The following is a 121924-nucleotide window of genomic DNA, read 5'->3' on the forward strand; positions in this document are numbered from 1 at the left end:
TTTCGCCCAATCTTCTATGAATTTTTCATAATTCAGCTAATTCAGTCCAGCGGTTAGATAGAGTATTTATTAGAGACGCCCAGAGAACCAAAATTTGGGACGTGAATCGCTCCGGCGACGAAAAATCTGCGAAAATAGCCAAGGGGGTGAGGGACTGCATTTCAAAAACATATTTTATATATTACTGCGCCCTTGTTGTCGAGCCTTGAACAACCTTTCTGGCCTTTCACCTAATATGAAATATATTGTTGTTGTTTTTTAAAAAGTGTGTGAATAATGCAATAATTGACATTGTGGAATAATTACCATATGAATCCATGTTAAAAAATACATAGAATTCATCAGAATCTCATAACGAAAACTACCAATACATATCTTGTAACTATATATCATTTTTTCATCGTACCAAATTAAATTTTGAGATATGATAAACTTGTTACCATAGAAACCAATAATAAATGGCTCAAAGATCACCATTTGTTGTCAATGTTTGACCTGTGTTTTGTGGGAAAAAAGTGTGGGTGAAGATATATAATTACCTGGCTTCAAGCCAAGAAAATCTCAGCTGTTTTGTAGCAATCAGCTGTTTCGTAGAAACTACCTCAATACGTGGGAATTTCACGAGTGTGAAGACCACAGTCAAGCTCACACCGGAAGTCACGTGAGTCCAAACAATTATAAAACAGCTATATAAACACGCGAGAAACGCATAAATATGTTTAAAGGGACATGTAAAATACAAAATTCCGAAGAAAGAAAAATTTCAATACAGAAAATAAGTGAAAAAATCCAAATTCTGACCATTTTACATTCAAACTCTAGTTTCTTGAAAAATTGTCCGGTGAGCTATTTTTGTTTCCTTTTCTGTATCCTCGTGACATGCAATGAACACACCGTAAACGCCAACAAACAGACCATTCAAGTTGTATTTTTAGAAAAGCACTGCAATCACGAAGCAAAGCTCGAGGCTAATTGAGTCGTGACAACGCTCTGATTCGTAACCCGTTCCGTGATTGGTACATGACAAATTCTAAATAGGCCCTACACAAGGCTCGAGTCAATCTGTTTACTTTCCAGACTTTTCTTGATCTAGTAAAGTGAAGGCCAGGCGTTAACGAAAACGGTAACTAACTATTCTCAAAACTGGCACGACCCCCCTCCCCACACAGTTTATTATAGTTCCTGGGCTCCCTCTTGATAAACTAATGAGTTTTAAAGATATTAGGCGCAAGTCAGTTATTCACTCAGTTTCAATACAGTTTGCTAAGGAGGTAATCTTAAATTTGTTTTCGGGTCCAACAATTTAAGTGTACTATTTGTTCCATTCACGATTTAACCGTTGAAGCACATGGATCGAATTTGAATACGAATTAGTTCAGATTAGATGTGACCAACATTTTTAGGAATACCTGAGTATAAATTAATTGATCTTCAGTGAAAAAAATTGTGTTTGGGGCCTCCAACGAATGTAAAAAACAATTCGAAGTGACCATGACTGTCAGTGAGTACGTGGTGGCGCTCTTCAACAAACTCGCAACCTGAATATTTAAAAAATAACACCAAATATCAAAATCAACTATACGCAATTGTAAAATATTTAAACAATCGATTGGTCGTCATTGGTAGTTAAACGGAGTGTACACTAATGGTAAAAACTACGAAAACAGTTAAACATAGTTAAATCACAAACAACTGGTACACTCTATCTAGAATACTCATGACCAGTTATCATACTGGAGTAGAAAATAATTACAAATACTAAATGAAAACAAATATTTGTCATTTAATATTCGGAAATATATCAAAATCGCATATCGATAACATTGAGTTGTAAGAAAACAACATCTGAAATGTTTTGTCCTTCATTTATCTTGGAACTGAACAAGATAATTTAGACCTTCCAAAATACGTCTTTGATTTTGAAAAACGGATATTTGCACACTGATACATTTTCTGTGATTGCTTTTTGAAATATGGATTCACAAATTAAGGGACAGACCACTGGAAACTGTGCAAAATATTTTTTCTCCTTCACCCAGTTTTGTGTTGATATTTTGTTGAATAGTTTTTTTTCTTTAAGATTTGGACGTGTCTATTCATTGTCTACTGATCCATGCAGGATTTATCCTAGCAAATTATTTTTCCAACTCTACCATCGCCCTCGGAGTTTCTATTTCTATTGGTCAACCCTCTAAAAGAGGACATAATGAAATTAATGTGATACCTATGTGGTTGGCAATAACGAAAAACCTATTATGCAAGTCGATTATTGTATAAATATTACAATTAATATTAGAAATATGACAATACGATGACGTCATGCATATTGTAACATGCTATGCTGACTCTCGTAGTATGACGTCGTCATGACGTCATAATACGAAGCAAATACGTCTGAAAATTGCTATTTTAAACATTATTGAATATTCCATATGCAAAAGGTGTAATTCATTCATTTTGTATTCTGTTTAATACCTTATTTTTATATTTGATAACTGTCAATCATTTGACTTTAAACAAATTTAAAAGTAATGTAATGAGTTATATCAATTATACCAATATAGGTAGTTAATGTGATTGTTTTATAATATATTACGAGGTTGTTTATAGATTTCCATATGTCATTTTACTATGTGGAAATACCATGCCTGATACACACCAAGAAACATAAACAAATTCTTAGTAATAAAATTCTATATTCTTATGTAAATTCTGCGTTAGGGAAGAAAATGAAACATCCCACCTTATCTTTAAAGGGTTCAAATCCTTGGTGCATTATTTGTAAAATATGATACAGCATTCAGGGAATACAGATTCAATCTAATATAAACGATTAAGTTAGTATGTCTTTGCAAGATATCGATGTTCTATCTTTCCTGACACTATACCATGGGGTCTAAAAGACTTATTGATGTGCTGCACAAATTTACTATGAACGGGATTGTAGTTAGTCCTAAAATTGCCACGACCTTCCCCTTTCCCTGTTGCCTCTTGACAGGAAAGAATCAGAACCAAATATATTACTGTGGGTGGTGCTGATGGAATGTATTTCACAGCCCTATTCTTCGCGGTTACTGGGTGTAATTTCCTCTTTGCGGATTAGATAGTTACACTACCAACTCAGATGTTCGAAAACTACTCAAAAGTAGCAGATTAATGATGATTGATCCAGGTTGAATACTGATGATTGACACAGGTCGTGTCCTGATGACTGAATCAGGTGGAGTACTGATGATTGACTCAGGTTGAGTACTGATGATTGAATCAGGTTGAGTGATGATGATTGAATCAGGTTGAGTACTGATGATTGAATCAGGTTGAGTACTGATGATTGACTCAGGTTGAATACTGATGATTGAATCAGGTTGAGTACTGATGATTGACTCAGGTTGAGTACTGATGATTGAATCAGGTTGAGTACTGATGATTGAATCAGGTGGATTACTGAAGATTGAATCAGGTTGAGTACTGATGATTGAATCAGGTTGAGTATTGATGATTGACTCAGGTTGAATACTGATGATTGACTCAGGTTGAGTACTGATGATTGAATCAGGTTGAGTATTGATGATTGACTCAGGTTGAATACTGATGATTGACTCAGGTTGAGTACTGATGATTGAATCAGGTTGAGTACTGATGATTGACTCAGGTTGAATACTGATGATTGACTCAGGTTGAGTACTGATGATTGACTCAGGTTGAGTACTGATGATTGAATCAGGTTGACTACTGATGATTGACTCAGGTTGAGTACTGATGATTGACTCAGGTGGAGTACTGATGATTGAATCAGGTTGACTACTGATGATTGACTCAGGTGGAGTACTGATGATTGAATCAGGTTGAGTACTGGTGATTGACTCAGGTGGAGTACTGATGATTGAATCAGGTTGACTACTGATGATTGACTCAAGTTGAGTACTGATGATTGACTCAGGTTGAGTACTGATGATTGAATCAGGTTGAGTACTGATGATTGACTCAGGTGGAGTACTGATGATTGAATCAGGTTGACTACTGATGATTGACTCAGGTTGAGTACTGATGATTGACTCAGGTTGAGTACTGATGATTGACTCAGGTTGAATACTGATGATTGACTCAGGTTGAGTACTGATGATTGACTCAGGTTGAGTACTGATGATTGAATCAGGTTGACTACTGATGATTGACTCAAGTTGAGTACTGATGATTGATTCAGGTGGAGTACTGATGATTGAATCAGGTTGACTACTGATGATTGACTCAGGTTGAGTACTGATGATTGACTCAAGTTGAGTACTGATGATTGAATCAGGTTGAGTACTGGTGATTGAATCAGGTTGACTACTGATGATTGACTCAGGTTGAGTACTGATGATTGACTCAAGTTGAGTACTGATGATTAACTCAGATTGAGTACTGATGATTGAATCAGGTTGAGTACTGATGATTGACTCAGGTTGAGTACTGATGATTGAATCAGGTTGACTACTGATGATTGACTCAGGTTGAGTACTGATGATTGACTCAGGTTGAGTACTGATGATTGACTCAGGTTGAATACTGATGATTGACTCAGGTTGAGTACTGATGATTGACTCAGGTTGAGTACTGATGATTGAATCAGGTTGAGTACTGATGATTTACTCAGGTTGAGTACTGATGATTGAATCAGGTGGAGTACTGATGATTGACTCAGGTTGAGTACTGATGATTGAATCAGGTGGAGTACTGATGATTGACTCAGGTTGAGTACTGATGATTGACTCAGGTTGAGTACTGGTGATTGAATCAGGTGGAGTACTGATGATTGACTCAGGTTGAGTACTGATGATTGAATCAGATTGAGTACTGATGATTGACTCAGGTTGAGTACTGATGATTGAATCAGGTTGAGTACCGATAATTGACTCAGGTTGAGTACTGAAGATTGACTCAAGTTGAGTACTGATGATTGAATCAGGTTGAATACTGATGATTGACTCAGGTTGAGTACTGATGATTGACTCAGGTTGAGTACTAATGATTGAATCAGGTTGACTACTGATGATTGACTCAGGTTGAGTACTGATGATTGACTCAGGTTGAGTACTGATGATTGAATCAGGTTGAATACTGATGATTGACTCAGGTTGAATACTGATGATTGACTCAGGTTGAGTACTGATGATTGACTCAGGTTGAGTACTGATGATTGAATCAGGTTGAATACTGATGATTGACTCAGGTTGAGTACTGATGATTGAATCAGGTGGAGTACTGATGATTGACTCAGGTTGAGTACTGATGATTGAATCAGGTTGAATACTGATGATTGACTCAGGTTGAGTACTGATGATTGAATCAGGTGGATTACTGATGATTGACTCAGGTTGAGTACTGATGATTGACTCAGGTTGAGTACTGATGATTGACTCAGGTTGAGTACTGATGATTGAATCAGGTGGATTACTGATTACTTGTAAACAAATTTTGGCACTGATTATATAATTATGAGTGTTTCCTATTACGTTAGTATAAGTGGCCTTGATCATTAAAATGGCTTATAGCAGTCAAGGTTGTGCTAGTTTTCCATAGCTTTACATGCAATATCAAAACAGAAACACATTGAACTAACACTAAAATAATGTGTATATATGCTGAAAGAATACGAGTAAATACGAATCAATAACTGTGACTAAATGTTCCCGAAGTATTGATGATTGGCACAGGTTGAATACTGATGACTGGTCTACATAGGACTATACCAGGGCTTCCTAGTGTGTGTTGTGTATACATTTAAGACAATATGCAAAGATGTAAATTATAAAAATGTTAAATGTCAAAAAAAAGAATTTTCCCATTTTAAATCGTATCATATGACACTTTCTTTTTAAAATAATTGTAACCGATTGCTCTTTATTACCCAGTTAAATATCTCAGCAGGAATGGACCATAACAGCTACGTTTATAGGGAATTGAGAAAGAATGGGAAACAGGGTATCTGTTTTTAAGTACTCTTTGTGTCTGATTTGGAACTGATACATTTGTGCCATAATAGGAGATTGTTCGAGTCGGCACAATCCAAGATAACGGGATTTGCTCATGGTTTGCAACCCACTTGTTCACTGAAATTTTTAAATCAATATCATTCCTTTTAATTATTTTGCATGTATTTCCATTGTCGCATGGGCCATCCACAACGATCCAATTGAACAGGTCAACAGTCCGGTTTTTATAGTGAGCTTTACTCAAACATGGATAGTCCACACAATAATCTGGTCCGAGTGTTATTCCAAATGAACGTAAACGTTTCCGTAGTTTGTCTGTATATGGCTTTCCATTAGATAATGTCGATATATCGCCATCATAGTCGTGCCTGGAAAAGACAGTCATATAAGTAAGTGAAGGATAAGTATCTCTCAGTGATTACAAGTATATACAGTGTATGCTTGCAATTCGTGAAGAATCTGATATACATGTTAGACATGTCTTTTTTGGCGAATAATTTACCATGGCAACAACATATTCGATAACAACAAGTCAAATCACACCACACATTCCTATGTATTCTGTAATGCTGAGTCTCAATGCAGAATATAATTTGCACATCATATTTGATTACCAAGCATCAACTGAGAACTGAGGGTATGATTAAGGTGAGTTGGTAGCCTGAATCAACGAACACTTTCAACTACTCCGATCTGACTTGAAATTAACATGCACCAAAAACATGTTATAGATTGTAGGATTTGTTTATAACAATTTTTTTTAACAAGCGCACTATATTATTACCATGGACTACCTCATGCTGTAGCCACCTTTTATGGGGTGAGAATACCGCCAAAATTAGCTTGGTGTCATTATTTGAACATTGTTTAGTTGTTTGGTCTTTATTTGGAAACTTGTTTGATTATTAATTAGTCATTATTCGGTTATTTGGTCTTTATTTAAACATTAATTTGCGCTTATTCCATTATTGTGTTATTACTGCAGCATCGTATTGCTATTGTTTCATTATTTCAACTTTATTTCTTAATTATTTCATTATTGTGTAATTGTTACAATATTATTTTGTCATTGTTTTATTATGTTACAATTGTGTCGTTATTTAGACATTATCTTGACATTCAATTGTCATAAGATTCGGTTATTTTCACGTCCAAATGTCTTGACATTCGGTTCGCTTGACTTGCGATTACCTCAACATTCGATTACCTGACCAACCTCATTGACGGTGCTGAACTCGATTCAGTGAAACGCTCTAGTGAAAAAATGGCGACTAACACAATCCTCATACAGAGCACACACAACACCAAAAAACTGCCATGAGATAAATAAACGAGTGGAAGTACTGAAAAAGTCGGGAACAAGTCTATTTACTTATTTGTATGACCTGTAGAATACTTTGCAATTAGATGTATTTTATTGTGTGCATAGCAGATTCGACAAATCAAGGAACCCAGCAACGATTAGGTTGCTAGGACAACGGCAGCCACACTTCATGCCGAGTGAATTGTGATTCTACGAGGCATCAGACGGAATGCGAAACCATGGATAATCCCGGGTTTCTATGCATTTGAACAAGTAATAAAGGATACGTCAATTTAACGGGAGTATTTGTTAAATCACCTACAATATTTTTTTCTAGTGACGGATTAGTTCTGCACGAATAGTATCATGATAAATGAATCAACGTACACTCCCCCCCCCCACTCAGGATCCATAGGGGGCCGCATGCGCGTTCCCATTTTCTCGGGAAAGGGGGTACTTTTGACGATCTGTCTCGGGAACATTTTCCCGAGAAAATCGTAGAAAAGGGGGTATTTTTTGCTTGTTTTCCCGAGATTCTCAAAATAGGAGGTGTATTGCAAAACACTTCCCGAGATATACAAAAAAGGGGGGTTTATTCCCAAAGCTCTTGAATCTGGTTCGGGGCAGGGTCGGGGTCAAGATTCTTAAAAGTCGCGGACAGCCCGAACTCCTTGTTAAACGTGCAGGACACCCCGATTCGCATCTGAGCATGATGGGAGTTGATCGTGATCCCGGACATATTGAAAGGCACGTCGGCTACCCGTGTCCCTGACGCTTCCCCAGACGAGTCTCATCCAGCAGAAGCAGAATCATGGCTCCCGATATTCGTGGAATCGATCGAGGCGCTTGCCGAAACTGTGGATATGGGTTCTTTGTGAATGTTAACCCTGGATTTTGATCTGTGTGTGGATTGATGTCAAGTACTTACCTGTATATCCAGGTTTAGAAATCAGAATTTCAAATTCATATTGCAATATAAATTTATACTCGGTATATTACTCATACATGTTTTGTAGCTGTCAACTGGGGTTACTTGGGACAGCGGGGTAACTTGGGACAAGTCCTCAGATAATGTTGAGATTTTGGGAGAGCATCCGATTGATGGTCCCCATCATTTGTCCCAAGTTACCCTGCTGTCCCAAGTAACCCCAGTTGACGGGGGTATTTAGAGTGAGGCAATATTTAAAGTTATGTCATACATGCATTGTTGATGTTGGTAATGGAACAGAGTGCTCATCAGAATGCATTCCCGAAATGTATCACATCTGGTTGTACTCTAAAATTTAAGACATCAGTCCAGTCATTCAACCCACTAAATGAATATGACCACCTTAAGTGGACTGTGACTAAGCCCTACCCAATGTTAGATTGTCTCTCGATTGGCTGAGGAAGTTGGAGTGGACTTGTATCTTGTGGTGCCATTTATTCAAATGAACTTTTTGTAGACCAGACATTAGGATTCCTGCACTGATGTCTTAAATCCAACATTTTTGGTAGAAGTGGGATGGAAGTTCAACTGCTTCAAGGAAAACATCTGCATGGAATTACAAGGTATACACAGGGCTTGAAAATAAGAATTTTTAACTTTGAGCAGAAAACAGCTTCCAGGCTTGGAATTTGTTACATTGGGGAAGCTGCCTCAATTTTGGCTGGAGCTGTTCAATGGAAGTAAGTGACAGGTTCTCAAGTCTACTCTTACTGGCTCCAAAAACAGCTTCAAGAATCCAGGCTCTAGGGAAGCAACTACTGAATTGAGGGGAGTTTTTCTCCAAGGTGCCAAGTTATTGTCAAGCCCTGTATACAATGTAAACCCAAGGTTGAGAATTACTTTTTTTGGGCTGTCTGACAAGTTATTGTCAAGCCCTGTATACAATGTAAACCCAAGGTTGAGAATTACTTTTTTGGGCTGCCTGACAAATTGTCAATGTCAGGCTGAAATTATTTATGTGACTGACACTGAGAGTTTTGAATCTGACAAGTGATCAGCCCTGGGAAATCAGTTTAGTTTTCTTGTGCCTGATCAAGTGCCTGGATGGTGCCTAACAAAGGCACTTTGTGGGCGTTTACCCAGTACATGTCCTTGTACTCTGAACTCCGGGGCTGAAATGTTATATTCAGGCTTATAAACCTGCTTATAAACCTTCTTAATGGAATGGTGAATTGACTCTCAAGGTGTATTTTGTGGTAATTAAATGTGCAATGAGCTTTATTTACAAATAGGTTGTTTGATTACATACTTCATTGCACTGCAAGTGCACAAAAACACACTTCCCTAAAAGGGGGTCTATGCTGAAATGTTCCCTATATAGGGGTGGTCTAGAATGAAAAGTTCCCTAGAAAGGAGTTCTAGACTGAAAAGTTCCCTAGATAGGGGGTGAAATTCATCGGAAAAGCCCGTGAAAGGGGGAGTTAAATTTTCTTCTTTTCCCTAGATAGGGGGGGTCAAAAAAAATGAGGGAACAAGCATAGGCCCCCCTAAATATAGGGAGTGGGGGGCCGGGCGTACACCAGAGTCTACATGATGTTCTTTATCGACTTGTATTTCAAACTTGCTTCCAATGAATGCTAGATTTAGCAGGTGGAAATGTACATTAGGAGTTGAAATAACTTAAGTTGAATTTAAATTTAACCTTTTCACCACCAGACTTTCTCTTTCTGTCCCAATCTTCTGAAGTAAAGTGCAGACTACAAACTGGACTATTAATTTAGTACTCTGGTCAATGGAAGCCACTCAAGCCCACAGCTAACTTACAAGCAACACTACAAACCATACGTTATATCACATACTAAAAGTAGATAAAATGGCCATATATGTATAGGGTGATTTATTGTACAGACATGTTACCTGATAATTCCACCGTCCCGAATTGCACCAAGGAGAGTTCCATAATCCAACCAATACGTTACACCCAATTCTTCCAATGATTTGCTCACATGGAGTAACATAAAACGTAGGTCGTCTAGCTGTATGTCAGTTAAAAAACATTCCCCCGCTTTAGAAGGTAAATACCTAGTGAGTTTAAATGTATAATTTGCCACTTCCAGCAACGATATCATCACCACTGCTACCAACAGACGAACCAAAACCTTTTTTCTCATGGATAATGTCATTCTAGCTTTAAAGGTTTTAAAATAAACACAATCGGCGTTTCGCACTTCCAGACGCTTTCCTAATACAGACAGCCGATTAAAATGGCAAAAGCTTGTTTAAAGTTTGGCCAGTTCGGGGGTTATACTCCAAGAAAGTGATTGGTGTGATCAGGAAGTCTGAGAGGGTGTCATGTTCGGTAGACTAGAATTCTATCAGCTTTTTGGTCGAAAAGCGAATGAAAGGAAAGGCTATAATTCGTTGTTTTCTTCTTGCTTTTGAAATCAATCGAGTTTTTTTCCAAAATGAATTACATTATGAACCCCCCTGGACAGAAAATGACGTCAAATGACGTCAGTAAAGTGAAGTGTAAAGAAAAAGTTGATAATTAACAGTTGTTCTTTTGTTTGGGTAGGAAAAGTTAAAAGGCATATACCAGCCAAAATGTTGTTGATTTACTGGTCATAAAGCAAATTTCAAATGTTCAAAACTTAGTCATACTAAGAAATGTGATATCTCAAGAGCCACTTATTCAGATTTTAATAAAACTATGTACAAAGATGCTCTGGAATAATGCTCAGACCTGATTAGTTTTTGGTTGAACTATTACTTAATTTGCATTTAAGTATGAAAGTATGTCACCAGAACTGAGGCAGTGCAGTGAAAAAAATATACCGGTAACGAATACAATAAATCAAAACAACACAATATATAAGGTTTCTTTCACTTTAATAAATAAATAGTACGGGGCGCTGGTCGATGGAACAGCAAGGAATGGAGATATACAGTAACAACTTGGGACTTGATAGATGGTTATCTCAAAATAGCGGAGAAATCAGTGCATAGAGGATGCTAATTTTGGTAGTGGAATTTCGTGTAGCGTCTGTATGTCATGGCGGTCAAGATATATGCAAGTAGAAAAAATTATGTAATATATGAGAAGTAAGTACAAAAGTACACTATGTTTATGGCGTCATAAACTCAGTTTGTTTGAACGGCTCGGATATAAATTAAACCATTATAGTTGTAAATAACCGGCATTTACACATGACATAACTATTTACATTTATGTTGTACTGTGAGTTTGCTCGTAATATATCACTTTACTGCGGTACGAGGCAGGTTGTTAATATAGACATTTAAAGGCAATGTCCAGCATTATAACACCATGAACTAAAAAACAGGGCATTCACTACTGAAACATTGGGTGAGTGCACAACTACCCAATATGCTCATCGACTGACTTTCCACCAAACAACACACATTTTATACACGCACGGGCACTGTGATATATACCGTAACAGGCGTAAGAATCACATAAAACGGCGAGTTTCTCCCAAAACAGAGCAAAATGTGAAATTCACTGTCTCTTCGTGTCTTCGGGTAATGCGTTAAGCTCAAAAATAAACAAAGTTTCCATTTTAATAGTGACAGAAAACTTTAATTCAGTCTTCAAATACATCAAAACTATAACATTTTGCGTTGAAATACTTAATCAGAATTGCCAATGAATATATGTACTTTAAATTATGTTATGTTATAAATTATGAAAGCTTATGCTGAATGGTTGATTGAAAGCGATTTTAAAATGGCTTAGCCTCTCTTTCTTTCAGAGTTTGTGCACAGTTAACTAGAAAATACCCAAGATGCTCTGTTTCATTTTATGTTTTGCTGTTTTTGTATTATGAATGCTATAATGCGAATATTGTTAATGTAGATATATGTGAATATAGAGCAGTGTTGGTTGGTTCATTAAGTTATTTTGGGGGATTTATTGTGTGCAGCATGGAGCTCTATAGCTGACTTGCCAGTGAAAATGACTAGTTTGCGTGTTCATGATATTATAATGCTGGATATTGTCTTGTGATGTCATCATTTGAAGCTTGACAGCAGGCAGAGCACTTACTGTTGTCCAGTGACCTTTATATATCCCTTATAACAACTTACCCTTTGAACCAACACAGAATATAGCATATCTATAAGCAAAGAGATATATTAATATCCACTTTAAAGAGGAAAATGTGGGTAAATTTGATTATCTACCCTGGAATAAAAGAAAAAATAAAATTTTGCAAAACTTGGATAAAACCCAGGCTAGACTAAGCCCTGGGGTGTTTGATTACATTAAGTAACTGCAACATTAAGTCCTTATAGAATACGGCTTACAACAGAATGTGAACGTAGAAAAGCTGGTAAATCGTCTACTTCGATAAAATTCTATATTAATTTCAAAACTTATGTATTCATTTGTATTGTAATAAGTACTAGAAGCCCCCCGATGAAAAGCAAACGCGTTGAGTGGCTTTCGTGGTGAGTAACTTTTGAAGTGAGTAAGTGGAAATCGAGAATCGCAATGGCATGCTGAAAATGAACACTAAATACAGCTATTCCAGCCAACGATCGAATAATCTATCTTCATGAGTAATATAACTGAGTGTGCAAATATTGTCAAATTTGAGAGTGTGTCTTTACATATGTATGACGATGTGAACATTATTGATGCAACCAAAAGTCCATTTTGGGCTAGTGCCATGGCCAAAATTTGGATAATAGCTATGTTGTTATGTTGTAGGTATACAACGAATTCGAAACTAAAGGACGGTAACGCTGAAATATTCAAGAACCAACATATACCAAAACTCCCAAAAGTAAATATTCGTGGTATATTTTAAGTCTAATCGAACCGGAAATGAAAATTTGTTACTACTCTAAATATCCAAACATATTATAGTATCAGGTAATAACTACTGCTTTAATATGTAAAATAGGATATGCAATTATATTTCAGTGTAGTGCGCCACCCAGAGTTATGGGGGTCCAGAATTGTATTAAATTGCATTGTATTGTATTGTATGACATGGTGGAAGTGTGTACAACTCTTTTGCAATCTGAGCCGTCACTGAGTAGCGTCGCTTATGTGTGGGCTTTGAATACGAACACAACGTTGAGCAACATCAAATGAATGAGGTTTGATTGGCAAACCTCATTGATGCTGTTGAACGTCATTTGTATAAAACGTAAATTGCAATTGGCCTCACTATGATGACGCATTCGCTGTGGAATGCTGAAAAAGAGCCTGCGTGAACAATATGCTAATAACCGAGGCCATGACGTAGACATATCTCATGGATATTATTTTAAAGAGAAATTATTAACAGGAAGTATTTCTATGTTATGAAACGCCTGAATCACGTATATTCGGTCTTGACCCTCACTCTGTCTATTGTGGTTATTTTATGACTGTACACGCTTCCTGGAATGCAAAACTGGTCACCAAATTTAAAAAGTGTCTCCGCTTTTTATACTGTAGGATTGCGTGAGCGTTGGCAAACCTAAATAGGTTTCGATTTTATACAGCGCCATCAGTGGCTGTTCCCGGCTCCATGCGTCTAGTGGTTGGACAACATGGGTATCTACAGTACGTGAACCCACAAAAGTAGGTAAAATTGTATGTGAATCTAGACTCATTTCAATAGATTACACCCTGCAAATGAAATGTGACGACGGATAGTCATATGGAACAAAAATAAAGAATTTCAATGAGCGTCAACTCAACTGCATGACTGGCAACAACTCGGCATGTAAACTACATCAATGATTACTACATTATACTAAAATGTTTGGATATTTAGAGTACTAACAAATTTCCACTTATGGTCCGGTTAGACTTAAAATACACCACGAATATTCACTTTTGAGATATAATTTTTGGTATGTGTTTATTCTTGATTATTTTATCTTCATCGTCCTGTACTTCGTTTAGTAATTCGAACTTCCAAGTTTGCGTAAAAAGGGTGAGTTTCGCGATTTCGACATCAAACATGCCTTTGCTTCATTATTTGCTGAGGGACGGCCGCTTAGGTGGTATGTGCTCTGTAACTTGCATCAAATGAACCTAAAAACGTTAGGTAATCAAACAAAAATGACGTTGTCCAAAAAGTAAGTTCAAGGTCTGCATTTTTCGTAGCATAAAATCGATTTACTCTCTTGCTTATTGTGACAACATCAAATCAACTGATTTCCATTCCATTAAGAGTCACAATGGTATGTATTTCCATTTTATGTCAGGACTCGAAAAAATCTTTTTTGCTTGACGTGTACATTTGCCCTCAATCGCGTTTCAGTGGCTGTCACAGTCGTATTCTGAGTCTTGTCGATAACATTTTGGTTCAAATTCACGTAGATATCGCCGAGAAAACTCAAATTTTCAACTAAAGCTAATTTGCATAACAATGTTTTTGGCCTTGGTCGCCATATTGGACACCGTATACAACTAGGGAAATTCACTCGCATTAAATTGCGTTCATCGCGATAGGCAAAAATGTATTTTCACTAAAGTACGTTCAAGATCTCATAGCATAAAAACAGTTTTTACCCTCGATTACTAAAATCAAAATATAATTGAGGTATCTATCGCCGCGGTAAGTAGTTTCGACCTTTTTCGCTCAAAAGGCAAAAACGATACGACTAGATTCTCAAAAATACAGGTCATTTGGATCGGACGATTTCTTTTGTTTCCAATTCGTTGTAGGCCTAGAAACATGGCAACGTTGTTTTTGGTGAATATATAACATGTTCTCTTCCAATAAAGGATCTTGATATGCATAACAATTCCTTACTGAACGTAAAAACACACTCTCGAATTTTAAAGTTCAGACCATTAAAAAAATAGATGGAAATACCAGTTCATGAAGATTGATGATCCATTGCTGACCGCGATAGCTGCATTTAGTGTTCTTTTCTATGCAATATAAAATCATATAGATGCTGGGTGCAACATGTTTTTGGCTGTTTCCATGGTGTCACATAAACGTGAAGCTAACGTCGGTTTATAACTAAATGGGCCATATACGAAGTTCGCAAAAACCATTCAGTCTTTAGAAGTCACTTTGTTTATTACTAGGACGTATTCTGCTGTTACATTTATTATTTCCAACCGTTTTGCGATAGTATTTTCTAGAATGAAGGCAGCCTTTACAGTTCATTCAAAGTTCAAAGTTGCGTTGGGATTACGTTGATACAATGTAACAACGTCGGCGTCGGTGATCTCTTACCAGTGGGCAACGTAGCCAAAATAAAAAGCATGATCATCTGAACACTGCTATTACAAAACTGGTAGGAGGTGTAAATACATTTGGGGCGAAAGTATTCAAAAATTAGTTTTTGGCTGTTGCTATGGCAGTGGTGGGCCCGGATTTTTTTCTCATTAGTGATGGCACGACCTACCTGTGAAGTGTCATGAATTTGTTTTCGCGTATCTGTTAACCGACTTAATTAGTTGATTATTAGCTGAATTGCTGTGTTATGTCTGTCATCGTTTAGGCCTATTTGAAGTTTTGGACGGAACTTGGCTCAGTGATTTGGAACTAATTACGAGATATCCGTCGCGATTCTGACAGTTGGTATTCATAGTTATTAATGTAGTGAACGATTAATCAAAAGATATGACGTATTCAGTACTTTCATGTGATTGGTTGTTTGTTTGAAGGCAAGGCCTTGGAGTCTCTTATACAGATTGTAATTGGTTAAGGGGTGACAAGAAATAAAGAGTGATTTAATGCTGTCTCGGGTGAAAACCAGGGACTTGGCAGAGAATCGTTTGGGAACATGAATGAAGCTTGTGTGTGTTTTTTGTCAGCCTAGCGTGGAAACGACCGAATCCCGGTTACCTAAGTGAAAGGTTTTTAACTATCAAACATACCTATCACACGTGAGTGGAGATCCCGGGCAGGTGTTTAACACACATTGACATCTTGTGAAGAAAAGTGAAATGGCGAAGGTGTGTCTTTCTTGTGAATCGAACTAACTGGCTCGATGGCAGAGACGAAACCGCGCTCGACGACGAACACCGCTACCAGTATGGCACCGATGTACAACGCTGAAGAGATGAAGACTTCTGAACCCCTTATGAAGGACGAGTATCGTATAGGACTGAATAATTAAGAATTGAGCGACATTAAAGACAAGAAGATGAAGAAAAAAAACGACCCGGACTAACGCGACGACAAGAGGAGACGCTTATAGACTTTGATTAGAACTTTAGCTATCTGTGTATTGCTTAGAGAATCGCTCGCTGGACACTGTAACGGGCACTGTAACTCAAGGACGTTGAACTCTTTTCCACAACCCTAACCCTATTGCTCAGTAATGTAATGTATTGCTGCTTTTTCTATCTTTTTTCTTACCGTTTTTTTGTGATGTTGAATTGTATGTGTGTAGGCGCCCAGATTTTTGTTTTGAAATGATATTTAGTGACGTGCGAGGTCCTTTATAACGATTTAAGCGCGCCTCAGTGGACAAGTATTTGCAACATAGTGTTTTGAGTTTTGTGATGTTTTATGGAGTTTTAATGAGTTTATGAGTACGGAATATGATGGGGAGAGTGATGCCCCCACAAGTTTTTCAGAGTTTTGAGATTTGTCGATGTACAGAGATATCAACGTTTTAAGAGTTGTTTTTGTTTATGTGTTGTTTCCGGAATACTTCTGATGCTTTTTGAGTTGATAGCACCTTTGTAACGTTTTTTAATGTCTTTTTGAGGTGAGAGTTTGGTGCGCTTATATACGTGTTGTTTGATATCGCAAGCTTTTTTTCATGATTGACAGGATTATATGTAACTCAGTAGTTTCTATCGTTTTGCCTTTTTCCCCGTCTTTTTGCCAGAGGAGTTATGTGTTATGAAAGCGAATTTGTCTTTGCATTCTGTTTCCACGCCGTATGACTTTTGTTTAGATTAACGACTTTTGAGTTCAGTTGAAGTTTATAAGCGTAGATGACAGGAGTTTGATTAATAGTTTGTTTATTCATTGTTTATTAGTTACCGCTTTGCAATGCTTTAACCGAGAGACGCATCCCTGGTAATCATTGATCATGCTGTCAACTGCAGCGATTGGCTGATCGCTTGGTTACACCGCCACGCCTTAGTTTTTTTACCTTTTGATATAGAGGTTGTAACCTTAGTAACGGAGACAGTGCAGCGAAGGGTTACCTCAGCGAACTGTTTGAGAAAAGTGAGTCGTTTGGTAGCCTTTCCCTTGTTTTTGATTTATAACCGTTGATATTTGAGACTTTATAACCATTGTATTGAGACTTTATAATCATTGTACTTAATTAGTGTGTTTTACTCTTTTTGATTTATACCTTTTATTAGTATTGTATTTAACCTGTATGACGATGAGTAGAGGACGGTATCTTTGATTTATGAACGTGTTATGCCGGGAGGCACAATCTCAGTTTGGGTGAAGGGATGTGTCATGAATTTGTTTTCGCGTATCTGTTAACCGACTTAATTAGTTGATTATTAGCTGAATTGCTGTGTTATGTCTGTCATCGTTTAGGCCTATTTGAAGTTTTGGACGGAACTTGGCTCAGTGATTTGGAACTAATTACGTGATATCCGTCGCGATTCTGACAGTTGGTATTCATAGTTATTAATGTAGTGAACGATTAATCAAAAGATATGACGTATTCAGTACTTAGTGTGATTGGCTTTATGATTGAAGGTTACGCCCTAGAGTCTTTTTACTGCTTTGTAATTGGTTAGAGTTGTGAAAATGAATAAAGAGAGTTTGAGTTGGTCTTGGCGAATACTCCACGACAGACGCAGTCGAGAGTCCAGTCCAGGGGCGAGCCTTGAGGCAGTCCAGTCTTGGGCGAGTCTTGGTTCAGCCTTGTGAGAGTCTTGGGGACTTTTTCCCCAGGGCGCTGTGTCTTATAGAGTGCTCCAAAAGATCGACTAAGACGAGAGTTGAAACGTATTTCATTGTGTGTGCCTTATTTGACTGTAAAGTTAAAGTGACTTTCCCGATCCCGTACCTCAAGGGGACAGGATAGAGAGACGAGACGAGTTCCCCCCTGACACGTGTGGAGAACCCCGAGAGAAGAGATTTTTCCCCTGATAGAAGTATGAACAAAATCAGCCGAGCCAAAAAATCACAGAGGAGTTAAAAGCTGTTGCTGGTGAAAAGTTACCCCAACTTTGGGGTCAAATTTCTCAGTAATGAAAAAAGATATCGAAAATTCAAATAGTAACTTTATGCCCACACTCAAGCTGAGTAGAATGAGCTATGTCTGAGGTGTTTTATCCCAAATTTTAGGAGGAGATACATTTTGCGCGAAGCTATCCAAAAACAGTTTTTTGGCTGTTGCTATGGCAACGGTGGGCCAGACACTCAAAACGACAAAAGTGATTATAAGCGCTCCTAGCGGAGCGGATCGCAAATAATTAACATTTTATTTTTGTTAGTGTATCTTTAATTTTATATATTAAAATATGTACACATTATATCTAATTGGGATGGGAATTGCCAAGCCAATTTATAAAATTATAAACAAATATTTTCGTAAATAACACTGACCGTGAAATACGCCCTTGAGAAGTGTTACTGACGGAATTCTTTATTTTGCAATTTCTTTCAATTTAATTAGTTTCAATTTAATATATATATATACATTTCTTTCTTTCATTGTTGAGACTGAGTTATATATTTGTTACGTACTATAATTTATCTATATTGAAAACGGTTATGGGGATTATTAATTTTATGGGCATTATCAGAGCATGGGTCTTATTTTGGAACTCCTACCAGAGCAACTGCACAAATCATAAGGGCATATTAATAGCTTCTTAAGGATGGTATTCCCAGAATAGCGCAAGTTGTTAAAGAAACATAAAACTTTAATTCTCAACAACGATGAAAAGACCAGTTACTGCGACAAAGCCCTACCCCCAGCGAGACCCGCCCGATACGAAACCCACTTACCGCGAAAGCCACTTACCATGAAGCTACTAGTAAATTAACTAAAATAATATGGCTTCCGAAATAAGTCTAAACAAAACAAAAGTATGTTCAAAAAGTTCACTAATAACTTCTCAAACATTATCTATCTTGTTGGCAGTGTAAACGATATTTCGGCACCAAAATAGATACAAAACTCGATGCAGAGAAACGCTCGTCTACCTTCTAGTGAAAAAGAAAAATTGTGACTAACACGATCCTCGTACAGAGCAGAGGCGGCGGCACGAAATGTTGCATGAGGGGCGAGATCTGAAATCTAGACCCTCTGAAACACTATTTCACTACATGACGGTCGTGTTTTTTGCAAGTTCCAGTGTTCGTTTCTAATAATCTGACGTAGAAGCTATTCTTTTATAATTATCACTTCAAGTTGAAATGTATCAACTGTGGAATATCAAGCGGAGTAAAATTGGGTGTGGATGACCTCGAGCTTTGTAAAAAATGTGAAATGAAGCGACTGAAAGATACTTCACGTTCATAACCTCCCTAGAATACATTAGTAAATTCTTTGATGATTATCGACAACGTATGGCGGAACTTGAAAGTGAAAACAAAACTCCACGCTACTCAGACCACACTCACTAACACCGAGAAAGATTTACGTGAATTACAGCAGTATACATGACGAAATAATCTAGAAATTCACGGTATACCCGACCAGCAGAATGAAGATACAAACAAATTAGTCATGAAAATATCTGAGGCTGTCCGTGTGAAAATATCACCAACTGATATTGACATTAGCCACCGAATACCATCCAGAGCAAGTCCGTCACCAATAATAGGGAAATTCGTTAGAAGATCAGTACGAAATAAAATCTTCAACTCAAGGAAACATATTAGGAATAAATCTACGAAAGACGTCAACATTGATGCAATGGCAAGCAGTAGAATTTACATAAATGAAAATTTGAGTCCCAATAACAAACTACTATTCAACAAAGCCAATACACAGAGAAAAGAGTGTAAATGGAAATTTATTTGGACCAACAACGGGAATATATTTGTCAGGAAAGCAGAGGGAGAACGAAGCATCAAGATAACATCGCTCGATGATATGTTTTGACATTAACATTATAAGGAGTCACTCTATTCCGTGTGTCATCCAACAAAATATAACTGCAAAGCATACTCTAGCCATTGATCAGTTTAACGGAAGTATACATTTCAATAATAATTTAAAACACCATTTTTCAACCCTTCACTTAAATATAAGATCATTGGGAAACATTTTGACGGACTTGTCACTTCTATTAACGCTTTAAAACAGAAATTCTCTGCCATTGTTTTAACTGAGACCTGGTTACGTAACGGTGATAATTATCTCCTTTATAACATTCCATCGTACCAGTTTATCACCTCCAACCGGTCACATTCTAAACGGCGGCGGTGTTGCTATGTATCTGCAAAGCTCATTATCATTTTCACACCTTAATGACGTCCAAATTACACACTGTGAATCAATCTTTGGAGAAGTGATCATTGAGAAAAGCAAATTAGTCCTTGGCGTAATTTACAGGCAACCTGACACCCCCATTCAAGAATTTTTTGACAGCCTTGAGAATTGTCTTGATACTGTTTCAGCTAGAAATGAAAAAAATGCGTTTTGCTAGGTAATCTTAACATTGATGTGAATGTGGACAATAACTATACCCATAGGTACAATGCTATCCTAAATAGCTGCATTTTTCAACAAATTATTGATACCCCGACGCGAACCACATCTCTTACAAGTACAAATATAGATCACGTGATCACACATTTAACAGATCAATATATAGAGAGCGGTACTATCTTGGCTGATATCAGTGATCATTTTCCGACCTTTTCTGGTCTGAAGAGCCTTACACATAACATTAAAACGAAGACAACGTTTCATACGTGCAATTTTTCCAAGTATGTACGTGAAACTTTCATCGCAGACATGAGTACCACGTAAACTGGTTTTGATAATTCGAACCCCGACACCGCTTTCAAGGCATTCTGTAATATCTTTACCGACGTCACCTCAAGGCATGCCCCAATTAAAACTTACAAAAGCACAGACCCCTTAATTCGCAAGCCATGGTTATCAAAAGGTATTTTAATTTCTGCCCAAAACAAAAAATAAATTATTAATTAGTATGAAAAAAATCCCAATAATGTAGAAATAAGAAATAAGTACAATAATATCTCCTGACGAGTCTTCTTAAAAAGCAAAAAAAGGATATTATAAAAGACAATTCTTGTTGGCTGGGGGAAATTCTAATAAAATTTGGAAAACTATCAATGAGATTCCAAGCAAAAATGCAAATGTGACACCCCCTCAAACAATGAATGCTGATGAATGCAGACAAACAGTTGTCATTTAACGATTTCTTTACCAACATTGGGCCTAATCTTGCTGCAAAAATGTCCCCATCAAATCATTTTAATTAGTATCTTAATGAAGATTATCCATCTTTTTTCTTAAACCCAATTAATGAAAATGACGTCATTAATGAAATTCTTCGCTTGGACCCCCGGAAAGCTATGGGACATGATTGTACGCACCATAGACTAATTGTGGACGTTGTTCACCATATAGCCGCCCCCTTAGCACATGTTATAAACGGGTCTTTCACAACAGGTAAATTCCCAGATGCACTCAAAGTTATAAACGATATATCTATCCTACCCGTTATTAGCAAAATATTTGAGTCCTTGGTAAAAAAAAACAGCTTTACAAATTTCTTGAACATTTAATATTTTATTACCATCACAGTATGGTTTTCGAAAAGGTTACAGTACGAAACTTGCCCTTGCAGATTTAGTATCAGATTTTACAGACAATATGGACAGAGGCCTTGTTACATTTGGCATTTTTATTGACTTAAAAAAGGCCTTCGACACTATAGACCATCACATTTTACTTCACAAAATGGAACACTATGGGATTAGGGATCTTCCACTGCTTTGGTTCCAGAATTACCTAAGCATTAGGTAACAAACTGTTAATATCAATGGGACTTTGTCATTACTAAAGCGGATCGGTTGTGAATTCCCCAGGGGTCAATTTTAGGTCCTCTTTTTCTTCTCTACATTAACGAAATTAACCATGCATCTAACCGTTTTGATTTCCGTCTATTTGCTGATGACACAAACTTATTTAAATTCTTGAACACTAATAAAATAAACCTTACTGATATTAATAAAGATTTCAGTGATGTCGTTAAATGCTGTCAAGCCAACAAACTTACAATAAGTGTGGAAAAAACTAAGTAACTCCACAAAACACCTACCCAGTTGGAAGGTTGTCTAGGCGTTGCCGGTTCGCCTGTAGATGGCGTACCTTCTGCCATCTACTTAGGGGTAAGCATTGATCCATCAATGACATGAAAAAGTTAAGAAAATTATCAGCCCCAAAGTAGGCATAATTTCTCGCATACACCACTTATTTTTATGTCCCTAAATCAATACTAATCCTTCTATATAACACACTAATTCTGCCACATTTAACCTACTGAAACTTTGTAGTAGCTAGACTAGTCACAAACTTGTTTGCACCTTCTGTACATATCTGTCATCATTTCGGCTTACTAGATATTTATAAACTTTGCAAACTTCACACTTCTCTATTTATATTTGACCTTAAACATAAACGCTTTCCCAATAATCTGAGTCACTACTTTGATGATCTGTCCCATAGCTATCCGACGAAGTCAATATTCCAAAGCAATCTTTCAATTCCAAAAGTTAACCTGACCATTTCTCAGCATAATCTAAAATTTGCATCTGTTAAACATTGGAACCCACTCCCAGCCTTCCTTAAAATATCCCATAATAGAACACACTTCAAAAACACATTAAAGCATTACCTACTACAGAATTAAACATTTTACCTTATCAATATGTTTTTTACACATCAGATTTGTTATTTTCTTTTATTTCCTCCTTCTATAAGTTGAATATTACTATTCTTCGATGTCCTACCTACCTAACTCCATTCTAATTGAATCATTATAATCATTATTTAATCATTTAACCAGTTTTATTACCATAATATCATACAATAAGTTGGTTCTTGGACTAGATTAGTTCAGACGAATTATTTTTCTGGAACCAAACCATAACATTTTAAACATCATTTTTTCTTCATTCTCACATTGGTTTTTTTCTGTTGTTGTATATTTTCTGGTGAAAAAAATCAAACCAAATCAAATCAAAAATCAAATCAATTATTACAGATAGTTATGGTTTGCATTTATTTTCATACTCGAATATTTTCCTTTACTTTAAATTATACCTGTATAATATACCTGTTATCTGTTTGTGTGTAAAATAAATAAACTATGACATATTTTCAGTCACGGGATGGAGGTCTTTCATGTTCATTACTGTAACTGAATGACATGTCCATGTCGTTTTAAACAAATGACGCAATAACTGGACAATTTTTCCTATTCATTTTTAATCAGTCGTTGTATTTAAAGATATACTGTTGACACAATTCAGTTTGAAGCCTTTGACATGTTAAGCAGTATGGGTACTGTAATAAATACAACAGCTACAACATTCTCAATATATCCGATTTACCAATTACTGAACATCAATGAGAAGTTCCGTAGCTGTTATTGATTTTTTAGCATTTTAGGGTGTCCTCTGAATATTACGAACTGACTCGAACACAAAGTTTCTGTTCGACGACAATCCTGGATTACTAGTAGTTTTTCTTAGCGTGCACCCGAAGTAGAAACAGCTTTAAATAGGCATGTTTGTGATCATATCATTTATGTATCATTTCAAGTATATTGACATTATTTGTTTTGGAAGCTCAATGAGACAGGGGTAAGCTTTGGGTTACATAAATTGTGAACAATTTGAGTTCTGCAGTTGAAATTAAAGGGCATATACCAGCCAGAATTCCACCATGGATATGTGGATTTGCTGGTCATTATGCAAATTCTGAGTGTTCAAACTTAGTAATTTCACTGATACCTCAAGAGCCAATTATTTTGATTTTAATGTAACTTGGTACATATAGATGCTCTTGGATAATGCTCAGACCTGATTAGTTTTTTTTGAAATCCGTGGTTATTAATTACATAAGTTGTATATTAATTAACAAAATGTAAGCATTTTCACTTTTCGCATGTACAGAATTCAAAGAAACTTGGTACATAGATGCTCTGGGTAAATGAGCAAACATTTTTGTTTTAAGTTGAAATCTGTGCACATTAATTACTTAATTTTCATATTAAAATGCCAATTTTATGTATTTTCACTTTTTCTTACATATCATTACACATATTTTAATGAAATAGTACATAGATGTTTTGGGGCAATGCACAGTACTGATTAGTTTCAGTTGAAATCCAGTGCATATTAATTTGCATTTAATTAGCCAGTGTTAAGCATTTTCACTTTTTTTTCATTAACCGGATTTCAATAATACATAATTACATAGATGCTCTGGGAAAATGCACAGTTCTTATCAGTTTTTGGAAGAAGATGACTTAATTTGCATAATAATTAATTTGTTCTCATAGATGCTATTGGACAATGCACAAACCTGGTTAGTTTTTGGTTGAAATCCGTGTATATTAATGACTAATTTGCATATAAATTAGCCAATATGAAACTTGGTACAATCACGTGTAGATACTTAGCGATAAGCCATGTACATGATCAGTTTAGGGTTTCTGCTTACTAATTACCTGATTTGCATAAATTAGCCAATATCTTAAATGTCACTAGGTACATATTGTTGCTTTTAGATAATCCGCAGTTGAAATCCATATATGGTCATTATTTCATATTTTGACAAGGTTTAGTGTGAAAAGGTTTCACAAATACCTGTGTGAACAGAAATTAACATTAATGGCAGAAAATAAACCAATGATATCATTTCATCGATACTGACTGCTAAAATGCAATGTTGAACTGTATGTTTTATTTGATGAACATTGTAATAACGGGATCACTGTAATGTTTTATCACGTCTATCTTTACTGGTAAACATGATTCTGAGGACAAGATAATTTATAGAACTTCTTGTATTGATGTTTTACCTTTGCCATCAAATGATATAGCCATTGCCAATGTGAAAGGCCCAGTTCTCGCACAAGTTCATGATAAAACGGATAAAACGGATGATGAGATCAAACCACACTACAATCGTCAGTTGATCATGTGGGAATGCGAGCGATGATTACCACAGTGTTACACAGAACACGTTTAAATGAACTGCATGAACTACATCTAGCAAAATTGGTTGCTCAATCTAGTAAGAATGTCCCAATATGTGCCAAAAACTAGTGATGGTTGTATGACTAAACCTGTTGAAAGACGTTATCCATTGACAGTGTTTTTTTTTTCTTCATAAGAATCATTTGAACTGTTGTTGAGCTGATATCTAGTGTCCTGGTAGAAAACAACGACAATATTTTTTGTCAGGAAGAACTGTGCTCTAAATTTCTCCAAATCACACAAGAATCATGAACCATGTGCTATATTGCTCCGTGAAAAAGATAGAGACCCACATTTTGAAAAAAAGTGGGTAGAAGAGTTTGTGAGTTTGTTAACCATTGTATGAAAATGTATACAGCACATAACATTAAACATGAAAGTGTAAACAAAACGATTACATATGTATGTGAAAAGATCCTTCCACGAATAGTCAACCCTTGACTTATTTCAAAAGACAATTTTGATCACTGTTTACTGCATAGATGCTTTAGTTGATTTAGGGAGCAGCATTTTACTAGCATCCACTTTGGGGGAAAGCCTGGTGTCTGTATATAGAATACAATCTTTGAATTCTCCGACATATTGGAAGTGCCATCTAATGGCATATTTGAGAATGAGAGCCAGGTTCGAATTCGCTTATTTTTAAACATAATTTCACGATGGAGAGTTTAATATCACGTGGCGGATCGTTTATAGAGAGATTGATGTTATGAGAGAATTTTTTTTATGAGAGTATGTTACATATGGGTGTAATTGAACCATCAAATTCACCTTATGCCTCACCCATTGTTTTGGTAACTAAGAAAGAAGGGTGTGATAGGTTTTGCATTGATTTTCGCAAAATCAATCGCATTACAGTGTTTGATGCACAACCAATACCATCACCTAAAGACCTATTTTCACGATTAAAAGAGGGTCAGTACTTCTCCAAAATTGATCTAACCAAGGGGTACTGACAGATCCCCATGAGTTAGGGGGCTTAAGAAAACACCTGATGGTTTATTTCAGTTTGGACGCATGCCTTTCGGGCTTGTGAATGCACAAGCCTCTTTTTCCCGTAGGATGCGTATTTTGTTGGTAGGTCTTGAAGGTAAAGTTGAGAATTTAATTGATGACATTTTAATTTATTCTAAATCTTGGGAGGGGCATGTACAGATTGTACAGGACGTTTTTGCTCGGTTGAGGAAGGCGGGATTAACAAATTTATAGTTTATTGATCACCAGATAGGTGACGGTATTTTGCAAGTATTGCCAGATAAAATAGAAGCCATGCAGCCAGACCTGAAACTGTAAAGGTCATTTTTAGGCATGGCTGGACACTATCAAAGGGAGATTCGCAAGAACGTGCCTTTAATCACTTGAAAGTTTTATTGAGTAAGCAACCAGTTTTAAATTTGCCTGATTTTACTAAGTGTTTTATTTTGAGATCGGGAGTTGGGCTTGGTACAGTCTTATTGTAGCAATATGAGGGAGGAAAATTTCCAGTAGCATATGCCAGTCGTAAATTGCTAGCCAAGGAGAAGTCTTATTCTGTAATTGAAAAAGAGTGTCTGGCAGTGATTTGGGCATTGCATAAGTTTCACCAATATTTATATGGTAAAGAATTTATTTTGGAGACTGATCACCAGCCGTCGATTTATTTAAACAAGGCACGAGAAGTAAACAGTAGGTTAATGCGGTGGGCCCTATATTTGCAATCATTTAGCTACCGCATTATAGGAATATTATAGGTGCAGACTATTTAAGAAAGATTGACAATGCTTAGAATTACTGTTACAATATTTTTTGCAGTTTTGAGAAATGTAAATTTATTGGCAGTTGATGCTGTTTATTGGACTGAAAATGTGCCATGTTCAGTTTTGATGAGAGGGTGTCAGCATCCCTTATATTATGTTTTTGTCATATTACCCCAAACCCTGCAAATGAAAGTGTGCATGGAATCATGGGAAGAAACGGTGTGCATTGTTATAACTGTCATAAAGGTGATTGACAGGTCATACTTGTTTTCAACTCTGGGAGGACAGTGGGTTCTAACAGATGTGCTTGTAATTTACATAACAAAGGGTGTTTACAACTATGGAAGGAGAATTGGAATCTACCAGGTGTGCTGCTATTTGAATAACAAAGTATGTTTATGATCTACTGAGTGGCCTACGCGACACAGCTGTTAGCAAGATTACATTCAGATTGGCTCATGTGGAAACCAAGGTGGTGTCACTGCCTATAAATTGGACAGACAGTTTGGACAGACAGTTTGGGTGGATCATTTCAACTTGGTGTCCATCACTTCAACTTGCTTTCCTGTGTATTCTACTACGATACGATATTACAGACTACAACCATCTTTCTGTGAGACTTGTATGAACTGCTCTGCGATCTCCTGCTTCCAGCGGTGCCCTCCAGAATACCAGCGTCCCTCTGCAAGCAAGACTCCTGTATTTCTTCGTTGTTGTGTTGCAGACGCCATTGACTGTCGTCCATTAATACATCCTGGAACTGTGAGTTATCACCAATGCACACTTTCCTAAGCAATCCCCTATTTTAGTGACTTTATTCATTGAATTTTCTGTGCTTTATTTCTTGTAATTATTTTGAGAAGTATTAAAGCCAGGAGCTTTAACTTGATATTTTGGTGTATGTGTATTTCATTTCCAGTACTATTGTCTTGTCTACCCCTTACTAGCAGTGAAAGAGCCCCCTGTTCAGTGTGAGTTCTGTGGGTGGTCCTCTCAATTGCGATAAGCAGGCCTTAAACTGTGACAATGGGCAATGTCAGCATCCTTTCTTTTATGCTTTTGTCATACTACCTCAAACCCTGCAAATAGAAGTGTGCATAAAATCATGGAAAGAAACGGTGTGCATTGCCATGTGATAACTGTCATAAAGGTGATTGACAGATCATACTTGTTTACAATTATGGAATGAGAATTGAAATCTACCAGGTGTACTTGTGATTTACATAACAAAGGGTGTTTACAACTTTGGAAGGAGAATTGGAATCCACCAGGTGTGCTGTTATTTGAATAACAAAGGATGCTTATGATCTACTGAGTTGCCTACGTGACACAGCTGCTAGTAAGATCACATTCTGATTGGCTTATGTGGAAACCCAGGTGGTGTCACTGAATCATGTCTATAAATTAGACAGACTGAGGACAGTTGTGGTCCATCATTTCAACTTTGTTCCTGTGTGTTGCTGCTACGATATTGTGAGACAAGTGATACAGGCCTTAATCATCATTCTGTGAAACTTGTATGAACTGCTCTGCGATCTCCTGCTTGCAGCGGTGCCCTCCAGAATACCAGCGTTTCTCTGCAAGCAGTAATCCTAAATTTCTTCTTTGTTGCAGAAGCCATTGACTGTCGTCCATTTCTACATCCTGGAACTGTGAGTTATCACCAATGCACACTTCCCTAAACAATCCACTATTTTAGTGACTTTATTCATTATATTTTTCCGTGCTTTATTTTATGTAATTATTTTGAGAGGTATTAAAGCCAGGAGCTTTAACTCGATATGTTGATGTGTATTTCATTTCCAGTACTATTGTCTTGTCTACCCCATATTAGCAGTGAAAGAACACCCTGTTCAGTGTGAGTTCAGTGGGTACCTTCTCATTAGCGATAAGCAGGCCTTAAAATGGGACAGTGAGTCTTTACAAAATCTGCAATATCAGTGAAGGATTCACTGACATCTACCCTGAGTATGTCGCTGTAATAATAGGCTCTAGTAGGTTTCCATGAAAATAATCAGGATTCTATGAAAATGCGCAATACACCCTGCACGTTTGTTCGATGGTTACACCCTTCTCATCTCTAATGTCTTTCAGTCGAGCAATAATATTTTTCGTCTTCAATCGCTTAAATCCAGATACTACAAACTATATATATTTTCGCCAATCAGCATCATGGATCGGATGATTAATTTCTTGTGTACATGGATATAGTTTAAATTAGCTGTTTATCTTTCTATCCTGTTGCAGTATGAAATGTATGAGCGCCATTCTGATACTAAGGCTTCAACACTACACTTTTTGCCATCTGATGTAAGGAGTGACATACTAAGAGCTAAGGACATGTTTTGTCGAGTGCTAGATTTCAAACAGAACCATGCAGATCCACAACAAGATCTGTCATTCGGCCATTGGACCAGCTATTAGTTCATGACTGTGTTGTGTAGTCGCATGATCTGCTTGCAGAATTTCCACTTGAAGAGAGTTTAGAAAAGTCGCACGCCCTTATCCTCTGTAAGGCTATGGTTGTGGTGGCATTGCGGTGGTGAAGGACTTTTCTGTTCCAAATTAAAGGTTAGAATAGTTGGCATTGCTAGCAGAACAGCTTTAAACTCCAATTGATGTGAATGTGTATCTAACTGGCCGTGGTGTGCAAGAGATCAAGTATTTGTCTGAACTCATGTCGGAAGGATCATCGGGCAAGATGGGGGTCATTGATACTCAGATGTCAAATGTTCACCGACGTTTAATCAGAGTAGAAGACATAGGAAACCTTCTCATTCGGAAAGACAATTGCAAGGTGTAGCGTCAGACACGCTATCAGACGTGAGTCTATTCCAATCCCAAAATAAACTAAATGTTAAGGTTTGGTCAGATTTGATATCTCAACATTGAGACCGTAGAAATGCCAGTAAATCCTTCAAACATTTTATATGCTTCAGTAACCCTCAATGTATCATTTTTTACTTTTGCTTATGTGGTGATTATCCAGAAATGAAGGAAATGTACCAGTCTTTACATCCACTCAGGGGAAGAGTACGAAATCAAACGGGCGGTCATCGCCGCAGCTCTTTGAAGAACACTGGCGAAAGCTACAAATTGTTTATAATCAGGGGTTACCAAAACAGTGGCCACAATATGCCCTGTTGCTACAGCGGTCTGGTAAGGCATTGTTTTTTGGTGAGTTCAAAAGTAATTGTTTTAATAACTGTTTTTAAATCAAACATGCTACGATCATCCTAGCATGGTAATGTATATATTATTGACCCAAAGTATTTTATTAAAATAATTAAAGTTCCATAAATCGAATGCAGTATACGAATTGTTGTTGCGTGAAAAATGATATATATGCTTGTATTTTATGCATGTATTTATCGCTAATTTCGAAAGTTAGAGTCGTAACTTTCCAAGGTACGAGTATTCCGACTCGTCCATACATTTCACTTATGTTTATTACACTTGAATCAATTTTACACTTGAAACAAATGCTATTTACGAAATTTAAAATAGCCAAGCCTTCTTGAGTTGGAACATTAGTATCACATTCCATACAACAAGTTCAGGATCGGTAAACAAGAACTAAAATGCCTTATGTGTTTATGTGCGACATGATCATTTAAAACAGAGTTAAGCGGTCATGTATGTTTTATAAATCTAACCTTGCACACAATCTTGTATTTGCGCTTTTTTAAAGGTAGAAGCATAGTCAGTACCCTAATAGTAAATAACATGAGTTTGCATAATTATTATGAAAGAAATACATTACAATGTTGAAATATTCAATACTATATATTTATTTATAGTCTTTGGTAGATTGAGACTTGAATGCAGTGAATTGTAGTGGATACTCTGCTATAGCTTCCCAGAAAATTCCCTTGCAGATTTCAATTTACCATTAAAGCGGGCAAGTTGTCACCTGTGCCGTGCCCCAGATGGCCATAGCCTGTCATTGTTTACAAACAAGCGTCTCCAAGCGTCCCTTCAGCTTTAAACAACTCAGTGTCACTGTAGTGATGTCTGCTGCGGGATCTGACCTGTCCTTACGTGCAAGCAAAGTGAAGCAATCTCAACATCTGATCATAAATTATTGAGTTCACATTGCAAGCCACAGATAGGTGTTTTAGGTGCAAAGGGACACATTGCAAATCAGTCATCAATCAATCGGAGAGTCAGTACAGTTGAAAGACTATTGGAGTCACAAGAAGATTTCGGTGCCATTTGGTTGGGTTTTGTAGCTAGAGGTTTGCAGAGCTTCTACAAAGTCCACCAGGATAACATCATTGTGCTCTGCATTAAACATCTTTATGAGGACGACTCAAATCCACATTGATCATAGGTGGCGGTTTTGAAGAGATGCACAGTCCAAAAAACTTCAGCATAAACAAGTAACGTTCCAATAAAAACTAACTTGTTACTTCTTTTGCTCCTTAGCTTAGGACCTGAATCGGACAAGGTGCCATCTGTCATCAAAGGTGGTTTTAATGGTGTCAGAATCTGTACATGATGGAACATGGCAAAATGAGCAACATCAGTGGAAGACACATGATAATAACGGATTCAAATCCTATAGTTCACAGGCAAGGTTCGAAAACATCTCAAACATTTTATCATCTGCAAGGGAATCGGTAGAGGCCAAAGATCAGCTTGACAACTCAGCACACGCTATAAAAGCCAACTCATTGTTTGGATGGCCTGGGTTTTATGCTTAAGTTTCTTGCCTGACATCTGATGAAATTGGTGCTATTTGTGCACAGTCATTGAAATCACCCCCACAAACTGAAAGGGATATAATTGCTGTACATCTTAATTATCCACAGCCCATAACACATAAATTACAGAACAGAGTGCAACATCTTGCCAAGTATTTTACTCTCCTTGCTATTGAGTTCAGTACATGTACCTTCAAGTAGTACTATATATTCTATAACCAGATATGGATTTTTCCGGTGATATAACCCATAATTTTTAGACATGTAAGTCCCTAATAGGAACTGTATTTTCATCACATGCTTTACAGCAAATACATGCCAGGACTTGGCAATCTAGATTCTTCCCATTCGGACTGCATGAGGAAATGTATTACCTCAGAATTTCCCCAAAAAAGCAAGGACATTTTCATGTAGTCTGTTGAAGAGTAAATGTCATTATTGAAATAGACAGCGATGATGAATGATTGTTGGAGCATCATATGAATATTTTTTTAGGATCAGCTGTTGATGTGTAAAAGAATCAGGTTTAAGTGTATTATTTGCTTTTTTTAAAGGGTGGTGGTTATCATGCAGCACGCATTGCGAATCAAACACCATGACAAATACCACTCTATAATGCTGAACTGCTGAACTGAAGGTGGAAGAGAACATTCATATCGCTGTATTGAAATATTGGGACTATTAACATGAATTATTTGATGGTCTGATTTGCATGAACTACCGTACTCGACCGCGTTAGCGCCCATGCCCGGGCAAGCGCCCACCCCCCACTTTTGCGCAATTTTTATATTTGGGGTCACATTTGGCAAAGCGCCCACCCCTTCAAAATGCAACTAATTTAAAACTTGGTCTTGCGTAACGAATCTTGGTAATCGTTTTTATATGATACAGCGTGGATATCGACTGCTGTGAACATGTTGTGAATGCGTAGAGCACGGTAACCGTGCGTAAACTACCTTCGACAATGACCTGTTAATACAAATAAAATGCGGTAAATATTTCATGCCATATTCAGTTTACCTCTCAAAAATGACTAGTTACTAGCTTTTTGGAAAAACCATGTCGTTTATTCGCTGAAATCAATTCCAACAAGTCGTACTTAGACATCGATAATTCACTTCCGCATTGCGTTGCCGGAAAGTCTTCGGGAATTTCCGAAGAATTGCGTCAGTGCAACACAGCATTCTGATTGGTAAATAACCAACTTGACCCATTAGGTCAAAGGATGCTGCTGCAGGTCTAATGCAAATGCATCATGGCGGAAAGTGATTTTCGTATGAGTTTGCGTACAATCCAACACCCCCTTCGTCAGTGGAGATAATATGACAAGGCAGAGCTCCAGAAGGAGTACCTACACTTTATGCAATTTTTTTTTTAATTATGCTAATTTATTCATGACGTAGCAGTTTCTGTGCTCATGAATATTCATTAATTTGTGGGTCATTACATTTTAAAAGGGGCGATATATTATTTTGGGGGGGAAGAGTTAGAAAGGGGGATTAGCAATCCTTAGGGGGTCAATACAAAAGAAAGGACCCATTTGGAGAGCAGCCATGCTCCTCGTGTCTGTTGTTGCACGTGACCTACAGCTGTCAACTGTGTTCGTTCTTTGACGACTTCGACTGGCTTCCATGTGAGGTAGTATTCTTGTGTTCTGTTTTCCTGACTTGAGTTTTTGAATCCGCTGTTTATGATTTTAACGTCTTTCATGTCTTTTGTAGGAGTGTCCAATCCGTGATTCGAACTTGCGATCTTTGCGTTCCCAGCGCACTGTCTTGTCCACTCTACGAAAAAAAGATGGGCAGGCAAGGGAATTGAACCCAGGTCCTCCTGGTCTCTATGTAGAGAACTGACCCACAAGACCACAATGGATTGACTGGATGTGTTTGCATTTGATAAGACTATATAGTGTGTATATATATAGAAATACAACATATTTCTATTATTGAGTTACAATTGTCCAAAAAATTGCCAATTTTGTGTTTTTACTTGTGTAAACTATATGCATGCCATAACCCGTTAGTGTACATCTTGCCAATTGGGTGTTTGCCATTTGCGTTGCCCATACCTGACCCGACCCTAACCCTAATGCCAAGACACGTTCCTGTTAATAATTCCGTTGCCCATACCTGACCCGACCCTTACCCTAATGCCAAGACACGTTCCTGTTTATAATTGCTCAACAATGATACTCTGTTGTGCACTGTCTGCGGGTAAGTTGCATTGATGTCAACTGATTAAACAAGTCGCTATGCTTGTGATTTTCAAAAAAAAATGTGAAAAGTGCCCAAAAAACTATTCCGCTACCTTAATTAAGTAATTTCCACTATTAACAAGTGGTTAAATTGTGACAATAAATGTGTGGACAAATATTTGAGATTAATTTTGGTGTAGACAACTCTCGTTTAATTATTTTACACCATTACAAGTTGTTAAATTGAGAGAATAAATTTCTCAACAAATATTTAATACTTAGTTTGATGTAAACAACTCTCGTTTGATTAATTCCCACAATTACATGTTGTTAAATTGAGAGAATAAATGTGCGGACAAATATTTTAGACTTATTTTGGTGTAGACAGCTCTCGTTTAATTATTTTACACCATTCCAAGTTGTTAAATTGAGAGAATAAATGTATGGACAAATATTTTAGACTTATTTTGGTGTAGACAGCTCTCGTTTAATTATTTTACACCATTCCAAGTTGTTAAATTGTGAGAATAAATGTATGGACAAATATTTTAGACTTATTTTGGTGTAGACAGCTCTCGTTTAATTATTTTACACCATTACAAGTTGTTAAATTGAAAGAATAAATGTGCGGACAAATATTTTAGACTTATTTTTGTGTAGACATCTCTCGTTTGATTAATTCCCACAATTACATGTTGTTAAATTGAGAGAATAAATGTGCGGACAAATATTTTAGACTTATTTTGGTGTAGACAGCTCTCGTTTGATTAATTCCCACAATTACAAGTTGTTAAATTGAGAGAATAAATGTGCGGACAAATATTTTAGACTTATTTTGGTGTAGACAGCTCTCGTTTAATTATTTTACACCATTACAAGTTGTTAAATTGAGAGAATAAATGTGTGGACAAATATTTTAGACTTATTTTGGTGTAGACAACTCTCGTTTAATTATTTTACACCATTACAAGTTGTTAAATTGAGAGAATAAATGTATGGACAAGTATTTGAAACTTATTTTGGTGTAGACAACTCTCATTTGATTAATTCCAACAATTACAAGTAAATTGACAGAATGAATGTATAGACAAATATTGACCATTATATTTGTGAGTAAATACCTGTTGTTTAATTAATTTCCACCTCTACAAGGTTGAGAGAATAAATGTGTCGACAAATATTTGATACTTATTTAGGTGTAAGAACTCGTGTTTGACCAACTTCCACCATTGCAAGTTGTTAAAATAATGAAATAAATATACTGGTATCATTGGATATTTGATTTAATTGTGAACTTTTCTAACAAAACGTTAACTGCTGGCTTCGAACCCTCAATCAACAATTCCGCAGACACGGTATAAATTCAACAACACCACAGAAGATATTCGTCTGTTGCCTGAATTGTTTTCGTAATATAGGGAACGCCATCGACACTTTAACAAAACTTACCTTGACTTGGGTCTTGTTTATCTCTTGTCACAATCTGGAAACTGTTGAACAAATTGCGCGTCGTCCAGTTTAAGACGTTAGTTATTTTATTATTTATTCATTCAGTTTTGTATGGTGCAGTTTTGTGAGGTTTATTATTTTTTGCGACGTTCTTTGTTTACTTGTTTACGGTTTGAGAGATTTCAGTTTATTTGATTTACGTTTTTACGGTAGCTCTGAGCGGGACTCGAACCCACTGTCTTTTCAAGCTAATTTTGTTTTATTTTGATGGCACGCTTGTGTACCACGCCACGACGTTGGTCGTTAAGTGGTGTTCATTTTTCTAACTACTCTAGTGTTCCGATGAGTTGAACGGAAAAGCCAAAACGATTGCTGGTTTCTGATTGCTTCGGTTCTGGTGAGTGTGTATCTCGTGTGATTCGAACCCATGTCGTTTGTATTGGGCGTTTTTTTATTTCCCATGTTAGCTACGCCGTAATATGCAACCACTTCCCCGTTTTATTGTGATTTTGAGTGTTTAATGATGTCTTCCTCACCCGTCACGCCATGACCCAGTTTCAACCACACGGCCATTTTGCAACACAGTTCGTGACCCTCGGCGTCACCCGACTGACTATATGAGCGTTCTCTTCAACTGTTAAGCTAGGATTTATTACCGTTATTATCATTATATTGTCACGTGATTTGTTTTACCTTATGTGTAATGTCTTAAGTATCTTTATTGTAATTTGTATATACCGAGGAAACGACCCCGATTGAAGGTCATGTATTTTATGACGTCACCAATTCGTGTGTAGGTACTGCTTCTAGATCTGTGCCCTAATTTCGTAATTTGGATTTCCCTCAAAGACGTAATCTGTCACTTGATGAATAAATTTTTTCATTTGCACTCTTTTTCGAGGGGGTGCTCGGGTAAGCGCCCACCCCTAAATCAAAGAAAGCTTAGAAAGAACTCCCATGTGCTGAGAGTATTGGAGACACATTAAATATAATTCGAAATTACTTAGCTGAAAACTAATTATGCAAATCAGAAAATTAATATGACCAGATTTGAGTGTAAAACTAATGAGGTCTGCGCAATGTAACAGAAAATCTATGTCTCCAAGTTTAATTGAAATGTGATTAGAACCAAAAAATTATGAATTATTATGCTTATTAGGGAATTAATATGAACAGATTTTTACCCCAAACTAATTAGGTTTGTACATTGTCCTAGAGCATCTTTGTACTAAGTTTCATTGAAATGGAATAATTAGCACCGTGAAAACTCCAAAATTTCGACCCCTCTAAAAATTTGACCGCCTATTTATTTGCCGGGTTTCGGTGTTTTATTTACCTCCAAATTTTCGACTCCACTAAAAATTGCCGACTCATTCTTATTCGAAAATTGCGACCAGTTTTAGTTTTCCCCCAAACGAAAAAAAACCGATGTGAGCGTTCAAACGGGACCTTCCTCAAAGGCATGAATCCGGGTTTCTGATTGACTGAGAGATTTTTATTTTATTGGTAACGAAAATATATTCTAAATAAACGAAGTTTCAAATAAAAACGAACACAAAAATCTCGGCATGCTGCGTTTCTGAATTGTTGATTATTACTGTACTCAGTAGTGATTATAATAATGTACACAAAATAAATTTGTTGAATGGTTATGAAATACAAATAAAAGTCAACTTAGTTTCATCGTAAGCGAATGATTCCGGTCTCGTATAAACGTTTGATGCTGTAGGATATCCGCCATGTTCTCTTAGGTCAAATAGGTCAAATCGCTAATTAACCAATCAAAAAGCTGGATGATGCGAAAACGGCATGATTTTTTTTAAATAAAAAAATTAGTTGTTTTTAAAAAATAAACTGGTCATCTGAAGAATAATTTAACATTGTTCACAGTGATAACAGCTCATTCTCGAAAGGAAGCTTACCCGCTCACGCTAGTCACGATAAAAATCATACACGTGTACTCTTGAATAGACAGACGTCAATGACTACGGTAAAACTTAGACTCTATTTTAGCCGGCAGGATTGATTGAAATGTCCGAAAAATGACGCCAAAATACACCTTAAAAGTCCCATTTTATTTTCTTAAATCCCATTATATTTTTTAATCCAAGGGCGAATTTACGGCAGAATTTGGTCCCTCAAATCACCGGTACGGTGCTCAAATAAGGGACACGTGAGCTTTGATTCTAACCGGATACATTGCACTGGGTCGGGGAGATAGTTTGCTAAACTTCCATGCATCTTTTGTCCAATGGGTATCTGTACTTCGAACATTCGCAAGTTTTTCTAGGTAGTGCGAGACAGCTTTGTCTTTTGACCTATTAGTTTTGTGCTGACCTCTTCTCCGCGTCTTGATGTTTTGTTTTGCTTGTCATAATACTCACTGATTGATGACTTTGTTTAGATTTTGAGTTACAACTCGGCCACGACCTTTGCTTTTACCGTGAAACATGAGGAAGTTTACGTCAATTGACGGACATTGCATTTTTTAAAAACTAATGAAGCACACTGTCTATCATCCCCATTTTTTTTTGCTGATTTCTATTCTGAAAAATTCGACCGTCCGAAAATGCACCTTAATTTTGACTCTAAAACCACGTCACATTTCTAACACAAATTATTTAAAACCGGTCGAAATTTTGGAGTTTTTACGGTACTTTAGATATCAGTGTGAAAGATTAAAATTGGTTAATTATGCAAATTAGGTAATTAATATGTACAGATTTTAACCCACAATTATTCAGGTCTGTCTATTGTCCTACAGCATCCATGTACATTCATTGATATGTGATGTATAGTACCTGAGATATCAGTGTGAAAGTTGGTTAATTATGCAAATTAGGTGATTAATATGCACAAATATTTACCGGAAACTAATTGGGTCTGCATAATTCTAGATTCATTGAAATATGATGATTAGTACTTTAGATATCAGTAGAAAAGCTGAAAATTAATTATGCAAATTAGGTAATTAATATGCACAATTATTTACCCTAAAACTAATCAGGTCTCTGCATAGTCCTAAAGGATCTATGTACCAAGTTTCATTGAAATGCGATGATTAGTACTTGAGATACCCGTGGAAAAGCTGAAAATTAACTAATTATGCAAATTAGGTGATTAATATGCACAAATATTTATCGAAAACAATCAATCTCTGCATAGTCCTTGAGTATGTAAGTACCAAGTTTCATTGAAATGTAATGCTAACTACTTATATCAAATGCTTAAAATTAATTAATTATGCAAATTAGGTAATTAATATGTACTGATATTACCATAAAAACTATCAGGTCTGTGCAGTGTCGTATGACATCTATGTACCAAGTTTCATTGAAATGTGATGATTAGTACTTGAGATATCAGTGGAAAAACCGAAAATTGACTAATCATTATGCAAATTAGGTAATTAGTATCCACGGATTATTACCAAAAACTAATCAAAACCTAGCATTAGTTCAGAGCATCTATGTACCAAGTTTCATCAAAATCCAATGAGTGGTTGTTTAGATATCAGTGGAACAGTCATGGAACCACTAAAAAATAGCTAATTATCATGCAAATTAGGTAATTAATATGCACGGATTTTTACCAAAAATTAATCAAATCTGCGCATATGTTCAGAGCATCTATGTACCAAGTTTCATCAAAATCCAATGAGTGGTTCTTTAGATATCAGTGGAACAGCTAAAAATTAGCTAATTATCATGCAAATTAGGTAATTAATGAGCATGGATTTTTACCAAAACCTAATCAAATCTGCGCATTGGCCCAGAGCATCTATGCACCAAGTTTCATCAAAAACCGATGTATGGTTCTTGAGATAGCAGTGGAACAGTCGGACACACATACACACATACAGACACACTAACTGCAAAGACTCCCATTTTGTGCTTCGCACATGGGAGTCAAAAATCGTGATTTTCTGAGTTGAGGCCCCTGGGCGCTAACGCGATCGAGTACGGTATGTAATATATTGAAATTTCAAGTGCTAACACTTTTGCTGTACGAGTTTGGTTATAGAAAATGCAATGAAATGACAATCATGCAATGTTAGCTAATTTATTTGTGCTGACATATTTTGTACATCAGAACCATTAACGAAATCGTTAAACATGCTGTTTTTTAAAAAGATGTTAAGACGGAAATTGACAGTTTTAATTATATACATCATTTTGTTAAATTTTATTTCAATAAACAAAATCACAACACAATCTAGTGTTGCATCTATTTTAATAGAGAAAAAAGCTTGACAGTGCTGCAATGACCAACAGATAACATATGCAAAACGATCTCTGACAGCAAAGATCATCACACAGATCATCAACCTCTAGAAAAATATATAAATTAAATTGTTGGCCATTTTTATTACAATATGTATTTTAAAGTTAATCATTTGTACCAGCAAATAAGAAGAAAGTACAACTATATGAATCTGATGTGGTTGTTCCTTGGTATAGAACATTCTTTCCTCAGTAAAAGTATTTGTTGACATCAGAGTCTCTATACTGAAACTATACTGATACTTATTTTACATACATGCATCTGTATATTACCTATATACTAAAGACAATTGGATTTAAATATACATTAGTCAACTTTAGGCAAAAAATGAACAGTCAGACACTGGAGATAATAAGAAATATCTCATGCCACTGTAACAGCTCAACCAAGAGTGTGAGCACGTAACTGGCCTCTCCAGCCATGCACAGAACCGCGCAGTCTCAACTATCATGAATCATCAACATGAACAACATTCAAATTTGTTAAGGTGGATGACACAAAAAATACAATTCATGATCAGCTAACATCTTCAGGACACTGAATTCTAAAATTGCACATAGTATACTCGATGAGGGGATACATTTAACGCCTTGATGCTAACTGGGCTTTCATTGTTTGGATTTCTTCTGCTAGACCCCTGTCTAATGGAGCACATTTTTTCAGAACCAGGGTCAGGTCCTCCTCATTCTTCTGCTGAAATGCTGTAACAGCGGCTTGTTTAAAATCACTGTTGGAAAATAAAAGACAATTATTTCCTATGTCTTCCATTTAAAGAAGAATAGCAGTATAAGATACTGTGTTAGTGACCAGTTTATTAGGTTTAGAAAACATCATATGTGAATTTAAATACTAAAACAAATCACTGACAAACAATCATCAAACTCAGAACAACCAATACTAGGCAGGTACACTCTACTGAAGAGTCAACTCAGTGAGAGAAGTACTGCTAGGCCTGCGGCCAGGAGAACATGCGACACCCGGTGTACCCTCTTAACTGATTTTGTATGGATCATAAGTCAAAATGGAATCCCCCAGAAAAATCAAGTTAGTTGGCTTGTTGAGGAGGTCAGTTTTCAAGAAGAAAAAAAAATTGTATGTGACTGTACAGGTGACATGCGGAACAAACAAAAATGCTGTGGCTTCTGATATTTGTTGTTGTTACACTTATTTTGTTTACAAATTACACCAAATTACACATTTCATAACTATACAGTAATATGTTGATGTAAGATGACCAGCTATATCAATGTAAGATTTTCTATTGGGTTAATGATGTGCCAGTGAAAACTAGTTGCATCACACCAAATCTTTGTGCATCTACTGAGATTCATATAGACTTAGAGGGCACACAAGTAACACCATAGTTATATCTATCTGTTAAAAACTAATTTCTTATATCAGACAAGTGACACTGATTCCTTCTTAGGAAAGGTTGGAATAGGAAATAGTAATACAATGTAACTCACCCCACTTTGATGTACATCTTCACTTTGTTCTCAGGACTTACTTTTGGTACATACTTACAAGCTTCTAGTCGGTTGTGGCGCTTCATACATGCTTCGACAAATGGCTAATCAATATAATTCAAATTATTATTTTACTAACTATATAACTGTAGAATTGAATTCACCTTTTTCCAAATCTTGAGGCCAATTTATAACCAAACAAGCAGCCTATCGGCTGAGATAGCTCCGCTGTTAGCAATGCACATTTCAATTAAAGAACTGAAGACATCATTAGAAAATGAACAATATGTATAGTATCAAAGCAATCGGACTTACAGTTTTTAACAAGAGGTCGAAAATATCACTTTCTATCAAAAATCACCAAAATATTCACCAAAATTAGAGAATTGAAGATATCATCACGAAATGAACAAATCTGAGAAAGGTCTACATGTAGTATCCATATGTGTAATATCAAAGCAATTGAACTTTTGGTTTTTAACAAGAAGTCAAAAATATCACTTTTTACCAAAAATTACAAAAATATTCACCAAAATTAGAGAATTGAAGATATCATCACAAAATGAACAAATCTGAGAGAGGTCCACATGTAGTACCTATATATGTAATATCAAAGCAATCGGACTTGGTTTTTTACAAGAAGTCGAAAATATCACTTTTTACCAAAAATTACAAAAATATTCACCAAAATTAAAGAATCAAAGATATCATCACGAAATGAACAAATCTGAGTAAGGTCTACATGTAGTATCTAAATATGTAATATCAAAGCAATTGAACTATTGGTTTTTAACAAGAAGTCGAAAATATCACTTTTTACCAAACATTACAAAAATATTCACCAAAATTAGAGAATTGAAGACATCATCACAAAATGAACAAATCTGAGAGAGGTCCACATGTAGTACCTATATATGTAATATCAAAGCAATCGGACTTGTGGTTTTTAACAAGAAGTCGAAAATATCACTTTTTACCAAAAATGACAAAAATATTCACCAAAATTAGAGAATTAAAGATATCAACATGAAATGAACAAACCTAAGAGAGGTCTACCCAAGATACATATACACCAAGTATCAAAGCATTCAGGCTTGTAGTTTTCAAGAAGAAGTCGAAAAAGTAAAACATTGACACGGACAACGGACAATCACTCATATGATAAGCTCCGCTCGACAAAGTCGACAGCGGAGCTAAAAATGGATGTGCATATGTTTTTTTTTATTGTGCCAATCTAATTAGTCCAAACATTTGAAAAATAGTTTGGGATGGATGGACCAAGTCTTACGCATGAAACCAGCCAGTACTCAAGCACATGCATATATATGTCTATATATGTGATATTAACATACCTCATAACCAATTGGAGACTTTTTACTTTTTGAGAACCTATCTAATTCTTGCCAGTCATTGATCTCGGCCAAAGCTTCTATTTTCATCCACCAATACCTAAGGGAATGCATAAAGTCAAACACTTAATGCTGCAAGATCATAAGATAATTCTTTATTTATTCACCAGTTTTTCATTTTGTTTGTGTGTTTATGTTAGAAAAATGATTGATGGAAAAAGACAGACTTAAAAATGGTCGCAGAAAGCTTGTTTTTACCTCTCATATAGTATTTTATTTTCTCCTGCCATCGCTTCTACTGTTACATAATTACGCATAGGCCAGAGAAACAGTCGACACTATGATGTAAGAAAATAGAACTAACTGGAGGACAAAAACAATACTTATGGTCTCTCTCTCTATCTCAACAATATCTAGGCATTCATTTGCATCTATGGTCTTTTGTATATTATAAAATGATTATTCTGAATCTAGCCATCTGATTGGCTGAAGCAAGGTCTTATATCTGACAGTAGAAGACATGCGACCCTGCCTCGAAACAGATTATCACTATATAAATGTACAATTTTCTGTTGGGTCAATGATGTACCAATGAATTTTTTCTTATGCTCGGTTATTATCTTTCACCAAATATGCTAATTTTCCCCAGAGACGTCCAGTACCAAATACCCTTGCTTGTTTATAACCTTTAATTAAAATAGCCAAATTAATTATTTAGTGACAAAATCATATAGTATGTCTGCGCATGGATTACTGAAATCAAATTATTATGATAATTAGTGTTTCTATGGATATTCTAAAAATGCAGATAGTATATGTTAAAAGTAAAATCCCAATAATAACATAGCTGCAATTAAATAAGAAAAATAAAAACCTCTCAATCAATTAAGAGTAATTAATTAATCTGAAGTCACATTCAATCAAACAGAAGAAAACTTAATTATCGACAAGGTATGAAACACACTACCTTTTATCTGGTACTTTAAATTCTTTTCTGAGTTGTTCAACTAGTTTAGTATTGCGATGTAAAAGTAACTGGAACATTGTGTCGTGTAGTGATAGATCAAGATAAGGTTTCTGTAATTCTTCCTCCAAGCGCTTTTGATACCTCATTAGCTTCACTTGTTCCTCAGTTTGCTGGAACAAGCGAAGAAAGTTACATGAAAGAACCATGAAAAGAATTAATTCAATTGATTAACTATTGCACTGGCCCCTTGTCTTTGTAACTAAACATAGAAAGATGGCTGGCAATTGCAGAAAATGCAAGTAACATTGCATTTAAGAAAAAAGACATGGATGCAACCATTATAATGGCTTTGTATAAGCACAACTTACCACTTAGATGTGAAGTAAACCCTGTGGGGCACTGATTAAACAATCATAGTTAGGTATGTGACATGTCATCAAAAGAGACAACTAACTACCGTAATTGTCTTCTTCTGATTATCTTTTTGACAGATTAAAGTCTCACATTGTATGGTCTGTGGAAAACCTTATGAAATTAGCCCAGGAATGTTTGAGATAAGGTGCCGAAGGATGCACAAAAGCACAGAGTTGAAATTATAAGTCCACATTTTTGGTAAACTTTCAGCCTATTTTTTTATCAATTAAATAAAGAAGTTCATTTCTCATTTGTAAAAATAATACTGATTTTGCATATATTCATATTGCAATGCAAGAAAGAAAATAACTTGTATATAAGAAAATGGTTATCATACTGCAAACACAATATTTACTTATACACACTACAATATTAGAATTTATATGTGACTTTTTTATCCCAAGCATGAAGAGGTAACTTCACCATTGAATTTTGACGATTTCATGAAACTCCCAACTCTAAAAGGTTTTCAGGTGACAACATTTTTTTCCATTATCAGTATCCTAATCTCATCAACCCATGAATTGAAAAAAATTACGAAAAATGTTCCATTTTATTTTATCTCAAGCTTTTTTAAAGAGCTTTAAATGAAAGATGGGGTTGTAATTGCCTGGTGTTGAAAATCACAGTAGGGGTGCCGGTAAGTCAAGTGGAATATTAGGATGAGGATAAGGAAGAAGTGAGAGAGATATCCATATATACAGATACAAAAGATATCTTACCTTGTATGCAAATTCTGACTTTGCCTTCAAGTATGAATCTTGTGAATTTCTTGCTTTATTGTAGTTGTCTTGCGCATCATACAAAGCACTTAGCCTGGCATCAAGAAGCTGTCAAGATTTGATGATACACATCAGTTATTTTTTCTGCTTTTATAGCGTCAAATTTAAAGCGAGGGAGTCGTCCCCTGCGCATGCGTCAGTTGGCCATAGTGTGTCATTGTTTACAAACAAGCGTCTACCCATGAGCCTTTGCGTTTTTAGCGTGTGTTGTTATCATCGCTTGGGACTGAATTCCTGCATGTGCGCAGGTGACGACCCTCCGGCATTAAAGTCAATGCAAAGCAAAGTTTACAAGATTGACTACCCAACAGTCAGACCAATCAGAGAGCTGCTTGTATTTTCACAGGTTGTTTTGATGTATCAAATTTTGCTTTGTATATGTATATGTGCTTTGATTCAACTGTAAATACATGTATAAGCTAAATTGTGCCTTTTCTTCAAATAAAAATTAGTGTGGTTTATTTTGCAAATCTTAATTTATTATTATAAGTTAAATAGTTATTTTAGTAACAATATACATTTGTACTATATAGAGAAAACCATGAAATCATGATTGCTATGACAACAACACATCCAGGTAGAAAAAAATATCAGTTGAAATAGCATTAAAAAAGTGCCCTTTCTCCCAGTTTAGAATATGCTTGTCATTCGGATTTCAGAGTCTCTGTAAAATACTCTTGAAACAACAAACCTGTTCCTTTCATCTTTATAAATATTAATAAATTTCAACAGCAGTTTGAATTCAACTAGCCAATCAATGAGTGTAATTTGAAAATGTTCCAATGTAATTCAATCGGTCAATAGAAACTTGTTTCAGTTTAAATTAAGAAATTTATAAAATAATATTTATACAGATGAAGGAAAATGGTATGTTGTGTTAAGAGTAGTACATTTCGATTCATGATTAAAACAAGTACTAATGCAATATTTCAAATCTTCAGAAGATAAATGTTTAAAAAATCTTGTCATACTTACACTCTCCCTATAGCTATCAATCACTTTACAGTTTGCTATCTCCATAAAATCATCATTCTGGTAATATATCTCCTGTAGCATGTCATGCTTTTGTTCTCGGCAAAACTGAAGCAGAAATAACAGAATATTATACTGTTATGATGACCCGTATATTGAAATTGTGTTAAATTTGTTAGGTGGAATCTAGAACATTATAGTAAATGTCTATCTTAAATAAAAATAAATATATGACATCCAAATTGTTGTGCTGACATTTTGGTGTAATATTATGCAAATTGTCATTTATTTTTCTATAATTTATTTGTTAGTTTTCATACACTTTAGGTCTTGATCAAATTTGATGTATATATACATATTGTGTATATCTATCCAAGTTGACTTATTTGGGAGGGTATGAGTGGTATATCATCTCACCTGTAACCACAGACTCTGAGCTACTGGAAGATTACGTATCACCATCAAGAAGTCACCTGGTGAGATATTATCTTTAAGATGTAGAAGTACTGTGTAAACTGAAACAAAGAAATGGAAAAATTGTACGGACAATTGAAAGTGAAAAATTGATTAAATATTCCTGAATTCGCTTCTTACATTTGTAGATTCAAACACAAAATACTGGTATACACCATAATAAATGAGTCTTAACAATTATCCATGGATTACTTTCTGAATGATTAACAGAAATTAACACATACATAATATCATTCTCGTCATCACAATGACCAATATTTTTCTAACACAATTAAAAGTGACATCATTTCTATTACAGTAAAAGGGTTAACTGGCTTTTAATTTTGCTTATATCGCTGACTGGAAAATGCACTAAATTAAAACCCAGTGAATATGTAAAAATTGAGCGTAGAACACATTATCTAAATTATAAAACCGTGAATTTAAAACCCACTGAGTATGCCTGAAATTTGAACCCAGTAAAAAGTTAGTCGATTTACAGTATTTGGAGAGTTGTTAACTGAACGACTACTGTAGAATACTTTATTTTCACTTGGAATTTATTTTCGTTATTTTCACTGAAGAGATAATTCCATGAAAATAAAATCCAGCGAATATACTTTTTTTCCTATATATCACATTAAACTCATCAAAAAACAGTGAAAATAAATTCCATACAAAATGCCCAAAAAGCCTTTTCAGCGAAAATTAATTCCAGCGAAAATAAAGTATTCCGTAGTATTATGTAATCACAGCATTTTCAAACATAAACGTATATATTTGTATCCTAATACTGTTAAAATATTTCTAATTTATGTTTCTAGTATATTTTATTTGGTCTAATAGAAGTACATCTCTAATAGAAGTGCATATAATCCAAAAATCACATTGGCTGTATACTAAATCCTTAAAATATTACTAATTTTAATCATAGAAATAAGCGCACACACTATTACATCATTAACACAAACGTGTATCACATGCCTACCATCACCTATTAACACAATAATTTGACACTGCATTCATCATTCATCTAATTCCTAGTATGATTTATCACATCAACATCACAATACAGTACTACAAAATTTTTCATAACTTTTGACAGAAAAAATATTTTAAGTTGGGAACCATAACATAAAGTTAGTACACAATTTGATAATACTAAATTCAAAAGTGATTATCTCACCTAAATCGGTATCGCCACTTTCAATAGCTTTATTCAAAGCTACAGTGTCTCTATTCATCCTCATCAGTAAAGGTACTTGTTCAGCTGCCTTGGGTTCAAAATCCAACAACTTGGAAAAGAAGAAAAACATGAATAATCAAAGGAAAGAAAATCGGAAGATTGATAATAAAACAAGAAAGTAACAATAGCAGTACAGTAGGTTTAAAAAAAAACTTTTAGCCAAACTGGTCGTAAAGTCACCGTTTCTGTTTCAGGCCATCATATATGAGTAATACAGCAGGGGGGCATTGCATGACCTTATAGGCAGAAAAAAATTGTCTAATTTGCATAAATTAATATTCATGAGCAATGAAAACCTTTCAGTTATTAATAAATTGTGCAGTTATCTTTCAGATAGCAAACATGGTAGTTCTTTATGACTGATTCTATTGTTACAAGCTGAACAAATATTTGAAAAACTGATGTATAAAGGACATGTCTTTGATCCAGCAAATTGTTTTTTTCGTTAACTTGTATGAGATCATAAAAAGCTATGATATTCATGGTAATGCATAGGTAAGTTAATATTTCACTATTGCTCAAAATTGCGCATAAAGTTTTTTTGATAAGTTTTACCTGTGACAAGTTAACTAATTAGTATGCATTCTACAAAATTACCATGTGTGTATGCGCAGTTTAAAATAGAACAAAATTCTTTATTTTTATTGTCACCCTGTGTTCCTGCTAAATTTGGCGCTAGACAATTATGCTATATTTCCCCAAGAACAATAACCTAACAACCAAAACAACAATATTGTTTTAATAATTATGTCCATGTGCAACATTAAAGGTGAAAGTAGTTTAAATGGTTATACATTACTGGGTGTGGTCACAAAGAAAGTTTGACACAAATGAGACTTACCCGTATAGCTAACTCAGTCCTACCACACTCAGATGCTTTGGCAGCAATCTCAGTATACGAGATTCCTGGAGTGTCTCCTAGTTTACCTTGGATAGCCCTGGCTATCTGTTCATCATCCCGATTTGTTTGCTGCACCTAAAGCAATTAAGATCAATGGTTACAAAAGTCCATTTCAATACATCACTCATAAGTGGAAAATAAAAAAAAATCACAGTGCTGATTTGAGGAGATGGTGTAAGAAAATCCACAATTTTAACTGAACTGCAATAATCACTATTTTTTGTCTCTGGAAATTAAAGTTATATACTGCGAGCAGGCTTTGAACTTCAAAGCTGAAAAGACACCCATTTTCAAAATTATAGAATTGCCTAAGTACATCAGAATAAAAATGAAAATATCAAAGAGCATCAAGGCAAACTTGCTGGATATCAATTCAAGGCAACAGCCTTCAATAACACTGTAAATGTCAAGCCCTATACTTCATCAGTAAAAGTAAGGAAAGAATATCCTACCTTATAGCATGCCCAGTGTGCTAGGATTCTGCTTTCACCTTCAGATTCTGCCATCTTTAAGTATTTACATATTCTAATTGCAAGGCACCATTCACGGCGTAGAATAAGTCTGTAAACAAAAACATAATATGTATAATATTATAATGGAAAAGGGTAATGCAAATAGTGGTGGTATAAGGGATAAAAAGAAATGTATATAGTTATAGTGTTGTTTTTCAAAATTACTAGAATCGTACAAGTATATCTAGAGAGTTTTTGAGGATTTTTACAACTCTTTCATTACATTATATGGTCACATGCTACACAAATCTGGTAAACATTTGCTTGACAGTCCGAGTAAACAAGTGACATCAATTTATTGAATGAATCATTCATTACTAGCCCTACTGAATTAAAACATCAAGTATATGTTCAGCTCAGCTCAGTTGGTAGAGGAACCACAACACAACACAAGACAAAATAAATATCTATAATTGTATAAATCACAAAAGTTTTTGCTTGGAGAAAATTAACATTCATTTGAAAATACTGCATAAAGTGGATAGCAAAATATTACAGCAACAGTAAATGCATTAATGCACCAAGTAAATTTAACTAACCTGTCTATGAGTACAGCCAGCCTTAGATGTTCAAGTCTGAAGTTACAAATTTAGGAATTTACTTAAATTTACACAAAATTATTGATAAGTACATTATATTGTGAAAACTTTTTAATTCGACTTCTGTAGAAATTCAGCCAACAGTAGTTTTAGTAAAAATACCTACTTAACATATTTGTAATTTTCAATAATTTATTTTTTTCCAACACAACTAAATTAATCACTACAAAAGCAAAATTGAAAATGTTAATATTCTAAAATTACACTACTTATGAAGGATACTGAGAGTACGTCAATGGAATACCGACTCTGTAATCTCGAACGGCATTGAGCACTCGTAACATTTGACACATGTTGAAGAATGGCTCTGGTCGCATATCGCTAAGAAAACATTTACCAAATGAGGCAGCCTGTAAAAATAAACAATTAATAAAAATAAATTTATATTTAAAGTGCAGTCATTAAAATAATTCTTGAATTAATTGGATTAAAATGCTAGCAAATTCAGTGGTTGATTCAGTTAAAAACGTACAATAAAATTTTGCTCTCACAGTCAACACGATATGGCGCACAATTCCCATAACTACAGATAAATGAAGTTTAATGTATGCATCTCTAATAGGAGTGCATGCGAGCCAAAAAAAATTTGTTTTTGTGGTATTTTAAGTACACCAAACAAACACTACGTTATATGTTGTATAACAAGACATCTATGTAAAAACATGTGAAAATACAGTATGTGACATTAAATTTACAAGAGAATGAGATTAAGTTGAGTTTCTATAAAATTTGTCTGAGTCTATAATAGTTACATCTCACATAGGTAACAACACTAAGGCATATAGGCAGGTGAAACTAACCCTGAGTAGCATTCTCTGTGTGTTGGATTCATATTCGGCTCCAGCAGCAACAATACATTGTTCTACAGCCAACTGTAGCTTATCTTTTATCATCCGTATATACTCATCTGCTTTCTGACTCCCTTTCTGTAGATGTCAAGAGAAAAAGTGGGAAATAAATTATCTACATGTATGCTCCAGCCTCACCCCTCAGTCAGGAACATGATACACCTGGATACTATTGGAGAATAAACTATCTTTACTATCAACTTATACACCAATTGTTCTCAGTGAATGCACTTTATTCATTGTTTTAAATCAAAATAAGTCAAATATACCAAGAAATATGACCTGAGGTCAAATATCCCAAAAAGTATAATCTAATGAGGTCAAATGAATGAATGAATTTCTGAGGAGGAACATGGGAAAGGTATGATCTTTAAATGCATGCAAACCAAGCCAAGTTTTATCATATTCTAACCTGGAATTCTCTAGATGCTTCATAAAGCATAGCACCTGGCGCCATAGAACCAATTTTAAAAACATCCTCCACCATATCTGTAAACACAGAAAGAGACAAAAATGCAATTAACTGATTAATACTGGTGTTAGAACTAAAAAAGACAGATGTACATGAAAGAAGAGGCTCTGGTCATTTATATTATTCACCTTCCAGCATACATACCTCTAACTACACCTGACTAATACCCAGCATGAAAACCATGCTCAAAACTAACATGATCAGCAACCAATCAGAACTCATGCCACAGACTGCTGTCTCGTGAGTCATGCTCAGCATTCTGATTGAATAATAATCGCTTCGACCTATCAGGTCAAAGAACAGTTTCAGGTCACCTTGTGTACGGAACAAGCAGCCTATTGGCTGAGATAACTCCGCTGTTAGCAATGCACATTTCAATTAAAGAACTGAAGACATCATTAGATCAAAGAAAGCTTAGAAAGAACTCCCATGTGCTGAGAGTATTGGAGACACATTAAATATAATTCAAAATTACTTAGCTGAAAACTAATTAAGCAAATCAGAAAATTAATATGACCAGATTTGAGTGTAAAACTAATGAGGTCTGCGCAATGTAACAGAAAATCTATGTCTCCAAGTTTAATTGAAATGTGATTAGAACCAAAAAATTATGAATTATTATGCTTATTAGGGAATTAATATGAACAGATTTTTACCCCAAACTAATTAGGTTTGTACATTGTCCTAGAGCATCTTTGTACTAAGTTTCATTGAAACGGAATAAGTAGTACTTTAGATATCAGTGTGAAAGCTTAAAATTGGTTAATTACGCAAATTAGGTAATTAATATGTACAGATTTTAACCCACAATTATTCAGGTCTGTCTATTGTCCTACAGCATCCATGTACATTCATTGATATGTGATGTATAGTACCTGAGATATCAGTGTGAAAGTTGGTTAATTATGCAAATTAGGTGATTAATATGCACAAATATTTACCGGAAACTAATTGGGTCTGCATTATTCTAGATTCATTGAAATGTGATGATTAGTACTTTAGATATCAGTAGAAAAGCTGAAAATTAATTATGCAAATTAGGTAATTAATATGCACAATTATTTACCCTAAAACTAATCAGGTCTCTGCATAGTCCTAAAGGATCTATGTACCAAGTTTCATTGAAATGCGATGATTAGTACTTGAGGTACCCGTGGAAAAGCTGAAAATTAACTAATTATGCAAATTAGGTGATTAATATGCACAAATATTTATCTGAAACAATCAATCTCTGCATAGTCCTTGAGTATGTAAGTACCAAGTTTCATTGAAATGTAATGCTCACTACTTATATCAAATGCTGAAAATTAATTAATTATGCAAATTAGGTAATTAATATGTACTGATATGACCATAAAAACTATCAGGTATGTGCAGTGTCATATGACATCTATGTACCAAGTTTCATTGAAATGTCATGATCAGTACTTATATCAAATGCTGAAAATTAATTAATTATGCAAATTAGGTAATTAATATGTACTGATATTAACATAAAAACTATCAGGTCTGTGCAGTGTCATATGACATCTATGTACCAAGTTTCATTGAAATGTGATGATTAGTACTTATATCAAATGCTGAAAATTAATTAATTATGCAAATTAGGTAATTAATATGAACTGATATTACCATAAAAACTATCAGGTCTGTGCAGTGTCATATGACATCTATGTACCAAGTTTCATTGAAATGTGATAATTAGTACTTGAGATATCAGTGGAAAAAACGAAAATTGACTAATCATTATGCAAATTAGGTAATTAGTATCCACGGATTATTACCAAAAACTAATCAAATCTGCGCATATGTTCAGAGCATCTATGTACCAAGTTTCATCAAAATCCAATGAGTGGTTGTTTAGATATCAGTGGAACAATCATGGAACAGCTAAAAATCAGCTAATTAACATGCAAATTAGGTGATTAATATGCACGGATTTTTACCAAAAACTAATCAAATCTGCGCATATGTTCAGAGCATCTATGTACCAAGTTTCATCAAAATCCAATGAGTGGTTCTTTAGATATCAGTGGAACAGTCATAGAACAGCTAAAAATCAGCTAATTATCATGCAAATTAGGTAATTAACGAGCATGGAATTTTACCAAAACCTAATCAAATCTGCGCATTGGCCCAGAGCATCTATGCACCAAGTTTCATCAAAAACCGATGTATGGTTCTTGAGATAGCAGTGGAACAGTCGGACACACATACACACATACACACACACGCACACACCCACACTAACTGCAAAGACTCCCATTATGTGCTTCGCACATGGGAGTCAAAAATGAACAATATGTATAATATCAAAGCAATCGGATTACAGTTTTTAACAAGAAGTCGAAAATATCACTTTTTACCAAAAATGACAAAAATATTCACCAAAATTAGAGAATTGAAGATATCAACATGAAATGAACAAACCTAAGAAAACCTAACAGAGGTCTACCCAAGGTACATATACACCAAGTATCAAAACATTCAGGCTTGTAGTTTTCAAGAAGAAGTCGAAAAAGTAAAACATTGACACGGGCGATGGACAATCACTCATATGATAAGCTCTGCTCGACAAAGTCAACAGCGGAGCTAAAAAACATGGCAGATAGCGTGTAGCATAAAACATATGCATGCAACAGCTTAAGTTGAATTTTTTAACAAAACAAATTGATTTTTTGGGACGTTATTATAATCACAACTGTGTAATAATCAACATTTTCATGATCTCCTTGAGAACAAGTAAGTTATTCACTTGTAAAAACACAGCATGATTGGATTACTCTGTGATAATCATTTGCTACTAAGCAATGCTCGTGTTTATTTGAAAATTCATCTAGACTCCACTTTTCTTCACCAACTATATTAAAACCAATGCATATTACATTCAAATACTGAGTAGTTTTTGTTAATTTTAACAGTTTGTGATGCTAATTTCAGTACCAAATTAGGGCATTTGACTTTTCCCAGATGCCTAAATTAGAGTGGAATCTAAAGTATTTACAGTAATTTGAGCCAAACAAAATGAAGTATCAAATAAAATTTTACATTTGCCACTCTTGCCAAACACTTCAAATTCATAAATCAGGAAGAGTGAGTTTTTTTAATTTGATTCTCAGGATAGGGTAGTTTTTATATGATTATCGTAAAATCTGTATTAGAAGCCGCATCCCCAATATTAGTCACACCCATTCTTTTTAAACATTTGAGAACCATAAATTCATTGTTTCTCATATGTGTAGATGGAAGCCACATTCCTTCTGTTGTATTGTACCATTTTAATAGAAGCCACGGCTTCTAATACAGATTTTATAGTAGCATTTATGTATGTACTAAAAAAATCAAATCAAAGATATATTTCTAGAAGTGCTGATTTTAGAGTTTATCAAGTTGATAAGTATAGCAAGCACTTACTAGGGACCCTCTGCAGGAAATCATGGGTGTATCTTCCAACTATTCGGAGTCCATCCAATTCAGGCACTAAATGCACAGTACTATCCATGTTGTACTTGACCCAATCTTTATCAGGACCAACCATTAATAAAAGGTTTTCCCAATAAGCAACAATAGCACCGGTACCACACCAGACTAACTGCTGTGGTTTGGAAGGACTTTTAGTGTTGAATTCACAGTAGACTTTCTAGAAAGAAGGCAAATGAACAAAAATTATTGGCTAAATAGGAATAGATGATAACTCAACATAGGAGTGCTCGGATATTTTTTGTTGGCATACATGTATATGCGAATATGAAACCAAATAAAGGCAAGAATGAGCTATGTTCTATGTATGGGTATGCCAACAAATCGCTCACCACATGACAGAATTTACATTAATTACTTAAACCTAATTCTTAAGAAGATATGGATTGAAATTTGTGCGCATTATTTGTTAATGACCAGCAGTTCAGAAACTTAACTTTTATTTAACCAGGCCGCTTCACTGACTGAAGCTGTGGAAGATGAAATGACGGGAGGCGGGTAGAGTAATGTACATTTCAGTATAGCTTCAGTATGTAAAATATCAAAATATCACTGAGTTAATGAAGAATTTTGAAGTAACCGTGCTACACGTCGTAATTTCCGACATTTTGTTCCTTAGCCTACCACGCAATGTTACACAGCGACTGATTGGGCACCTTTTCAACAGGCGCATCCAATCAAACTTGGCCATTTGTTTAACATAAGCTGGTCCCGCATGGGTTGGTGGAGTCGGCAATAAGTCAACACCAACAAACTGTGCGATTCAGACGATGAAGTTCAACTGAAATACTTGATACCCAAAGGTCGTATAGAAGTTTCCTGTTCACTTGAGGAGCATTCATCTTGTCAAAACAGACTTCTGAGTTATTTCTGATTCTGATTTCTAAAAATTTCTGACATGCTGCAGGACTGTCGGAAATTTATAGAAGTAATCCTGAGGTTCTGGTTAAGGCTTCCTTTCCTTCCTTCCTTCCTTTCAAACATTTTTGTACACCAAGACACGGTAAAATAAAGGTTTCTGAATTTGGAAGTCATGATCAAATAATGCCCTAAATTTTCAATCAATATCCTCCTATATCGATTGGAAATAAAGAAAAATGAAATAAAGTGTCTTTATAAACGAGAAAAATGTTAAGATGATCATCAAAACTCAAAAATAAAACTACATTTATTAGAAAGTAAAAATAAAATAAAACCAGAGAAACTGTTTCTAGCACACAAAATTAATGAAGTAATGTACTATATTATGATGAAGTGATTAATAACACTGTATTCTTTTTTTAATTTTAATTATATTTGGAATAAGAGGCTTAAGTAATACACTTCCACTAAAAACAAAGTCATCAAATTACCAACACTAGAGGGCACTGTATTATTCCTCAAGTATGAAAAAGAAAAAAAGGTAGTTTGCATGATTTACCTGCAGATCAGCTGATCCAATCCAAAATAAACCGGAATCAGTAAAAAGAGCAAGATATTTATTATTAAATGATACTGACATCTCGATAAAGGAGTTCACTTCAGCTGTCATTGGAGGCGCCTGCAAAAAAAATCCATTAAAAAAGAATAATTTGGAGCAATCCAGTAAAAGATGTCTGGTGCCAACATAATATTAATACTTTTTTTTAGACTAACTCTAAAAACTTGTGATTAAATAAATAAATAAGTACTTCGGTAAAATTGGTAAAACACAATATAAATAATTCTTAGCATTTTGTAGCATGCTTTATGAATTGTGTTGAATTTCATGTAAACAAACATTGAACTTTTTACATGCATTGTATTCGTTGCTATGGAACCCATAAAAAATATCGATTGATACAGTGAGGAATGAAAACTATTACATGGCAGTATTCATTTGATTAAATGAAAAAAGGTAATATGTGTATTTATCTAATTACCTGTATATTAAAGTTGAGCTCTGAGATTATTCATAGAGCTTTATTGGGTTAATTATATGAGATATTTGATTGAATTTGTCTGAATTTGTGTGAAATATATAATAAAATTCAAATTTCAATGCATAGTACCACGTTTAAATGCTGAAGATGATTTTTGCTTCCCGACTGATCATGTGTTCATATTACTTTTGCCAACATTTTTGAATAGTATTCATACGTACAAACAGTCTGTTCTGTTCGAAATTACTGCAAGCCATTGTAATTCAATTAGTAATATTTAATAGTCAACATTTCCATGATCCCCTTGACAACAAGCAAGTTATTTGCTTTTAAAAACACAGCATGATTGGATTATTTTAGGGTGATCATTTGCTACTAAGCAATGCTTGTTTTTATTTGGAAATTCATTTAGACTCGTCTTTTCTCCACCAACTATAATAAAACCAGTGCATACTACATTAAAATACTGAGTAGTTTTTGTTAATTTTAACAGTTTGTGAGGCCAATTGCAAAACCAAATTAAGGCATTTGATGTTTCCCAGATGCCTAAATTAGAGTGGAATCTAAAGTATATACAGTAATTTGAGCCAAACAAAATAAGGGGAAAAATGAGTATCTAGACCCTAATAAAGCTTTATGAATGCTCTCAGAATACAGCTTTCAGATCATTTTTCTATTTTAGTTGAGGCACATGTAAAACACGAGGTGGCAATCACAAATACATTTCAAACCGAGCATGCAAGCCAGGATGTATTTAGCAATGAACTTTACACACAGAGTACGAGTTCAGTTGTTATATATAAATCACATTTGCTGATTTAAATGATGATTAAGATTTAGAACTTTTTCTGTAAATGATGAACAACTGAATGAATATTAAGCAATGTGGCCATTCCTTACCTCCTGAGAGCACTGACCATCATGGACCAGTAAATGAACAACTGAATGAATATTAAGCAATGTGGCCATTCCTTACCTCCTGAGAGTACTGACCATCATGGACCAGTAAATGAACAACTGAATGAATATTAAGCAATGTGGCCATTCCTTACCTCCTGAGAATACTGACCATCATGGACCAGTAAATGAACAACTGAATGAATATTAAGCAATGTGGCCATTCCTTACCTCCTGAGAGTACTGACCACCATGGTCCAGTAAATATAATTCAGATTCCTTGGCTAGTAGAATACGTGACTGTCTATCCTCAGATATAACTGCCCAACTACTAGGAGGGCAACTTAATCCTGCCAGTGGAAAAAATAATAACACATAAATAACTTACAAATCTATAAAATACATGTACTATATATAGTACAGCTTTCATAAGAGATTGTGCAAGTCTTACTTCATCGTCGCATTTGCATTGTATCACGCTTGCATATAGCTGGTGTGATGCAGTGTTATTACATGATAAACAACTGGACATCTTTGTAGTATTAAACAAGCAGCCTGTCGGCTGAGATAGCTCCGCTATTAGCAATGCACATTGAAATTAAAGAACAGAAGATATCATTAGAAAATGAACAATATGTATAATATCAAAGCAATAGGACTTGCTGTTTTCAACAAGAATTAAAAAATATCACTTTTCACCAAAAATATTCATCAAAATTAGATAATTGAAGATATCACCACGAAATGAACAAAATCTGAGAGAGGTCCACATGTAGTACTTATATGTATAATATCAAAGCAATTGGACTTGCGGTTTTCAGCAAAAATGGCGAAAATATTCACTGAAATTAGAGAATTAAAGATATCATCATGAAATGAACAAATCTGAGAGAGGTCTACCCAAGGTACATATACACCAAGTATCAAAGCATTCAAGCTTGTAGTTTTCAAGAAGAAGTCAAAAAGGTAAAACATTGACACGGACGCCGACGGACAATCACTCATATGATAAGCTCCGCTCGACAAAGTCGACAGCGGAGCTAAAAATTGTGTACATCATTATTAGGCATTATCTAATTGTTATGTATTGTACACTATGGATAAGAATGGTCAGAAAAAAAGGATGAATAACTAACTTTCTAAATAAAAAATATTAATAGAAAATATAGAATCCCACACCTAAGTAATGAAGATTTTTCACACAAGTTTTCCTTTTGAAATTTGTTAGTGAGAGTAATTTTGTTCTCATCAACAAAGTTAAAAACATATAGTCCACTGGTGAGAATAAAATCTGCTGCTTTCTCTTTAGTGATAATAGAAACACTGAGGGATAGGAATGGAAAAAGCTGTGTGTTTTTTTCAAAATAAAATAGTTAAATGAAAACCACTGTAAGTTAACAGAAAATTGTTGGTTGAAATTTGGAACTTTACGGATTGTGAAATGTAGTAGTTCTAAACATCTGTGAAGGAGAAAGATCCACTGTGATAAATTTTAAAATTAAGTTTTCAAATCACCATACTTCTAAACAAGCAGAATCATTAAACAGGTGAAATCATTATAAACCAACGTTACCTGGCACCTCTGCCATTTTTCGAATTCTAGGTTCTTCTATGTTGTTTACCACAAACAACTTAAAACTATTAGTAAGAATTGCTAAACCTGTGCCACTGTGACTGCGAAATATACGACAGTCTAAGACTTTCATATCTTTGGCTTCCTGCAGGAATAAAAAAGTAAAATATACATGACAGATAAATATGTATACAAGTAAGTATCGTAGTAGTTACTGTAAACTGCTTTATGTTTGGAAGACACAAATTTTCCTTAATTTTCTGATTCATTGAAAATTGCAAAAGTCTACCGAGAAACCACAAAAGAAAAGGTGCAACACAGTCATAGTTGCACACACCACTGAAATGTACAGGTTATAACATGACAGGGTCTTGAGATCACAAGGTACACACCTACAAATTTTAGTGTCAGTGTCAGAAAAATTGGCATACATGTGTACACTGTATGCAGTTCTATATATTACATTCTAAAATCTGTGTCAAATGAACCAACTCTACTGTAAACCGCTGATTTTCAATGCGAAATTTGATGATTTTATAGCATTTGTGACAACAAAAATGTTTGGAAGTCCATGACATAAAACCCCAGAGAAAATGTCATGGAAACAAAATTTCATTACTGTCACTGATATGTGAAATTCATATCAATTTGCTGAAAGCAAACTACACATTTGAAAAAAATTATGTAAACAAGACACCCAATCAGGTTTCTATATATTATATGTACACATCTTCTATTATTGAAACAGAGACATGATTTGAATTATACCATTACCTGTCCCATGCTGAATGTTCTCTTGAATACTCCAAATATATCATATACCAGCACACTGCCATCGTCTTGAACACAGAGTAAGTCTTCATTACTTGACCAGCCAAGGTGGATTACATGGCCACTATTCCACTGAAAAATAAATATTCGATTCTTCATAATGAATGCTGAACCCAATCTCCCGGGCAGAGTTCTATTTCTATGACAATATCTCTGCAACCATGCAAACTTATGCATGTTATTGATTGGTTAATGTGTCACAGTGGTACTACTTTCAAAGATGCCCACAAAAACATTGCCATGCAGGTGTTAAATTTTTCAAACCCAACGAAAGTATATGCGTTGTTTGTAGATTTTGGCTGTTTTCAGAGAGAGAAGTTCCTTTTTACTTTCCGTAGCACAAACGGAGTGGCAGTTGGACCAGTTAACTGTCAATACTATAAAGTGCTTTTGTTTGTTCTTCGACTGGCAATCGATGGGACAGTCAGCACAATAAACCGAATAACACCTTAGTAACCACTATTCCATGATGAAATTATTTTCTTTTGTAAATTATAAATATGGTGTTCTAGCTGCAAGGATCTCTGGGACAGAGACTGTGCTGAACCATTCTGCTACGATCATCCTAGCATGGTAATGTATATATTATTGACCCAAAGTATTTTATTAAAATAATTAAAGTTCCATAAATCGAATGCAGTATACGAATTGTTGTTGCGTGAAAAATGATATATATGCTTGTATTTTATGCATGTATTTATCGCTAATTTCGAAAGTTAGAGTCGTAACTTTCCAAGGTACGAGTATTCCGACTCGTCCATACATTTCACTTATGTTTATTACACTTGAATCAATTTTACACTTGAAACAAATGCTATTTACGAAATTTAAAATAGCCAAGCCTTCTTGAGTTGGAACATTAGTATCACATTCCATACAACAAGTTCAGGATCGGTAAACAAGAACTAAAATGCCTTATGTGTTTATGTGCGACATGATCATTTAAAACAGAGTTAAGCGGTCATGTATGTTTTATAAATCTAACCTTGCACACAATCTTGTATTTGCGCTTTTTTAAAGGTAGAAGCATAGTCAGTACCCTAATAGTAAATAACATGAGTTTGCATAATTATTATGAAAGAAATACATTACAATGTTGAAATATTCAATACTATATATTTATTTATAGTCTTTGGTAGATTGAGACTTGAATGCAGTGAATTGTAGTGGATACTCTGCTATAGCTTCCCAGAAAATTCCCTTGCAGATTTCAATTTACCATTAAAGCGGGCAAGTTGTCACCTGTGCCGTGCCCCAGATGGCCATAGCCTGTCATTGTTTACAAACAAGCGTCTCCAAGCGTCCCTTCAGCTTTAAACAACTCAGTGTCACTGTAGTGATGTCTGCTGCGGGATCTGACCTGTCCTTACGTGCAAGCAAAGTGAAGCAATCTCAACATCTGATCATAAATTATTGAGTTCACATTGCAAGCCACAGATAGGTGTTTTAGGTGCAAAGGGACACATTGCAAATCAGTCATCAATCAATCGGAGAGTCAGTACAGTTGAAAGACTATTGGAGTCACAAGAAGATTTCGGTGCCATTTGGTTGGGTTTTGTAGCTAGAGGTTTGCAGAGCTTCTACAAAGTCCACCAGGATAACATCATTGTGCTCTGCATTAAACATCTTTATGAGGACGACTCAAATCCACATTGATCATAGGTGGCGGTTTTGAAGAGATGCACAGTCCAAAAAACTTCAGCATAAACAAGTAACGTTCCAATAAAAACTAACTTGTTACTTCTTTTGCTCCTTAGCTTAGGACCTGAATCGGACAAGGTGCCATCTGTCATCAAAGGTGGTTTTAATGGTGTCAGAATCTGTACATGATGGAACATGGCAAAATGAGCAACATCAGTGGAAGACACATGATAATAACGGATTCAAATCCTATAGTTCACAGGCAAGGTTCGAAAACATCTCAAACATTTTATCATCTGCAAGGGAATCGGTAGAGGCCAAAGATCAGCTTGACAACTCAGCACACGCTATAAAAGCCAACTCATTGTTTGGATGGCCTGGGTTTTATGCTTAAGTTTCTTGCCTGACATCTGATGAAATTGGTGCTATTTGTGCACAGTCATTGAAATCACCCCCACAAACTGAAAGGGATATAATTGCTGTACATCTTAATTATCCACAGCCCATAACACATAAATTACAGAACAGAGTGCAACATCTTGCCAAGTATTTTACTCTCCTTGCTATTGAGTTCAGTACATGTACCTTCAAGTAGTACTATATATTCTATAACCAGATATGGATTTTTCCGGTGATATAACCCATAATTTTTAGACATGTAAGTCCCTAATAGGAACTGTATTTTCATCACATGCTTTACAGCAAATACATGCCAGGACTTGGCAATCTAGATTCTTCCCATTCGGACTGCATGAGGAAATGTATTACCTCAGAATTTCCCCAAAAAAGCAAGGACATTTTCATGTAGTCTGTTGAAGAGTAAATGTCATTATTGAAATAGACAGCGATGATGAATGATTGTTGGAGCATCATATGAATATTTTTTTAGGATCAGCTGTTGATGTGTAAAAGAATCAGGTTTAAGTGTATTATTTGCTTTTTTTAAAGGGTGGTGGTTATCATGCAGCACGCATTGCGAATCAAACACCATGACAAATACCACTCTATAATGCTGAACTGCTGAACTGAAGGTGGAAGAGAACATTCATATCGCTGTATTGAAATATTGGGACTATTAACATGAATTATTTGATGGTCTGATTTGCATGAACTACCGTACTCGACCGCGTTAGCGCCCATGCCCGGGCAAGCGCCCACCCCCCACTTTTGCGCAATTTTTATATTTGGGGTCACATTTGGCAAAGCGCCCACCCCTTCAAAATGCAACTAATTTAAAACTTGGTCTTGCGTAACGAATCTTGGTAATCGTTTTTATATGATACAGCGTGGATATCGACTGCTGTGAACATGTTGTGAATGCGTAGAGCACGGTAACCGTGCGTAAACTACCTTCGACAATGACCTGTTAATACAAATAAAATGCGGTAAATATTTCATGCCATATTCAGTTTACCTCTCAAAAATGACTAGTTACTAGCTTTTTGGAAAAACCATGTCGTTTATTCGCTGAAATCAATTCCAACAAGTCGTACTTAGACATCGATAATTCACTTCCGCATTGCGTTGCCGGAAAGTCTTCGGGAATTTCCGAAGAATTGCGTCAGTGCAACACAGCATTCTGATTGGTAAATAACCAACTTGACCCATTAGGTCAAAGGATGCTGCTGCAGGTCTAATGCAAATGCATCATGGCGGAAAGTGATTTTCGTATGAGTTTGCGTACAATCCAACACCCCCTTCGTCAGTGGAGATAATATGACAAGGCAGAGCTCCAGAAGGAGTACCTACACTTTATGCAATTTTTTTTTTAATTATGCTAATTTATTCATGACGTAGCAGTTTCTGTGCTCATGAATATTCATTAATTTGTGGGTCATTACATTTTAAAAGGGGCGATATATTATTTTGGGGGGGAAGAGTTAGAAAGGGGGATTAGCAATCCTTAGGGGGTCAATACAAAAGAAAGGACCCATTTGGAGAGCAGCCATGCTCCTCGTGTCTGTTGTTGCACGTGACCTACAGCTGTCAACTGTGTTCGTTCTTTGACGACTTCGACTGGCTTCCATGTGAGGTAGTATTCTTGTGTTCTGTTTTCCTGACTTGAGTTTTTGAATCCGCTGTTTATGATTTTAACGTCTTTCATGTCTTTTGTAGGAGTGTCCAATCCGTGATTCGAACTTGCGATCTTTGCGTTCCCAGCGCACTGTCTTGTCCACTCTACGAAAAAAAGATGGGCAGGCAAGGGAATTGAACCCAGGTCCTCCTGGTCTCTATGTAGAGAACTGACCCACAAGACCACAATGGATTGACTGGATGTGTTTGCATTTGATAAGACTATATAGTGTGTATATATATAGAAATACAACATATTTCTATTATTGAGTTACAATTGTCCAAAAAATTGCCAATTTTGTGTTTTTACTTGTGTAAACTATATGCATGCCATAACCCGTTAGTGTACATCTTGCCAATTGGGTGTTTGCCATTTGCGTTGCCCATACCTGAGCCGACCCTAACCCTAATGCCAAGACACGTTCCTGTTAATAATTCCGTTGCCCATACCTGACCCGACCCTTACCCTAATGCCAAGACACGTTCCTGTTTATAATTGCTCAACAATGATACTCTGTTGTGCACTGTCTGCGGGTAAGTTGCATTGATGTCAACTGATTAAACAAGTCGCTATGCTTGTGATTTTCAAAAAAAAATGTGAAAAGTGCCCAAAAAACTATTCCGCTACCTTAATTAAGTAATTTCCACTATTAACAAGTGGTTAAATTGTGACAATAAATGTGTGGACAAATATTTGAGATTAATTTTGGTGTAGACAACTCTCGTTTAATTATTTTACACCATTACAAGTTGTTAAATTGAGAGAATAAATTTCTCAACAAATATTTAATACTTAGTTTGATGTAAACAACTCTCGTTTGATTAATTCCCACAATTACATGTTGTTAAATTGAGAGAATAAATGTGCGGACAAATATTTTAGACTTATTTTGGTGTAGACAGCTCTCGTTTAATTATTTTACACCATTCCAAGTTGTTAAATTGAGAGAATAAATGTATGGACAAATATTTTAGACTTATTTTGGTGTAGACAGCTCTCGTTTAATTATTTTACACCATTCCAAGTTGTTAAATTGTGAGAATAAATGTATGGACAAATATTTTAGACTTATTTTGGTGTAGACAGCTCTCGTTTAATTATTTTACACCATTACAAGTTGTTAAATTGAAAGAATAAATGTGCGGACAAATATTTTAGACTTATTTTTGTGTAGACATCTCTCGTTTGATTAATTCCCACAATTACATGTTGTTAAATTGAGAGAATAAATGTGCGGACAAATATTTTAGACTTATTTTGGTGTAGACAGCTCTCGTTTGATTAATTCCCACAATTACAAGTTGTTAAATTGAGAGAATAAATGTGCGGACAAATATTTTAGACTTATTTTGGTGTAGACAGCTCTCGTTTAATTATTTTACACCATTACAAGTTGTTAAATTGAGAGAATAAATGTGTGGACAAATATTTTAGACTTATTTTGGTGTAGACAACTCTCGTTTAATTATTTTACACCATTACAAGTTGTTAAATTGAGAGAATAAATGTATGGACAAGTATTTGAAACTTATTTTGGTGTAGACAACTCTCATTTGATTAATTCCAACAATTACAAGTAAATTGACAGAATGAATGTATAGACAAATATTGACCATTATATTTGTGAGTAAATACCTGTTGTTTAATTAATTTCCACCTCTACAAGGTTGAGAGAATAAATGTGTCGACAAATATTTGATACTTATTTAGGTGTAAGAACTCGTGTTTGACCAACTTCCACCATTGCAAGTTGTTAAAATAATGAAATAAATATACTGGTATCATTGGATATTTGATTTAATTGTGAACTTTTCTAACAAAACGTTAACTGCTGGCTTCGAACCCTCAATCAACAATTCCGCAGACACGGTATAAATTCAACAACACCACAGAAGATATTCGTCTGTTGCCTGAATTGTTTTCGTAATATAGGGAACGCCATCGACACTTTAACAAAACTTACCTTGACTTGGGTCTTGTTTATCTCTTGTCACAATCTGGAAACTGTTGAACAAATTGCGCGTCGTCCAGTTTAAGACGTTAGTTATTTTATTATTTATTCATTCAGTTTTGTATGGTGCAGTTTTGTGAGGTTTATTATTTTTTGCGACGTTCTTTGTTTACTTGTTTACGGTTTGAGAGATTTCAGTTTATTTGATTTACGTTTTTACGGTAGCTCTGAGCGGGACTCGAACCCACTGTCTTTTCAAGCTAATTTTGTTTTATTTTGATGGCACGCTTGTGTACCACGCCACGACGTTGGTCGTTAAGTGGTGTTCATTTTTCTAACTACTCTAGTGTTCCGATGAGTTGAACGGAAAAGCCAAAACGATTGCTGGTTTCTGATTGCTTCGGTTCTGGTGAGTGTGTATCTCGTGTGATTCGAACCCATGTCGTTTGTATTGGGCGTTTTTTTATTTCCCATGTTAGCTACGCCGTAATATGCAACCACTTCCCCGTTTTATTGTGATTTTGAGTGTTTAATGATGTCTTCCTCACCCGTCACGCCATGACCCAGTTTCAACCACACGGCCATTTTGCAACACAGTTCGTGACCCTCGGCGTCACCCGACTGACTATATGAGCGTTCTCTTCAACTGTTAAGCTAGGATTTATTACCGTTATTATCATTATATTGTCACGTGATTTGTTTTACCTTATGTGTAATGTCTTAAGTATCTTTATTGTAATTTGTATATACCGAGGAAACGACCCCGATTGAAGGTCATGTATTTTATGACGTCACCAATTCGTGTGTAGGTACTGCTTCTAGATCTGTGCCCTAATTTCGTAATTTGGATTTCCCTCAAAGACGTAATCTGTCACTTGATGAATAAATTTTTTCATTTGCACTCTTTTTCGAGGGGGTGCTCGGGTAAGCGCCCACCCCTAAATCAAAGAAAGCTTAGAAAGAACTCCCATGTGCTGAGAGTATTGGAGACACATTAAATATAATTCGAAATTACTTAGCTGAAAACTAATTATGCAAATCAGAAAATTAATATGACCAGATTTGAGTGTAAAACTAATGAGGTCTGCGCAATGTAACAGAAAATCTATGTCTCCAAGTTTAATTGAAATGTGATTAGAACCAAAAAATTATGAATTATTATGCTTATTAGGGAATTAATATGAACAGATTTTTACCCCAAACTAATTAGGTTTGTACATTGTCCTAGAGCATCTTTGTACTAAGTTTCATTGAAATGGAATAATTAGCACCGTGAAAACTCCAAAATTTCGACCCCTCTAAAAATTTGACCGCCTATTTATTTGCCGGGTTTCGGTGTTTTATTTACCTCCAAATTTTCGACTCCACTAAAAATTGCCGACTCATTCTTATTCGAAAATTGCGACCAGTTTTAGTTTTCCCCCAAACGAAAAAAAACCGATGTGAGCGTTCAAACGGGACCTTCCTCAAAGGCATGAATCCGGGTTTCTGATTGACTGAGAGATTTTTATTTTATTGGTAACGAAAATATATTCTAAATAAACGAAGTTTCAAATAAAAACGAACACAAAAATCTCGGCATGCTGCGTTTCTGAATTGTTGATTATTACTGTACTCAGTAGTGATTATAATAATGTACACAAAATAAATTTGTTGAATGGTTATGAAATACAAATAAAAGTCAACTTAGTTTCATCCTAAGCGAATGATTCCGGTCTCGTATAAACGTTTGATGCTGTAGGATATCCGCCATGTTCTCTTAGGTCAAATAGGTCAAATCGCTAATTAACCAATCAAAAAGCTGGATGATGCGAAAACGGCATGATTTTTTTTAAATAAAAAAATTAGTTGTTTTTAAAAAATAAACTGGTCATCTGAAGAATAATTTAACATTGTTCACAGTGATAACAGCTCATTCTCGAAAGGAAGCTTACCCGCTCACGCTAGTCACGATAAAAATCATACACGTGTACTCTTGAATAGACAGACGTCAATGACTACGGTAAAACTTAGACTCTATTTTAGCCGGCAGGATTGATTGAAATGTCCGAAAAATGACGCCAAAATACACCTTAAAAGTCCCATTTTATTTTCTTAAATCCCATTATATTTTTTAATCCAAGGGCGAATTTACGGCAGAATTTGGTCCCTCAAATCACCGGTACGGTGCTCAAATAAGGGACACGTGAGCTTTGATTCTAACCGGATACATTGCACTGGGTCGGGGAGATAGTTTGCTAAACTTCCATGCATCTTTTGTCCAATGGGTATCTGTACTTCGAACATTCGCAAGTTTTTCTAGGTAGTGCGAGACAGCTTTGTCTTTTGACCTATTAGTTTTGTGCTGACCTCTTCTCCGCGTCTTGATGTTTTGTTTTGCTTGTCATAATACTCACTGATTGATGACTTTGTTTAGATTTTGAGTTACAACTCGGCCACGACCTTTGCTTTTACCGTGAAACATGAGGAAGTTTACGTCAATTGACGGACATTGCATTTTTTAAAAACTAATGAAGCACACTGTCTATCATCCCCATTTTTTTTTGCTGATTTCTATTCTGAAAAATTTGACCGTCCGAAAATGCACCTTAATTTTGACTCTAAAACCACGTCACATTTCTAACACAAATTATTTAAAACCGGTCGAAATTTTGGAGTTTTTACGGTACTTTAGATATCAGTGTGAAAGATTAAAATTGGTTAATTATGCAAATTAGGTAATTAATATGTACAGATTTTAACCCACAATTATTCAGGTCTGTCTATTGTCCTACAGCATCCATGTACATTCATTGATATGTGATGTATAGTACCTGAGATATCAGTGTGAAAGTTGGTTAATTATGCAAATTAGGTGATTAATATGCACAAATATTTACCGGAAACTAATTGGGTCTGCATAATTCTAGATTCATTGAAATATGATGATTAGTACTTTAGATATCAGTAGAAAAGCTGAAAATTAATTATGCAAATTAGGTAATTAATATGCACAATTATTTACCCTAAAACTAATCAGGTCTCTGCATAGTCCTAAAGGATCTATGTACCAAGTTTCATTGAAATGCGATGATTAGTACTTGAGATACCCGTGGAAAAGCTGAAAATTAACTAATTATGCAAATTAGGTGATTAATATGCACAAATATTTATCGAAAACAATCAATCTCTGCATAGTCCTTGAGTATGTAAGTACCAAGTTTCATTGAAATGTAATGCTAACTACTTATATCAAATGCTTAAAATTAATTAATTATGCAAATTAGGTAATTAATATGTACTGATATTACCATAAAAACTATCAGGTCTGTGCAGTGTCGTATGACATCTATGTACCAAGTTTCATTGAAATGTGATGATTAGTACTTGAGATATCAGTGGAAAAACCGAAAATTGACTAATCATTATGCAAATTAGGTAATTAGTATCCACGGATTATTACCAAAAACTAATCAAAACCTAGCATTAGTTCAGAGCATCTATGTACCAAGTTTCATCAAAATCCAATGAGTGGTTGTTTAGATATCAGTGGAACAGTCATGGAACCACTAAAAAATAGCTAATTATCATGCAAATTAGGTAATTAATATGCACGGATTTTTACCAAAAATTAATCAAATCTGCGCATATGTTCAGAGCATCTATGTACCAAGTTTCATCAAAATCCAACGAGTGGTTCTTTAGATATCAGTGGAACAGCTAAAAATTAGCTAATTATCATGCAAATTAGGTAATTAATGAGCATGGATTTTTACCAAAACCTAATCAAATCTGCGCATTGGCCCAGAGCATCTATGCACCAAGTTTCATCAAAAACCGATGTATGGTTCTTGAGATAGCAGTGGAACAGTCGGACACACATACACACATACAGACACACTAACTGCAAAGACTCCCATTTTGTGCTTCGCACATGGGAGTCAAAAATCGTGATTTTCTGAGTTGAGGCCCCTGGGCGCTAACGCGATCGAGTACGGTATGTAATATATTGAAATTTCAAGTGCTAACACTTTTGCTGTACGAGTTTGGTTATAGAAAATGCAATGAAATGACAATCATGCAATGTTAGCTAATTTATTTGTGCTGACATATTTTGTACATCAGAACCATTAACGAAATCGTTAAACATGCTGTTTTTTAAAAAGATGTTAAGACGGAAATTGACAGTTTTAATTATATACATCATTTTGTTAAATTTTATTTCAATAAACAAAATCACAACACAATCTAGTGTTGCATCTATTTTAATAGAGAAAAAAGCTTGACAGTGCTGCAATGACCAACAGATAACATATGCAAAACGATCTCTGACAGCAAAGATCATCACACAGATCATCAACCTCTAGAAAAATATATAAATTAAATTGTTGGCCATTTTTATTACAATATGTATTTTAAAGTTAATCATTTGTACCAGCAAATAAGAAGAAAGTACAACTATATGAATCTGATGTGGTTGTTCCTTGGTATAGAACATTCTTTCCTCAGTAAAAGTATTTGTTGACATCAGAGTCTCTATACTGAAACTATACTGATACTTATTTTACATACATGCATCTGTATATTACCTATATACTAAAGACAATTGGATTTAAATATACATTAGTCAACTTTAGGCAAAAAATGAACAGTCAGACACTGGAGATAATAAGAAATATCTCATGCCACTGTAACAGCTCAACCAAGAGTGTGAGCACGTAACTGGCCTCTCCAGCCATGCACAGAACCGCGCAGTCTCAACTATCATGAATCATCAACATGAACAACATTCAAATTTGTTAAGGTGGATGACACAAAAAATACAATTCATGATCAGCTAACATCTTCAGGACACTGAATTCTAAAATTGCACATAGTATACTCGATGAGGGGATACATTTAACGCCTTGATGCTAACTGGGCTTTCATTGTTTGGATTTCTTCTGCTAGACCCCTGTCTAATGGAGCACATTTTTTCAGAACCAGGGTCAGGTCCTCCTCATTCTTCTGCTGAAATGCTGTAACAGCGGCTTGTTTAAAATCACTGTTGGAAAATAAAAGACAATTATTTCCTATGTCTTCCATTTAAAGAAGAATAGCAGTATAAGATACTGTGTTAGTGACCAGTTTATTAGGTTTAGAAAACATCATATGTGAATTTAAATACTAAAACAAATCACTGACAAACAATCATCAAACTCAGAACAACCAATACTAGGCAGGTACACTCTACTGAAGAGTCAACTCAGTGAGAGAAGTACTGCTAGGCCTGCGGCCAGGAGAACATGCGACACCCGGTGTACCCTCTTAACTGATTTTGTATGGATCATAAGTCAAAATGGAATCCCCCAGAAAAATCAAGTTAGTTGGCTTGTTGAGGAGGTCAGTTTTCAAGAAGAAAAAAAAATTGTATGTGACTGTACAGGTGACATGCGGAACAAACAAAAATGCTGTGGCTTCTGATATTTGTTGTTGTTACACTTATTTTGTTTACAAATTACACCAAATTACACATTTCATAACTATACAGTAATATGTTGATGTAAGATGACCAGCTATATCAATGTAAGATTTTCTATTGGGTTAATGATGTGCCAGTGAAAACTAGTTGCATCACACCAAATCTTTGTGCATCTACTGAGATTCATATAGACTTAGAGGGCACACAAGTAACACCATAGTTATATCTATCTGTTAAAAACTAATTTCTTATATCAGACAAGTGACACTGATTCCTTCTTAGGAAAGGTTGGAATAGGAAATAGTAATACAATGTAACTCACCCCACTTTGATGTACATCTTCACTTTGTTCTCAGGACTTACTTTTGGTACATACTTACAAGCTTCTAGTCGGTTGTGGCGCTTCATACATGCTTCGACAAATGGCTAATCAATATAATTCAAATTATTATTTTACTAACTATATAACTGTAGAATTGAATTCACCTTTTTCCAAATCTTGAGGCCAATTTATAACCAAACAAGCAGCCTATCGGCTGAGATAGCTCCGCTGTTAGCAATGCACATTTCAATTAAAGAACTGAAGACATCATTAGAAAATGAACAATATGTATAGTATCAAAGCAATCGGACTTACAGTTTTTAACAAGAGGTCGAAAATATCACTTTCTATCAAAAATCACCAAAATATTCACCAAAATTAGAGAATTGAAGATATCATCACGAAATGAACAAATCTGAGAAAGGTCTACATGTAGTATCCATATGTGTAATATCAAAGCAATTGAACTTTTGGTTTTTAACAAGAAGTCAAAAATATCACTTTTTACCAAAAATTACAAAAATATTCACCAAAATTAGAGAATTGAAGATATCATCACAAAATGAACAAATCTGAGAGAGGTCCACATGTAGTACCTATATATGTAATATCAAAGCAATCGGACTTGGTTTTTTACAAGAAGTCGAAAATATCACTTTTTACCAAAAATTACAAAAATATTCACCAAAATTAAAGAATCAAAGATATCATCACGAAATGAACAAATCTGAGTAAGGTCTACATGTAGTATCTAAATATGTAATATCAAAGCAATTGAACTATTGGTTTTTAACAAGAAGTCGAAAATATCACTTTTTACCAAACATTACAAAAATATTCACCAAAATTAGAGAATTGAAGACATCATCACAAAATGAACAAATCTGAGAGAGGTCCACATGTAGTACCTATATATGTAATATCAAAGCAATCGGACTTGTGGTTTTTAACAAGAAGTCGAAAATATCACTTTTTACCAAAAATGACAAAAATATTCACCAAAATTAGAGAATTAAAGATATCAACATGAAATGAACAAACCTAAGAGAGGTCTACCCAAGATACATATACACCAAGTATCAAAGCATTCAGGCTTGTAGTTTTCAAGAAGAAGTCGAAAAAGTAAAACATTGACACGGACAACGGACAATCACTCATATGATAAGCTCCGCTCGACAAAGTCGACAGCGGAGCTAAAAATGGATGTGCATATGTTTTTTTTTATTGTGCCAATCTAATTAGTCCAAACATTTGAAAAATAGTTTGGGATGGATGGACCAAGTCTTACGCATGAAACCAGCCAGTACTCAAGCACATGCATATATATGTCTATATATGTGATATTAACATACCTCATAACCAATTGGAGACTTTTTACTTTTTGAGAACCTATCTAATTCTTGCCAGTCATTGCTCTCGGCCAAAGCTTCTATTTTCATCCACCAATACCTAAGGGAATGCATAAAGTCAAACACTTAATGCTGCAAGATCATAAGATAATTCTTTATTTATTCACCAGTTTTTCATTTTGTTTGTGTGTTTATGTTAGAAAAATGATTGATGGAAAAAGACAGACTTAAAAATGGTCGCAGAAAGCTTGTTTTTACCTCTCATATAGTATTTTATTTTCTCCTGCCATCGCTTCTACTGTTACATAATTACGCATAGGCCAGAGAAACAGTCGACACTATGATGTAAGAAAATAGAACTAACTGGAGGACAAAAACAATACTTATGGTCTCTCTCTCTATCTCAACAATATCTAGGCATTCATTTGCATCTATGGTCTTTTGTATATTATAAAATGATTATTCTGAATCTAGCCATCTGATTGGCTGAAGCAAGGTCTTATATCTGACAGTAGAAGACATGCGACCCTGCCTCGAAACAGATTATCACTATATAAATGTACAATTTTCTGTTGGGTCAATGATGTACCAATGAATTTTTTCTTATGCTCGGTTATTATCTTTCACCAAATATGCTAATTTTCCCCAGAGACGTCCAGTACCAAATACCCTTGCTTGTTTATAACCTTTAATTAAAATAGCCAAATTAATTATTTAGTGACAAAATCATATAGTATGTCTGCGCATGGATTACTGAAATCAAATTATTATGATAATTAGTGTTTCTATGGATATTCTAAAAATGCAGATAGTATATGTTAAAAGTAAAATCCCAATAATAACATAGCTGCAATTAAATAAGAAAAATAAAAACCTCTCAATCAATTAAGAGTAATTAATTAATCTGAAGTCACATTCAATCAAACAGAAGAAAACTTAATTATCGACAAGGTATGAAACACACTACCTTTTATCTGGTACTTTAAATTCTTTTCTGAGTTGTTCAACTAGTTTAGTATTGCGATGTAAAAGTAACTGGAACATTGTGTCGTGTAGTGATAGATCAAGATAAGGTTTCTGTAATTCTTCCTCCAAGCGCTTTTGATACCTCATTAGCTTCACTTGTTCCTCAGTTTGCTGGAACAAGCGAAGAAAGTTACATGAAAGAACCATGAAAAGAATTAATTCAATTGATTAACTATTGCACTGGCCCCTTGTCTTTGTAACTAAACATAGAAAGATGGCTGGCAATTGCAGAAAATGCAAGTAACATTGCATTTAAGAAAAAAGACATGGATGCAACCATTATAATGGCTTTGTATAAGCACAACTTACCACTTAGATGTGAAGTAAACCCTGTGGGGCACTGATTAAACAATCATAGTTAGGTATGTGACATGTCATCAAAAGAGACAACTAACTACCGTAATTGTCTTCTTCTGATTATCTTTTTGACAGATTAAAGTCTCACATTGTATGGTCTGTGGAAAACCTTATGAAATTAGCCCAGGAATGTTTGAGATAAGGTGCCGAAGGATGCACAAAAGCACAGAGTTGAAATTATAAGTCCACATTTTTGGTAAACTTTCAGCCTATTTTTTTATCAATTAAATAAAGAAGTTCATTTCTCATTTGTAAAAATAATACTGATTTTGCATATATTCATATTGCAATGCAAGAAAGAAAATAACTTGTATATAAGAAAATGGTTATCATACTGCAAACACAATATTTACTTATACACACTACAATATTAGAATTTATATGTGACTTTTTTATCCCAAGCATGAAGAGGTAACTTCACCATTGAATTTTGACGATTTCATGAAACTCCCAACTCTAAAAGGTTTTCAGGTGACAACATTTTTTTCCATTATCAGTATCCTAATCTCATCAACCCATGAATTGAAAAAAATTACGAAAAATGTTCCATTTTATTTTATCTCAAGCTTTTTTAAAGAGCTTTAAATGAAAGATGGGGTTGTAATTGCCTGGTGTTGAAAATCACAGTAGGGGTGCCGGTAAGTCAAGTGGAATATTAGGATGAGGATAAGGAAGAAGTGAGAGAGATATCCATATATACAGATACAAAAGATATCTTACCTTGTATGCAAATTCTGACTTTGCCTTCAAGTATGAATCTTGTGAATTTCTTGCTTTATTGTAGTTGTCTTGCGCATCATACAAAGCACTTAGCCTGGCATCAAGAAGCTGTCAAGATTTGATGATACACATCAGTTATTTTTTCTGCTTTTATAGCGTCAAATTTAAAGCGAGGGAGTCGTCCCCTGCGCATGCGTCAGTTGGCCATAGTGTGTCATTGTTTACAAACAAGCGTCTACCCATGAGCCTTTGCGTTTTTAGCGTGTGTTGTTATCATCGCTTGGGACTGAATTCCTGCATGTGCGCAGGTGACGACCCTCCGGCATTAAAGTCAATGCAAAGCAAAGTTTACAAGATTGACTACCCAACAGTCAGACCAATCAGAGAGCTGCTTGTATTTTCACAGGTTGTTTTGATGTATCAAATTTTGCTTTGTATATGTATATGTGCTTTGATTCAACTGTAAATACATGTATAAGCTAAATTGTGCCTTTTCTTCAAATAAAAATTAGTGTGGTTTATTTTGCAAATCTTAATTTATTATTATAAGTTAAATAGTTATTTTAGTAACAATATACATTTGTACTATATAGAGAAAACCATGAAATCATGATTGCTATGACAACAACACATCCAGGTAGAAAAAAATATCAGTTGAAATAGCATTAAAAAAGTGCCCTTTCTCCCAGTTTAGAATATGCTTGTCATTCGGATTTCAGAGTCTCTGTAAAATACTCTTGAAACAACAAACCTGTTCCTTTCATCTTTATAAATATTAATAAATTTCAACAGCAGTTTGAATTCAACTAGCCAATCAATGAGTGTAATTTGAAAATGTTCCAATGTAATTCAATCGGTCAATAGAAACTTGTTTCAGTTTAAATTAAGAAATTTATAAAATAATATTTATACAGATGAAGGAAAATGGTATGTTGTGTTAAGAGTAGTACATTTCGATTCATGATTAAAACAAGTACTAATGCAATATTTCAAATCTTCAGAAGATAAATGTTTAAAAAATCTTGTCATACTTACACTCTCCCTATAGCTATCAATCACTTTACAGTTTGCTATCTCCATAAAATCATCATTCTGGTAATATATCTCCTGTAGCATGTCATGCTTTTGTTCTCGGCAAAACTGAAGCAGAAATAACAGAATATTATACTGTTATGATGACCCGTATATTGAAATTGTGTTAAATTTGTTAGGTGGAATCTAGAACATTATAGTAAATGTCTATCTTAAATAAAAATAAATATATGACATCCAAATTGTTGTGCTGACATTTTGGTGTAATATTATGCAAATTGTCATTTATTTTTCTATAATTTATTTGTTAGTTTTCATACACTTTAGGTCTTGATCAAATTTGATGTATATATACATATTGTGTATATCTATCCAAGTTGACTTATTTGGGAGGGTATGAGTGGTATATCATCTCACCTGTAACCACAGACTCTGAGCTACTGGAAGATTACGTATCACCATCAAGAAGTCACCTGGTGAGATATTATCTTTAAGATGTAGAAGTACTGTGTAAACTGAAACAAAGAAATGGAAAAATTGTACGGACAATTGAAAGTGAAAAATTGATTAAATATTCCTGAATTCGCTTCTTACATTTGTAGATTCAAACACAAAATACTGGTATACACCATAATAAATGAGTCTTAACAATTATCCATGGATTACTTTCTGAATGATTAACAGAAATTAACACATACATAATATCATTCTCGTCATCACAATGACCAATATTTTTCTAACACAATTAAAAGTGACATCATTTCTATTACAGTAAAAGGGTTAACTGGCTTTTAATTTTGCTTATATCGCTGACTGGAAAATGCACTAAATTAAAACCCAGTGAATATGTAAAAATTGAGCGTAGAACACATTATCTAAATTATAAAACCGTGAATTTAAAACCCACTGAGTATGCCTGAAATTTGAACCCAGTAAAAAGTTAGTCGATTTACAGTATTTGGAGAGTTGTTAACTGAACGACTACTGTAGAATACTTTATTTTCACTTGGAATTTATTTTCGTTATTTTCACTGAAGAGATAATTCCATGAAAATAAAATCCAGCGAATATACTTTTTTTCCTATATATCACATTAAACTCATCAAAAAACAGTGAAAATAAATTCCATACAAAATGCCCAAAAAGCCTTTTCAGCGAAAATTAATTCCAGCGAAAATAAAGTATTCCGTAGTATTATGTAATCACAGCATTTTCAAACATAAACGTATATATTTGTATCCTAATACTGTTAAAATATTTCTAATTTATGTTTCTAGTATATTTTATTTGGTCTAATAGAAGTACATCTCTAATAGAAGTGCATATAATCCAAAAATCACATTGGCTGTATACTAAATCCTTAAAATATTACTAATTTTAATCATAGAAATAAGCGCACACACTATTACATCATTAACACAAACGTGTATCACATGCCTACCATCACCTATTAACACAATAATTTGACACTGCATTCATCATTCATCTAATTCCTAGTATGATTTATCACATCAACATCACAATACAGTACTACAAAATTTTTCATAACTTTTGACAGAAAAAATATTTTAAGTTGGGAACCATAACATAAAGTTAGTACACAATTTGATAATACTAAATTCAAAAGTGATTATCTCACCTAAATCGGTATCGCCACTTTCAATAGCTTTATTCAAAGCTACAGTGTCTCTATTCATCCTCATCAGTAAAGGTACTTGTTCAGCTGCCTTGGGTTCAAAATCCAACAACTTGGAAAAGAAGAAAAACATGAATAATCAAAGGAAAGAAAATCGGAAGATTGATAATAAAACAAGAAAGTAACAATAGCAGTACAGTAGGTTTAAAAAAAAACTTTTAGCCAAACTGGTCGTAAAGTCACCGTTTCTGTTTCAGGCCATCATATATGAGTAATACAGCAGGGGGGCATTGCATGACCTTATAGGCAGAAAAAAATTGTCTAATTTGCATAAATTAATATTCATGAGCAATGAAAACCTTTCAGTTATTAATAAATTGTGCAGTTATCTTTCAGATAGCAAACATGGTAGTTCTTTATGACTGATTCTATTGTTACAAGCTGAACAAATATTTGAAAAACTGATGTATAAAGGACATGTCTTTGATCCAGCAAATTGTTTTTTTCGTTAACTTGTATGAGATCATAAAAAGCTATGATATTCATGGTAATGCATAGGTAAGTTAATATTTCACTATTGCTCAAAATTGCGCATAAAGTTTTTTTGATAAGTTTTACCTGTGACAAGTTAACTAATTAGTATGCATTCTACAAAATTACCATGTGTGTATGCGCAGTTTAAAATAGAACAAAATTCTTTATTTTTATTGTCACCCTGTGTTCCTGCTAAATTTGGCGCTAGACAATTATGCTATATTTCCCCAAGAACAATAACCTAACAACCAAAACAACAATATTGTTTTAATAATTATGTCCATGTGCAACATTAAAGGTGAAAGTAGTTTAAATGGTTATACATTACTGGGTGTGGTCACAAAGAAAGTTTGACACAAATGAGACTTACCCGTATAGCTAACTCAGTCCTACCACACTCAGATGCTTTGGCAGCAATCTCAGTATACGAGATTCCTGGAGTGTCTCCTAGTTTACCTTGGATAGCCCTGGCTATCTGTTCATCATCCCGATTTGTTTGCTGCACCTAAAGCAATTAAGATCAATGGTTACAAAAGTCCATTTCAATACATCACTCATAAGTGGAAAATAAAAAAAAATCACAGTGCTGATTTGAGGAGATGGTGTAAGAAAATCCACAATTTTAACTGAACTGCAATAATCACTATTTTTTGTCTCTGGAAATTAAAGTTATATACTGCGAGCAGGCTTTGAACTTCAAAGCTGAAAAGACACCCATTTTCAAAATTATAGAATTGCCTAAGTACATCAGAATAAAAATGAAAATATCAAAGAGCATCAAGGCAAACTTGCTGGATATCAATTCAAGGCAACAGCCTTCAATAACACTGTAAATGTCAAGCCCTATACTTCATCAGTAAAAGTAAGGAAAGAATATCCTACCTTATAGCATGCCCAGTGTGCTAGGATTCTGCTTTCACCTTCAGATTCTGCCATCTTTAAGTATTTACATATTCTAATTGCAAGGCACCATTCACGGCGTAGAATAAGTCTGTAAACAAAAACATAATATGTATAATATTATAATGGAAAAGGGTAATGCAAATAGTGGTGGTATAAGGGATAAAAAGAAATGTATATAGTTATAGTGTTGTTTTTCAAAATTACTAGAATCGTACAAGTATATCTAGAGAGTTTTTGAGGATTTTTACAACTCTTTCATTACATTATATGGTCACATGCTACACAAATCTGGTAAACATTTGCTTGACAGTCCGAGTAAACAAGTGACATCAATTTATTGAATGAATCATTCATTACTAGCCCTACTGAATTAAAACATCAAGTATATGTTCAGCTCAGCTCAGTTGGTAGAGGAACCACAACACAACACAAGACAAAATAAATATCTATAATTGTATAAATCACAAAAGTTTTTGCTTGGAGAAAATTAACATTCATTTGAAAATACTGCATAAAGTGGATAGCAAAATATTACAGCAACAGTAAATGCATTAATGCACCAAGTAAATTTAACTAACCTGTCTATGAGTACAGCCAGCCTTAGATGTTCAAGTCTGAAGTTACAAATTTAGGAATTTACTTAAATTTACACAAAATTATTGATAAGTACATTATATTGTGAAAACTTTTTAATTCGACTTCTGTAGAAATTCAGCCAACAGTAGTTTTAGTAAAAATACCTACTTAACATATTTGTAATTTTCAATAATTTATTTTTTTCCAACACAACTAAATTAATCACTACAAAAGCAAAATTGAAAATGTTAATATTCTAAAATTACACTACTTATGAAGGATACTGAGAGTACGTCAATGGAATACCGACTCTGTAATCTCGAACGGCATTGAGCACTCGTAACATTTGACACATGTTGAAGAATGGCTCTGGTCGCATATCGCTAAGAAAACATTTACCAAATGAGGCAGCCTGTAAAAATAAACAATTAATAAAAATAAATTTATATTTAAAGTGCAGTCATTAAAATAATTCTTGAATTAATTGGATTAAAATGCTAGCAAATTCAGTGGTTGATTCAGTTAAAAACGTACAATAAAATTTTGCTCTCACAGTCAACACGATATGGCGCACAATTCCCATAACTACAGATAAATGAAGTTTAATGTATGCATCTCTAATAGGAGTGCATGCGAGCCAAAAAAAATTTGTTTTTGTGGTATTTTAAGTACACCAAACAAACACTACGTTATATGTTGTATAACAAGACATCTATGTAAAAACATGTGAAAATACAGTATGTGACATTAAATTTACAAGAGAATGAGATTAAGTTGAGTTTCTATAAAATTTGTCTGAGTCTATAATAGTTACATCTCACATAGGTAACAACACTAAGGCATATAGGCAGGTGAAACTAACCCTGAGTAGCATTCTCTGTGTGTTGGATTCATATTCGGCTCCAGCAGCAACAATACATTGTTCTACAGCCAACTGTAGCTTATCTTTTATCATCCGTATATACTCATCTGCTTTCTGACTCCCTTTCTGTAGATGTCAAGAGAAAAAGTGGGAAATAAATTATCTACATGTATGCTCCAGCCTCACCCCTCAGTCAGGAACATGATACACCTGGATACTATTGGAGAATAAACTATCTTTACTATCAACTTATACACCAATTGTTCTCAGTGAATGCACTTTATTCATTGTTTTAAATCAAAATAAGTCAAATATACCAAGAAATATGACCTGAGGTCAAATATCCCAAAAAGTATAATCTAATGAGGTCAAATGAATGAATGAATTTCTGAGGAGGAACATGGGAAAGGTATGATCTTTAAATGCATGCAAACCAAGCCAAGTTTTATCATATTCTAACCTGGAATTCTCTAGATGCTTCATAAAGCATAGCACCTGGCGCCATAGAACCAATTTTAAAAACATCCTCCACCATATCTGTAAACACAGAAAGAGACAAAAATGCAATTAACTGATTAATACTGGTGTTAGAACTAAAAAAGACAGATGTACATGAAAGAAGAGGCTCTGGTCATTTATATTATTCACCTTCCAGCATACATACCTCTAACTACACCTGACTAATACCCAGCATGAAAACCATGCTCAAAACTAACATGATCAGCAACCAATCAGAACTCATGCCACAGACTGCTGTCTCGTGAGTCATGCTCAGCATTCTGATTGAATAATAATCGCTTCGACCTATCAGGTCAAAGAACAGTTTCAGGTCACCTTGTGTACGGAACAAGCAGCCTATTGGCTGAGATAACTCCGCTGTTAGCAATGCACATTTCAATTAAAGAACTGAAGACATCATTAGATCAAAGAAAGCTTAGAAAGAACTCCCATGTGCTGAGAGTATTGGAGACACATTAAATATAATTCAAAATTACTTAGCTGAAAACTAATTAAGCAAATCAGAAAATTAATATGACCAGATTTGAGTGTAAAACTAATGAGGTCTGCGCAATGTAACAGAAAATCTATGTCTCCAAGTTTAATTGAAATGTGATTAGAACCAAAAAATTATGAATTATTATGCTTATTAGGGAATTAATATGAACAGATTTTTACCCCAAACTAATTAGGTTTGTACATTGTCCTAGAGCATCTTTGTACTAAGTTTCATTGAAACGGAATAAGTAGTACTTTAGATATCAGTGTGAAAGCTTAAAATTGGTTAATTACGCAAATTAGGTAATTAATATGTACAGATTTTAACCCACAATTATTCAGGTCTGTCTATTGTCCTACAGCATCCATGTACATTCATTGATATGTGATGTATAGTACCTGAGATATCAGTGTGAAAGTTGGTTAATTATGCAAATTAGGTGATTAATATGCACAAATATTTACCGGAAACTAATTGGGTCTGCATTATTCTAGATTCATTGAAATGTGATGATTAGTACTTTAGATATCAGTAGAAAAGCTGAAAATTAATTATGCAAATTAGGTAATTAATATGCACAATTATTTACCCTAAAACTAATCAGGTCTCTGCATAGTCCTAAAGGATCTATGTACCAAGTTTCATTGAAATGCGATGATTAGTACTTGAGGTACCCGTGGAAAAGCTGAAAATTAACTAATTATGCAAATTAGGTGATTAATATGCACAAATATTTATCTGAAACAATCAATCTCTGCATAGTCCTTGAGTATGTAAGTACCAAGTTTCATTGAAATGTAATGCTCACTACTTATATCAAATGCTGAAAATTAATTAATTATGCAAATTAGGTAATTAATATGTACTGATATGACCATAAAAACTATCAGGTATGTGCAGTGTCATATGACATCTATGTACCAAGTTTCATTGAAATGTCATGATCAGTACTTATATCAAATGCTGAAAATTAATTAATTATGCAAATTAGGTAATTAATATGTACTGATATTAACATAAAAACTATCAGGTCTGTGCAGTGTCATATGACATCTATGTACCAAGTTTCATTGAAATGTGATGATTAGTACTTATATCAAATGCTGAAAATTAATTAATTATGCAAATTAGGTAATTAATATGAACTGATATTACCATAAAAACTATCAGGTCTGTGCAGTGTCATATGACATCTATGTACCAAGTTTCATTGAAATGTGATAATTAGTACTTGAGATATCAGTGGAAAAAACGAAAATTGACTAATCATTATGCAAATTAGGTAATTAGTATCCACGGATTATTACCAAAAACTAATCAAATCTGCGCATATGTTCAGAGCATCTATGTACCAAGTTTCATCAAAATCCAATGAGTGGTTGTTTAGATATCAGTGGAACAATCATGGAACAGCTAAAAATCAGCTAATTAACATGCAAATTAGGTGATTAATATGCACGGATTTTTACCAAAAACTAATCAAATCTGCGCATATGTTCAGAGCATCTATGTACCAAGTTTCATCAAAATCCAATGAGTGGTTCTTTAGATATCAGTGGAACAGTCATAGAACAGCTAAAAATCAGCTAATTATCATGCAAATTAGGTAATTAACGAGCATGGAATTTTACCAAAACCTAATCAAATCTGCGCATTGGCCCAGAGCATCTATGCACCAAGTTTCATCAAAAACCGATGTATGGTTCTTGAGATAGCAGTGGAACAGTCGGACACACATACACACATACACACACACGCACACACCCACACTAACTGCAAAGACTCCCATTATGTGCTTCGCACATGGGAGTCAAAAATGAACAATATGTATAATATCAAAGCAATCGGATTACAGTTTTTAACAAGAAGTCGAAAATATCACTTTTTACCAAAAATGACAAAAATATTCACCAAAATTAGAGAATTGAAGATATCAACATGAAATGAACAAACCTAAGAAAACCTAACAGAGGTCTACCCAAGGTACATATACACCAAGTATCAAAACATTCAGGCTTGTAGTTTTCAAGAAGAAGTCGAAAAAGTAAAACATTGACACGGGCGATGGACAATCACTCATATGATAAGCTCTGCTCGACAAAGTCAACAGCGGAGCTAAAAAACATGGCAGATAGCGTGTAGCATAAAACATATGCATGCAACAGCTTAAGTTGAATTTTTTAACAAAACAAATTGATTTTTTGGGACGTTATTATAATCACAACTGTGTAATAATCAACATTTTCATGATCTCCTTGAGAACAAGTAAGTTATTCACTTGTAAAAACACAGCATGATTGGATTACTCTGTGATAATCATTTGCTACTAAGCAATGCTCGTGTTTATTTGAAAATTCATCTAGACTCCACTTTTCTTCACCAACTATATTAAAACCAATGCATATTACATTCAAATACTGAGTAGTTTTTGTTAATTTTAACAGTTTGTGATGCTAATTTCAGTACCAAATTAGGGCATTTGACTTTTCCCAGATGCCTAAATTAGAGTGGAATCTAAAGTATTTACAGTAATTTGAGCCAAACAAAATGAAGTATCAAATAAAATTTTACATTTGCCACTCTTGCCAAACACTTCAAATTCATAAATCAGGAAGAGTGAGTTTTTTTAATTTGATTCTCAGGATAGGGTAGTTTTTATATGATTATCGTAAAATCTGTATTAGAAGCCGCATCCCCAATATTAGTCACACCCATTCTTTTTAAACATTTGAGAACCATAAATTCATTGTTTCTCATATGTGTAGATGGAAGCCACATTCCTTCTGTTGTATTGTACCATTTTAATAGAAGCCACGGCTTCTAATACAGATTTTATAGTAGCATTTATGTATGTACTAAAAAAATCAAATCAAAGATATATTTCTAGAAGTGCTGATTTTAGAGTTTATCAAGTTGATAAGTATAGCAAGCACTTACTAGGGACCCTCTGCAGGAAATCATGGGTGTATCTTCCAACTATTCGGAGTCCATCCAATTCAGGCACTAAATGCACAGTACTATCCATGTTGTACTTGACCCAATCTTTATCAGGACCAACCATTAATAAAAGGTTTTCCCAATAAGCAACAATAGCACCGGTACCACACCAGACTAACTGCTGTGGTTTGGAAGGACTTTTAGTGTTGAATTCACAGTAGACTTTCTAGAAAGAAGGCAAATGAACAAAAATTATTGGCTAAATAGGAATAGATGATAACTCAACATAGGAGTGCTCGGATATTTTTTGTTGGCATACATGTATATGCGAATATGAAACCAAATAAAGGCAAGAATGAGCTATGTTCTATGTATGGGTATGCCAACAAATCGCTCACCACATGACAGAATTTACATTAATTACTTAAACCTAATTCTTAAGAAGATATGGATTGAAATTTGTGCGCATTATTTGTTAATGACCAGCAGTTCAGAAACTTAACTTTTATTTAACCAGGCCGCTTCACTGACTGAAGCTGTGGAAGATGAAATGACGGGAGGCGGGTAGAGTAATGTACATTTCAGTATAGCTTCAGTATGTAAAATATCAAAATATCACTGAGTTAATGAAGAATTTTGAAGTAACCGTGCTACACGTCGTAATTTCCGACATTTTGTTCCTTAGCCTACCACGCAATGTTACACAGCGACTGATTGGGCACCTTTTCAACAGGCGCATCCAATCAAACTTGGCCATTTGTTTAACATAAGCTGGTCCCGCATGGGTTGGTGGAGTCGGCAATAAGTCAACACCAACAAACTGTGCGATTCAGACGATGAAGTTCAACTGAAATACTTGATACCCAAAGGTCGTATAGAAGTTTCCTGTTCACTTGAGGAGCATTCATCTTGTCAAAACAGACTTCTGAGTTATTTCTGATTCTGATTTCTAAAAATTTCTGACATGCTGCAGGACTGTCGGAAATTTATAGAAGTAATCCTGAGGTTCTGGTTAAGGCTTCCTTTCCTTCCTTCCTTCCTTTCAAACATTTTTGTACACCAAGACACGGTAAAATAAAGGTTTCTGAATTTGGAAGTCATGATCAAATAATGCCCTAAATTTTCAATCAATATCCTCCTATATCGATTGGAAATAAAGAAAAATGAAATAAAGTGTCTTTATAAACGAGAAAAATGTTAAGATGATCATCAAAACTCAAAAATAAAACTACATTTATTAGAAAGTAAAAATAAAATAAAACCAGAGAAACTGTTTCTAGCACACAAAATTAATGAAGTAATGTACTATATTATGATGAAGTGATTAATAACACTGTATTCTTTTTTTAATTTTAATTATATTTGGAATAAGAGGCTTAAGTAATACACTTCCACTAAAAACAAAGTCATCAAATTACCAACACTAGAGGGCACTGTATTATTCCTCAAGTATGAAAAAGAAAAAAAGGTAGTTTGCATGATTTACCTGCAGATCAGCTGATCCAATCCAAAATAAACCGGAATCAGTAAAAAGAGCAAGATATTTATTATTAAATGATACTGACATCTCGATAAAGGAGTTCACTTCAGCTGTCATTGGAGGCGCCTGCAAAAAAAATCCATTAAAAAAGAATAATTTGGAGCAATCCAGTAAAAGATGTCTGGTGCCAACATAATATTAATACTTTTTTTTAGACTAACTCTAAAAACTTGTGATTAAATAAATAAATAAGTACTTCGGTAAAATTGGTAAAACACAATATAAATAATTCTTAGCATTTTGTAGCATGCTTTATGAATTGTGTTGAATTTCATGTAAACAAACATTGAACTTTTTACATGCATTGTATTCGTTGCTATGGAACCCATAAAAAATATCGATTGATACAGTGAGGAATGAAAACTATTACATGGCAGTATTCATTTGATTAAATGAAAAAAGGTAATATGTGTATTTATCTAATTACCTGTATATTAAAGTTGAGCTCTGAGATTATTCATAGAGCTTTATTGGGTTAATTATATGAGATATTTGATTGAATTTGTCTGAATTTGTGTGAAATATATAATAAAATTCAAATTTCAATGCATAGTACCACGTTTAAATGCTGAAGATGATTTTTGCTTCCCGACTGATCATGTGTTCATATTACTTTTGCCAACATTTTTGAATAGTATTCATACGTACAAACAGTCTGTTCTGTTCGAAATTACTGCAAGCCATTGTAATTCAATTAGTAATATTTAATAGTCAACATTTCCATGATCCCCTTGACAACAAGCAAGTTATTTGCTTTTAAAAACACAGCATGATTGGATTATTTTAGGGTGATCATTTGCTACTAAGCAATGCTTGTTTTTATTTGGAAATTCATTTAGACTCGTCTTTTCTCCACCAACTATAATAAAACCAGTGCATACTACATTAAAATACTGAGTAGTTTTTGTTAATTTTAACAGTTTGTGAGGCCAATTGCAAAACCAAATTAAGGCATTTGATGTTTCCCAGATGCCTAAATTAGAGTGGAATCTAAAGTATATACAGTAATTTGAGCCAAACAAAATAAGGGGAAAAATGAGTATCTAGACCCTAATAAAGCTTTATGAATGCTCTCAGAATACAGCTTTCAGATCATTTTTCTATTTTAGTTGAGGCACATGTAAAACACGAGGTGGCAATCACAAATACATTTCAAACCGAGCATGCAAGCCAGGATGTATTTAGCAATGAACTTTACACACAGAGTACGAGTTCAGTTGTTATATATAAATCACATTTGCTGATTTAAATGATGATTAAGATTTAGAACTTTTTCTGTAAATGATGAACAACTGAATGAATATTAAGCAATGTGGCCATTCCTTACCTCCTGAGAGCACTGACCATCATGGACCAGTAAATGAACAACTGAATGAATATTAAGCAATGTGGCCATTCCTTACCTCCTGAGAGTACTGACCATCATGGACCAGTAAATGAACAACTGAATGAATATTAAGCAATGTGGCCATTCCTTACCTCCTGAGAATACTGACCATCATGGACCAGTAAATGAACAACTGAATGAATATTAAGCAATGTGGCCATTCCTTACCTCCTGAGAGTACTGACCACCATGGTCCAGTAAATATAATTCAGATTCCTTGGCTAGTAGAATACGTGACTGTCTATCCTCAGATATAACTGCCCAACTACTAGGAGGGCAACTTAATCCTGCCAGTGGAAAAAATAATAACACATAAATAACTTACAAATCTATAAAATACATGTACTATATATAGTACAGCTTTCATAAGAGATTGTGCAAGTCTTACTTCATCGTCGCATTTGCATTGTATCACGCTTGCATATAGCTGGTGTGATGCAGTGTTATTACATGATAAACAACTGGACATCTTTGTAGTATTAAACAAGCAGCCTGTCGGCTGAGATAGCTCCGCTATTAGCAATGCACATTGAAATTAAAGAACAGAAGATATCATTAGAAAATGAACAATATGTATAATATCAAAGCAATAGGACTTGCTGTTTTCAACAAGAATTAAAAAATATCACTTTTCACCAAAAATATTCATCAAAATTAGATAATTGAAAATATCACCACGAAATGAACAAAATCTGAGAGAGGTCCACATGTAGTACTTATATGTATAATATCAAAGCAATTGGACTTGCGGTTTTCAGCAAAAATGGCGAAAATATTCACTGAAATTAGAGAATTAAAGATATCATCATGAAATGAACAAATCTGAGAGAGGTCTACCCAAGGTACATATACACCAAGTATCAAAGCATTCAAGCTTGTAGTTTTCAAGAAGAAGTCAAAAAGGTAAAACATTGACACGGACGCCGACGGACAATCACTCATATGATAAGCTCCGCTCGACAAAGTCGACAGCGGAGCTAAAAATTGTGTACATCATTATTAGGCATTATCTAATTGTTATGTATTGTACACTATGGATAAGAATGGTCAGAAAAAAAGGATGAATAACTAACTTTCTAAATAAAAAATATTAATAGAAAATATAGAATCCCACACCTAAGTAATGAAGATTTTTCACACAAGTTTTCCTTTTGAAATTTGTTAGTGAGAGTAATTTTGTTCTCATCAACAAAGTTAAAAACATATAGTCCACTGGTGAGAATAAAATCTGCTGCTTTCTCTTTAGTGATAATAGAAACACTGAGGGATAGGAATGGAAAAAGCTGTGTGTTTTTTTCAAAATAAAATAGTTAAATGAAAACCACTGTAAGTTAACAGAAAATTGTTGGTTGAAATTTGGAACTTTACGGATTGTGAAATGTAGTAGTTCTAAACATCTGTGAAGGAGAAAGATCCACTGTGATAAATTTTAAAATTAAGTTTTCAAATCACCATACTTCTAAACAAGCAGAATCATTAAACAGGTGAAATCATTATAAACCAACGTTACCTGGCACCTCTGCCATTTTTCGAATTCTAGGTTCTTCTATGTTGTTTACCACAAACAACTTAAAACTATTAGTAAGAATTGCTAAACCTGTGCCACTGTGACTGCGAAATATACGACAGTCTAAGACTTTCATATCTTTGGCTTCCTGCAGGAATAAAAAAGTAAAATATACATGACAGATAAATATGTATACAAGTAAGTATCGTAGTAGTTACTGTAAACTGCTTTATGTTTGGAAGACACAAATTTTCCTTAATTTTCTGATTCATTGAAAATTGCAAAAGTCTACCGAGAAACCACAAAAGAAAAGGTGCAACACAGTCATAGTTGCACACACCACTGAAATGTACAGGTTATAACATGACAGGGTCTTGAGATCACAAGGTACACACCTACAAATTTTAGTGTCAGTGTCAGAAAAATTGGCATACATGTGTACACTGTATGCAGTTCTATATATTACATTCTAAAATCTGTGTCAAATGAACCAACTCTACTGTAAACCGCTGATTTTCAATGCGAAATTTGATGATTTTATAGCATTTGTGACAACAAAAATGTTTGGAAGTCCATGACATAAAACCCCAGAGAAAATGTCATGGAAACAAAATTTCATTACTGTCACTGATATGTGAAATTCATATCAATTTGCTGAAAGCAAACTACACATTTGAAAAAAATTATGTAAACAAGACACCCAATCAGGTTTCTATATATTATATGTACACATCTTCTATTATTGAAACAGAGACATGATTTGAATTATACCATTACCTGTCCCATGCTGAATGTTCTCTTGAATACTCCAAATATATCATATACCAGCACACTGCCATCGTCTTGAACACAGAGTAAGTCTTCATTACTTGACCAGCCAAGGTGGATTACATGGCCACTATTCCACTGAAAAATAAATATTCGATTCTTCATAATGAATGCTGAACCCAATCTCCCGGGCAGAGTTCTATTTCTATGACAATATCTCTGCAACCATGCAAACTTATGCATGTTATTGATTGGTTAATGTGTCACAGTGGTACTACTTTCAAAGATGCCCACAAAAACATTGCCATGCAGGTGTTAAATTTTTCAAACCCAACGAAAGTATATGCGTTGTTTGTAGATTCTGGCTGTTTTCAGAGAGAGAAGTTCCTTTTTACTTTCCGTAGCACAAACGGAGTGGCAGTTGGACCAGTTAACTGTCAATACTATAAAGTGCTTTTGTTTGTTCTTCGACTGGCAATCGATGGGACAGTCAGCACAATAAACCGAATAACACCTTAGTAACCACTATTCCATGATGAAATTATTTTCTTTTGTAAATTATAAATATGGTGTTCTAGCTGCAAGGATCTCTGGGACAGAGACTGTGCTGAACCATTCTGCTACGATCATCCTAGCATGGTAATGTATATATTATTGACCCAAAGTATTTTATTAAAATAATTAAAGTTCCATAAATCGAATGCAGTATACGAATTGTTGTTGCGTGAAAAATGATATATATGCTTGTATTTTATGCATGTATTTATCGCTAATTTCGAAAGTTAGAGTCGTAACTTTCCAAGGTACGAGTATTCCGACTCGTCCATACATTTCACTTATGTTTATTACACTTGAATCAATTTTACACTTGAAACAAATGCTATTTACGAAATTTAAAATAGCCAAGCCTTCTTGAGTTGGAACATTAGTATCACATTCCATACAACAAGTTCAGGATCGGTAAACAAGAACTAAAATGCCTTATGTGTTTATGTGCGACATGATCATTTAAAACAGAGTTAAGCGGTCATGTATGTTTTATAAATCTAACCTTGCACACAATCTTGTATTTGCGCTTTTTTAAAGGTAGAAGCATAGTCAGTACCCTAATAGTAAATAACATGAGTTTGCATAATTATTATGAAAGAAATACATTACAATGTTGAAATATTCAATACTATATATTTATTTATAGTCTTTGGTAGATTGAGACTTGAATGCAGTGAATTGTAGTGGATACTCTGCTATAGCTTCCCAGAAAATTCCCTTGCAGATTTCAATTTACCATTAAAGCGGGCAAGTTGTCACCTGTGCCGTGCCCCAGATGGCCATAGCCTGTCATTGTTTACAAACAAGCGTCTCCAAGCGTCCCTTCAGCTTTAAACAACTCAGTGTCACTGTAGTGATGTCTGCTGCGGGATCTGACCTGTCCTTACGTGCAAGCAAAGTGAAGCAATCTCAACATCTGATCATAAATTATTCAGTTCACATTGCAAGCCACAGATAGGTGTTTTAGGTGCAAAGGGACACATTGCAAATCAGTCATCAATCAATCGGAGAGTCAGTACAGTTGAAAGACTAGGGGAGTCACAAGAAGATTTCGGTGCCATTTGGTTGGGTTTTGTAGCTAGAGGTTTGCAGAGCATCTACAAAGTCCACCAGGATAACATCATTGTGCTCTGCATTAAACATCTTTATGAGGACGACTCAAATCCACATTGATCATAGGTGGCGGTTTTGAAGAGATGCACAGTCCAAAAAACTTCAGCATAAACAAGTAACGTTCCAATAAAAACTAACTTGTTACTTCTTTTGCTCCTTAGCTTAGGACCTGAATCGGACAAGGTGCCATCTGTCATCAAAGGTGGTTTTAATGGTGTCAGAATCTGTACATGATGGAACATGGCAAAATGAGCAACATCAGTGGAAGACACATGATAATAACGGATTCAAATCCTATAGTTCACAGGCAAGGTTCGAAAACATCTCAAACATTTTATCATCTGCAAGGGAATCAGTAGAGGCCAAAGATCAGCTTGACAACTCGGCACACGCTATAAAAGCCAACTCATTGTTTGGATGGCCTGGGTTTGATGCTTCTTAAGTTTCTTTCTTGACATCTGATGAAATTGGTACTATTTGTGCACAGTCATTGAAATCACCCCCACTAACTGAAAGGGATATGATTGCTGTACATCTAAATATCCACAGCTCACATCACATAAATTACAGAACAGAGTGCAACAGGCAACATCTTGCCAAGTATTTTACTCTCCTTGCTATTGAGTTCAGTACATGTACCTTCAAGTAGTACTATATATTCTATAACCAGATATGGATTTTTCCGGTGATATAACCCATAATTTTTAGACATGTAAGTCCCTAATAGGAACTGTATTTTCATCACATGCTTTACAGCAAATACATGCCAGGACTTGGCAATCTAGATTCTTTCCATTCGGACTGCATGAGGAAATGTATTACCTCAGAATTTCCCCAAAAAAAGCAAGGACATTTTCATGTAGTCTGTTGAAGAGTAAATGTCATTATTGAAATAGACAGCGATGATGAATGATTGTTGGAGCATCATATGAATATTTTTTTAGGATCAGCTGTTGATGTGTAAAAGAATCAGGTTTAAGTGTATTATTTGCTTTTTTTAAAGGGTGGTGGTTATCATGCAGCACGCATTGCAAATCAAACACCATGACAAATACCACTCTATAATGCTGAACTTTATAAGGTGGAAGAGAACATTCATATCGCTGTATTGAAACTATTAACATGAATTATTTGATGGTCTGATTTGCATGAACTATGTAATATATTGAAATTTCAAGTGCTAACACTTTTGCTGTATGAGTTTGGTTATAGAAAATGCAATGAAATGACAATCATGCAATGTTAGCTAATTTATTTGTGCTGACATATTTTGTTCAAACAATAGTACATCAGAACCATCAACGAAATCGTTAAACATGCTGTTTTTTAAAAAGATGTTAAGACGGAATTTGACAGTTTTAATTATATACATCATTTTGTTAAATTATATTTCAATAAACAAAATCACAACACAATCTAGTGTTGCAGCTATTTTAATAGAGAAAAAAGCTTGACAGTGCTGCAATGACCAACAGATAACATGCAAAACGATCTCTGACAGCAATGATCATCACACAGATCATCAACCTCTAGAAAAATATATAAATTAAATTGTTGGCCATTTTTATTACAATATGTATTTTAAAGTTAATCATTTGTACCAGCAAATAAGAAGAAAGTATAACTATATGAATCTGATGTGGTTGTTCCTTGGTATAGAACATTCTTTCCTCAGTAAAAGTATTTGTTGACACCAGAGTCTCTATACTGAAACTATACTGATACTTATTTTACATACATGCATATATTACCTATATACTAAAGACAATTGGATTTAAATATACATACATTTCACAGTATACATTAGCCAACTTTAGGCAAAAAATGAACAGTCAGAAACATCTCATGCCACTGTAACAGCTCAACCAAGAGTGTGAGCACGTAACTGGCCTCTCCAGCCATGCACAGAACCGCGCAGTCTCAACTATCACGAATCATCAGCACGAACAACATTCACATTTTTTAAGGTGGATGACACAAAATACAATTCATGATCTTCAGGACACTCAATTCTAAAATTGCACATAGTATACTCGATGATGGGATACATTTAACGCCTTGATGCTAACTGGGCTTTCATTGTTTGGATTTCTTCTGCTAGACCCCTGTCTAATGGAGCACATTTTTTCAGAACCAGGGTCAGGTCCTCCTCATTCTTCTGCTGAAATGCTGTAACAGCGGCTTGTTTAAAATCACTGTTGGAAAATAAAAGACAATTATTTCCTATGTCTTCCATTTAAAGAAGAATAGCAGTATAAGATACTGTGTTAGTGACCAGTTTACTAGGTTTAGAAAGCATCATATGTGAATTTAAATACTAAAACAAATCACTGACAAACAATCATCAAACTCAGAACAACCAATACTAGGCAGGTACACTCGACTGAAGTGTCAACTCAGTGAGAGAAGTACTGCTAGGCCTGCGGCCAGGAGAACATGTGACACCTGGTGTACCCTCTTAACAGAACTGATTTTGTACGGATCACGAGTCAAAATGGAATCCCCCAGAAAAATCAAGTTAGTTGGCTTGTTGAGGTCAGTTTTCAAAAAGAAAAAAAAAATTGTATGTGACTGTACAGGTGACATGCGGAACAAACAAAAATGCTGTGGCTTCTGATATTTGTTGTTGTTACACTTATTTTGTTTACAAATTACACCAAATTACATATTTCATAACTATATAGTAATATGTTGATGTAAGATGACCAGCTATATCAATGTAAGATTTTCTATTGGGTTAATGATGTGCCAGTGAAAACTAGTTGCATCACACCATATCTTTGTGCATCTACAGAGATTCATATAGACATAGAGGGCACACAAGTGACACCAAAGTTATATCTATCTGTTAAAAAATATTTTTTTATATCAGACAAGTGACACTGATTCCTTCTTAGGAAAGGTTGGAATAGGAAATAGTAATACAATGTAACTCACCCCACTTTGATGTACATCTTCACTTTGTTCTCAGGACTTACTTTTGGTACATACTTACAAGCTTCTAGTCGGTTGTGGCGCTTCATACATGCTTCGACAAATGGCTAATCAATATAATTCAAATTATTATTTTACTAACTACATAACTGTAGAATTGAAGTTACGTTTATATTTCAAAGTCAACTTTGAACTTAAAAGACAATCAACATTTAAACCAACAGGACCCAATTGCAAAAGAACTAATTATGCAAAGTTTTACAATTCACCTTTTTCCAAATCTTGAGGCCAGTTTATAACCAAAAAATGGATGTGCATATGTTTTTTTTTATTGTGCCAATCTAATTAGTCCAAACATTTGAAAAATAGTTTGGGATGGATGGACCAAGTCTTACGCATGAGACCAGCCAGTACTCAAACACATGCATATATATGTCTATATATGTGATATTAACATACCTCATAACCAATTGGAGACTTTTTACTTTTTGAGAACCTATCTAATTCTTGCCAGTCATTGATCTCGGCCAAAGCTTCTATTTTCATCCACCAATACCTAAGGGAATGCATAAAGTCAAACACTTAATGCTGCAAGATCATAAGATAATTCTTTATTTATTCACCAGTTGTACCTTGACAAATATTTTTCATTTTGTTTGTGTGTTTATGTTAGAAAAATGATTGATGGAAAGTGACAGACTTAAAAATGGTCGCAGAAAGCTTGTTTTTACCTCTCATATAGTATTTTATTTTCTCCTGCCATCGCTTCTACTGTTACATAATTACGCATAGGCCAGAGAAACAGTCGACACTATGATGTGAGAAAATAGAACTAACTGGAGGACAAAAACAATACTTATGGTCTCTCTCTCTCTCTATCTCAACAATATCTAGGCATTCATTTGCATCTATGGTCTTTTGTATATTATAAAATGATTATTCTGAATCTAGCCATCTGATTGGCTGAAGCAAGGTCTTATATCTGACAGTAGAAGACATGCGACCCTGCCTCGAAACAGATGATCACTATATAAATGTCCAATTTTCTGTTGGGTCAATGATGTACCAATGAATTTTTTCTTATGCTCGGTTATTATCTTTCACCAAATATGCTAATTTTCCCCAGAGACGTCCAGTACCAAATACCCTTGCTTGTTTATAACCTTTAATTAAAATAGCCAAATTAATTATTTAGTGCTGAAATCAAATTATTATGATAATTAGTGTTTCTATGGATATTCTAAAAATGCAGATAGTATATGTTAAAAGTAAAATCCCAATAATCCAAAAAAACTTAATATTAATTATATAATAATTCAACATAGCTGCAATTAAATAAGAAAAATAAAAACCTCTCAATCAATTAAGAGTAATTAATTAATCTGAAGTCACATTCAATCAAACAGAAGAAAACTTAATTATCGACAAGGTATGAAACACACTACCTTTTATCTGGTACTTTAAATTCTTTTCTGAGTTGTTCAACTAGTTTAGTATTGCGATGTAAAAGTAACTGGAACATTGTGTCGTGTAGTGATAGATCAAGATAAGGTTTCTGTAATTCTTCCTCCAAGCGCTTTTGATACCTCATTAGCTTCACTTGTTCCTCAGTTTGCTGGAACAAGCGAAGAAAGTTACATGAAAGAACCATGAAAAGAATTAATTCAATTGATTAACTATTGCACTGGCCCCTTGTCTTTGTAACTAAACATAGAAAGATGGCTGGCAATTGCAGAAAATGCAAGTAACATTGCATTTAAGAAACAAGCAGCCTATCGGCTGAGATAGCTCCGCTGTTAGCAATGCACATTTCAATTAAAGAACTGAAGACATGATTAGAAAATGAACAATATGAATAGTATCAAAGCAATCAGACTTACAGTTTTTAACAAGAAGTCGAAAATATCACTTTTTACCAAAAAATTACAAAAATATTCACCAAAATAAATTAATTAGAGAATTGAAGATATCATCACAAAACGAACAAATCTGAGAGAGGTCCACATGTAGTACCTATATATGTAATATCAAAGCAATCGGACTTACAGTTTTCAACAAGAAGTCGAAAATATCACTTTTTACCAAAAATGACAAAAATATTCACCAAAATTAGAGAACTGAAGATATCATCACAAAATGAACAAATCTGAGAAAGGTCTACATGTAGTATCTATATATGTAATATCAAAGCAATTGATCTATTGGTTTTTAACAAGAAGTCGAAAATATCACTTTTTACCAAAAATTACAAAAATATTCACCAAAATTAGAGAATTGAAGATATCATCACAAAATAAACAAATCTGAGAGAGGTCCACATGTAGTACCTATATATGTAATATCAAAGCAATCGGACTTGCGGTTTTTAACAAGAAGTCGAAAATATCACTTTTTACCAAAAATGACAAAAATATTCACCAAAATTAGAGAATTGAAGATATCATCACGAAATGAACAAATCTGAGAGAGGTCCACATGTAGTACCTATATATGTAGTATCAAAGCAATTGGACTTGCGGTTTTTAACAAGAAGTCGAAAATATCACTTTTTACCAAAAATGACAAAAATATTCACCAAAATTAGAGAATTAAAGATATCATTACAAAATGAACAAATCTGAGAGAGGTCCACATGTAGTACCTATATATGTATAATCAAAGCATTTGCACTTGCGGTTTTTAACAAGAAGTCGAAAATATCACTTTTTACCAAAAATGACAAAAATATTCACCAAAATTAGAGAATTGAAGATATCAACATGAAATGAACAAACCTAAGAGAGGTCTACCCAAGGTACATATACACCAAGTATCAAAGCATTCAGGCTTGTAGTTTTCAAGAAGAAGTCGAAAAAGTAAAACACGGACGACGGACGACGACGACGACGACGACGACGGACAATCACTCATATGATAAGCTCCGCTCGACAAAGTCGACAGCGGAGCTAAAAAGACATGGATGCAACCATTATAATGGCTTTGTATAAGAGCACAACTTACCACTTAGATGTGAAGTAAACCCTGTGGGGCACTGATTAAACAATCATAGTTAGGTATGTGACATGTCATCAAAAGAGACAACTAACTACCGTAATTGTCTTCTTCTGATTATCTTTTTGACAGATTAAAGTCTCACATTGTATGGTCTGTAGAAAACCTTATGAAATTAGCCCAGGAATGTTTGAGATAAGGTGCCGAAGGATGCACAAAAGCACAGAGTTGAAATTATAAGTCCACATTTTTGGTAAACGTTCAGCCTATTTTTTTATCAATTAAATAAAGAAGTTCATTTCTCATTTGTAAAAATAATACTGATTTTGCATATACATGTATTCATATTGCAATGCAAGAAGGAAAATAACTTGTATATAAGAAAATGGTTATCATACTGCAAACACAACATTTACTTATACACACTACAATATTAGAATGTATATGTGACTTTTTTATATCCCAAGCATGAAGAGGTAACTTCACCATTGAATTTTGACGATTTCATGAAACTCCCAACTCTAAAAGGTTTTCAGGTGACAACATTTTTTTCCATTATCAGTATCCTAATCTCATCAACCCATGAATTGAAAAAAATTACGAAAAATGTTCCATTTTATTTTATCTCAAGCTTTTTTAAAGAGCTTTAAATGAAAGATGGGGTTGTAATTGCCTGGTGTTGAAAATCACAGTAGGGGTGCCGGTAAGTCAAGTGGAATATTAGGATGAGGATAAGGAAGAAGTGAGAGAGATATCCATATATACAGATACAAAAGATATCTTACCTTGTATGCAAATTCTGACTTTGCCTTCAAGTATGAATCTTGTGAATTTCTTGCTTTATTGTAGTTGTCTTGCGCATCATACAAAGCACTTAGCCTGGCATCAAGAAGCTGTCAAGATTTGATGATACACATCAGTTATTTTTTCTGCTTTTATAGCATCAAATTTAAAGCGAGGGAGGTGTCCCCTGCGCATGCGTCAGTTGGCCATAGTGTGTCATTGTTTACAAACAAGCGTCTACCCATGAGCCTTTGCGTTTTTAGCGTGTGTTGTTATCGTCGCTTGGGACTGAATTCCTGCATGTGCGCAGGTGACGACCCTCCAGCATTAAAGTCAATGCAAAGCAAAGTTTACAAGATTGACTACCCAACAGTCAGACCAATCAGAGAGCTGCTTGTATTTTCACAGGTTGTTTTGATGTATCAAATTTTGCTTTGTATATGTATATGTGCTTTGATTCAACTGTAAATGCATGTATAAGCTAAATTGTGCCTTTTCTTCAAATAAAAATTAGTGTGGTTTATTTTGCAAATCTTAATTTATTATTATAAGTTAAATAGTTATTTTAGTAACAATATACATTTGTACTATAAAGAGAAAACCATGAAATCATGATTGCTATGACAACATCACATCCAGCTAGAAAAAAATATCAGTTGAAATAGCATTAAAAAAGTGCCCTTTCTCCCAGTCTAGAATATGCTTGTCATTCGGATTTCAGAGTCTCTGTAAAATACTCTTGAAACAACAAACCTGTTCCTTTCATCTTTATAAATATTAATAAATTTCAACAGCAGTTTGAATTCAACTAGCCAATCAATGAGTGTAATTTGAAAATGTTCCAATGTAATTCAATCGGTCAATAGAAACTTGTTTCAGTTTAAATTAAGAAATTTATAAAATAATATTTATACAGATGAAGGAAAATGGTATGTTGTGTTAAGAGTAGTACATTTCGATTCATGATTAAAACAAGTACTAATGCAATATTTCAAATCTTCAGAAGATAAATGTTTAAAAAATCTTGTCATACTTACACTCTCCCTATAGCTATCAATCACTTTACAGTTTGCTATCTCCATAAAATCATCATTCTGGTAATATATCTCCTGTAGCATGTCATGCTTTTGTTCTCGGCAAAACTGAAGCAGAAATAACAGAATATTATACTGTTATGATGACCCGTATATTGAAATTGTGTTAAATTTGTTAGGTGGAATCTAGAACATTATTGTAAATGTCTATCTTAAATAAAAATAAATATATGACATCCAAATTGTTGTGCTGACATTTTGGTGTAATATTATGCAAATTGTCATTTATTTTTCTATAATTTATTTGTTAGTTTTCATACACTTTAGGTCTTGATCAAATTTGATGTATATATACATATTGTGTATATCTATCCAAGTTGACTTATTTGGGAGGGTATGAGTGGTATATCATCTCACCTGTAACCACAGACTCTGAGCTACTGGAAGATTACGTATCACCATCAAGAAGTCACCTGGTGAGATATTATCTTTAAGATGTAGAAGTACTGTGTAAACTGAAACAAAGAAATGGAAAAATTGTACGGACAATTGAAAGTGAAAAATTGATTAAATATTCCTGAATTCGCTTCTTACATTTGTAGATTCAAACACAAAATACTGGTATACACCATAATAAATGAGTCTTAACAATTATCCATGGATTACTTTCTGAATGATTAACAGAAATTAACACATACATAATATCATTCTCGTCATCACAATGACCAATATTTTTCTAACACAATTAAAAGTGACATCATTTCTATTACAGTAAAAGGGTTAACTGGCTTTTAATTTTGCTTATATCGCTGACTGGAAAATGCACTAAATTAAAACCCAGTGAATATGTAAAAATTGAGCGTAGAACACATTATCTAAATTATAAAACCGTGAATTTAAAACCCACTGAGTATGCCTGAAATTTGAACCCAGTAAAAAGTTAGTCGATTTACAGTATTTGGAGAGTTGTTAACTGAACGACTACTGTAGAATACTTTATTTTCACTTGGAATTTATTTTCGTCATTTTCGCTGAAGAGATAATTCCATGAAAATAAAATCCAGCGAATATACTTTTTTTCCTATATTTCACATTAAACTCATCAAAAAACAGTGAAAATAAATTCCATACAAAATGCCCAAAAAGCCTTTTCAGCGAAAATTAATTCCAGCGAAAATAAAGTATTCCATAGTATTATGTAATCACAGCATTTTCAAACATAAACGTATATATTTGTATCCTAATACTGTTAAAATATTTCTAATTTATGTTTCTAGTATATTTTATTTGGTCTAATAGAAGTACATCTCTAATAGAAGTGCATATAATCCAAAAATCACATTGGCTGTATACTAAATCCTTAAAATATTACTAATTTTAATCATAGAAATAAGCGCATACACTATTACATCATTAACACAAACGTGTATCACATGCCTACCATCACCTATTAACACAATAATTTGACACTGCATTCATCATTCATCTAATTCCTAGTATGATTTATCACATCAACATCACAATACAGTACTACAAAATTTTTCATAACTTTTGACAGAACAAATATTTTAAGTTGAGAACCATAACATAAAGTTAGTACACAATTTGATAATACATGTGTACTTATCTCACCTAAATCGGTATCGCCACTTTCAATAGCTTTATTCAAAGCTACAGTGTCTCTATTCATCCTCATCAGTAAAGGTACTTGTTCAGCTGCCTTGGGTTCAAAATCCAACAACTTGGAAAAGAAGAAAAACATGAATAATCAAAGGAAAGAAAATCGGAACAATGATAATAAAACAAGAAAGTAACAATAGCAGTACAGTAGGTTTAAAAAAAAACTTTTAGCCAAACTGGTCGCAAAGTCACTGTTTCTGTTTCAGGCCATCATATATGAGTAATACAGCAGGGGGGCATTGCATGACCTGATAGACAGAAAAAAATTGTCTAATTTGCATAAATTAATATTCATGAGCAATGAAAACCTTTCAGTTATAATAATAAATTGTGCAGTTATCTTTCAGATAGCAAACATGGTAGTTCTTGACTGATTCTATTGTTACAAGCTGAACAAATATTTGAAAAACTGATGTATAAAGGACATGTCTTTGATCCAGCAAACTGTTTTTTTTGTTAATTTGTATGAGATCATAACAAGCTATGATATTCATGGTAATGCATAGGTAAGTTAATATTTCACTATTGCTCAAAATTGCGCATAAAGTTTTTTTGATAAGTTTTACCTGTGACAAGTTAACTAATTAGTATGCATTCTACAAAATTACCATGTGTGTATGCGCAGTTTAAAATAGAACAAAATTCTTTATTTTTAGTGTCACCCTGTGTTCCTGCTAAATTTGGCGCTAGACAATTATGCTATATTTCCCCAAGAACAATAACCTAACAACCAAAACAACAATATTGTTTTAATAATTATGTCCATGTGCAACATTAAAGGTGGAAGTAGTTTAATTGGTTATACATTACTGGGTGTGGTCACAAAGAAAGTTTGACACAAATGAGACTTACCCGTATAGCTAACTCAGTCCTACCACACTCGGATGCTTTGGCAGCAATCTCAGTATACGAGATTCCTGGAGTGTCTCCTAGTTTACCTTGGATAGCCCTGGCTATCTGTTCATCATCCCGATTTGTTTGCTGCACCTAAAGCGATTAAGATCAATGGTTACAAAAGTCAATTTCAATACATCACTCATAAGTGGAAAATAAAAAAAAACACAGTGCTGATTTGAGGAGATGGTGTAAGAAAATTCACAATTTTAACTGAACTGCAATAATCACTATTTTTTTTGTCTCTGGAAATTAAAGTTATATACTGCAAGCAGGCTTTGAACTTCAAAGCTGAAAAGACACCCATTTTCAAAATTATAGAATTGCCTAAGTACATCAGAATAAAAATGAAAATATCAAAGAGCATCAAGGCAAACTTGCTGGATGTCAATTCAAGGCAACAGCCTTCAATAACACTGTAAACTTCAAGCCCTATACTTCATCAGTAAAAGTAAGGAAAGAATATCCTACCTTATAGCATGCCCAGTGTGCTAGGATTCTGCTTTCACCTTCAGATTCTGCCATCTTTAAGTATTTACATATTCTAATTGCAAGGCACCATTCACGGCGTAGAATAAGTCTGTAAACAAAAATATAATATGTATAATATTATAATGGAAAAGGGTAATGCAAATAGTGGTGGTAAGGGATAAAAAGAATGTATATAGTTATAGTGTTGTTTTTCAAAATTACTAGAATCGTACAAGTATGTCTGGAGAGTTTTTGAGGATTTTTACAACTCTTTTATTACATTATATGGTCACATGCTACACAAATCTGGTAAACATTTGCCTGACAGTCCGAGTAAACAAGTGACATCAATTTATTGAATGAATCATTCATTACTAGCCCTACTGAATTAAAACATCAAGTATATGTTCAGCTCAGCTCAGTTGGTAGAGGAACCACAATACAACACAAGACAAAATAAATATCTATTGTATAAATCACAAAAGTTGTTGCTTGGAGAAAATTAACATTCATTTGAAAATACTGCATAAAGTGGATAGCAAAATATTACAGCAACAGTAAATGCATTAATGCACCAAGTAAATTTAACTAACCTGTCTATGAGTACAGCCAGCCTTAGATGCTCAAGTCTGAAGTTACAAATTTAGGAATTTACTTAAATTTACACAAAATTATTGATAAGTACATTATATTGTGAAAACTTTTTAATTCGACTTCTGTAGAAATTCAGCCAACAGTAGTTTTAGTAAAAATACCTACTTAACATATTTGTAATTTTCAATAATTTATTTTTTTCCAACACAACTAAATTAACCACTACAAAAGCAAAATTGAAACTGTTAATATTCTAAAATTACACTGCTTATAAAGGATACTGAGAGTACGTCAATGGAATACCGACTCTGTAATCTCGGACGGCATTGAGCACTCGTAACATTTGACACATGTTGAAAAATGGCTCTGGTCGCATATCACTAAGAAAACATTTACCAAATGAGGCAGCCTGTAAAAATAAACAATTAATAAAAATAAATTTATATTTAAAGTGCAGTCATTAAAATAATTCTTGAATTAATTGGATTAAAATGCTAGCAAATTCAGTGGTTGATTCAGTTAAAGACGTACAATAAAATTTTGCTCTCACATTCAACACGATATGGCACACAATTCCCATAACTACAGATAAATGAAGTTTAATGTATGCATCTCTAATAGGAGTGCATGTGAGCCGAACAAAATTTGTTTTTGTGGTATTTTAAGTACACCAAACAAACACTACGTTATATGTTGTATAACAAGACATCTATGTAAAAACATGTGAAAATACAGTATGTGACATTAAATTTACAAGAGAATGAGATTAAGTTGAGTTTCTATAAAATTTGTCTGAGAGTATAATAGTTACATCTCACATAGGTGACAACACTAAGGCATATAGGCAGGTGAAACTAACCCTGAGTAGCATTCTCTGTGTGTTGGGTTCATATTCGGCTCCAGCAGCAACAATACATTGTTCTACAGCCAACTGTAGCTTATCTTTTATCATCCGTATATACTCATCTGCTTTCTGACTCCCTTTCTGTAGATGTCAAGAGAAAAAGTGGGAAATAAATTATCTACTGTGGAATACTTTATTTTCACTGGAATTCATTTTCGCTAAAAAGGCTTTTTAGGCATTCTTTATGCAATTTATTTTCACTGATTTTTGATGAGTTGAATGTGAAATATGGGAAAAAAAGTATATTCGCTGGATTTTATTTTCACGGAATCATCCCTTCAGCGAAAATAGCGAAAATAAATTCCAAGCGAAAATAAAGTATTCTACAGTATGCTCCAGCCTCACCCCTCAGTCAGGAACATGATACACCTGGATACGATTGGAGAATAAACTATATTTACTATCAACTTATACACCAATTGTTCTCAGTGAATGCACTTTATTCATTGTTTTAAATCAAAATAAGTCAAATTTACCAAGAAATATGACCTGAGGTCAAATATCCCAAAAAGTATAACCTAATGAGGTCAAATGAATGAATGGATTTCTGAGGAGGAACATGGGAAAGATATGATCTTTAAATGCATGCAAACCAAGCCAAGTTTTATCATATTCTAACCTGGAATTCTCTAGATGCTTCATAAAGCATAGCACCTGGCGCCATAGAACCAATTTTAAAAACATCCTCCACCATATCTGTAAACACAGAAAGAGACAAAAATGCAATTAACTGATTAATACTGGCACATGTACATGAAAGAAGAGGCTCTGGTCATTTATATTATTCACCTTCCAGCATACATACCTCTAACTACACCTGACTAATACCCAGCATGAAAATCATGTTCAAAACTAACATGATCAGCAACCAATCAGAACTCATGCCACAGACTGCTGTCTCGTGAGTCATGCTCAGCATTCTGATTGGATAATAATCGCTTCGACCTATCAGGTCAAAGAACAGTTTCAGGTCACCTTGTGTACGGAACAAGCAGCAAGTCGAAAATATCACTTACCAAAAAATGACAAAAATATTCACCAAAATTAGAGAATTGAAGATATCATCACGAAATGAACAAATCTGAGAAAGGTCTACATGTAGTATTTATATATGTAATATCAAAGCAATTGAACTTTTGGTTTTTAACAAGAAGTCGAAAAAATCACTTTTTACTAAAAATTACAAAAATATTCATCAAAATTAGAGAATTGAAGATATCAACATGAAATGAACAAACCTAAGAGAGGTCTACCCAAGGTACATAGACACCAAGTATCAAAACATTCAGGCTTGTAGTTTTCAAGAAGGAGTCGAAAAAGTAAAACATTGACACGAACGACGGACAATCACTCATATGATAAGTTCCGCTCGACAAAGTCAACAGCGGAGCTAAAAAACATGGCAGATATCTTGTAGCATAAAGCGTATGCATGCAACAGAAAACATTTGCTTAAGTTGAATTTTTTAACAAAACAAATTGATTTTTTTGGATGTTATTACAATCACAACTGTGTAATAATCAACATTTTCATGATCTCCTTGAGAACAAGTAAGTTATTCACTTGTAAAAACACAGCATGATTGGATTACTCTATGGTAATCATTTGCTACTAAGCAATGCTCGTGTTTATTTGAAAATTCATCTAGACTCCACTTTCTTCACCAACTATATTAAAACCAATGCATATTACATTCAAATACTGAGTAGTTTTTGTTAATTTTAACAGTCTGTGATGCTAATTTCACTACCAAATTAGGGCATTTGACTTTTCCCAGATGCCTAAATTAGAGTGGAATCTAAGTATTTACAGTAATTTGAGCCAAACAAAATGAGGGGAAAACTATCAAATAAATTTTACATTTTCCACTCTTGCCAAACACTTCAAATTCATAAATCAGGAAGAGTGAATTTTTTTATTTGATTCTCAAGTTAGAGTAGTTTTTATGATTACCGTAAAATCTGTATTAGAAGCCGCATCCCCAATATTAGTCACACCCATTCTTTTTAAACATTTGGGAACCATAAATTCATTGTTTCTCATATGTGTAGATAGAAGCCACATCCCTTCTGTTGTATTGTACCATTTTAATAGAAGCCACGGCTTCTAATACAGATTTTATAGTAGCATTTATGTATGTACTAAAAGAATCAAATCAAAGATATATTTCTAGAAGTGCTGATTTTAGAGTTTATCAAGTTGATAAGTATAGCAAGCACTTACTAGGAACCCTCTGCAGGAAATCATGTGTGTATCTTCCAACTATTCGGAGTCCATCCAATTCAGGCACTAAATGCACAGTACTGTCCATGTTGTACTTGACCCAATCTTTATCAGGACCAACCATTAATAAAAGGTTTTCCCAATAAGCAACAATAGCACCGGTACCACACCAGACTAACTGCTGTGGTTTGGAAGGACTTTTAGTGTTGAATTCACAGTAGACTTTCTAGAAAGAATGCAAATGAACAAAAATTATTGGCTAAATAGGAATAGATGATAACTCAACATAGGAGGCTCAGAAATTTTTTGTTGGCATACATGTATATGCAAATATGAAACCAAATAAAGGCAAGAATGAGCTATGATCTATGTATGGCTATGCCAACAAATCGCTCACCACATGACAGAATTTACATTAATTACTTGAACCTAATTCTTAAGAAGATATGAATTGAAATTTTTGCGCATTACTTGTTCATGACCAGCAGTTCAGAAACTTAACTTTTATTTAACCAGGCCGCTTCACTGACTGAAGCTGTAGAAGATGAAATGACGGGAGGCGGGTAGAGTAATGTACATTTCAGTATAGCTTCAGTATGTAAAATATCAAAATATCACTGAGTTAATGAAGAATTTTGAAGTAACCGTGCTACACGTCGTAATTTCAGACATTTTGTTCCTTAGCCTACCACGCAATGTTACACAGTGACTGATTAGACGCCTTTTCAACAGGCGCATCCAATCAAACTTGGCCATTTGTTTAACATAAGCTGGTCCCGCATGGGTTGGTGGAGTCGGCAATAAGTCAACACCAACAAACTGTGCGATTCAGACGATGAAGTTCAACTGAAATACTTGACACCCAAAGGTCGTATAGAAGTTTCCTGTTCACTTGAGGAGCATTCATCTTGTCAAAACAGACTTCTGAGTTATTTCTGATTCTGATTTCTAAAAATTTCTGACATGCTGCAGGACTGTCGGAAATTTATAGAAGTAATCCTGAGGTTCTGGTTAAGGCTTCCTTTCCTTCCTTCCTTTCAAACATTTTTGTACACCAAGACACAGCAAAATAAAGGTTTCTGAATTTGGAAGTCATGATCAAATAATGCCCTAAATTTTCAATCAATATCCTCCTATATCGATTGGAAATAAAGTAAAATCAAAGAAAGCTTAGAAAGAACTCCCATGTGCTGAGAGTATTGGAGACACATTAAATATAATTCGAAATTACTTAGCTGAAAACTAATTATGCAAATCAGAAAATTAATATGACCAGATTTGAGTGTAAAACTAATGAGGTCTGCGCAATGTAACAGAAAATCTATGTCTCCAAGTTTAATTGAAATGTGATTAGAACCAAAAAATTATGAATTATTATGCTTAATTAGGTTTGTACATTGTCCTAGAGCATCTTTGTACTAAGTTTCATTGAAATGGAATAATTAGTACCGTGAAAACTCCAAAATTTCGACCCCTCTAAAAATTCGACTTCCTATTTATTTGCCGGGTTTCGGTGTTTTATTTACCTCCAAATTTTCGAATCCACTAAAAATTGCCGACTCATTCTTATTCGAAAATTGCGACCAGTTTTAGTTTTCCCCCAAGCGAAAAAAAAAACGATGTGAGCGTTCAAACGGGACCTTCCTCCAAGGCATGAATCCGGGTTTCTGATTGACTGAGAGATTTTTATTTTATTGGTAACGAAAATATATTCTAAATAAACGAAGTTTCAAATAAAAACGAACACAAAAATCTCGGCATGCTGCGTTTCTGAATTGTTGATTATTACTGTACTCAGTAGTGATTATAATAATGTACACAAAATAAATTTGTTGAATGGTTATGAAATACAAATAAAAGTCAACTTAGTTTCATCGTAAGCGAATGATTCCGGTCTCGTATAAACGTTTGATGCTGTAGGATATCCGCCATGTTCTCTTAGGTCAAATAGGTCAAATCGCTAATTAACCAATCAAAAAGCTGGATGATGCCAACGTGTTCAAATTACCATAGCTTATTTAAATATGTTAATGTTATTGAACGCAATGTGGAAGAGATTGATGTTGTAGTACGATATTTTGGCTTGGATTTTGATGCGAAAACGGCATTATTTTTTTTAAATAAAAAAATTAGTTGTTTTTAAAAAATAAACTGGTCATCTGAAGAATAATTTAACATTGTTCACAGTGATAACAGCTCATTCTCGAAAGGAAGCTTACCCGCTCACGCTAGTCACGATAAAAATCATACACGTGTACTCTTGAATAGACAGACGTCAATGACTACGGTAAAACTTACTCTATTTTAGCCGGCAGGATTGATTGAAATGTCCGAAAAATGACGCCAAAATACACCTTAAAAGTCCCATTTTATTTTCTTAAATCCCATTTTATTTTTTAATCCAAGGGCGAATTTACGGCAGAATTTGGTCCCTCAAATAAGGGACACGTGAGCTTTGATTCTAACCGGATACATTGCACTGGGTCGGGGAGATAGTTTGCTAAACTTCCATGTATCTTTTGTCCAATGGGTACCTGTACTTCGAACATTCGCAAGTTTTCCTAGGTAGTGCGAGACAGCTTTGTCTTTTGACCTATTAGTTTTGTGCTGACCTCTTCTCCGCATCTTGATGTTTTGTTTTGCTTGTCATAATACTCACTGATTGATGACTTTGTTTAGATTTTGAGTTACAACTCGGCCACGACCTTTGCTTTTACCGTGAAACATGAGGAAGTTCACGTCAATTGACGGACATTGCATTTTTTAAAAACTAATGAAGCACACTGTCTATCATTCCCATTTTTTCATTTGCTGATTTCTATTCTGAAAAATTCGACCGTCCGAAAATGCACCTTAATTTTGACTCTAAAAACACGTCACATTTCTAACACCAATTATTTAAAACCGGTCGAAATTTTGGAGTTTTTATGGTACTTTAGATATCAGTGTGAAAGCTTAAAATTGGTTAATTATGCAAATTAGGTAATTAATATGTACAGATTTTAACCCACAATTATTCAGGTCTGTCTATTGTCCTACAGCATCCATGTACATTCATTGATATGTGATGTATAGTACCTGAGATATCAGTGTGAAAGTTGGTTAATTATGCAAATTAGGTGATTAATATGCACAAATATTTACCGGAAACTAATTGGGTCTGCATAAATCTAGATTCATTGAAATGTGATGATTAGTACTTTAGATATCAGTAGAAAAGCTGAAAATTAATTATGCAAATTAGGTAATTAATATGCACAATTATTTACCCTAAAACTAATCAGGTCTCTGCATAGTCCTAAAGGATCTATGTACCAAGTTTCATTGAAATGCGATGATTAGTACTTGAGATACCCGTGGAAAAGCTGAAAATTAACTAATTATGCAAATTAGGTGATTAATATGCACAAATATTTATCGAAAACAATCAATCTCTGCATAGTCCTTGAGTATGTAAGTACCAAGTTTCATTGAAATGTAATGCTAACTACTTATATCAAATGCTGAAAATTAATTAATTATGCAAATTAGGTAATTAATATGTACTGATATTACCATAAAAACTATCAGTTCTGTGCAGTGTCGTATGATATCTATGTACCAAGTTTCATTGAAATGTGATGATTAGTACTCGAGATATCAATGGAAAAACCGAAAATTGACTAATCATTATGCAAATTAGGTAATTAGTATCCACGGATTATTACCAAAAACTAATCAAAACCTAGCATTAGTTCAGAGCATCTATGTACCAAGTTTCATCAAAATCCAATGAGTGGTTGTTTAGATATCAGTGGAACAGTCATGGAACCACTAAAAAATAGCTAATTATCATGCAAATTAGGTAATTAATATGCACGGATTTTTACCAAAAATTAATCAAATCTGCGTATATGTTCAGAGCATCTATGTACCAAGTTTCATCAAAATCCAATGAGTGGTTCTTTAGATATCAGTGGAACAGTCATAGAACAGCTAAAAATTAGCTAATTATCATGCAAATTAGGTAATTAACGAGCATGGATTTTTACCAAAACCTAATCAAATCTGCGCATTGGCCCAGAGCATCTATGCACCAAGTTTCATCAAAAACCGATGTATGGTTCTTGAGATAGCAGTGGAACAGTCGGACACACACACACACATACACACATACACACATACAGACACACTAACTGCAAAGACTCCCATTTTGTGCTTCGCACATGGGAGTCAATGAAATAAAGTGTCTTTATAAACGAAATAATCAAGAGAAAAATGTTAAGATGATCATCAAAATTCAAAAATAAAACTATATTTATTAGAAAGTAAAAATAAATTAAAACCAGAGAAACTGTTTCTAGCACACAAAATTAATGAAGTAATGTACTATATTATGATGAAGTGATTAATAACACTGTATTTTTTTAATTTTAATTATATTTGGAATAAGAGGCTTAAGTAATACACTTCCACTAAAAACAAAGTCATCAAATTACCAACACTAGAGGGCACTGTATTATTCCTCAAGTATGAAAAAGAAAAAAAGGTAGTTTGCATGATTTACCTGCAGATCAGCTGATCCAATCCAAAATAAACCGGAATCAGTAAAAAGAGCAAGATATTTATTATTAAATGATACTGACATCTCGATAAAGGAGTTCACTTCAGCTGTCATTGGAGGCGCCTGCAAACAAAATCCATTAAAAAAGAATAATTTGGAGCAATCCAGTAAAAGATGTCTGGTGCCAACATAATATTAATACTTTTTTTTAGACTAACTCTAAAAACTTGTGATTAAATAAGTACTTCGGTAAAATTGGTAAAACACAATATAAATAATTCTTAGCATTTTGTAGCATTCTTTATGAATTGTGTTGAATTTCATGTAAACAAACATTGAACTTTTTACATGCATTGTATTCGTTGCTATGGAACCCATAAAAAATATCGATTGATACAGTGAGGAATGAAAACTCTTACATGGCAGTATTCATTTGATTAAACAATGAAAAAAGGTAATATGTGTATTTATCTAATTACCTGTATATTAAAGTTGAGCTCTGAGATTATTCATAGAGCTTTATTGGGTTAATTATATGAGATATTTGATTGAATTTGTCTGAATTTGTGTGAAATATATAATAAAATTCAAATTTCAATGCATAGTACCACGTTTAAATGCTGAAGATGATTTTTGCTTCCCGTCTGATCATGTGTTCATATTACTTTTGCCAACATTTTTGAATAGTATTCATACGTACAAACAGTCTGTTCTGTTCGAAATTACTGCAAGCCATAGTAATTCAATTAGTAATATTTAATAGTCAACATTTCCATGATCCCCTTGACAACAAGCAAGTTATTCGCTTTTAAAAACACAGCATGATTGGATTATTTTATGGTGATCATTTGCTACTAAGCAATGCTTGTTTTTATTTGGAAATTCATTTAGACTCGTCTTTTCTCCACCAACTATAATAAAACCAGTGCATACTACATTAAAATACTGAGTAGTTTTTGTTAATTTTAACAGTTTGAGAGGCCAATAGCAGAACCAAATTAAGGCATTTGATGTTTCCCAGATGCCTAAATTAGAGTGGAATCTAAAGTATATACAGTAATTTGAGCCAAACAAAATGAGGGAAAAAATGAGTATCTAGACCCTAATAAAGCTTTATGAATGCTCTCAGAATACAGCTTTCAGATCATTTTTCTATTTTAGTTGAGGCACATGTAAAACACGAGGTGGCAATCACAAATACATTTCAAACCGAGTATGCAAGCCAGGATGTATTTAGCAATGAACTTACACACACAGAGTACGAGTTCAGTTGTTATATATAAATCACATTTGCTGATTTAAATGATGATTAAGATTTAGAACTTTTTCTGTAAAAGATGATGAACTGAATGAATATTAAGCAATGTGGCCATTCCTTACCTCCTGAGAGTACTGACCATCATGGACCAGTAAATGAACAACTGAATGAATATTAAGCAATGTGGCCATTCCTTACCTCCTGAGAATACTGACCATCATGGACCAGTAAATGAACAACTGAATGAATATTAAGCAATGTGGCCATTCCTTACCTCCTGAGAGTACTGACCATCATGGACCAGTAAATGAACAACTGAATGAATATTAAGCAATGTGGCCATTCCTTACCTCCTGAGAGTACTGACCATCATGGACCAGTAAATGAACAACTGAATGAATATTAAGCAATGTGGCCATTCCTTACCTCCTGAGAATACTGACCATCATGGACCAGTAAATGAACAACTGAATGAATATTAAGCAATGTGGCCATTCCTTACCTCCTGAGAGTACTGACCACCATGGTCCAGTAAATATAATTCAGATTCCTTGGCTAGTAGAATACGTGACTGTCTATCCTCAGATATAACTGCCCAACTACTAGGAGGGCAACTTAATCCTGCCAGTGGAAAAAATAATAACACATAAATAACTTACAAATCTATAAAATACATGTACTATATATAGTACAGCTTTCATAAGAGATTGTGCAAGTCTTACTTCATCGTCGCATTTGCATTGTATCACGCTTGCATATAGCTGGTGTGATGCAGTGTTATTACATGATGAACAACTGGACATCTTTGTAGTATTAAACAAGCAGCCTGTCGGCTGAGATAGCTCCGCTATTAGCAATGCACATTGAAATTAAAGAACAGAAGATATCATTAGAAAATGAACAATATGTATAATATCAAAGCAATAGGACTTGCTGTTTTCAACAAGAATTAAAAAATATCACTTTTCACCAAAAATATTCATCAAAATTAGATAATTGAAGATATCATCACGAAATGAACAAAATCTGAGAGAGGTCCACATGTAGTACTTATATGTATAATATCAAAGCAATTGGACTTGCGGTTTTCAGCAAAAATGGCGAAAATATTCACTGAAATTAGAGAATTAAAGATATCATCATGAAATGAACAAATCTGAGAGAGGTCTACCCAAGGTACATATACACCAAGTATCAAAGCATTCAAGCTTGTAGTTTTCAAGAAGAAGTCGAAAAGGTAAAACATTGACACGGACGCCGACGGACAATCACTCATATGATAAGCTCCGCTCGACAAAGTCGACAGCGGAGCTAAAAATTGTGTACATCATTATTAGGCATTATCTAATTGTTATGTATTGTACACTATGGATAAGAATGGTCAGAAAAAAAGGATGAATAACTAACTTTCTAAATAAAAAATATTAATAGAAAATATAGAATCCCACACCTAAGTAATGAAGATTTTTCACACAAGTTTTCCTTTTGAAATTTGTTAGTGAGAGTAATTTTGTTCTCATCAACAAAGTTAAAAACATATAGTCCACTGGTGAGAATAAAATCTGCTGCTTTCTCCTTAGTGATAATAGAAACACTGAGGGATAGGAATGGAAAAAGCTGTGTGTTTTTTTCAAAATAAAATTGTTAAATGAAAACCACTGTAAGTTAACAGAAAATTGTTGGTTGAAATTTGGAACTTGTAGTAATGTAGAAATGTAGTAGTTCTAAACATCTGTGAGGGAGACAGATCCACTGTGATAAATTTTAAAATTAAGTTTTTGAAATCACCATACTTCTAAACAAGCAGAATCATTAAACAGGTGAAATCATTATAAACCAACGTTACCTGGCACCTCTGCCATTTTTCGAATTCTAGGTTCTTCTATGTTGTTTACCACAAACAACTTAAAACTATTAGTAAGAATTGCTAAACCTGTGCCACTGTGACTGCGAAATATACGACAGTCTAAGACTTTCATATCTTTGGCTTCCTGCAGGAATAAAAAAGTAAAATATACATGACAGATAAATATGTATACAAGTAAGTATCGTAGTAGTTACTGTAAACTGCTTTATGTTTGGAAGACACAAATTTTCCTTAATTTTCTGATTCATTGAAAATTGCAAAAGTCTACCGAGAAACCACAAAAGAAAAGGTGCAACACAGTCATAGTTGCACACACCACTGAAATGTACAGGTTATAACATGACAGGGTTTTGAGATCACAAGGTACACACCTACAAATTTTAGTGTCAGAAAAATTGGCATACATGTGTACACTGTATGCAGTTCTATATATTACATTCTAAAATCTGTGTCAAATGAACCAATTCTACTGTAAACCGCTGATTTTCAATGCGAAATTTGATGATTTTATAGCATTTGTGACAACAAAAATGTTTGGAAGTCCATGACATAAAACCCCAGAGAAAATGTCATGGAAACAAAATTTCATTACTGTCACTGATATGTGAAATTCATATCAATTTGCTGAAAGCAAACTACACATTTGAAAAAAATTATGTAAACAAGACACCCAATCAGGTTTCTATATATTATATGTACACATCTTCTATTATTGAAACAGAGACATGATTTGAATTATACCATTACCTGTCCCATGCTGAATGTTCTCTTGAATACTCCAAATATATCATATACCAGCACACTGCCATCGTCTTGAACACAGAGTAAGTCTTCATTACTTGACCAGCCAAGGTGGATTACATGGCCACTATTCCACTGAAAAATAAATATTCGATTCTTCATAATGAATGCTGAACCCAATCTCCCGGGCAGAGTTCTATTTCTATGACAATATCTCTGCAACCATGCAAACTTATGCATGTTATTGATTGGTTAATGTGTCACAGTGGTACTACTTTCAAAGATGCCCACAAAAACATTGCCATGCAGGTGTTAAATTTTTCAAACCCAACGAAAGTATATGCGTTGTTTGTAGATTCTGGCTGTTTTCACAGAGAGAGAAGTTCCTTTTTACTTTCCGTAGCACAAACGGAGTGGCAGTTGGACCAGTTAACTGTCAATACTATAAAGTGCTTTTGTTTGTTCTTCGACTGGCAATCGATGGGACAGTCAGCACAATAAACCGAATAACACCTTAGTAACCACTATTCCACGATGAAATTATTTTCTTTTGTAAATTATAAATATGGTGTTCTAGCTGCAAGGATCTCTGGGACAGAGACTGTGCTGAACCATTCCACGTCATCACAGTTCAAGTGTGTTATATAATTGACAAATAGGAATATTACAGTGACATTGCAGAACCCGGACTTAATTATCAACCTTCTTATTCATGTTTAATACTCACCCTAATATCCGAGATATGTCTACCAGACGCTGAGTAAATATAAATCATTGGTTTTGTAGAGGTTGTTCTCATACTCTTGGAATCATCTCTGATCAGTGCTAAAGTGAAAATAATATGAGGTTATTAATAGGATACTGCAAAGTATGCACAAAGACAGTACAGCAGGGGTATCAACCGACGCACAGCGGAGGTTGATGCAACAGCGTATTGTTAGAGTGCATACTTTGAGGTATCCTCGTAATAACCTTATTATTATACATCTTTTCCTCCCAATGATACAATGTAAATCATGGGAATGTTGAAATCCAAAAAGTTTAGAGCAGAATCAGCGAACTTCTTTGTATCAGGTTCGGTCAATCCCTGGGGCAGCTATGTTTGTTTTTATTATTAAAGAACGCTTACGCATGTAATTTACATACACTGGCAGAAACCTCACATCAGACCTTATAACTTTATGGCCCAATCTATAGAGGCCATTCTCCAAAGTAGGACTACCACAAACCAAGCATGCAGTTATGTTATTCTCATTTTCGTCACCGGGATAAATAACACTCTGCCAATCACTTGACTCACAATCTCCTAATGTTCAGTTTATTCATGTGACGTCACTGAATGTAAGTGAATCAGTATCCACTTACCAATGGGGCCACCATAAGGTGCAGCAGCCACTTTGAACATTGATAAATCAATGTCTTTCCATCCCATGCTATACAACTCAATTTTCCTGCAAAATAAACAAAAATAAATTAAATATTATGAAACTAGAATATATTGACCATTGTGCCCTCAAAGCATTATGGGCACAACTTGCTTTGTAACATCACTAAAAATAATATTTCTTTTAAGGTCACGCATGTAGTGATGAAAAATTCAATATTTAATACTTAAAACTTTCTCAGTTGCACATGTACTGACGATGAATACATTAGAATTCAATGTACTCTTTGGAAAAAAATTGATATTTTTAAACAAACACATATACATTGCCTCATTGTAACCGAGAGATACACAAAAATAAAACAAATCACGGGCCGAGAATTATACAAGTAAGAAAAACCACAGTCCTCTAAAAGACTAAGGGATTATTATCAAACACAAGATCAAAACATCGTTCCCTGCAGTGGGTTTAATATTATTCGTTGGTAGAAAATACATATATTCTATGCAAAATCGTCATACAGTTGTATGTTATTACAAACCTCGTTTTATTTTTAAGATTAATTCATGTGTAATTGAATCAACAAAAAATACGTCGGAGGGGGAGGGGCGGTCATGAATGGATTTGTCGAAATATTCATTCATTCACTTTCATATACAACGGCGTTCAACATCTCAACGCAAATGACGCCAACCTCTCTTCTATCGCTGAAAGGTATACATAATCACAAAATATCTCTTCAGTGTCAATAATTCAAAGAAACATCAAATACCTGTAAAACACTTCTCCCAGCGGGTTCCAGTCCGCCGTGACGTGCGCCATTTTGGATTTCCTGGTTACCCATGATACATAGCGGCAAACAAAAATAAAAATACTAAAACTACAAATATGGAGTTGTAGACAAGTTGTCAAATCACGTAATAACGTACTATAATATGAACTGTGTCGAGTGTCGTAAATAAAAAAGACTATACACAGAGAATTTGATTTAAAAATCGTAAAATCCTAAAATAAGCAGATTCGTCAGCAGAGGGCGCTGTGCATAAGTAAATGACTCGAAAGTCCCCGGGACAAGTCTGATAATTTCGAGCTAGAAGGCTCCATGAACTAATTGGTGAATATCCTGAGTATATTGGAGCATCATTTAATACACGCTCTCGTGTCGTTATATGATACAATATTAGAATCGATACCAAAAGCAACACACAATATTGGGTCAAACAAATCGATGTTGTTTTCGTGAAATTTTACTAAGCTTATACTAGTATTTCACAAATATCTGATGGTCTACGTAATCCTTATTTGGTCCATATTTCAGGAAATTTTATTCTGTTTTTGACTCATCTCATTTGCCTAATACCTGTCATGTACGGCACAATCAACTGAATATTTAAAAATTAAAACCAAAATAAACACATTGTTCCGCAAACACAAAGACCAAAGACTCTAATAAATCAGTATGAATGAACTCAAAGTGCAATTGTAATATTCCTAGGGATACGATGTACAATGAATGTCAGTATCAATGAATGTGTCATTTATATACAATTATACAGTTTGATATTACATAGTTATGTCCTAAAATTGTGTTATAATGAAATTCACGGTAACGGTTATATTATATACACGTGATGAATATGAATTTAAAATACAGGCCGGCACACTGAATGACACATTGCAGTTCGAATGTTTGCATTCTTGTTATGGTTTTCTGAAATAAACGATATGAAAAATGGAACGACTGATAATGACAGGGTAGCCGTGGACTGTAATATATATATTTATAAAATACGGGTATTTATTCAATTTGATTTGTTTTTCAGCATTATTTTTATCATAAATACTATTGAAATATACACCCTCAATGTCATGTTCAATGTATAACCATATTATATCACTTTTTTTTCAAGTTCTGTAAATATAGTCATTCTGGTGAAATAAATACAAATAAAAATAAATAAATAAACAAAGTGATGCTTAATTGTTCGAGTTACGAAAACTTCGTGTTTACTAAATGTCGTGGACGTTCAACAAAAATATATGTAGCCCGTAACTTGAATTTCTGTTAACAGTTATTTGAACATAGAACTACAATTTGGGCGATTTTTTTTTCGCAAAAGTGGGCATGGTTCTTAAAATATGGGCGTGATTTTTGTAACTCGATGTATTCGTATCTCGATGTTCATAACTCGAACAATTCAGCGTCTCTTAAACATATGGCCACACATTCATTGGTAACTTTTGACACAATTAAAGTTTATTTTCATTTAATTATTTATTGTCAGGTACCAATGATGCACTGATGAACTCTCAGGGTTTAAGATCACACACCTACTATAGCTGATCTATATAAAAATATAGAAATAATTTGTCGTATCATATTTGTGTCTCTGGTCGATCATATTTGTACAAAGAGCATTCCACTTGTATTTAACGCATGAGCTTCCACATCGTCCGAATCGCACGGTCCCGTGTCTTCGACCTATAGGCCTCTGTTTAGAGGCTTGGCCGAATAAACTTAGACCTTGGCTAGCGAAGATGGAGCTTCCGAACTATTCCTGTTTTTTCATGAAACTAGCACGTATTGTACTAGCATCATTCTTCATTCTGAAAGAAATCAATAACAACGATATCGATTGTAAACAGATTCAGTCCTACGTGATTATTATCACTAATTCATATTGCATTAAGAAATACGTGGACTTGAATGCCATAAATGACAGTTTTATCCAACTATACAATCAGGCCCGTAGTTTGGGGGTTCGGTCGAACCCTCTCAATTTTGGAAGTGAATAGATTTATGGTCGTAGATTAGGACATAATAAAACAAACAGTATTAATTAAAATAATTATCATCGTTTAAATCACTTGACTCAGTGAGGTAACTATCAGACTCAGCCAAAATTGCATAGTAATGAGCATTTAGGTGGCAACGAGCTTTAAATGTCAATCGTGAAGTTACTGTCATGAATTTGTTTTTGCGTATCTGTTGACCGACTTAATTAACTGATTATTAGCGAATTGCTGTGTTATGTCTGTCATCGTGTAGGCCTATTTGAAGTTTTGGACGGAACTTGGCTCAGTGGTTTGGAACTAATTACAAGATACCGTCGCTATTCTGACATCCGTAGTTATTAATGTAGTGAACGATTAATCAAAAGATATGACGTATTCAGTACTTAGTGTGATTGGCTTTATGATTGAAGGTTACGCCCTAGAGTCTTTTTACTGCTTTGTAATTGGTTAGAGTTTTGAAAATGAATAAAGAGAGTTTGAGTTGGTCTTGGCGAATACTCCACGATAGACACAGTCGAGTGCAATCCTGGGCAGTCAGGAGTCCGAGAGAGTCCAGGGGCGAGCCTTGACGCAGTCTAAGAGAGTCTTGGGTCAGCCTTGCGATATAGTCTTGGGGACTTTTCCCCAGGGCGCTGTGTCTTATAGAGTGCTCCAAAAGATCGACTAAGACGAGAGTTGAAACGTATTTCGTTGTGTGTGTCTTATTTGACTGTAAAGTTAAAGTGACTTTCCCGATCCCGTACCTCAAGGGGACGAGATAGAGAGACGAGACGAGTTTCCCCCCTGAAAGTGTGGAGAACCCGAGAGAAAGAGATTTATCCCCTGACATTACGCCGTCTCAGTTCAACAGCAGCCAATCAAAACAGGTTGTTATAAATGGGCAAGCTTTTATTCGTTGATTCCGCGATGGTGTAATGAAGATCGCGTTCAAGCAGCTGATGTTAAATATTAAAACAGCATTGAAACAATAATGTAATGGTAGTCACTCTCTGAAGGATGTGGTGGTCCTGAATAGGTCCCTTTGTCTTGTGCTAGTGTTCGCTCAGTTAGTAAAGTGTGGGGATCGAACGGGATTGACACAACAACACGACACTGAACTTTCATAGTTTGGTTCATTAATTTCGTATTCTTCAAGTTAATAATGGCATATATACTGTTGGAGATACTGCAAATCTCTTAGGGATAATTACTCAAAGAATAACAAAATTGTTGTGAGCAAGAATGGCATGCCTCAATTTCACAATCATCCAGGCTGTGTACTTTCAGAAAAATCAATATAGTATTATAACCTTGGTGATTTATTGGCAAGCAATTATAGACTAAAATATATACTGACGAGTTTTCGCTGTTTTGGCCGTAAACATAATGTTGAATTAGGCAGACACACAAAAATACAGTTAGATCAATAAATTTTTAGTTTTTGCAGTGATACGGTTGAATTTAGCATGGTAATAATTCACTTTGTTTTTATATGTTCACTTTCAATGATCTATCAGGGGGGAATTCTTCTCTCGGGGTTCTCCACACTTGTCAGGGGGGATCTCGTCTCGTCTCTATATCTCGTCCCCTCGAGGTGCGGGATCGGGGAAGTCACTTAAGCTTTACAGTCAAATAAGACACACACAACGAAATACGTTTCAACTCTCGTCTTAGTCGGACAGTCGAGCACTATATAAGACACAGCGCCCTGGGGAAAAGTCCCCAAGACTATCGCAAGGCTGACCCAAGACTCTCTTAGACTGCGTCAAGGCTCGCCCCAAGTCTCTCCAGGACTGCGTCTGTACTGCGTCTATGGTGCCGTACTCGCCAAGACCAACTCAAACTCTCTTTATTCATTTTCAAAACTCTAACCAATTACAAAACAGTATAAAGACTCTAAGACGTAACCTTCAATCATAATGCCAATCACACTAAGTACTGAATACGTCATATCTTTTGATTAATCGTTCACTACATTAATAACTATGAATACCAACTGTCAGAATTAATAGTCAGAATAGCGACGGTTATCTCGTAATTAGTTCCAAATCACTGAGCCAAGTTCCGTCCAAAACTTCAAATAGGCCTAAACGATGACAGACATAACACAGTAATTCGCTCGTAATCAGCTAATTAAGTCGGTCAACAGATACGCGTAAACAAATTCATGACAGATCTAAGGGCTGATCCTTTGTCAATAATCCTATGCAATTATGCAAATACTGATGACAGTCTGGGCTTACTTCGTCGTTACACAAACTGCCATATCATATATCAACTAGCTCTGTGTCTTTTAAAAGTTTTCAAGCGACGAGATGAATATGAATCCAGCTTAACTTAGTATCATATGTTTACAAGGATGATGTATTGTTTTTAAAACGTCCTATGCACTTTTCTATCCATTACATTTTGTACAATGAATGGGCTGAGGCCTTGTACAGAAATAAAATTACATAATAAAAAAATGACCAATACTAAAATGAATAATTGTAGACAGATTGTGTCACTTTTATGTGCGCTAACATCTGCGAAGAGCGAAAAAACTCGTGAGTAGCATTCTACCTTAAAATGCTTGGATAATAATGATGAGATACGTACAGTCTTGTCTTTTTTGTGTACAACATTTTCTGGATCCGCCACTGTCTAACTGTAAGGCCGTCGCTCGAGGGCCGTCGCCGATTGGCTGCTTAGTTCAAATGACGATTTTTGGTTTCTAGGAAAGTGTTCCATGTTCATCGTGTAATTAGGTGTTCGTCATCTTCGCCAGCCAAGGACCATTTATTCGGCCGAAGCCGTTCGTGGGCCGGTTGTAAATGGCCGGCTTTAGCGAAACTGTGCAATTCGGACGATGGGTGTCCGTATGCAAGGGATATTTCCACATAAAAACGTCGAATCGGTCGAACTTTGTTATTGGCTGTCTTAACGGATCGTTTGGTTGTAAATATTAGTATTTTTTCCTGATTAGTAGAAATCTGAGAAACGCGTTTCACAAATTGTGTATTTAGTTTCATGCCGTATTCAAGATGGCGGCCCCCATAAAGTAAATGTCACACTTGCGCCAGCCGACTGTGACTGGTATGACCGCTCAACAGTATGCACAGTATGCATGATATGTTGATTAAGTGTCTTTCTGGGTGAAACACTTCTCACATTCTTAACATTGGCTGTTGACTAGCGTGCAGTATCACGTGTATCACTTATCACATTCTTTACATTAGTATACAGTTGGTATAGCCACTGACTCGTACGTGCATGTTCAGACTGTTTTTGTGGTTGTATCGCTTGTCACATTCTTTACATTTTGGTAAGGCTACTGGCCAGTATGCAATATTGTGTGTGTTTTCAGCTGACGTTTTTGGGCAAAGGATTTGTCACATTCTTTGCATTCGTATGGCTGCTTACTAGTATCATGATTTATATCGGCTTAATGGTGGTTGCCATGACATCTACTGATAAAGGTTAAATGATGAGGCCAGATGGCAGGACTGGTTGAGATCCGTCGACACGTTCTCGTGAGCTTGCGATTTCAAGCTTATGCGGTCCAGAACTAATGATGTATACTGATGTCAACTGTGGAATGTTATTGCAAGACCATTAGCGCCCATAAATATAAACTGACGTTGACATTATGATATTGATTTTCCTAATATAGTGACGATTAATCAATTGTGTTATGATGCGTAAAACTTTCATGTGATTGGCTGTTTGTTTAGAGGCAACGCCTCAAAGTCTCTTATACTCTATTGTAATTGGCTAATGGTTGACAAGTTACTAAAGTGATTTGAAGCTGTCTCGAAGGGAAGCACGAGGCAGTCGGAGAATCGTAGGTGACACGAATTGAGCTTCTGTGTGTTTTTTGTGAGTCCAACGTGGAGAACATCCGAATCCCGGTTACCTAAGTGAAAGGTTTCGAAACATCAAAAATACTTATCACACTAGTTTGCACTATCACGTGTGTGCTCAGGGTTTTTTTAGTAGAAGACTTGTCACAATTGTTACACTGTATGGCTGTAGATCAGTACAGTCTCTGGTGTGTTCGTCCAAGTTGCAAGTTTAATGTTTGTGACTAAGACGATAACATGTCACGTGTTTCGTCAGCCATTTTGGATTCACTCATAGGTGAGAGTTAAATTTTTAAACATTTCTCCTTTGTTGGCAATATAGCCTAGCATATAAATCATTTAAACCTATGATGATTGTATTGTGAATATATAGGTGACCAT

The 121924-nt window shown here is 34.6% G+C and overlaps 3 protein-coding genes across 3 annotated transcripts; all 3 read right to left on the minus strand.

Moving 5' to 3' along the window:
* Positions 1-39672: 39672 nt before the first annotated feature.
* On the minus strand, positions 39673-61241 carry LOC102808869 (vacuolar protein sorting-associated protein 16 homolog). The gene is made up of 21 exons (XM_085490953.1): positions 61138-61241; positions 60389-60443; positions 59347-59475; positions 58573-58717; positions 57231-57349; positions 55622-55741; positions 54136-54361; positions 50662-50738; positions 50202-50327; positions 49624-49751; positions 49342-49377; positions 48743-48851; positions 48231-48365; positions 47330-47438; positions 46108-46205; positions 45694-45798; positions 44659-44766; positions 43523-43692; positions 42559-42655; positions 41207-41310; positions 39673-40467 (listed from the first exon to the last, which is right to left on the minus strand). The coding sequence occupies exons 1-21, from the start codon at positions 61239-61241 to the stop codon at positions 40323-40325; spliced, it is 2445 nt and encodes an 814-aa protein (XP_085347079.1). The 3' UTR covers positions 39673-40322.
* An 8056-nt stretch (positions 61242-69297) lies between these two features.
* Positions 69298-90866, minus strand: LOC146733788 (vacuolar protein sorting-associated protein 16 homolog). The gene is made up of 21 exons (XM_085490954.1): positions 90763-90866; positions 90014-90068; positions 88972-89100; positions 88198-88342; positions 86856-86974; positions 85247-85366; positions 83761-83986; positions 80287-80363; positions 79827-79952; positions 79249-79376; positions 78967-79002; positions 78368-78476; positions 77856-77990; positions 76955-77063; positions 75733-75830; positions 75319-75423; positions 74284-74391; positions 73148-73317; positions 72184-72280; positions 70832-70935; positions 69298-70092 (listed from the first exon to the last, which is right to left on the minus strand). The coding sequence occupies exons 1-21, from the start codon at positions 90864-90866 to the stop codon at positions 69948-69950; spliced, it is 2445 nt and encodes an 814-aa protein (XP_085347080.1). The 3' UTR covers positions 69298-69947.
* A 993-nt stretch (positions 90867-91859) lies between these two features.
* Positions 91860-115764, minus strand: LOC100369614 (vacuolar protein sorting-associated protein 16 homolog). Its single transcript, XM_085491593.1, has 22 exons — positions 115699-115764; positions 114907-114992; positions 114269-114366; positions 113548-113676; positions 112780-112924; positions 111436-111554; positions 109679-109798; positions 105133-105358; positions 103529-103605; positions 102865-102990; positions 102287-102414; positions 102005-102040; positions 101412-101520; positions 100899-101033; positions 99999-100107; positions 98784-98881; positions 98370-98474; positions 97335-97442; positions 95004-95173; positions 94018-94114; positions 93562-93665; positions 91860-92819 (listed from the first exon to the last, which is right to left on the minus strand). The coding sequence occupies exons 1-22, from the start codon at positions 115746-115748 to the stop codon at positions 92675-92677; spliced, it is 2520 nt and encodes an 839-aa protein (XP_085347719.1). The 5' UTR covers positions 115749-115764; the 3' UTR covers positions 91860-92674.
* Between the last annotated feature and the right edge of the window lie 6160 nt (positions 115765-121924).

The sequence above is a fragment of the Saccoglossus kowalevskii genome, chromosome 16, assembly GCF_978046115.1.
Source record: "Saccoglossus kowalevskii chromosome 16, keSacKowa6.1, whole genome shotgun sequence".
Classification (NCBI taxonomy): domain Eukaryota; kingdom Metazoa; phylum Hemichordata; class Enteropneusta; family Harrimaniidae; genus Saccoglossus; species Saccoglossus kowalevskii.

What these genes read in the sequence shown, in the direction of transcription:
- LOC102808869 (XM_085490953.1), bottom strand. Translation starts at nt 61,241, where the DNA reads ATGTTCCATCATGTACAGATTCTGACACCATTAAAACCACCTTTGATG. An exon ending in AGGAGCAAAAGAAGTAACAA is followed by an intron (nt 60,444 to 61,137) that starts GTTAGTTTTTAT and finishes ATTTACTATTAG; the next exon opens with GGTACTGACTATGCTTCTAC. An exon ending in AATACAAGATTGTGTGCAAG is followed by an intron (nt 59,476 to 60,388) that starts GTTAGATTTATA and finishes TTTATTTTTCAG; the next exon opens with TGGAATAGTGGCCATGTAAT.
- LOC146733788 (XM_085490954.1), bottom strand. Translation starts at nt 90,866, where the DNA reads ATGTTCCATCATGTACAGATTCTGACACCATTAAAACCACCTTTGATG. An exon ending in AGGAGCAAAAGAAGTAACAA is followed by an intron (nt 90,069 to 90,762) that starts GTTAGTTTTTAT and finishes ATTTACTATTAG; the next exon opens with GGTACTGACTATGCTTCTAC. An exon ending in TTGGATCAGCTGATCTGCAG is followed by an intron (nt 83,987 to 85,246) that starts GTAAATCATGCA and finishes CCTTCTTTCTAG; the next exon opens with AAAGTCTACTGTGAATTCAA.
- LOC100369614 (XM_085491593.1), bottom strand. Translation starts at nt 115,748, where the DNA reads ATGGCGCACGTCACGGCGGACTGGAACCCGCTGGGAGAAGTGTTTTAC. An exon ending in ACCTTATGGTGGCCCCATTG is followed by an intron (nt 114,367 to 114,906) that starts GTAAGTGGATAC and finishes TTTTCACTTTAG; the next exon opens with CACTGATCAGAGATGATTCC. An exon ending in TTTCCTGCAGAGGGTTCCTA is followed by an intron (nt 103,606 to 105,132) that starts GTAAGTGCTTGC and finishes CTGTGTTTACAG; the next exon opens with ATATGGTGGAGGATGTTTTT.